The 144,179-nt window shown below is 46.2% G+C and overlaps 1 protein-coding gene across 2 annotated transcripts; it reads left to right on the top strand.

The window, feature by feature from the left end:
- Window positions 1–10,777: 10,777 nt before the first annotated feature.
- FAM78B (family with sequence similarity 78 member B) lies at window positions 10,778–120,372 on the top strand. 2 transcript variants are annotated; one of them, XR_014235871.1, is made up of 3 exons: window positions 10,778–11,243; window positions 102,869–103,794; window positions 112,931–120,372. XR_014235871.1 is itself a non-coding variant. In XM_082361057.1 (2 exons), the coding sequence occupies exons 1-2, from the start codon at window positions 10,981–10,983 to the stop codon at window positions 103,389–103,391; spliced, it is 786 nt and encodes a 261-aa protein (XP_082217183.1). In that variant the 5' UTR covers window positions 10,778–10,980; the 3' UTR covers window positions 103,392–120,372. The 2 variants fall into 2 exon arrangements, 1 of the variants encoding a protein (XP_082217183.1); XM_082361057.1 differs by having other exon boundaries at window positions 102,869–120,372.
- The last annotated feature ends 23,807 nt before the right edge of the window (window positions 120,373–144,179 follow it).

The raw sequence follows: 144,179 nt of genomic DNA on the forward strand, positions 1-144,179 counted from the left end.
GGACTGGCATGATATGTTTAGAGTGATGAAAGGGAGAACCTACAACCAAAATTACTCTACCCAACAAGAATCTCATTCAGATTTGAAGGAGAAATCAAAAGCTTTACAGACAAGCAAAACCTAAGAGAATTCAACACCACGAAACCAGCTCTACAACAAATGCTAAAGGAACTTCTCTAAGTGGGAAACACAAGAAAAGAAAAGGACCTACAAAAACAAACCCATAGCAATTAAGAAAATGGTAATAGGAACATACATATCGATAATTACCTTAAATGTGGATGGGTTAAATGCTCCAACCAAAAGACACAGGCTCACTGAATGGATACAAAAACAAGACCCATCTATATGCTGTCTACAAGAGACCCACTTCAGACCTAGGGACACATACAGACTGAAAGTGAGGTGATGGAAAAAGATATTCCATGCAAATGGAAGTCAAAAGGAAGCTGGAGTAGCAGTACTCATATCGGATAAAATAGACTTTAAAATAAAGAATCTTACAAGAGACAAGGAAGGACACTACATAATGATCAAGGGATCAATCCAAGAAGAAGATATAACAATTATAAATATGTATGCACCCAACAAAGGAGCACCTCAATACATAAGGCAACTGCTAACAGCTATAAAAGAGGAAATCGACAGTAACACAATAATAGTGGGGGACTTTAACACCTCACTTACACCAATGGACAGATCATCCAAAATGAAAATAAATAAGGAAACAGAAGCTTTAAATGACACAATAAACCAGATAGATTTAATTGATATTTATAGGACATTCCATCCAAAAACAGCAAATTACACTTTCTTCTCAAGTGCACATGGAACATTCTCTAGGATAGATCACATCTTCGGTCAAAAATCAAGCCTTGGTAAATTTAAGATAATTGAAATCATATCAAGCATCTTTTCCGACCACAACACTATGAGATTAGAAATCAATTACAGGGGGAAAAAACGTAAAAAACACAAACACATGGAGGCTAAACAATATGTTACTAAATAACCAAGAGATCACTGAAGAAATCAAAGAGGAAATCAAAAATTACCTAGAGACAAATTACAGTGAAAACACGATGATCCAAAACCTATGGGATGCAGCAAAAGCAGTTCTAAGAGGGAAGTTTATAGCTATACAAGCCTACCTCAAGAAACAAGAAAAATCTCAAATACACAATCTAACCTTACACCTAAAGGAACTAGAGGAAGAAGAACAAACAAAACCCAAAGTTAGCAGAAGGAAAGAAATCATAAAGATCAGAGCAGAAATAAATGAAATAGAAACAAAGAAAACAATAGCAAAGATCAATAAAACTAAAATCTGCTTCTTTGAGAAGATAAACAAAATTGATCAACCTTTAGCCAGACTCATGAAGAAAAAGAGGGAGAGGACTCAAATCAATAAAACTAGAAATGAAAAAGAAGTTACAGTGGACACTGCAGAAATACAAAACATCATAAGACACTACTACAAGCAACTCTACGCCAATAAAATGGACAACCTGGAAGAAATGGACAAATTCTTAGAAAGGGATAACCTTCCAAGACTGAACCAGGAAGAAATAGAAAATATGAACAGACCAATCACAAGTAATGAAATTGAAACTGTGATTGAAAATCTTCCAACAAACAAAAGTCCAGGACCAGATGGCTTCACAGGTGAATTCTATCAAACATTTAGAGAGGAGCTAACACCCATCTTTCTCAAACTCTTCCAAAAATTTGTAGAGGAAGGAACACTCTCAAACTCATTCTATGGGGCCACCATCACCCTGATACCAAAACCAGAAAGAGACACTACAAAAAAAGAAAATTACAGACCAATAGCATTGATGAATATAGATGCAAAAATCCTCATCAAAATACTAGCAAACAGAATCCAACAGCACATTAAAAGGATCATACACCATGATCAAGTGGGATTTATCCCAGGGATGCAAGGATTCTTCAATATATGCAAATCAATCAATGTGGTACACCATATTAACAAATTGAAGGAGAAAAACCATACGATCATCTCAATAGATGCAGAAAAAGCTTTTGACAAAATTCTACACCGATTTATGATAAATACTTTCCAGAAAGTGGGCACACAGCAAACCTACCTCAACATAATAAAGACCATATATGACAACCCAACAGCAAACATCATTCTCAATGGTGAAAAACTGAAAGCATTTCCTCTAAGATCAGGAACAAGACAAGGATGTCCACTCTCACCACTGTTATTCAACATAGTTTTGGAAGTCCTAGCCACGGCAATCTGAGAAGAAAAAGAAAGAAAAGGAATACAAATTGGAAAAGAAGAATTAAAACTCTCACTTTTTACATATGATATGATACTATACATAGATAATCCTAAAGATGCCACCAGAAAACTACTAGAGCTAATCAATGAATTTGGTTAAGTTGCAGGATACAAAATTAATGTACAGAAATATCTTGTATTCCTATACACTAACAACAAAAGATCAGAAAGAGAAGTTAAGGAAACAATCCCATTCACCATTGCAATAAAAAGAATAAAATACCTAGGAGTAAACCTACCTAAGGAGGTAAAAGACCTACCTATACTCAGAAACATATAGGGCTTCCCTGGTGGCGCAGTGGTTGAGAGTCTGCCTGCCAATGCAGGGGACGTGGGTTCGAGCCCTGGTCTGGGAAGATCCCACATGCCACGGAGCAACTGGGCCCGTGAGCCACAATTACTGAGCCTGCGCGTCTGGAGCCCTTGCTCCGCAACAAGAGAGGCCGCGATAGTGAGAGGCCCGCGCACCGCGATGAAGAGTGGCCCCCGCTCGCCGCAACTGGAGAAAGCCCTCACACAGAAATTAAGACCCAACACAGCCAAAAATAAATAAATAAATAAACAAGGCTTGCATTCCTTTAAAAAAAAAAAAAAAGAAACATATAAGACACTGGTGAAAGAAATCAAAGATGACACAAACAGATGGAGAGATATACCATATTCTTGGACTGGAAGAATTAATATTGTGAAAATGACTATAATACCCAAAGCAATCTACAGATTCAATGCAATCCCTATCAAATTACCAGCGGCATGTTTTACAGAACTAGAACAAAAAATCTTAAAAATTTGTATGGAGACACAAAAGACCCCGAATAGCTAAAGCAGTCTTGAGGGAAGAAAACGGAGCTGGAGGAATCAGACTCCCTGACTTCAGACTATACTACAAAGCTACAGTAATGAGGACAATATGGTACTGGCACAAAAACAGAAATGTAGATCAATGGAACAGGATAGAATGCCCAGAGATAAACTCATGCACCTATGGTCAACTAATCTATGACAAAGGAGCCAAGGATATACAGTGGAGAAAAGGCAGCCTCTTCAATAAGTGGTGCTGGGAAAACTGGACACCTACATGTAAAAGAATGAAATTAGAACACCCCCTAACACCATACAAAAAATTAAACTCAAAATGGATTAAAAAAAAAAAAAAAAAAAAATGGATTAAAGACTTAAATATAAGACCAGACACTATAAAACTCTTAGAGGAAAACATAGGAAGAACACTCTGACATAAATCACAGCAAGATCTTTTTTGACCCACCTCCTAGAGTAATGGAAATAAAAACAAAAATAAACAAATGAGACCTAATGAAACTTAAAGTCTTTTGCACAGCAAAGGAAATTATAAACAAAACAAAAAGACAACCCTCAGAATGGGAGAAAGTATTTGCAAATGGATCAACAGACAAAGGATTAATCTCCAAAATATATAAACAGCTGATGCAGCTCAATATTAAAAAAACAAACAATGCAATCAAAAAATGAGCAGAAGACCTAAATAGACATCTCTCCAAAGAAGACATACAGATGGCCAAGAGGCACATGAAAAGCTGCTCAACATCACTAATTATTAGAGAAATGCAGATCAAAACTACAATGAGGTATCACTTCACACTGGTTAGAATGGGCATCATCAGAAAATCTATAAACAACAAATGCTGGAGAGGGTGTGGTGAAAATGGAACCCTCTTGCACTGTTGGTGGGAATGTAAATTGATACAGCTACTATGGAGAAGAGTATGGAGGTTCCTTAAAAAACTAAAAATAGAACTACCATATGACCCAGCAATCCCACTACTGAGCATATACCCAGAAAAAACCATAATTCAAAAAGACACATGCACCCCAATGTTCATTTCAGCACTATTTACAATAGCCAGATCATGGAAGCAACATAAATGCCCATTGACAGATGAATGGATAAAGAAGATGTGGTACATATATACAATGGAAGGTTACTCAGGTATAAAAACAAACAAAATTGGGTCATTTGTACAGATGTGGATGGACCTAGAGACTGTCATACAGAGTGAAGTAAGTCAGAAAGAGAAAAACAAATATTGTATATTAACAAATATATGTGGAATCTAGAAAAATGGTACAGATGAACTGGTTTGCAAGTCAGAAAAAGAGACACAGATGTAGAGAACAAACATATGGACACCAAGGGCGGAAAGTGGGGGGGGGGGCGTAGGATTAATTGGGAGATTGGGATTGACATATATACACTAATAAGTGTAAAATAGATAGCTGATAAGAACCTGCTGTATAAAGTAAGTCAGAAAGAGAAAAACAAATACCGTATACTAACACATATATATGGAATCTAAAAAAAAAAAATTGGTCATGAAGAACCTAGGGGCAGGATGGGAATAAAAACGCAGACCTACTAGAGAATGGACTTGAGGACATGGGGAGGGGGAAGGGTAAGCTGGGGCAAAGTGAAAGAGTGGCATATACATATATACACTACCAAATGTAAAACCAATAGCTAGTGGGAAGCAGCCGCATAGCACAGGGAGATCACCTCGGTGCTTTGTGACCACCTAGAGGGGTGGGATAGGGAGGGTGAGAGGGAGGGAGACCCAAGAGGGAAGAGATATGGGGATATATGTATATGTATAGCTGATTTACTTTGTTATAAAGCAGAAACTAACACACCAGTGTAAAGCAATTTTACTCCAATAAAGATGTTTAAAAAAAAAAGAACCTGAACCTGCTGTATAAAAAATAAATAAATAAAATAAAATTCAAAAAAATACTGAACACAAAAAATAAAATAAAAAGAAACAAGGTAGTCAGGAGGCGACATTGGATTGCTGGAAGAGAGGTGTCAACTCACTGAGATGAAGAAATTGGCAGTATGTCTGAACGGAAACATCTAGTAGTAGGCAGATGGACATGCTAGCCTTGAGTTCAGGAAATGTTTGGGCTGGAGGGACAGACTTGGAAGACATCATAGAAAATAATAGTTAAAACCAATATCAACGGTTTATGCCCTGCAGGAGTTCAGACAGGGGAGGAGGGACCCTCAGAAAATACTACCCTGGGGGAACCAGGGAAAGCAAGAGGAATCAGAGAAGCCAAGAGGAGAATTAGGATTTGCAGAATCATGGAATAAAAAGAAGAGCATCAAGTCATGCAGATAAAGACTAAGAAAAGGGGGGCTTCCCTGGTGGCGCAGTGGTTGAGAATCTGCCTGCCAATGCAGGGGACACGGGTTCGAGCCCTGGTCTGGGAAGATCCCACATGCCACGGAGCGACTAGGCCCGTGAGCCACAACTACTGAGCCTGCGCGTCTGGAGCCTGTGCTCCGCAATAAGAGAGGCTGCGACAGTGAGAGGCCCACGCACCGCGATGAAGAGTGGCCCCCGCTCGCCACAACTAGAGAAAGCCCTCGCACAGAAATGAAGACCCAACACAGCCAAAAATAAATAAATAAATAAATTAATTAATTAAAAAAAAAAAAGACTAAGAAAAGGACTCTGTGGCAGAGACAGGCACGAGTGACCTTCAACAGGACAGCTCACAGACTAGGGCATTCTTGGTAGTCTCTGCAGCCTACTGTAATGTGAGGCTGGTGGGAAAAGCTTGATAAATATTGGCTACCTGAAGCAGCTGCCATACCTTGGGCTCAATGCATTTAGCAAAGCAGTCAGAGTCCATTGCCAGGGTCCACCTCCTGTAGAGATTCTTAGCCTAGCCTGGAAGGGAAATTGGTTACTCTGACTTGAAGTGGTCGTAGGAGGAGTTCACCCCAAAGAGAGTTGTTTCTTTAATCCTGTTCTCTTGGACACTGAGGATTCATTTAACCCGTTGCCTGCCTTCAGACCGTATAAGCGAGATAGAAATTATCTCCCTTTTTAGCAGTTCCAGAGGTAATTTCCCAGCAAATCTGGTAGTCTGTTCTACAGTTTCTGAAAACCCTTGCCAAGGTCAACTAGAAAATAGGCCTTTGTGGCCCGAAGTTTCTAAAAAGCTCACTTGACAAATTGAGTAATGAGTCAACTGATAGGAAAAATAAAGTCAGAGATTGCCCTGCTTCTGGAAAGATGGAGCATGGGGTCATTGGAGGCTGAGGGAATGGATTGTAAAGGGGGTGCAGAGGCCAGCATCCTGGAGAGTGTGCTCTAGGGCTCTAACTCAGGGATCTGAGGGGCTCTGTCATGCTCAAGAATATCACAAGCATGAAGTACAAAGGAGTATTTGTGCTGTGCCCTGAGAATAAACTCAAATGAAGTTATTCACAAGGAATGATTGGCATCCAGGTCCTGTCATTGAAGTTTTTCCATTTCTTGGTGCCTAGAACTGATAACCCTTGAGAGGAGATTTAGTGCTCAAAGACAAAGGGCATCACTTTTACATCTAGGAGGGACGCTGCGGGGAAAGACGGTGGGAAGACAAAGAGGTACCATGCAGAAAGAAGTAGATTAAAAAAATATGCTCGTTGTAAGTAAGGAGACAGAGCTTATAGTTAAGTTATGGAAAATAGTATTTTACCAGATTAAAAAAATAAATTTAGTCATTCAAATATTTACTGAGCGGCTCCTAGGTGCCAGGCACTAGGCTGGACAACAGGGCATGATGACACATCCCCTTGAGGAGTGTACAGCCTATCGAGGGAGACAAGTGTGAGCAAACAACTGTGAAACAGCTGGAAAGGTGCTCACAGAGGCAGGTACAGGATGCTAATAGAGGCAGGGGAGATTTACTTCACCAGGAGAGAAAGAAACTTAAAAGAGCAGCACAGAGACATTGTTGTACTTCTGAAGACTTTGGTTTGAGCTACATGTAGCGGCCCATTGGCATTTGCAGACTGAATGTTCATGGATGAAAATAGTCTCCACTGAGTGATCTGAAAGGTCCCTGTAGTGAGGTAATTTTCTGAGACACAAATCTGAATGGCCTGCTAGGAGGCCAGAGTGTACTTGCCAGCCACTTAGTTAGTGAATGAACCACACCCAACACCTGGCATTTGTGCCCCAGCACAGCTTAGCTCTTCTCATTGACATCTATGTAGTAATTCTCATACTTTGATTGACTTTTTTTTTTCTTTGCAGAGTCAGAGGAATATGGAGTTAATAAGGTACAGATGTAATGAAGTAAAGAGTTTATTTTAATGGCAAAATTTATTTAAGTAGCTTTTGAAATTACCTTGGCGCCATATTTATAGAACCATTAAGAGTCTAAAAATGATCTCTTACATTTTTCATTTACACTTTACTGCTTTTTATAGTGAAAATTATATGTCATGGTGACATTCATGATTCTGGATACTCATGAAGGTCATGGATGAACCCTTTGAGAATGTCAAGGGTCCACGTCTGTGAATGATGAGTTATATTTTATTGGCACTCTATTGGACATAACATGGTCTCATTTTAAGTTTGAAAAGTAAGATATATTCTCCTTTATATGATTTCCTATTATTTGGAGAAGGCTACTATTGCCCTTCCCTATTTATGCAGGCATACCATATATTACCAGAAGACAAAGGATAATATTTATCCACAAAATTGCAGCCTGACAAGCAACTCAAATCAACAAAGATAACTAAATTCTCCCAGTTAAATGCTTTTCTCTTGGTCTATTTCTTGGAACTTAATAACCACTGAAACTCAAACTCTGGCTCCCTACCCAAAATACACTCCATGTACCTCAAACTTAACATGACAACACACAACCTCAATCTGCTTCCACTTCTGTCACCTTGTTTTAGCTATTAGGATCACATGTATTTAATTGAAGCTGGAAAACTCAGAGTTGACCAGACTCTTCCCCCAGCATCTCCTCAGTTACAAAGTAAATCAGTTTTACCTCTTAAATGACTCTCAGAAGCAGTCAGGCCTCTCCAGTCCCATGGAACAGCTCTAGCTCAGGGCCAAATCATCTGTCATCACAATATCCTGACACAGTGCCTCTAACCTGTCCTTCCTCTATCCTCCAAATTGATAGAGAGTAATTTTTCTCAAAATGCAAATCTTGCATTCATTAGTTTCCACTGAAGATCAAAATATGGTCCCATCAATAGCTGGTTCCTGGCCAGTGAGTCTGATGCCAATGGTTTACACATAACACTTTGAGAACTGCATTGACTTGAGCTGTTTATGTCCCTAAACATGCTGTGTTCTTTCATACTTCCGTGCATTTTTGCATTTGCCCGACTCTCATCCTGCACTGCCCTTTCACTCTTCTACTCTTAATGAGCTTCTTATCGGACCTTCCAGATCCAGTTCAAATGCCACTACTTCAAGGGAGCCACACGTAAATCTCTCAGTGGCTCTCCTATCTGGGCTCCTGTGGCCCTGAATACACACTATTAAAGCATGTGTCATAGTTTACAGCGACAAACTGTTCACAAGGTTATCTTCTCCAGTGATCCACAAGCTCTTGTCTTTGAATCCTAGTACTCAGCACAATGCTTGACTGCTTGGCTCCTGCCAGGCGGTCATTGTTTGCTGAATGAAAGGATCAGTGATTGAGATCGGTGGCTAAAATGGTAAAATGAGAGAAGCATGTTATCAAAGGGCAAAACTGCTTTTTTGTTAACTCTAAAGTGAATCAAGGTACCAGGAAAGTTAAAATAAGGATGAAGAGTGCTTTTAGATCTCAACTGACTTTTAAATTACTCATCACATCTGTCCTAGCTAAAGACTAACTCTAGCCAGCCTCCTGTGCAGCCTGTTAAGTCAGAATATTTCACACTTGGACACCAGATCCAGCAAATGCTCAATGATCATGGAAGAAATACTTAAAGAGAAGCTATTGGCTTTGAAAATACAAATGTTAAAAATAACTGCCCAATAAGACCATTTGCTAATTTTTTTTCTTTTTGGCATTGTAAACCACAATATTAGACACAAGGAATCATATTTGTGGTGGCAGTTTCTACAGGACAATTACAGTGAGGCTTTTTCTGTTCACTCATTCATTCATTCACAGACAACTGTTGCACAGCTACTATGTGCCAGTCACCATGCTGTGCCCTGGACAAGCAAAGAAAAGAATAGGTCCTAAGATTCCAGGCTTTCTGTAGGCCATGTGGATTACTACAAGCGGGCACCCTGGACATGTATCATTAAGCAGTTACTATTTAAATCCAGCCCGGTTCCAAAAATGTTCTCAAGTTCTCCATGTACTTAACAGGTCACAGGTTACCTTGGGTAACCTCAAGAAGGCTGCTAAGCATTCTAATCCAGCTAGTCGGTTCTGCAAGGCACAACCTGTCTCGGGATGCAGCTACATTCAAAAGGCAGTGTTTAGGGTAAGTCCCTTCCTGCTCTAATTCCCCAGTGTGCGGGGGTTTGCTGAAAGAGCGTTTTCTAAGAAGGAAAAGATTTGGATGAAGGCAGGCGATGAGTAAAACTGAGCTCGAGCTTCAGTCAAAACTCTTGGGAGTTTTGGTGACTTGGTGTTAGGGCACGGAAGGATTCTTTGGGTACCTTCCCCATATACAGTGGTGGAAAGAAAAGCTTCCAGAGCAAACCCAGTCAGGGAAAGACGGAAATCCACTGCATGTATCAACATACTGGAGCCCAGACCTCAGCCTAACTCTAATCTAACAAAGTACATTATAAATAACTGGCCAATCTCAGATAATAGCTGCTCCCCTAACCCTCAGGCTGCCCCAAAGACTCACTGCCGGGTTCCTTCCTCGACCCTGGACAGCGCCGCACCCTTCTCGGCCCCAGCCACCCACCCACCCAATCCACGAGGGGTCCCCACAGCTCCCACGCCCACCCCCGGAACACCACCCACCGCGGCCCCGCCCCTCCCGGTCCCCACGTGTCGGGCCCCACCCCTGAGCTGGCTGTCCTTTAAACACCCCCACCCTTACACAGTACCCCCCCACGGCAGCCGGACGGCAGCCGGAGAGGGACAAAACTGATGGCGTACAGCCAGTTTCCTCCGCGGATCTCGTCTGGGGTTGCCCAGCCCGTGGGGCCCTCCACCTTGGGCCACAGTCCCCTGGCGCCCCCCCAGCCCGCGGCGGCCGGGCAGAGGAGTGTCGCCGCGGCCCAGCTGCGGGGCGGGGCCGGCGGGAGCGCAGGTCTCCGCCGCCGCCACTGCTGCCTCCGCCTGCCGCTCGGGCCGCCCGCTCGCCAGCCTCTGGGCGCGCTGCACGCGGGGGGCAGCCGCGGTGCAGAGGTTCATGCAGCGGCGGCGGCGGCGGCGGCTGCTGCTGCTGCTGCTACCGCGGAGGCAGACAGACCCGGCGCTGCCGCCGCCGCCGCCCTCCCCCGGCTACATGCCGCCGCCGCTGCTGCCTCCTCCTCTCTGGCGAGGGGCGGGGGGCTCCGGCCCGGGGTGGGCACCACTCCTCGCAGTGCCGCTCCCCTCCCTGCCCTCCGCGCCGGCCCTGGAGCCGGCGGGGGCGCCCGCCGCCTCCTAGGAGCGCACGCTCCGCGCGCCCTGCCGGAGAGAGGGGGCGGGCGTGGGCAGGGGCGGGCGGGCGTCGGGGCAGCGGAGACCCGGCACGGCGACGAGAGGAGGGGGCTGCCTCGGAGAATGCCCGGCGCCGACTCACCGCTCCTAGGCACGGGCTGAGCCGGACCCGGAGCGGGCGGCGCGTCGCCATGCCGGTGTGACGGGCGCCCCCGGCTGCCCGCGCGGTCCCCCGCGCTGCCCCACGCCGCGCCGCGCCGGCGCCGGGCGGCAGGATGGGCTGTATCCAAAGCATTACCTGCAAGGCGCGGATCCGGCGCGAGAACATCGTGGTGTACGATGTGTGCGCCACCATCGACCAGTGCCCCACGCGCATCGAGGAGACCTCGCCCATCGTCCTGCGCTACAAGACCCCCTACTTCAAAGCTTCGGCCCGCGTGGTCATGCCCCCCATCCCCCGCCACGAGACCTGGGTGGTGGGCTGGATCCAGGCGTGCAACCAGATGGAGTTCTTCAACACCTACAGCGACCTGGGCATGTAAGCGACCGGCCGCGCGGAGTCGGAACGGGGTCCCTGGCCCCGGTCTCTTCTCCTGATCCCGACCCTCCTCCCCAGCTCCTTCTTACTGCTCTCCCCATCCTCTTTCTAAACCTTCCTCCCGCCTCCTCTTCCATCTCCCTCCTCCCTACGCTTTTGTTTCAGTGACAGGGCGGGTGTGTGTAGGGAGGCTCCTCGCGAAGGCATTTTCTCGTGGTTTGCTTCTGACTCCCCATGAACGCGAGAACGGTGCGATAAGGAGGGTTCGAGAGACGGAGGTGGGGGTGGCTGGCTAGTGCCCTGGGAGTTTCGGGGCGCCGTCTGTGCTTTGTGGGGCTTCCCGGGAAGAGTTTGGGGGGGACCTGTAGAGAGGAGTGGAGTGGAGTGCCGGGGGCGCGTGGGCTGTGCCGCGCGCGTCCGTTGGAGAAACCCGAGCGGGCTTGGAGGAGAAGGTCCCGGGTGTCCCAGCTGGACTTGGTGGTTCTGCCCTTGTTCCCTCGACTGTTGACTTCTAGCCCTTGTCCCCCGGGCCGGGAAGCCTGGAGGCATTTGCATCCGGAACCGCAAACCCAGGAGAGCCGCTTTTCTGGCTCGGCTCCCTCTGGACGAGTACTGGGGTGGTGGGAACTGGAAGGCATCGGGCGCGTCCCGGGGGAGCAGGGCTGATGGCCTTGTGCGAGCAGCCTCTGGTTGGCGTGGTGCGGTGTGTGTCTTATGCTCAAGGAAAGCATGGGTCTCTTGTCGGCCTAAAGTCTTTACTTACTCCAAAACTTTACTGATTGCGACGCTGGAAGTGATTCCCCAGCGCCCACCGCCGAATTCTGTTGGCGATCTGGGAGCTCTCCAACTTCTTTCAGCAGCGCCGCTCGGTGCGCGCCGAGCTCGGCGGCTGCGGTGGAGACCCGAAATCGCGGCGACTCCTCTGCCGCCAGGGGCCGACAGCCTGCCCCGGAACCGCAGGCTACTGACAGTCGCGTCCAGGACTTCTTTATTTACTAAATTTTCATGACTCCCTGCCAGCCTCCTTTCAGAAGTAGACTATGGGCAGTTGGCAACTACAATGGCTAAAAGGTTTGGGGCCTGCGTTCTACCTGCTGTTACAATGTAGGTCTAGAGCACCCTAATTAGCTTGCAGCCTGTAGGGAAACCCTGTTCTGGAAAGGCAGCCTCATTTCATTATTAATCTAAAACTCTAGAGTTCCCAAGGTTCATCTTTTGAATATGGATATAAGGTGGGAGAGTTTCCATTTTAAAAGGTCAAACTATCTCTTTAACAGCAGTTTGGAGGCTTTTTATTGCACTCTGAGAGCATGTAAGTTAACACTAGTCGTAGGTGCTAAAAGGAACTTTGACAGGTCTCTTTGTTTCTCCCCGCTCCCATCCCCACCCCAAAGAGTTTGAACTTTTCTCTTTAACTGTAAAAGCTAAATGCTGGAGAAAGTTCCTTCCTAGGGAAGATGTGTGACAGCCCAGTTTCTTCTGTGCCTCTGCACATAGAGTGTTCTTGTCTTTCTGTATGGCAGCTGGATATGAGAAATGGGGGACATACTATTTGGGGTGAATCATGCCATTTAAAAACAGACACATCCTCGAAAGAATGATTATATCTGAACACATGTGTCTCTTAAAGATGTTTTTTTAAGAAACATTATTTCCAGCCAAGTCAGAGAAAGCCCCAGACAGGGCGAGGGCACCCTCCCTTTTGTCCTGTTGGCCTGGCCCTAATGGCAGTGTGCAGCCTTGCTGGGGGGCTGTAACTGCAGCCTGGGGCCCCTCTGGAGGAGGCTAGGAGGTACTGAGCCGAAACAGCCTTACTTTTCCCAAGACTGCACAGCCAAGGCTCTCTGTTGCCTCACATCTCTTGTAAATTAGTAATCGGAAAGCAAATAAATCATTCTTTCCATAAAAGAAAATATATTCTACCTCAGGAGAAGCCGAGGTGAGGTATAAACACACACGGTAGTTGAACTTCCTTGACTATGAGAGGATATGCCCTCATGGGAACCTGCTTTAATGGGCATGAGTTGGTGCCCGCCCAGAGGGACACATCTTCCCTGACCCTTCCTTGCTGAATTCTTGCCTTTGGGATTTGGGAAAAAAGTTTTGCCTTTAAACTACCACTTTCTGTATTTTAAGATTCTTGGTTTTCCTGTTGTTGGTGCCAGGGAGCAAATCACAAAGCATATTATTTTAGAAATGGGTCAAGGGTCTACCTGTCTCTTCATGGCTGCAATAATTGCTATGTGTCTAAGGCCACTTTGGAGCCCAGATTTGATTGAACCAATTTCCACAAAATGTTTCTGCCCTGAAAACTTCATCAGTGTAAACTTTTTGATGGAAACTCATATTGCATGAAAGTCACTGAAGTCTATTAGTTACTATGTCCACTTTAGCCAGTACCTTGCGTGGAAAAAACACTGCAGGCTGAATTTTCACCCCTGTGCAATGCTCTTGTTACATGAAGCATGACACGATGAGAGAGTGTAGGTTAGAAAGCTACCTTTTCAACATTTAAAAGGGACTATGCCAGAGGAAACCCGCAACTTAAAATGCCAAGAAACTTCTATCTATAGGTTTAAAAGAAAACATGAGCTTTTGTGGTTTAAATTCGCAACATTTCCAAAAACAAGTAGGCTTCTACAGAAGCATTTGAAATAGTTGATGGTCAGGATGGCCGGAGCTTAATTTGAACTTGAACTCAAATGACTTGGAACTTCCTTCAATAATTCTACAGGAAACAGGCTATAAATGCTTGTGGAACCCACTTATTTCTCATTTGGCCCTGATGAGCCCCGGTCATGCAGCCCTGCTGAGACCACTGCAAGGCTTCATCCTTCAGGGAGGAAGGGCTACTGTATTTTCTCAATCAACCCATCAATAAACAAATATTTACCAAGCGCCTCTGATGTACCAGCGCCAGCAAAGAAAACAAAGGAATAAGCACACAGCGTCACTGATCCTCAGTGTAAGAGGTAGGGGCACACGCAGAAAAAGCCAGTGCTCCCAAGCAGTGTAGGAGGAAGGCCAGAGAGAGGGTCAGGGGGCCAGGCCGGGTTTTCTAGATGTGTAAGAACTCAAGCTGAATGTGAGAGGTGGATAAGATTCAGTGAGGCAAGGAGGAGGGACTAGTTAGTTCTAAAGGGGAAAAACAAAGGTATGGAGGTAGGAAAGTATAAGGTGTCTTAAGGGGGCATGCGTAGGTAGTAGAGGAGCTTTCAGGGGGAAGAACAGTGGGAGATGAGGTCAGAAAGGGTCTGTTGGGGAAGGCCTAGGACAATATGATCTGGAAAAGAGAAGGTTAAGTAAGGTCAGGTCTTCTTAACCAGAAGAGTATAAGGAAGCTCTTCATACCTTCTCCATGCCTCTTGGGCATACAGGAGCTTTTCAGTAGAGGCATGAGACCTTTATGATGGAACAGTTTCTTTTTTTTAATTTATTTTATTGAAGTATAGTTGATTTACAATGTTTTGTTAATTTCTGCTGTACAGCAAAGTGATTCGGTTATACGTATATATGCATTCTTTTTCATATTCTTTTCTATTATGGTTTATCACAGGATATTGAATATAGTTCCCTGTGCTCTACAGTAAGACTGTTGTTTATCCATTCTATATGTAATACTTTGCATCTGCTAATCTCAGACTCCCAGTCCATCCCTCCCCCACCCCATGATGGAACAGTTTTGCATGCTAGAGTACAATACCCAAGAACAAAGAGTGAGGTTCACGTGCCAAGGATGAAGGTGAAGCTGAGGTCAAGGGGAGAGCCGGCAGTGGCTGGCTGGAGGCCCTTCCCGCTCCCTTTGAGCCCATGTGCGTTGTCTTCTAGAGCCGTAGGGAGCTCTCTGGTCAGCTTAGGGCTGATGGTATAGAATTTGGAGAACCTTGTCCTGGGTGAAGCTTGAGGAGGTCAGAGCTTACTCCTCTCAGGAGACAGCTCCTGCCTGTCTCTCTACTCCTCCTTCAGAGCCAACACTGTTGAGGCTTTGACTATACCCACCCACCTCTGTTGACTGTTCAGTTCAATCCAAGCTGGTTTCTATCTGTTCCAAATTTGTTCTTGCTCAGTTCGTCTGGGCTTTTCCATGTTGCCAGATCCAGCAGGCACTTTGAGACGCACTCACCTTTTCATCAATATTCCACATAGTTGACAGCTTCCTGTGTCTTGACTCCTTCCATCATTTAGCTTTCATGCTATTTTTCTGGCTGTTCCTCTAGCTGACCTCCTAGGACAGTTCATCAGGACATTTCTCACGCCATACTGGATGGATGGTAATTTCATCCATCCCAATAGCAGCAGATGGTCTCTGTGCTACACAGTCACCTGCAGTGTAGGTGTGTGTGCCTACATACAATTTCTACTTGGCTGTCTGAAAGACATCTTGAACTTAATGTATCCAAACCTGCACTCTTGATCTCTGCTGTAGCTCCCACCCAAAAGCTGCACCTCCACCGTTCTTTCCCATCTTAATAAATAACACCTCCAGTCCCTGGATTGCTCCAGCTGAAAATCTGGGTGTCACTCTGGATACTTCCCCAGACGTCCAGTCCATCATCAAATCCTGCTGATTGCATCTCACAGATAGCTCTAATCCAGCCACCACGTCCACCCCTTCCATCTTAGGACATGTCACCATCACCTATCACTTGCTCCGATGGAGGATTTCTGACCAAACTTGCCACCTCCGTTCTTGCCCTCCCTCTGGTCTATCCCCCATACGATAGCCAGAGTGATATTTTAAAAACATAAATGCTGTCGCTTTCCTGCTTAAACCCTTTAATGACTTTCCATTGCAATCAAGATAAAACTTGAAAATCTCTTCCCACTCTTTGGATTTCTGTTCTTAAGCCCCATCAGCCTTTTTCCATTTCTTCAAAGGAACCAGCTTCATCCCAGTTCAGAACTTTTCCATGTGCTGCTCTCTGTCTGAAATGCTCTTCTCGCCCACGCTTGTCTCGCAAAATGCCTGCTCCTCATTCAGGTCTCAACTGTTACCTGCTCAGAGAGGCAGCCCTGAGTTCATAGTTTAAATTAGGGTTCTCCTGTTCTCTTGAGTAATACACTATTCTTTTAGTTGTTGCAAGTAATTGTTGCAAGTAAGCAAGTAATTATATGTTTATTTAACATCTGACTTATCTACAAGAATATGAGCCCCATTAAAGCAGGTATTACATCCATTTTATTCTCTGTGAACAGTGCTTGACCCATAGCAGAAGTTCAATAAACATTGGATAAAAATAAATAAAGGAGCCATTTTTCTGACCTCAAATAGTCTGTGTCCTCTTCAACAAATCACATGCCTCTGCAGAATTAGCTTTTCATATAAAACCTACGGCAACCCCACAAAGCTGTCCAACTCTTGACATTCCAGCAGTCACTTAATACATACAGTTTAACTCCGCTGTGTTTCTGTGTCATTTTGACCTGCATCGTCCCACCAGATCCGCTGCTCCTCAGCCCAGGGCTCGTGTCCGTCACTTCTTCTGTCGCCCTGAGGTGTTCTGAACACCACGAGTGAGGTTCAGCAAACACTGAAGCCTCACTGTCACGTCACCTACTACAAAGTGGCATTCACCGTCTGCCCAAGGAGATGGGACATAGAAACCTTGTCGTAGCACAGTTCCACCTGCATCATTAACTCGCGGCCTGAACCCCAGGACTTCTGGAGGTGATGGCCCTAGCAATCACTTAAATACCTTGCCTGATAGGGTCATTGCCCACAAAGTGAACACCTCCGCCCTTGTTCACGGCTGCGTGTGCGGCATGGCTGTGAGTGTGGCTCTCACTGGTCATAGAGGTGCCTCCTTCGGGCATTTTGCTCTTGAGGGCCAGCTCGGCTTATCTGTCCAGGGAGCCTGATGAGTCTCCAGGTGCATTGTCCTACCAGGTCCAATGCGCCTCAGCACAGGGCTCACATCTGTTACTTCCTCTGTCTCCCCGTGGAGACTTGCATCAACACCCATCCCCCATTCCCATTACACCCCCCAGTCAGGGGCCTCGTGATCTGGAAGTAGCGAGAGCTGCTCCTCATCAGAAACGATGGGGACCCTCAGTCCCAGAGCATCAGATGGGAAAGCAGGATCCAATTCCCTTATTAAGGTCCTGAGTGCCCTTGAAGGGGAGGCGGACTGACCCTTTGCCTCTAATCTTCTCCATCTCCGCAAAAGAGGAGCAGCAGAGGATTAGCTGGTCTTATCAGGAAGCATTAAGCTCTCTGGAGATAAAGCGCAACTCTGGAGCTGGAGGGGAGGTGTAGGAGGAACAGGGGAGGAAACAAATGATTCAGAAAGAGAAGGGGAGAAATAAATGGGAGTTAACAACGGGATGTGGCTTGTGTAGCCTGGGATGCTGAAATACAGCTGCACGGGATGGAGAAAGCAGAGACGGGTGAGCTGGGAGGTGTTGGACTGCAAGATGTCAGCAACCTTCCACATGACAGCAGAGGCAAATGCTGTTTGCGGGGTTAGGTCTGCAGATGCTTCATGTTCCAGGTTAAAGAAGGCTGGCGATTGAGTAAGGAAATGCAGAATCTGGTGTAAGACGCAAGATCCCAAATATCCCCTTTCCCTCTGATTTGTGTAGCACTCTGATCTTGTCTGACCCTCTCTATTATGGCCCTGGGAGCTAGAAGCTACTCTTATACCTGATGAGGAAACTAAGGCTCAGGGGGGTCAGATGAGACCGTACATCTAGTAAGTGGCTGAGCTGAATCTTTGTGAGAGGGTGGAGCCAAGAGGGCAAGGGACCAGGTCCATCCATTGCTGAGAAGCTCATTCCCTGGGAGCAGGGGAATGCCTCCTCAGCTCTCAGGGACCCCGAGCTGGCCAGTCTGGACTGCAGGTTTTAGCCCCGTGCTGTCTTCTCCAGAATCTTCCCTGGGGATCACATGTCAGCTCAGATGGACAGCCCTGGGCCCCAGCTGACAGTCACCCAGACCACTCAGTTACTGGACTTGTGAGTCTGTTCATCCCTCAAAGTCTCCAGACAATTGCTGTTTGGACAGATGATTAGGAAGAAAAGAGGACCCCCTTCTGGTGGTGGGAAGGACCCCTGGCTCTACCATCAGCTCATCGGACATTCCGCTGGCTCCCAGGAATTCTTATACTATTATTCCTTTTCCAAGGCCCCCTCAGGCCAGTGTGTTAGCTGTGTGGACCCTGCTCCCTCGGTGGCTCTGATACAAGCCAGTTGGAACTGTTCACTGTGCCAGGTGAAGGTATAGCAGCTGGCTCCCCAGCACAGGGATTCGAGTCAGAAAACCTGGGTTCGATTTCCAGCCGTGTGACCTTTGGCAGGTTCCTTAACAATCCAGTGTCTAGTTTGTATGCATGTAAATAGACAATCAAAAGATCTGTCTTGTCTCCTTGGCTGGGGGTCGGGAATCAAGTGAGATGAAAAGTGTGAAAGGGCCCTCCAAACTGTAGTGTATTGTACACATGTTGCTTTTTTATTATTATAGAGTGTGGCTGTGATTATTACTAGAGGGTGACTCTGGATCAGCCTCAAGGAACAGGGAGGTTGTGACCCTGTGGCTTCCCCTGGCAGAGAGAAGCATTCACACTCTGGAGAGGGGTCCCTCATGCATCAGCCACTGCTCTCCCACAGCCCCACTCAGAGCCAGAGGGGAGGAGAGAGACTCGCTTTGTAGATCCTTCAGGGCCAGGGCTGTTTTCCATTCATACTCAGTGGAGGGTGGTAGCTACTACCTCTTGCCCCGGGCAGAGGTCGCCCTCCCGGATCTGCCCCGGGCAGATGAGCAGGACCCTGGCCGCTCCCAGTCCTTGGTGCAATGCCTGCAACTCGGCCATGTCCTCGTGGGGACTGCCTGCCCCGCCCCCAGGTCCTCCTGAGGTGTACCAGTCAGGCCCAGATGAGGAGCCGAGGACTCGGGGCTGGGGGGGTACTAGAGCGTGTCAGCCGTGCTGTCCAGGCTCAGGAAGGTCTGGAGTTGCCAGCCTGGGTAGACGATGAGACCCACACCTGAAATAATCTGTGTCCGAAACCATTTCTAATATATTCTTTCCAATATATCTTTAACATATACTTCCATGATTTTGTTTCCTTATAAGAAGAAACCATGAAGAAGAAACCCTTTATAAGGGGACCTCACATAATCCCAAAATAATCATGAAACCTATTTAGGGTAAACATTTTTCCCATTTTAGATAAGCAAGCTGATTAGATAAGTAATGTGCTCAAGGTCACTTGAGGTCATGAGGGCAGGCGCTGGTAGAATCAGGGCTCCCAGCTCCTGCCCTAGTGCCCTCCTGAGCCAAGTGCATGGTCAGTGCCAACCCGGGATAGGAGGTGGGGGTGCGAGAGGTCATCCTCAGAGCCACGTGCTCAGAGCCATTGAGCACCCCAGGGTCAGTCGGCACACGGGCACTTTGGGGGGCATCATTTATGGCCTCTGAAGACAAGAGAAGGTAGATAGAAACATCTAAATATGTTCAACAGAAGCAAAGAGAAATTTTCAGGCTGTCTGATTAAGACAAAATAAATAAGGCCATGTGCCACGTGATGGCACCTTGGTGGCTGGCTTCCTCTCTTGAGACCTGACCTTTCCAAGCTGGCTTGTGGGCTGTGTCAGGCCGGGGTGCTCAGAGGCTGTCAGAGGTCTGGCTAATGGGCAGCAATAAATCAGCATCCTCAGTCAGCAAGCTCTGCAGCATCCTGAGGGGGCATGCAGGCCAAGGAGGTCATGGCTTGAGGGCATGAGTGGTGACAGGGACAGCCTTTGGCAAGCCTGGGAACTGCCAGAAACAGACAAATGAGATGTTCCTTTGCCCTAGGCATGGGCGGGAGGAAGGGTTCAGGAGCTGGTATGTGTGGGGAGGGAGAGGCTTGAAAGAGAACAGGATGTGGCCTTCTCATTCTTCCCCCTCCCACGAGCCACCAGCTGAGCCTCCATTCCAAAATGGCAGCCTCCACGGCTGAGCCTGGGGAAGTCACTTCAAGACCAGGTTTTAAGTGACTCAAATATTTGAGACTCCCTTTCAAACTTCCATAAATAGCCTTCACCTTGTTTAAGGATGGAGAAGAGATTTGTGCCAAAAAACTAAACCCAAACTCCTGTTGAAGATTTCTTCTTGGCCTTCAGAGCCGGGAGTCTGTCTTGCTGGGACATGTGTACACTTTAAGGAGTGGGCAGGTATCTGCTTATTGTCTGTCTCCCCACGAGGCCATGAACAACATACTCAACTTAATGATGATCAACTTAATGGTGAACACTTATCCAGTGCTAAATGCTTCGTATGCACTGTCTGAGAGACAGGTGCCATACTTTCCCCATATTAGAGGTGATGAAACAGAGGCCCAGAGAGGGTAGGTAACTTGCCAGCATTACCCAGCTCATAAGTGACAGAGCCAGGATCAGAAACCAGAATTCCAGTGATTCCTTATGATGTTTCACTGCCACATTAAGAACGAATGATTGCACGATAGAGTGAATGAATGAACAAATGGATGAGCAGGGAGCATTCAGGATATTTCCTGAGTGCTTGCTTTTGTCCTTGCTGTGGGGACCTGGGGAACAAAGGGTTGAAATCACTTTGGAAACAGCCAGTCTCCTCACCTCCCAGCCGGTTTGCTCAGCTGGTCAGGGCATGTTAATGAGATCAGGGTCTCAGGGTCAAACCCAGGAGACCATCCCAGCACCCAGGTCAGCACTCTGCCCTTCCAGCTGCCTTGCACGTGACTGCTTCCAGCTGCCAGTCATAGCAGAGTCTAGATTACAGGGCAGAGGAACAGCCGGGAAAATGCAAGTGGTGGGTCAGCAGAGTCCTCCTTGACTTGAGGGTGTCAGGGCCCTGTGGGCAATCGTCTGGCCCAGCTGCTCATTTTACAGATGGGGACACTGAAGCCCAGAGAGGACACTGAACTCCAGCGAGGGAGTGCTGGAACTGGGCCTCAGACCCAGGTCCCTCCGACTTCACGGCCACCGTTCTTCACCACCGGGCCACACCAGACCTGAGGGGGAGCAGGTGGCTCGCTCCGTGGGTCAAGGCTGGGGGCACCCCTGGTCTGTAAAGCAGTCATCAGGGCTCACCACCGCCTGTTTTTCCACACACACCCCCCCCGCCCCCCGTTTGCTGAGGGGCCAAGTCTGTGGGCAGAGATGGCCACGGGCCCAAGGGAGGAAGCAGCACAGCCCTGGGCCGCACAGAGAGGAACTCAGATGGGCCCAGGGGATGTCTACACAGTTGCCAGGAGCAGAGAAACCAGCCTTTTCCCAGTGTCCATAGGCAGTGATTAGCAAGCCAGAAAACAGAGGGGCTCCCCAGAGACGCCCATCACAGATGGCAGGAAATGGGAGGGCTCGGCAGCCCAGGGGAGGAGGGGTGTATGGAAAAATTGGAAATTGAGTTTCAGCATGGATGCTCAACAACCCGGAAATCCTTTTCTCTACCCCTCAACACCACCACCCCCCCGAGGCCAGGCGCTGATGCCATCCCGGGGCCCCTGGGCCCTGCCCACAGACAGGCAGGATAGCTCCCTGGCCCCTGGCAGCTCCAGAAGAAACGGGATCCAAGTGGTATCAGAGATGACAGATTGTGAGGGGGCCAGGGCCCTCCCCTGACAGCAGGGCTCAGCTGCAGCGGCCCCTGTGGAGCAGAGCAGATGGGGGAGTCTGAGAGGGAGATCCTAGCAGCCTGGAGACTCTGTTTCTGTTGTGGCTTTTAGTTGGGTTTTCTCCATTTCTTTTCCCCCCTTTTATTTTTTGTGAACTCGATACATTTTAGCATAGGGGCATGATCCAATTGTCCTGTGTCTGCTTACTCTAAAGGAGGTGGGAGGTGGGGGGGAGCAGGAGCCAGCGGGTCGGGGCTACAATACAATCTGCTTTGCCCTTGTTGGGATCTGAAGGGGCCGAGTTTGTGCCTCCGAGCAGCCTGTCACCTCTGCCTGTCTGGCTGAACCCAAGATCTTTGCACCACTCCAGACTGCCTTTTACGAGGAAGACTCTGGAAATCCGGTGCAATGTCAGGGGGTCTGCCTTCCCCACACACGGTCCCATTCCAGCTTTGGCCCTCCCTCTCAAAACTTGCACTTGGGACCTACCCCTGGCCCTCCCTGGAGGCCTCCCTGGAGGAGGAGGCACCTTTAGGTCTCCTGGCCTCCTTGGGACTCTCCCCATTGTCCCACCAACCTGGCTTGGCCTTTTCAAGTCTTGTAACTCTCAGGGCTCCCTGTACCTGTCTGATCAGCCCTGCTGCCTGATTTTTCAGTATTTGAAGTATATGAAGTGTATTTTTCAGTATATGAAGGCTCTGCCTGCCTTCGTCCCTGTCCACCACTTGTGCTGTCTCTGTGTCCATCTCAGTGTCTCCCTGCTTGCTCTCTGACCCTCTGGTTTCCCTGCTCGGGCCAGGCACTCTTCAAGCTGCTGGGCCTCAGCCGGACGCCTGCCCCCAGGCCCCCTGTCCTCCTGGGTCCTCCCTGTCGGGCTTACCCTCTCCCTCTGAGGTAGGAGACACAAATGCAGAGGGGGCTGCCGCCGGGGGAGCCCATGAGATCCTCTGTCCTCCTTGGACCCTCTGAGACTGCACTGGGCTTCCACGCTCATCTCATGAGTGGGGATGATCTTTATGAGGAAAACTGCTTGTGACTTAAAGGGGCAACTAAACTAGAGTTCCAGAGGTCTGGTGAGGAAGCTGAAACAGCTAGGACCAGAGCGCTGTGGACATCCCCAGAGCGGGTGGGGGCAAGGAGGAGGGGATTCATTGGACAAGCACTCAGGGCTGGTCAGCGCACAGTCTGGAGCAGAGAGAGGGAGCACGAAAGGGGGTTCAGAACATGCTGTACTGCCCTTGTCTTCTCAGCAGCCATCAGAAAGGCCTGGGTGTCGAGAGCAGACCCTAAGATAAAGAGGACAATTGATGGGGGATGGACAGGGCCCAGGGAAGCCACATGCAGCCTAGTTCCTGCCCAACAAGTCGGGACAAACTCTTGACCTTTTGTCCTGCCAGGTGTGAAGCTGGGGGCGGGGGAGGCGGGGTCCAAGCAAGGGTGGCAGCTGCTCTCACCGCCCCCCCCGCCGCCCCGAGGCCAGAGAACAGCCACACTCCAGAGTCTTCTCTGCAGAAAAGCCCCTTAAGGTAACCATCTCCAGGCGGGTGGCCAAGCTGAGTGGCCCCAGCTGAGAGGCTTCTGAGACGCAAGGGAGGGTAGGAGCTGGGAATGCCAAAGCGGCCCCTCTGTGGTCGAGGCAGGCATCCTTCTGCGCTGGCCAATGCCGGCTCCTCTCAGATGTCTCTGGAGAGCTTGTCTTTTCAGGACCTGAATCCCACAGGGAATCTAGACCAGCTGGGTACCGGTGGGGTTGCTTAGTCACCGTTGGAAAGACTTTCAGAGATGGACCTGCTGCATACTTATACCGACAGCTGGACCTGGAGAAAGGCTGACGGAAAGGGGTCACGGTGCAGATGTAGCGCTGAGGGCCCGTTTCTCCCGCAGTAACCACCAGGCCTCAGCGCCGAATGGAAGGGGGGAATTTGTCCACATGAGGAAGGTGCATTTGCCGACGTGAGAAAGTTTTCATGGAAACCCTGTCTGTCGACCTTAGGATCTGTGCACCGTTACTTTTTTATTAAGCGGCCAATCTCTTTCACCAAATGGATGAACAGTGGCGTGGGTCCAGCACTGAAGCCGAGACACTCGGGCACAGCCCCCATGGGAGACTGTTTGCGACCACTTAGCATTTAAGACAGTTTCCTCTCCACTCACGTGGGGCCACAGTTTCTGCGGTTTGTATCAATGTCTTCAGACTCAGGATTGAGGAGTCATAGGCCAGGTACCCCACAACTGGACAAACAACCACCATTGAGCCCAGAAGAGTAGGGATGCTTCTAGATCAGAACACAGGCATGTTTAGGTGGTTATTCTGAGAAGGAAATCCCCTACTTGGATGCCGAGAGGTTTTTTTTCAAGATTTTCCCTCAGCATCTGGTGCTTCCTGGAATGTCTGGGCATCAGGATTGGGATCTAGAATTACACGCTAGTGTTGATGACTTTCCACGAAAAGGAAAAGCATCTTGGAGTGTTGTCATGCCATTTTGAAAGAACAAAGACATTGAAAAAGTATTCTCTTAGAAACACCTCTGGTTAAATGGAAGCAGAGTAGCCGGAGAAAAAGAAGTGGGTGGAATGGTCGGGCTGTCTTCTCTGGGACAGGTCAAGGGCTAAGTATATATCCAGAGTTCAAGAGTGCAGACCAATTTACAAGGTAACAATGAACTCCTGAGCTGTTACAACTCTACATGCAATCATTTCCAGTCTCAGGTGTTCATTTTCTTCGGGTGCCATACCCGTTTGTCAGCGGTGTGATATATGCATGACCCAGGACAGAACTGAGATGGGTCCCCCTGGGGGAAATCACTTTCCACGCGAGTTCAAAATCCCAGTTCCGGGTCACTCCATCCAACTTCTGAACATTTCTGATTGGCTTCTATGTATGCTTTAAATGAATGTGTTTCACTATTTCTTATGTCCATAAGCTCAAGTTTGTTAGCTGTGTTATACAAATGTTCTGTATTCTTGCCAAGTTTTATCTGCTTGATCTATCAATTACTGAGAAAGCCTGCTGAAATTTCTCCCTCTTGCCTGTGTGTTCGTGACTCTTCCTGCAGGGCTGTTCACTGTTTCTTTATGCATTTTGAGGCTGAGCCTGTTTACCTCTTTGGCTTTCAGTTTCCTCTTCTTTTCTGACCCCTGGGGGTTTATTTTGCAAAGCTCAACTGTGGATTCAGTAAGAAATTTGTAATGGAGGGTTTTTCAAGATATTTAGTCTACCACATTATGATTTGCTTGCTAGATCCTTCTGTTCCTCAACCATAGACAGAGCTTTCAGTGGCTACTTTTTCTGGTTTGAATGAATGTCTTTCAAAGCAAGTTGTCTGCCTAGGCAAGGCGCGTTGATAGAAAGAGCTGAGGTTTCTTAGCGCTCTGGCGCTGGGGGTGAGGAGGGGAGCCAAGGCACTCTGAGGATCTTGGGTCCACAGCTAAGGACGAGAGAGCCCGTCAGACCCCTACTGGGCGCTGGGCACGGCTGACGGGCGCAAACTGCTCTCTCCGCGGACCCAGTGTCTCTGCCGTGTGGTAAGCGACTGCTGAATGACTACTACATTTGCCACCCATCTGTACACACTTCAGGGCCCCGAGTTGGCCTTGACAAGCCAGAATGTCCTGCTGGAAAAGAAGCTGCTTTCCTGGAGAGCCTCAGGACCCCGCTCGAGCACAGCCATCCTCAGTGTCTCTCTGTAGCATCAGAGGCTCGAGTTGGCTCCAGGATTCCACACTTTTCTTCCTTGGGCCTTACCCCCGAGGCTCATTTTGCACTGGCATTTGGCTTCTGGCAGTTCGTGAGCTTGTTTTGCCTCCTTCTCTTCCAGATGGCTCTGAGAAAGACCAACGGGAGGCGGGAGGGTGGGAGGGAGGCGGGGTATGCTTTCCAATAGCTGTCTGCTCTTTGGAAGGCATGCCCAGGGACCCCTGAGAAGGCGCGCATGCCTGGCATGGCCCTGGCACTCAGCAGGCTGATTCTCTCCAGAGGTGGAGGCAGGAGGGGCGGATTCCCTACGTTGAGCTATTCAGGGCTGTGGAGATCTCAAGGTGGTTGGGACCACGTAAAGCTAGACTCCGATGACAAAAGACTAGGCTAGCACTTCAGCATTTACCAAAACGCTGTCGTGTATGTTACTTCTGTTGAACTTCATGCTCACTCTTAGAGATGATATTACTGTCCATGTAGCAAGGGGAAAACCAAGGCTCCGTAAGCTTAAGCGATTTGGCAGGTTAAGTGAGAAAGTGGCCACAGTTGCCATCTGATTCCAAATTGATTGCTCCCTTTAGGTAGCTGATGCTGGTAAAAGAAAAAGTGATAGAACTTTGGAAGCTGAAAAGATGCTGGAGTTCCTGGGTCTGACTCCTTTATTTTTTTTTACAGGCTTAAAAAAAAAAAAAAGCCCAGATGTTAAAAGAGGTAAAAGGAATTGTCCAAAGTCATACAAAGAGTTAAGTGGCAGACCAGTTGAGATCCTCGAAGGATTGTGTTAATTTAAAAATTTTGTCTGTGCTTTTGATAGCAATTCAATTCAGTGAATTTAATTTTTTTTATGAAATCTTGTCATTTCTCTGGGAAACACACTCCAAAATGGAACGACAGTCTACAGGAATGGCCTAGCCTAATAGACAACTGTATTGGGAAGAAAGGGTCTGAACCACGATTGTCAGCTGGGCCTCCTGACTCCAAGTGGTAGAATGAATTGTCCCGTCCCTCATGTCCATTTAGTACCCATCAGAAATCTGAGCTGTGTCTCACCCACTTGACTGTCAGGGTAAGTCCTTTCCTAACTCAGATAACCATCATTGTTTCATCACCTAATAGGGACAAGACAAACATGAGATGCTAGGTGTTTTACACAAATTATACCTCATTTAAAGTTCATTTAAATTCATCTTATCTCTATTTCACTCATAAAGAAACTGAGGCTTTTGAAAGATCGTGTAACAGTGCTAGAACCAGAATTTAACACCAGGTTCAAAGGACTCCAAATCTATGCCCTGACCACCATTATTAGTACATTATTGCTTCACCTAAAAGAGAAAAGTTAACTTCAGATTCCAAGCAGGGCTTGAGAATGGTGGGAACAGCAAGTAATTTGAACATCCGATAACAAAACTATTGCAAGCACTCTTACCAAACTGCACGCATATGAAAGGTATTTCAGGATTTATCTGTAAGCCAAAAAAACCACTCTTGAAAGAATAGTATCCAAGATTTGAATTCTTTGTGTTACCAGCTCTCTAGACCCGTCACATCTTCCCTTGTGTTCATCTGGGGCTTCTACGTGGGTGGACCACAGAGTTAGAGAATCATTGTTGTAGTTGGTGTTGTTAAAGATGAAGCCTTAGATTAACAGGAAGAGTGTGCTGCAGTGGAGAAGGGCATGGCTTTCAGAGCCACTGGTCACTGAAAATCGCCCTTCATTCCTCTTTGACTGAAGGCAATGTAGTGTTAAAAAGCATGGACCTTGCAGCCTCTGCACATAGGTTCAAATCCTGCCTCCACCACTTGCTTGCTGTGTAGCTTCAGGTAGCTTAACCTCTCTGTGCCTCTGCTTCCCCATTCATAAAAGGGGGTAATAATAGTTCCTACATCATGAAGTTGTTAGGAAGATGAAATGAGTTTATAAAGTGCTTAGTTATAGCGCCTGAGGCGTTGCAGGCACTATGTTTTTGTTACATGTTTTTTAAATGGGTGAACAAATAACTAGATGGACAAAAATTTACTGAATACCTGGTATGTGCCAGGAACTGTGCTGGCAAGTGTTTCATACCGTGAAGAAAAACCTGCTGTGGTTGTGTAAAAGCCCTTTATCCAGCTGCATCAGCCAGCTGGTGTTTTGAGCACCTTGGTACTTGGCATTGTGCTGGGTCCAGCATAAGCTTCGTGGTCAGGGAGCTCACCCAGAGGAGGGAGAACCCTATAGATGCGTAAAAACCAGTTGACAACCACCATTAAGTCGCCTTTTCACCCAGCCTTCTCCGGGCAGAATTGTGCCAGTTCCCTAAAGCATCCTTATTGGGTCTAACTTGCTCACCCCTGGACTCTGTCCTCAGATGAGATCTGGCCTGAGCGGGCAGCAGCCACGAGCGGACTTCCCCAGGCCTCCTGCTCACTGATTCCCACCTGGGTGTTATTTTGCCGGCATTGCACCTGCTTCTTATCTCTGGAACCACAGCGTTCCAGTAAGAGATGCCAGCTGTTACCTTCAGCAACCCCTAGGACTTTGCTGGCTGTCCTCACCTCACACACAGCCTTCCCCGTGTCCATTGATGGCTTGCGAAGCTGCACTTTGTTCTTTCCTGACCACCTCTCTGCTCATCTCCCCCTAGATGTGGTCTCGCTTAAACCCCAGGCGGGTGAGAACCAGACTCAGAGCTCAAAGGCCTGGAGTTAGGTTATGAGCTCAGAATTTCTAGGAACGCTGATGGCTTTGTGTGTGTGCTTGGTGGCAGGGGATGAAACCTGCAAAGAGGAACTGTAGGTCATTATCACAAAGTCATAAACTGAGCCTGAGCACTGAATACTGGGGAAGGCTAAGGAACTAATGCTTCTAGAAGAGGAAGCCCAGGAAAATTCCAGGCCCCACGAGCCAAAATGAAATGAACACCAATGCTCAGGAGGCCCTTTGCCTCTGCTGAGAGGTTGACGGAGATGTCCCCCGAGACTCACTCCCCACTGTTTGTCCACTTTGCCATCCTATTGGCCTTATGGATTCTGAATGTGAGTGCCAGCTTAATGTGCCACCCCTGACCCAATAATCAATAAGGTTAATTCAGAGGTAGAAAAAGTGACTCAGACAGGATCCTCAATAAACCCAATGCTTTGTGGTCCCAGATGCCATAAAACCCTGAATGAAGAAGGTAGAAATTGGCCCTTGAGGTCAAAAGCCTTGTCAACAAAATGGCAGTGGCAGTAACTGTGAGACATTAGTCCATTGAACTGAAGGCCTAAAGCACTCCCCTGAATTGTCCTCCGGGAAGATTCTGGCCCTTCCAAGCCATGTTACTAATAACCATCCTTCATTTTGGTAATAAAAGCTTACAAAGTGCTTTGGCTCATAACATTTGTTTTGCTTCTCAGAGTAACTATGAGACTAAAGGTAGAGAAGGTATCATTTCTCTTGCAAATGAAGAAACAAAGACTCAGAAGTGGTGTGAGTTGTCCAAGGCCAGAAGGATGCAGGCATAGGCTAACAAAGTATCCTCTGACTCATTATGCACTGTTTGTCCACTTTACCATCCCACTGGCCTTCTGGGTCCTGAATTTGAGCATCAGCTTAATGTGCAACCAACCAAGAAAAAGAGTCAATCCCCTTTCATTTGGAAAACTTGCATAGATGGGCCCCATTGGGTGCCACAAATGTGTCAGACTTGAGCTTGTCTTTGATCATATACAGACCCAAGACTGGATATTCTGCTGACTTTCGCTAAGATAATGCTTTGTGGCCTCTCTTAAACTCATGAAGCAGCTGGAAGGGAATTGGGGGAGACATCTGACTCTTCCTCCATACAGCACAGAGCAGGTGAATGTCCTGTACCACCCAGGCCCTTCCACACACCCCCTTTGCCCATTGAGAAGCCCTCTTTTCCTTTGAAAGCCCAGGCAAAGCACTGATGCCAAGCTGGCATCTGGTACCAACCTGCAGGATGCCCTGGAAGGCAGGATGCCAGATGTGTTCTGGAATGATATTTTTTGCCATTCAGACAGGCTGGGCAGGTGGAAAATCATCCAGAACGTAAAATCTTGCCTCAGTTCCATGTCTAGGAGGCACCTATGACTTGGAGAGATGAGCATGATAGGAACAACCTTGATGGAAGAGATGAGAGTCTGAGGCAGGTTTGGTGATGACCGCAGTCCTTGGCATCCTGGGGATGTCAGACAACGGTTCGGATTTTTTTGTCCCAGGGCCATTTGGGGGGCACATCCTTCACTTTGACTAGAATGGACTCAACCCAACCTGAGGGCCTTCTCCCACCTGTCTTCTCTGGCAAAGTTTGAGATCCAAGGAACTGGGGGCTGATGTGTACCTTTCAAATGATAGTCAAGCCTGGCAGGTGTTGAGTCCCCCTAACACCCACCCCATCTCTGGCTCTTTCAAAGAAACCCCAAACTTCTTCCTTTCCTAGGCAGGGGGTTGGAAGAGGGAGTTGCTTTTTTTATGGAAAGATGAATGAATTCCTAGGGGAGCCTCTGGGAGAGGTACCATTGTGGAGAACAGAGAGGGGGCCTCCCTGGAAGGTTCCTCCTTCCCCTGTGGGCTCTATACCTTTGATGTGATTTTTCCCCTTTGCAGCAGAAGATTTTGCCCTGAGCAGAGTTAGTTTACACCTTGTTGCTGAAGAAAATAGCTGAGGTTTGAGAAATAAACAGCCACCCACTCCCTGTCTGTCAAGAGCCAGTACAGCTTAAGATGAATGGGAGACCTCTCTCTGCTCCCGTCTCCGCCCGCCCCATTACTCTCTGATTCTTCCTGCTCCATCATGAGGACAGCCAGCCTCCTCCTCCCTGTCCCTGCCTCCCACCTTTCAGAACTGAGCTAATCCTTCAGGAAATATTTAATGTTCATATGCCTCCCTTGCATAGAAGCAGTTTAAGTGTTCCTGTGATCCTGGATTTAAATCTGTCTCTTTCATTTCCTACAAATTTATTGCCATCTGTTGATTTCATTCCTGTGACACCCACATCAAGATCATTCATAAGGAGGATGAGACCCATTCCTAGACCCCCTCTTACACACAGCTCTTTCTTCCCATCCAAATGCCGGAGCATGCGTGGATCTGTGAAAACATATTCTCTCTCTCTCTCTCTCACACACACACACACACACACACACACACACGCATTTGACAGACTGCAGACTGTCGGGCAATTTTACGTTTTGGTATTTATTTCCTGAATACTTAATAGTAGAGACCTGCCAATCCCTTTATTCCTTGGGAACCCTGGTTACTGGACCCACTGATTCGGGTTCAGGATTTCACTGGTGACTTTTGTCAGCTGTTTTGGCTTCCTTATCATTACTTACTCCTTGATAAAATCTCCTTTTTTATTTTCATCAAAGGTAGGTTAGTAAATTGTGTCTTATCTGTCCTCCAGTCCGTGTGGACATCTGTTCTTTCCCCATCCCTCCACCACCCCGCACCCCTATGAGGTTTGTAGGATGTGGGTAAGGACTAAATGAGATGAACCATGCCAACTGTTTAGCATGGGGCCTGGTTAAAGGCTCCATACATATTATTATTGTTGGTGTTTTAGTATCTGCCAGTCTTGTTGTTTAACATGACTTACTTAACTCATCTTTCTCGGATCTGTCTGCCCTCTTCTCTCCATCCCCACTCCTTTAGTGCAAGCCTCAGCTTCTCACCTGCCTTAATGCCATGGCCTCCTTACTGGCCTCCCTGCCTCCCATCTCCACACTCTTCCCCTCTACCAGCCATCCTCTGCATCACGGTCAGAGCGAGAACCTCAGACTATCAGTCTGATCAGGTCACCCCCTCCTACTTAAAAGTCTCCTACAGTTCTCCATGCCCTTCGAGATAAAATTCAAACTCCTTAGCAAGTTACGCTAAACCTTCCCTGCTTAGGGGACCAGAGGCGTCTCTTATCCATCTCATCTGCCTGTTCCTCCTTGGTCCCTCAGCCAGAGCCACACCAAATTACGTGCAGTTCCCAGCCAGGATGTATCTCCCCAGAGAGCCTTCCCTGGCACCCTCCCCCAGCCTGGATTCGGTGTCCCTCCCTTCCATTGCCCCAGCCTCTTCCATGTGTTAATAGCTAGCACTTACGTGTTCCCAGATACTTCATATCTCTTAACACATTTAATCCTCACAACAACCGTATGAACTAGGCACTGTTATTATGGCCACTAACAGATGAGGAAATTCAGACATAAAGAAATTAACTGATTGTCTAAGATCTCACAGCACTTTTGAGCTGGGCTTTGAACCCAAATGATCTTGGCTCCAGAGTCTACACCGTAACCACTGGGCTCTTTGGCCTCTGGTGCTGTTGGCCAAGCCATGTCCCTCATGGACTGAGCTCCTTGACCTGAGAAGCCCTGTGCTATGCATGTTTGATCCTGGAGCGTGTCTCCCTGCCTCACTCAGGGTATAAGCACAATTCCTTTCCAGGGAACTCTTCCGTCAATCCATTGTTCTAGGCCTGTGGGACTCAGTAGATTTAAGATGAACCTGCTTTATGCAACTAGTTGCCCATACATCATTCCATAGAAAAAGGCCTAGAATGCCTTCATGTGTTAGAACTCTGGGGTCAGAGACTTAGAAGACAAGGCTGCACCCTTGGGGAACTTATAATTTGGTTGAAATAAACAAGATTATACACAAACCTAAAGGAATGATAATGATGCTTCAAATCACAAACAAAACCAGTTTCTTTGTCTTATGGTCAGTCCTCATATAAAAATAGTCTCCCACTTGTCCCAGCTAGACCCCAGTACCCTTGAAGAGAAGGCCAATGTACTGTAGCTCAGTACCCGGTACTCAGCAAGTGCCTCTCCATGGACTTAAGGCTTCTGCTGCTGCCCCATGTCCTAGCCTCAGTTATGCAGTTTTCCCAGTCCTGGGTGAGGTCACGCAAAAGACCCAGACATCTGGGAAATTCCAGTTTGGAAGTGGGTTTCTGGGGACATAGTCCCAAGCTGAAATAGACCCAAGTTGTCCAGGACTCTAGAGCCTCATTTCAGTGCAGTCTGACCCCTCCACTCACTACCAATCATTTTCCATTGCACAGCATCCCCTAGTGACCTGCCTGGGTAATAGACCTCTACAAGGCAGCAGTCCCCTCCCATGCAGACATGCCCCAGGACAGAGCAGGGCCGTCTGCCACTGTGCCAATCACCCTCGTAGCCAGTCTGCTCACAGGGGAACTGTGCTCAGAGCAGGGAAACCCAGGACCTCTCACAGTCGGCACGTCTTGCCAGGAGTGCAGAGAGCACCACATTTTTGTGGAACCAGCTCAGCACCTGTCAGCCTGCCCCCTCCCCTTCTCCACCCCATCCAGCCCGGAGCAGTCTCCCTCCAACAGAGTGGGGGGCACTTGCAGTCTGTCCCTGGCTTGTACGGCTTTGCATGCACCAATGTGGATGCAGAAGACAATGCATGCTGTCATGGACTGCCTCTAGAAGCAGCTAGGACAACCAGACGTGGCTGCCACTCATCTGTAGGTCACCCCTTACCAGGGCCCGCATGGATGTGCACCTCCCATCACCTCCTCGTAGGAACACGCTTTCCTCTTCTGTAAAATGGGGAGAAGCATGCCTTCCTTGCAGAGTGTTTGTGAAGTTCCTACATCTATTTGTTTAACAAATTTTTTGAGTAACCTGTAGGGGCCCAGCTTCCAGCACATAGTAAACACTCAATTGAAAGAGTTTTAAGAAACTCTGTCTTAGACAAAGTGGTTTCAAAGCTACATGGAAAATGCACAGGTAGCAGTATTCCAACTCCTTTCCTTCAGTTGTTTGATGCTGTTAGGATATGCAGGGAAATGGGGTGTCTTGCTCAATAACTGGAGTAAAACTCACAGAGATTTCCATGTCCCCAAACCTCTGCTTGTGATGGGGCACTTGTCCCATCAAGTATTTGTCTGACTGTGATGTAATTGCATGTTGACTTATCTCTCTGTTGCACTAGAGACCATGAGGGCAGAGACTGTCTCTGTGCACCTTATATGTCATTGCCCCAGTGGGCGTATCATACATATCTGTTGGACCACGGTGGGTGAGCCCTTTATGAGCATTCTGCCTGCTCACTGGCCCAGCCTTCGATGTCAAGGGAGCATTGCTAATACATGAAGATTTCCGCTTTGTAGACACTTAATGCGCCCTCTAATTTAGCTACTTTCACTTACAGAGGTAGCCTGGGCTTTAGTGTCCGAAGGCCAGATTGCAGCCACAGCTCTGCTGTGGGTTAGCCGTGAACTTTGAGCAAGTCAAGTTGCCTGGTATCTCTAAGCCATCGTCTCTTCATCTGGAAAATGGAGGCATTAATAATGATACCTGCCTCACAGGGCTGTTTTGAGAGCGAATAGGATGATGGGAAACCATTCTGTAAACTTCAGGACACTTCCCCTCCTCTCCATGCTACAGACCAGTGGTCAGGACTGATACAAATCTTGCCAAAAAAAAAAACGTCTTCTTTGTTGTGTTTTATCATCAAGTATTTTCTTAGAAACCTCAGCTGTTTCCTAACAATCAGCAAATTCGCCTACTGTTTGCAATAAGGGAAACTGAGGCACACCCTATGACTTATTCAGCATCAGCATCCTAGCAAAGGACAGAGGCCTTCTGCAGGTCAGTTTCCTCAGCCCACCCTGGAGCAGAGATGATGGCGCCTCTCTCCCTCCTCTGGTCAGATTTATTAGTTGTCCTATCATTTCCTGAAGGCCCAGAGCTCTGTAATGCTGCTGTCTGGCTTCCCAGATTTATAATCACAGTCTCTAGGCACTAACAATGTCTGGAGTCTAATTTGCATATTCACTTTCACTGTCCAATCCAAATCCTCCCAGGCGGCAATCCAGCTGGGGCCGGTTCTCTCACCTGATTGTGGTCTCTGCTCTTTCCCAGCAAGTCAGCCTTCTCTCTCCAGGACAGGGGCAACTCTTAGGAGTCTCATGCTGGCAGTGGATTGTGCAGTGGATGAAAGAATGAACGTGGGATCTGCCCACTTGAAGGTTTGGTGGGGAGGCAGATGCAGTGGGTAGGTAGCAGTTCTGCTCCTGGAATATCCTAGTCACTACTAGAAAGGTTATTTTCTAGCTAAGAAGAGTGTGGCTCTGCTGTAGGGTGTCAGACACGTGTGTGCTCTACACCTCTCTTTCCTGCTCATTTAAAGCAGTCCTCCAAAAGGGTTTGGAGAAATCTGCCTCCACCCTGCCCCACATCCTGCATGGCCTTCATCACATCCTGCCTTCGAGGGGGCCCTGGCAGTGGTGGTAGGAAGGCTGCCCCCCTGCTCTGCATCGTGGAAGAGTCCAGCCTCTTAACCTTCATCTCCAAAGTAGGACAGCCCAACTTGCAGCTGCATGAGAAAGCAACAGGGCTGTTCAACTCTTTGGCTGAAAGAACATACTGTGCTATTTCTGGGGCAACACAAGCCTGGCTGATGGTGTCCACAGGAAGAGTAGCCCAGGGGATTTGCTAGTCTGGATAAGACGAGCCCTACAGCCCCCTCTGCCAGCTGCTCGTCTTATATGTATCAGGGTTCAATCTGAAACCAGTGGCAAACCCAGACCAGGCACGTGTTGGTGGGGCTTGTTGGTGCTCAAATGCTACCTCCTCCTCCAGGAAGCCTTCCCCATCTCCCTGACAATGACTTTGGGGCTCCTCCCTCTCTGTTTCTTGTCAACTCTGCCCCTCTATCACCGTGGCCATCTTGTTTGTTTGCTCGGGTTTCTCCACTAGACTGTAAGTGTCAAGTGTGTAGAAACTTATTTTTCCCAATTTTGTAGCCTCAAAGCCCAGCACAGTTCATAGCACACACTGACCTGTCAGCAGTGCTTGTTGAATGAATAAAAAGTCTGATTGCATGGAAAGCCATAGTGGTTGGTTTCTTTTCGGAGACGCCTGTTTTTGCTACTCGCAGGAATAGCATCAAAAAGATGGGAAATACATTGGTGTGGGATTGTTTTTACCTACAAAGTTTCTGCATCATGGAGCTTATCTCAGCTGTTTCTGACGTTGGCCTACCTGCTCCTGAATAAAGCTCTGAGCCCAGGCCTGTCCTTCTAACATAGCCACTGTACCTTTATGGGCTTCCAAATTCTTGTCTGTAAAATGAGAACAGGGACTAGCTAGGAAAATTTTCAGGTGTTCCCCCTTGCTGTTTTGTGATTCTGGAGCACTTCAGAGAACACCCCAAGATGGCAAAAGGTCTGGATATTCTTCATATAATGTTCAAGGGACTGTCAGTACTTAGGGAGGGAGGAAGAAGACTCAGGGACATGCCAGCTGTCTTGAATCTTGAGGTGCTATCATATAGACGATGAAGAGGATCAGACTCTCAAAAGGCCCCAAGGGCTAGAAAGAAGACCAATTATTAATTTGTTCAATGAATATTTATTGAGCACCTGCCGTTTGCAAGCACTATTCTAGGTAATAGGGACACAGTAATGAACAAAACAGACAAAAATCCTCACCCTCATGGAGTTTACTTTCTAGTGAGCAGAGGCAATCCAAAAATAAAATAAATGTATTGGGTCAGAGCTTCTTGGACTTCCAAAGTGGGCTGCCTGGGAGCTATTGTTTCCTGTGTTCAGGGATACTTTTCTAAATGAGTCACAGGGGACTCATTTATCCATAGTTATGGAGCTAGAACTAAGTATTGGGACCAGGATAGTAAGACATAGTGAAAAAGTACTGGACCAGTAGTCAAGAGTCCTGGCTTCAAATTTCACCTCTGCTACTGTCCAGCTGCGTGACTTCAGATACGTTAATTTTAATACTTAGAATTTGTTTCCAGTGGCTGGTTAGACTAGACCTTGTTAGTTCCTTTTAGCTCGGCAATCTTATGAATCTGAGGCTGGTTAAGATGAGTGATCTCTCTGTATTCTAACGCCTCTAGGCTTAATCATGGTCTCCACTCTATGACAACTCTCATTCTAAGAGAGACAAGGTAGATGCAGTGGCTGTTGTTATGAAAGGTACCAAAACCCAGTACTTCACAAATGTGCATGGCGAGGGGTGGTTGCCTTTTCTTGAGATCACTGTGATACTGAGGCTGAAGAAGGAGGACCTCAGAGGATAGGCAACTTGGTTGAAGGACCAATGAGAGTGAGTCAGGAGGAAGAGGAGGAGGAGACAGCAAGCAGGGGAGGTGGAGATGGAGCCTTTGATGAGGAGAGTGCAGAAGTAGGAGACAGAGGAAACCCCTCATTGCAAGACCCAGGAATCCCAGCCTCACTCCCATGTAAGCCATACTGCTGAGAAGCTGGGAGGCTACCTGCAGTATCCCAGGTTCCGATCACACAGCTCCTGTTCATTGACTAGGTCTGGGACACGTACTCCGGAGAGCAGGCTAGAAGGGATGAGTGGAATATAATAGGATGGAGCTTCCACCTCCAGTCTCATGCTCTCCTCTGCAACATACATGGGACCAACTGCCTCCCAGGGGACTGGGGTCTGCTTCCGCTGTTAGCCTTGATTCGCTCCCATTCAGACTCTTCCTGAGCTCCTGCGCGCAGGGCTATAGAGAGAAAGCCTGCAGGTGTGGAGCAGATGCAACTGAAGCAGAATCTAGGGCTCCAGACTCCTCACTTCCAATAATACTGCTCTACGTTTTTAGGACTGCTTACGCCTTTCAATGTTTTCGTGTCTATTGATAGCATCATGGTGCAGTAGCAAGAACGTGGGCCTGGGAGCTTCAAGTTCTGGGATTCTAGCATTTCATTGGGTTTTCAGTAATTCTGTGAGAAAGATAAAACAGGAATTATCTCCTCTAATCTGCAAGTGAGGAAACAGAGTCATAGGGGACTCATTTATCCATATTTAGGGAGCTAGAACTAAGTACTGGAACCAGAATAGTATGACAGTGAAAACATACTGCACTAGCAGTCAAGAGTCCTGGCTTCAAATTTCCCTTCTGCTACTGTCTAGCTGTGTGACTTCAAATATATTAATTTTCTGATAGACTTAATTTTATTATCTATGAAATAAGTATGTAGACTAGAAAAAGAAAATATGACAAATAGGTAACATCTTTGGTCCTATTAGCCCTTTCCATACCTGTGGCAGACATGACTAATCGATCACAGCACACTGCTCCCTTGAGCAGCCCCAGAGTCCTCAGTACCCTGCTCCCCAGCGGCCCACAGCCACTGCTGAAAATCAGAGTTAGCACATAAAATGAAACTGCTTGTCATCCCCCAACTAGCTCTCCAGGTTCTTTTCCAGTCTAACATTCTGGGCATAGAAACCTGGTCTCCTCCCTTCCAGCCCATGCTGTTTCCACTAGGTCAGCCTGGAACATTCCTTTTCTACAGATATTTAGAAAAAGTAATAGAATGAGACGATCTGGGTTCAGGCGCTTTCTTTTTGCCTTACAGGCTTAGTTTAATTCGAGGGTAATAACACCTACCTCACATGGTAGTTACGATGAGTGAGGGAGTTAAGGTGAGCAAGCACTTTACTAAACTGTAGAGTGCAGTACACGTACGTTCACTTAGCAGACACTCAGTGAGCACCTGCTGTGTGCCAGGCACTGCACTAGCACGTGGGGTAGAGCCTTATTTGTACTGGGTCAGGCCAGGAACTTAAGCACCCCACCAGGCATCTAGATCTTCTTTCTGCTCAGGGACAGAGAGCCTAGACTCTTGGTCTGGAGCAAGCACACCCCCCAAATGTGGGTGAGGTAACCCAGGACCTTGGACAGAAGGTGGATTTGTCCATCCTATAGCATTACTTTCCATAAGTTCATTGCTTTTTTCTTTTGGCAAATCTTCCTGTTACCCCCTTCACTCACTTATCTGCTCTTCAGCTCTTTTATTTTTGGTTATTACTTATCAGTAAAGTTCTGCTGCTATAAAGAAAGTGAGAAGTAAGGGGTCACAGTCTGCAATAACACTGGGAGTGAGAGTTGGCCGCCCTGGCAGCAGCAGTCAGGGCAAAAAGATGAGGCGTCTGGATACGGCTGTCCTGTTACCCACGTCACCGATCCACTCTCGGGGGCCAGCACACAGCTAGAAGTCTGCTAGAAGTCTGCTTCCCCAACCTCACACCCTGTCCCTGCAGGCTCAGGCTTTCCATTACCCAGGCTCTGGGAAGATTAACGTGTCATCCTTAAAGTACTTGGCACTTCTTGGGAAAAGCCATGCTGTGAATTCAGACATTGGTATAAGATTGAACTCATTAAATCTCTGACACCCTCCATGCATTAGAATTCTTAGAGCCTTGTTCTGTTACATCTTCCGTGTCCTTTGCTAGTTCCCAGCTGGTCTCATAGACAAGCAAATTACTGGCAGGGTTTGGTTAAGACACTGTACTTAGCCCATCTTAAAATACTGGTGAGTGACAAGTCCCCCTCAAAGGGGCTCCTTGAAAAGATTTAGTGTTGAGGCTTGCAATGTTTATACATTCCTTCTGCTCCATCTTGCAAATGCAGGAACCCCTGGGGATTTCCTGGGTCTTGGGAGACTAGATCTCTTCTTAATACATCAAAAACCAGCTTTTGGAAAGGGGGTTTGGTCTGTACTGATTCTAAAATACCTCAGATTATTAACCTTTGCACTATCTCTGTGGAATGCATACAGATTGTAAATCTATTTAGAGGAGAGAGAAACACATTTGGGCACCAACCTCCCCTCTTCACTGGACAGACGCCATGGTGTTGAGTTAGAAGCACTCTGTGCCTGTGTCATTTGGGGCTGGTAACCCAAGAACCCTGACACCTCCATGGAAACTGTTCCATTTGGAATTCTTTCTGGCCTGATTGCCTCTCCATCCCTTTCCTCCCCTGGCCACAAAAGGAGACTCAGAGAGTGCCATCTATCTGCCCTTTCTTTGAATCTTCAAGGAGAATGTCTCCACCCAACAGGTCTCATGCTATCGGGCTGAATAGAAAAGCAACGGAAGCTTTTTCCTTACTGTTAGTGAAACAGACAAGGGGCAACGCATGCTTTCGATATAAATCGTGCTCTGGAAGGATTCAGGTAATGAAACCTGAATCTGCATCGAGATGGTGTTTCCTGCTATCCATCTCCCAGCTTTAGATATTGGAGTCAGTTAACCATTCCCAACATACCTTTGTTTAGAAAGGAGTTGTTTTCAGAGTTTTGGACTTTGGAAACAAAAGAATGCATTTTCACGATGTCATTGCTGTAATACTGTAGTTATAGATTATATATTCCTGCCCCTTGGACTCACTATTTTCATTTTTCTTCTGGGACAGACACAAACCATGTCCACACAGGTGTGTAAAGAAAATTCCTACTGAAGTAGGTTCTACCTGGAAGACATCTGGAGAAGATAAAGCCCTGTAAGTGGACTGAACTCTTTCAGGAAACTTGTAGGAACCTCAAAATTGTCCTAATTAATGTTTTTGCATAGTAAATATACCTATTTTCATTGTAGACTTAATTAGCTTCTTTAAAAATAATTCTTCAGATGAAAGATGTTAATGGCTTCTCATCCTGACCTGCTGAGCACAGCCAGAGAGCTTGATAGTTTTAGGCCAAATAGAAGGAAGTAGTACTTTACGCTGCAGGTAGTAAATGTGTAAAAATTGTTACTCCTAGAAACAGTATGGACTGAAATTATAAATAGATTCCAGGAATGAACTTTCAGAGAGTCATGGATGACAGATATAAATGGGGTTATTAAAGGGAAGTTAGGTAACGTTTTCTAAATGCTTAAAGTTAACATTACAGATGGGTCTCCCATATTTTCCCATGACCCTTGGTGACACCACCATCAAGGGTTCTGGGTAAGGTGGGGTGAATGCTGATCTGACCTACTGAGATGTTTTAAATTCTCATGCTCCATTCTTTTTAAGCCAGTTTAACTAGTTTAACCTCTAGTCTTTCTTTCTTTCTTTCTCTTTTTCTTTTGTTGTTGATGATAATGCTGATGTTCTGATCTCTTTCAATTGGCCACTTCTTCAGAACTCTCTGAAATGATTTGGAAAAACCTACAGGGTACTACAGTCCAACCGTAAGACAGAACTCCTGAGCTCCAATCCTGCCTCTGCCACTAACCAGTTGCTTGACCCTGGGGTGTCACTGCAGCTCTCCTCCCTAGTTTTTCATATCTCAAAGAAAGGGAGTTTAATTAAACCCCCTCTGAGGTCCCATTGGTGGCAAAATTCTATGAATCTATAAATAAATACGATATGCACAATCATTCAGGGAATGCCTAGAATAAAAGAATAGCGGGGTGGAGAGACTTTTGTCTTATTTTTCAAAAAGGATAAAGTAGACAATTTCCCCCTTCTGACAGGAAATGAACATTATAGGGGCGGTGCACGGAAACCCGTGTCAGCATCAGGAAACTCCCCATAATTTCCTTTTCTTTGAATTTGGTAGAGGAAGTGAGAGAGAGAGAGTGGGGAGCTCACAGTGTGTGTGAGAGTGAGGCAAAATCTGAGTTCAGATGTGGCTCAGTCACCAGCAGATCCCAGTCGTTCAATGGTAAAATGGAAGTAATAACATGGAACTTGTGGGGTTGTGGTGAGGCAGAAATGAGATTAGTGGCATAAAGTGTTCTGTCCAGTTTCTGGTATAGAGTCAGTGCTCAATAAATAATAATGTTTAGAGAAAGGAGAGAGGTGTTCCAGAACAGGGCAATTATAATGGCAAGCTCCTCGTAAGTAACCATCAGGGAAAGAGAAGCTGGTGCAGCTGAAGGAAGCAGCCTGGGAAAGGTTACAGCCTGCAGCCCACGGCTATGCAAAGTCTGCTGCAATTAACTGGGTGTGAAATTAGCGGTAGAAAACATTCCTAACCAGTAAAAATCAGGTTGAGTGTTTCACATTATATCTATATTTTTTCTTTCTTTAAGGTTGCTCAGTTTTGCTGATCAATATTGTTTGAAAGTTGTATACATTTTAATAAGTCAGTGGAAATAGCAGTTATAGACTTGCAGGGACTTCCCTGGTGGCTCAGTGGTTAAGACTCATGCTCCCAATGCAGGAGGCACGGGTTTGATCTCTGGTCAGGGAACTAGATCCCACATGCATGCTGCAACCAAGAGTTTGCATGCCACAACTAAGGAGCCAGAGAGCCACAACTAAGGAGCCCACTGGCCGCAACTAAGACCCAGCACAACCAAATAAATAAATAAAAAAAATATTTTTAAAAAAAGACATTACCAAGAAAACCTGTTAAAAAAAGAAAAAAACAGTTTTACACTTGTGGAGTTTGGGGAGAGATTCCCCACGTGAACCAGATACCTTGCAGTTTGGTTCACATCACTGCCACCTGCTGGAAGAGTATTCAAATTGCAGGTTCTTTTGTTTAAGAAATTGTACCTTCTGCATACGTCTTTGGGAAAGATAACTCTAAACCTAAAGTTATACAGGAACAAGCATCCTCTGCTAGAGGTCTTGTAACCTGTTCTTGAGAAAGACCAAAGTGGGCATTATTAGGAGTTTCAAGCACTGCATGCAGCTGCTGGATCAGGACATTCAGTTCTGCAAAGCTCAGCCGTTCACCATACACGAAGCCAAGAGAAGAACACTGGGATCCAGACTCTAGCAGAAATCCTGTTCTGAAAGATAAGAAGAGAGGCACTCTGTCATTCCCAGAGTCAGCAATGTCCCTTTCCTGCCAAGATCCTGCCAATTTAATAAACATTTAATAAGCTACCCATACCTTCCCTCATTGTTGGAAGCACAAGTTGCCCAGCAAATCCCCAGCACTGCTGAAGACCTTGGACTGGCCCCAGAGATTGTTCCCGTATCCCTGAAGAGATAAATAGGACAATGGACACCCCTACAAACTGCCCTACTGCTTTCATCATGGTTCATCTTGGGAAGCCAGCAGATATTATGAAGCATTGTTTCATCACACCAATGAGCTGGTATTATAGCTCAAGTCGCTGTTTATCTAATAATACTTTGGGGCCATTAGCAACAAAGCTGACCTTACTGGTTCACATAGTTGATGAGTATACTACACTTTATAGTGGTTCCTTCACAGAAAATAACTGGAAGCAAGTGGCTTTTGAACTTGGTGCCTTCATCCTAACATGAGAATCTTTGTCTAATTAGGCAGAACAATTTGGCAAGAGGGAACAACTGTTAGGTGGAGAATGATGCACTGGAGGGATGGGGGGAAGCTCTCTCTGCAGCACCTTATGGTGGTAGAAGGAGAAGGGAGATGACATGGGAAAGCCCTTGTAATGACGGCTGACGTTTAGCAGCCACTTGCTGTGCCCACACTTCCTGTGCCCTGTACAAACATCTCATTGAATCCTCAGCAGTTACCCTATAAATGTAAGTAGTAGTATCATCCCCATTTTACAGATTAGGGAACTACAACATGAAAATTACATGACTTGCATACTGTTAAGTTGCAGTGCCAGAATTTGAAATCAGGCAATGGCAGTCAACCTCAGTGTGTCATTTTCTTCATACTGTGAGTGTTGCGGGAGAGGAGATTTGGAGCCACCCCTCTAAGTAACAAAGTGAGAACAGAAAAACCAAACAAATGCCTTTCAGTTGTTTATGTGAACTGCTTAATCCCCATGTTACAGAACAGTAATGATAAGATATTGCTGAACATATCATATTCACTTTATTACAAGTTTTATTTAATAATGGCGGCTAATACATGCCCAGTCTTCATAGCCTATTGTGCTTACTGTAGAGACATCTCCTAACAAATTTTTTTTTAATTGATGAAAAGTGTACTTAGGTGAGCTTTTATGGCCTTCCTGACTTTCAACCTTAGACTGAAGCAGAAGTCTTTCTTAACTGAAGTCAACAGCTTTGAACAGAGTGAAAGCAATGCATATGTGTCACTGTCACTGCAAAATTTAAGACCTAGGCCTTCTGCGTTCAGCTGAACATCTCCTGCTATTTGGGGCAGGGCTTTTTCGAGTCACATGTCCCATGCTAGGTGGGTCATAAGCTTAGGCCCTACAGTTGGCACATTGCCACATAGCCTTGCTTTTTCTTTCATAAAACATGCAGGTTATTGGAGGTATCCAATTGGGAACTTCTTCAACATCCCTTGGAGATCATCCAGCTTACCCTGAATCCCAACGACATGGAACCTCATACAGTTTTATACATTTATCCCTATTCTTCCTCATATTGGGCCCACACCTGTCAAATTTTATGCTGTCCATGAGTTCCAGTTCTGCCCATGAAAGCCCCTAAGATACGCCTTTTCACAGATCCACATGGCTGCCCTGAAGATACTTGAGGAAGAGCTCTTGCCCCGCAAGTCTCCTGCTCTCCCCATCAGTCTTCCTCAGCCCTTTTCCATCCCACCACTCTCCTGTAGGTGGTGGGTTTCAGGGCATGGGCCCAAATGCTCAGAAAAAGTGGCATCTGTGTCTGTCAAGCCCTCCATGCCAACATGCTGCCCCTCTGCTCTCTTGAGTCAAGAAATTCAGTAAGCGAGGTTTTGTGTAGGGTTTCCCAGCTGGCATTCCCATCACTGGATATCAACCCTCCTTGGGCTGCTTCCCAGGCTGCATACAGCACTTGGAGTAAGGAAGACTGACCTTGATGCTATTTGGTCTCTGCAAAGCCACTGTCTGCTGGAGGGTTCAATTATCCATTGGTGGGAGGGGGAATTATTTTCCTCTCCCTGGCACCCTTTCCAACATGGTCCAGTGGAGTTGCTTCAACCCTAGAGCAGTCTGGCCCTGCCCTACTGGGATAGGGGTCAGCCGCCCTCTGGGCTGCTGGCATTGCCTCCCACTGTCTTGTTCAATTAGGAGGAGCTATAGAAAAGCATCCTGGAGCAGGACTGGCTGGTAGACCAAGTTATCCAACCTGGGCCCACACCCTTGTGGTCACTTTGGCATCTACCAGGCTTAATAATAGCATCTCGGTCCAGTCTGGTGCTTCTGAGTTCCTGCCATGGTGTCTGGCTGTGCAGATGGATGCATAATCTAGGAGAAAGAGCACAGTGCTGGGAATCAGGGAACCTGGAGTTAAGGCCTATTTCTGCCACTTAAAGTGCTGTGTTATCTTGGGGAAGCCACCTGACTTGTCTGTGCCCCAGTTTCTCCATTTGAATTGTGGGGTTAATCATGTCTTTGTTACATTAATCCAGGGTTTGTCAACGGTAGCACTATTGACATTTTGGTCCAAATAATTTTTTGGTGGGGGGCTGGGAGGGGGCCTGTCGTGTGAATTGTAGCATGTTTAGCAGCGCGCCGGGCCTCTACCAGTCGCGTTTCTGCCTTGTGATAACAAAATGTGTCTCCAGACATTGTTGAGTGTCCCGTGGTGGGAAAATTGCCTCAGTGGAGAAGCACTGCTTTAACTGATAGGATTATCCAGATACATTAGATCACAATGTGTACAAATACAAGACATCAGAGTTGTCATCATTATCCTTTAGCATTTTGGTCTTCTCTGATTTGACTATAATTCTGTAGAAGCAGAAAGTAGAAACAGCACATTCTATACCAGACCCCTCCATGGCCCAGCAAGTAACTTGATAAGTCTGTGCTTTACTTCATGCAATTCAAGTAAGTTTCCTTCTTCTAACGTGTTTAGTGTCGACTGTATGTGAAGTGAAGAGCCAGAGAGATGAGTAGCCGTGCCTATTTTCATGGATGATAAATTCCAGTGGGAGGAATATTTAAGCACGGAAATGACTGGAATGTAGAGTGTACATACCTAAGGCCAGAAAGAGAGACTCAGGTAGCAGAGAGAAAACGCTTCATGAAAGAGGTGCTGTTTGGGATAGGCCCTGAGGGTCGAATGGGATTTCAGTAGGGAGCAGTGTGATTAAGGGCAGAGAAGCACATAGGACTAGAGGACAAGGTAGCAGGAGATATGGCCTTGTGGCCAGTTTATGAAGGCTCTGAATGCCAGGTTTGCAAGTTGTCCTTAGCTTGGTGGGCAATGGAGAGCCATGGAAGGTTTCTGAGTAATGGGATGGCATGGCCAGAACTGTGTTTAAGGGGTTTAGAAGTAGTGTCTGGGGTGGATGGGAGTGAGGAGAGGCCAAGTACAAGATGACTGGGGGACTAGACTAGAGTGATAGTGGTTGGAGTGGAGGGACGAGGAAATGGAGAAGAAAGTACAAGGGGAGAAACAACAGGAATTGGGGGCCGGGGGCAGGGAGGAAGGGAAGGAGGCAGAGGGGACTACAGCTTTGAATCTGATCCCTGAGAAAGAGGTTTCCATTAATAGAACAGGAGGAAACGGAGGAAGAACCAGAAATCAGGAACTCTGGGCACCGAGCAGGGGCCAGGGAAAAGCATTAAATGTGTGGGTTTCCCGAATCCTTCCGCATCCATGCCTGTACACAGTCTCGCACACTTCCTGTGGGAAAAAGTACACAGTCGTTTGCTCAGTGCTTTGTTTTTTCAATAGAGATGGGCTTCTCAAATCCATTTATCATTTTTTAGGGACTATTTATCTCAAAAAATAACATTCAGTGAAAAAAAGAAAAGAAGCTCAGCCTGGGGCCTGAGTCCCTGTGCAAAGCACCTTTTATAAGCAGAAAGAATCAGAGTATGGAATTAACTAATTTAACAGCAGGAACCGAATTGCACACAGAGCATATGCCATATGCTGCTTTTTCCTAATATTCTAACAATACACCGGGACGCTCTAAATCTATATACACAGGAGTGTGCCCACAGCAGGGGCTCTGAGCCCAAATTGGTCCAGCTGGACTTCCTGCTCACACACCCAGGCAGGAAAACAGAGGCTGGACCCTTGAGTGTGTGAGCAGGTATCTCCATGTTTATGTTCCCACAAAAGGCTTCCATCCTTCCCAGGGACGCCTCTGTCACATTCTCATCTTGTCCCCTCAGCAGGTGATTCGGCTTTGGTTTCTTTTTCCTCCCATGAACCTTCCTTTACCTCCCCTGCCCCCCTGCCACCCTTTTTATTATTTTATTCCAGCACATTCTGCAATTATGATGTTGAGATCCTTAAATGCATCTAAGAAGGGACAATCAAAGGGATGTCTCCCAGGACACCCGTCCATCTTCCATCCTACATACATGTTTAGTCATTAATATTTATCTGCTAACCAGCTAAAGGGATGCTTCATGCATCTGTGGGGCTGACACAGGAAAGAAGGCCATCCTACCTCAGCCACTCTCGCTGACAACCCCATGCCAGGTTTGCTCCCAGGGGGAGAGTGGGAGGAGAGGTCCAAGGACCAGGTCCCCTGCCTCTGGTTTATATATGTTGGCAGTGGGATCCATCTGTGAACACTTCTCTCCTCTATTCTCCAGCTGATGATCAAAAAACTGAGCCTTACGTGTGGATAACTTTTCACCATTTCATCCATGTTAGCCAAGCCAGCTGTCACGATGGAAACCAACACAGGTATTAAGCCCCCGCTTTGTGGGGAACTGAGGTGCAGAGAAGTGCATGACTCGTCCAGGGCCACACAGCTCCTGTGTGCCAGAGCAAGGACTGGAACCCCAGTCCTCTGTCCAGGCTCCTGCCACATGGCAACTTCTGTCAAGTCCATCACCTTTGCTTCCTTTCCTCCAGCTGCAGGCTTCCTCTGGTCCATCTCACTGCTGATTAGGGCCACTGTGGAGTGAGGAACAGCTAGGGAGGAAGAAAATAAATGCATAAAATAAGTGACTAGGGTATGAATAAAATAGTGAGGAGAAAATAAATGAATGAGGAATGAATTAACTAGAGGAATAAACAAAGGAATGAAAGGTGACGAGCAAAGAAGAAAAGGTTAGATCCTGGGAATATGTCTAATTAGGGTGTCAAAATGGTATTTGTTGGCTGAGCTCTCCTATTTATCGGTTTACACATTTCCTTTAGCTCCTGTGTCCTAGGCTTTTATTTTATACAAGTTTTCTGATATCCATACAATAAAGCTTATATTAATGAGGCCAACTTCACAGATTGTTTTTATCTGATAGCAAGATGCCTTGTCTGGTATGATGGCTCTGCATTTTATACTGGTTATTTCGAAGATAATCACAGGTGCATGCTCAGTAATTCTGTGCAGATCCATTTGCCACCTGACCCACCAGGGCTGTCGCAGGTGAGGTGTGATCTTGATACCATCCTCAGCCTGCAGGTTAACCCCGGCAGGCCATCTGTGTGATCTCGCATCTTGGTGCAGCTGTTTCACTGACTTCCCCACATGTGCAATGGCTGTTCAGACAGATTGGTGAACTAAATTTATCTTTCTCTTTCCATCATCAAGTTTTCCTTTGCCAATGTCTGTTCAAACTGGCAAGATATTTTTGTGGCAGCGAGTTCCATTTCTACTAGTAATAACAATAACAACCATTTAATAAGCACCTATTATGTATCTAACACTTTAAACAGAGCTGTAAGCACATACAGTAGGGCCCCAGCTGGTGGGAGAGGGAGTGAGGAGACTCAAGGTTGGGGACCCCTGGAGCACCAGATGAGAGTTTGAGGACAGTGGACTCACCATGTGTGGGGACAGATAAGGGGGATGTTGCTCCCCAGTCCCAGGGAAACTCCAAGCTCCCCACTGGTTTGGTGGTGATTGGGGACAGGGGAGGCTACCAATACATATCCTGTCTCTCCACATTGCTACAAATGGCATTATTTTGTTCTTTTTTATGGCTGAGTAATATTCCATTGTATATATGTACCACATCTTCTTTATCCATTCCTCTGTCAATAACAAGGACCTATGGTATAGCACAGGGAACTCTACTCTGTATTCTGTAATAACCTATATGGGAAAAGAATCTGAAAAAGAATGGATATATATATATATATATATATATATATATATATATATATATATATATAACTGATTCACTTCGCTGTACACCTGAAACTAACACAGCATTGTAAATCAACTATACGCCAATAAAATTTTTTTTAAAAATACATATCCTGTCTCTGTCTGAGGCAGGGTTGAACTTGGAGATGGATTGTCACTGACTGCAGCTCCAAGAAGCTAGGGAAGGAGATGGGAAAAAAAAAAAAAAAGAGGAGCTGCCAGCATTTTTCAGAGCCCTGGTACATACGTCATTTCATTTAATCTGTACAACCATATGAGGCAGGAGTGATTGTTTCCATTTTGCAGGTAAGGATACCTGTCATATGTCATAAGTCTTGTCACCCAGCAAGAGAGAACACCCAGGCTTCAGCCTCAAAATCTATTGTTCCTTCCACAATGCCAGAATTGGACAAGAAGATCTCTAGGATTCCTTCCAAGTTCAGAAACTTCTGAGTCTTGGGTCCCACCTAGCCTAACTTGGTTGACATGGGAGGATATCAAGAAACTTCCTGGTTTGCCATGTGTGGAGAGGGGGAGTATATAGTATTAGGATATGCACATGGACTGTGGATGTGGTTAGAGCTGGTTAATTCCCAGCTCTAATACCTACAGGTCATGGCATAAGCTTGCTCTGCCTCAGTGGTCCTCATCTGTAAAATGAGGATAATAATGGTACTCATCTTATGGCCTATAAGACCCTACCTTATATGGCCCCTCATTGTCTCTCATCCTCATCTGTCCTGCCGTCACTCCTTCCCAGCCTCACTGGCTTCCTTACCACTCCCTGAACACCCCCATCACATTCCCACCTTCAGGCCTTCACGCTGGCCGTTCTCTTTGTCCAGAAAGATCTTCCCCCAGATATCCACATGGCCTATTCCCTCACTTCCAACGAATTTTTGCTCAGATATCATCTTCTCAATGAGACCTCCCTGGACCATCCCCCAGCACTCGCAGTCCCTCTTACCTGTGCTACTATTTTACCCATAGTATTTTTCCCTAACCTACTACATATTGACCTTGTTGTTTATTACTTGCTTATTATGTTTATTGCTTGCTATCTGTATTCAAGTCAAAGTTCTTTGTCTGTTTTGTTCGGTGCCGTGTTCCAGGTGCCCAATACAGAGCCTGGCGTATACTGGTACTCAGTCATTGTGTTGAAAGGATTAACACGGATTTGTAAGGATTAAAGTAGACAGTATTTGTTAATAGCCTAGCTCAAAGCCTGACCCATAGCAAAGACTCAATAAAAGGCTGCTCTCATTGTATCTGACTTTTATATCGATTAATTTGCTGTTGGGTTGTATTGGGTTGAGGTTCCACTGGAGGGAAACACGGGCCATGTTCCATGGTCTGTCCATTATGGGCGCAGTCCCCCCTTGCCGCCCACCTTCCTCGTGGACACAAATAGACTATTTCATGGAGCTCTATGACCCACTGGGGCAGGTGATCAGAGTCAGCTTCAATATGCAACTGGAGAAACCAAGTCAGGGAGCATTTGGTAGCTTGTTTAAGGAAAGACAACTGTAGTAAAGCACAGCTAAATTGAGGAATGCCTCAGCTCCGGGAGAGAATCCCCCCAGCGCAGCACACCCTGACGCTGGCCTTACCAAGTTATGTACAGAAAGGAACTGCGATTGTGAGAGCTCAGTGCAGAAGCCTCCTTGTTTGTGCCGCTAAGGAAGTCTCAGCGAACCATAGGAGAAGTCAAATTTGCTTAAAGAACATGGAGACAAGTTGGAGAGAAAGAAAGTGAGGCCGAGTCAGCCAGAGACATTCCACAGAAATGGCCTGGTGGGCAGCAGGGCTCTGGCAAGATTCTTTGGTGTCTGTGCCCACACCCCGCCTCCCGCCCGCCCAATACCATGACCTCTAGGACACAGGCATTGTGGGGCTGAACGTCTCTGACCCCGTTCCTTCCACGGCCCTGCAAAATCCAGCTCCCAGGGGCCCAAGTAGCCTTTTCTCCTTCCATCCTCCTCCTTCTATCACCTAACAGAGAAAGTTCTATTGAGTTCTATCAGGCAGTATTTCGTGAGTGCCAGCTCAGCCATCACTAGGTGTGTGAGGATGGCTGTCACCATCCCTGCCCTTGAGGGCTCACAACCCAGCAAGGCCGACTGAGGCTCTTCAAGCCATTTCTAGAAGCAGTAGTTAGGAGCACAGACCCAGAGCCACCAGTCCTGTGTTTGAACTTGGCCCTGCTATTTATTAGGTCTGTGATCTTGGGGAAGTTACATAAACCACCTGTATCTCGGTTTCTTTGCTTCATAAAATGAGGACTAATAATTGTGCCTACCTCATTGGGTTTTTGTGAGGAGCAAATGAATTAAAGTATGTCAAATACCTAGAACAGTGCCAGGCATACAGTAAATGTTATATATGTTTGTTTTTATTGTCATTATTATTGTTTAGTGTTATTCTGTAATAAGTGATATAAAGGTGCACGGGAGTGCTAGGAGCCCAAAAAGAGACTTTAATCTGGGAAGGATTCCTGGAGGAAGTAACAATGCACTGAGTCTGGAAAGATGAGTAGGCATTACCCAAGCCAAGAAGGTGGAAGATGGTCCAGGAAAGGGGTGTTGGAAACCATATAACATACCCGAGTGTGTTAGGAGCTGCACGGAGGCTAGTGTTGCTACCGTGTAAAGTTCCAGGCAGGATGCTGAGGGATGAAGCTGAAGCAGGGTCAGATCATGGGGGGTTTCATCAGCTCAGCACCCTTCTCCTGACTTCTTTTAGCTGAGATTCCAATCTACTTCCCACTCCATCTAGGCCCAGGTACCAGTCACCTTCCCAGTTTTACTGGCCATGAGAGTTACGGGGGGAAGGGCATGCGCCCCAAGCTGGCCAATCATAATGGTCCCCTGAAATTTCCGCTGGGGCCTGGGTGGACCAGTCCACTGCCCCTCATGGCATGTTGCTGGAGGAGTGTGGTTCTGGGTGACTAAAGACCTCTTCCCCACTGTGGCATGGTCCCCAGTCCTGACCCCTCAGGTCCAGGAACTGCCCAGGTTCCTGCAGGCCTGCCTTCTGTGCTGTGAACTTTCTCACTGTCCTACCAGCAAACCTGTTTTTAGAATCTCGGCTTCTTTTTTTTTTTTTAACATCTTTATTGGAGTATAATTGCTTTGCAATGGTGTGTTAGTTTCTGCTGTATAACAAAGTGAATCAACTATACGTATACATATATCCCCATATCTCCTCCCTCTTGCGTCTCCCTCCCAATCCTGACTTCTTCAAGTGGGTTTCTGATATTTGCAAGTGAAAAAGGCCTGACTAATAGATGACACCAAGGAGCTGGGATTTCCTCCGCTGAACAGTGAGGAGCTATTAAAGGGTGTTAAACTGGGGTCACTTGAGCCTTTCAGGGATGTCACCCTGACAGCAGTATGGAGGATGAATTAGAGAGAAAGGTTGGAGATGGGGACACCAGTGACGGGCTATCATCCTCATCTAGTACAGAAGTGGCGAGGGCCTGACCTGAAAGAATTGAAGTAGGAATGGAGATGACAGGCTGATCTGAGAAACCAGAGGCGGCCCAGAGCAGGAGGAGCCAGGCGCTGACTGACCATCAGCTGTGTCTCTGCCCATGAGGCCCAGGGCCTAAAGATCCCTGGACCAGCTGCAGGTGGCCTGGCTTGGAAGGTCAAGGCCAGGAAGCGGCAGGTGGCAGAGGCAGCAAGAAATTCTGTTCTCCCCTTGCAGCAAACCCTTTCTGCTCAGCACGCTGTCACCTTGCTGTGTCAGGTCTGCCCCCCAGGGCTCTGCTGTCTGTCACTGCCGAGGGATTTCTTTTAAATGTGTTTGTCTGTTTTCCCATCTTCCTTAGAGTGGTTCCTCATCAAAAGCAGGCCCTGCCCTCTGCTGCTTTTGTACCTTCCTCCCGGGCCTCCCAGCCTGACCATGTTTCCCCCACGCAGATGAGGCCTCCCATAGCTGTGAACATCCCGCTCCATGGGATCCTAAAGACAGCATGGGGACCGAGGCTCCCAGGAGGGAGGAGTGGAAGGGGAAATGGCCTGAGAGTGGGGGAAATAGCATTTTAAAAGTACATTCTGGGGGCTTCCCAGGTGGCGCAGTGGTTGAGAATCTGCCTGCTAATGCAGGGAACACGGGTTCGAGCCCTGGTCTGGGAAGATCCCACATGCCGCGGAGCAACTAGGCCCGTGAGCCACAACTACTGAGCCTGTGCGTCTGGAGCCTGTGCTCTGCAAAAACAGAGGCCACTATAGTGAGAGGCCCGCGCACCGCGATGAAGAGTGGCCCCCGCTTGCCGCAACTAGAGAAAGCCCGCACAGAAACGAAGACCCAACACAGCCAAAAATAAATAAATTAATTAATTAAATAAAAAAATAAACAACTTAAAAAAAAAAAAGCACTAGGCTTCTACTTTAAAAAGTACATTCTATGGACCTGAGGACATAGGGAGGGGTAAGGGTAAGCTGGGACAAAGTGAGAGAGTGCCATGGACTTACATACACTACCAAATGTAAAATAGATAGCTAGTGGGAAGCAGCCGCATAGCACAGGGAGACCAGCTCGGTGCTTTGTGACCATCTAGAGGGGTGGGATAGGGAGGGTGGGATAGGGAGGGTGGGAGGGAGACGCAAGAGGGAGGAGATATGGGGATATATGTGTATGTATAGCTGATTCACTTTGTTATAAAGCAGAAACTAACACACCATTGTAAAGCAATTATACTCCAATAAAGATGTTAAAAAAAAACAACTACATTCTAAAAAAAAAAAAACTACATTCTATGGAATCAACTTAAGTGTCCATCAACAGACAAATGAATAAAGATGTGGTGTATGTATACACACACACACACACACACACACACACACACATATACACACAATGGAATACTATTTAGTCATAAAAAAGATTGAAACTTTTTCATTTGCAGCAGCATGGATGGACTTGGAGGGCATTATGCTAAGTGAAAGAAGTCAGAGAAAGACAAATACTGTATGATAGCACTTATATGTGGAACCTAAAAAGTACAACAAACTAGTGAATAAAACAAAAAAGAAGCAGACTCACAGATACAGAGAACAAACTAGTGGTTTCCAGTGGGGAGAGGAAATATAGGGGCAGAGGGAAAAAGACAAAAGGATTACTGTGGGATTATATGAAATCATGCATGTGAAACTTTTGAAAATTGTAAAGCACTATAGAATTTGAAGAATCGTGCAATAAAAAAATTTAAAAAGAAAAATTTTTAAAAGGAAAAAAAGTACATTCTATATACCAGAGACTTTACAAGCATCATCTCATTTAATTCTCACAATAATCCTGGTAAATACTTTCTATCCCCATTTTACAGGTGAGAAAGCCAAGGTTCAGGAAGATCAAATGACATACACAACACCATGCAGCTGCTAAGGGAATAAATGAGGATTTGAGCCCAGCTCCCTGGTGATTCTCACCTTTAGACTGATTTTTTTTGTTTTGTTTTGTTTTTTTGTTTTTTGTTTTTTGGCTGCATTGGGTCTTTGTTGCTGCATGTGGGCTTTTCTCTGGTTGTGGTGAGCAGGGGGCTACTCTTCGTTGCGGTGCGCAGGCTTCTCATTGTGGTGGCTTCTCTTGTTGGGAGCACGGGCTCTAGATGTGCGGGCTTCAGCAGTTGTGGCACACGGGCTCAGTAGTTGTGGCTCACAGGCTCTAGAGTGCAGCCTCAGTAGTTGTGGCACACGGGCTTAGTTGTTCCGCGGCATGTGGGATCTTCCCGGACCAGGGCTCGAACCCGTGTCTCCTGCATTGGCAGGCCGATTATTAACCACTGTGCCACCAGGGAAGCCCTAGACTGATTTTTTTAACCATTTAAGAGTGGGTTGCTGTTATCTCTAGTCCAACATCTATGATTATCTAAGATGTGAGTTGGCTGACATAACGTTGGATAATAAACTTTACAAACATATGTAAATATCGAGCTGATGGTATCTTCCTTCACATTTATCTGATTTAGGTAGAGGTGGGTTGCACTTTTAAGAGAACCAAGATGAGGTACCAAAGTTTTCTTTCCTTTGGTTTGTACTTTCCCTCAATTCAAGAGCAGCTACCATCACTGCCTGTCAGAAACCTTGCTCATCTGGGCTGTTTGTTTTCCACCTCTTACACTTTAGGCAGATCTGTGTCCCGGGTAGAGCAGCAGTCTTCTGGTTACCAGCTATGGCATCACACCACACGTGCCCTCAGACCATGCTTGTCCCCTCCCTTAAGGAAGATTCTATTCCTTATCTTGTCTGAGACAAGAAAAAAATCCATCTTCCAAGTCACTTCCAACTCCTCAAAATGATGCAAGTCCACCACACAGATCTGGGAATTAATCTGTGATTCAGCAAAGCAGTCAGAGATGCAGGGATATGACAAAGAGTTGTTCCAAACATTCAGGAATATAGGCAATGAGTATACAGTAGGAGCTCCATAGTGCCTGATTGGGAGTTGTCTTGAGGGCTGTGTATCCCTCTGGGAGGCTGCCATGTGAGCCTTATGTGCCCCGAAGGTGGGCTCTCCCATGTGAGGAGGGGCATGGGGTGATGGATAGGAGTCAGGACCTGAAGCCAGACAGCCTGCTCCATCAAGTATAACTGTGGGCAAGTGGCTTATCTGCTCTGGTCTCAGGTTCCTCATCTGAGAAATGGCAATAACGGTACCCAGCTCATGGAGTTGTGAGAATTACCTAAGTTAACCCACATAGAATGCTTAGGACAACTATTAGTATGTGATGCTCAGTGGCTATCAGTGAAGATCATTGCCACTCTTAGACCGTTGTCCTGGGCCCCATGCCTTAGAGGGCCCTGCACTCCACAGAGTATGGAGTTCTGAAGGGCCAAGGAGACATGTCTGGACTCCTCCTTCTAGACTATACTTCAGGTACCAGGACCTCAGAATTCCCTATTGAAACAGCCTCATGCCTGCTTCCAGGACCCTTGTAGACCTTTTCCCCAGGTCTACCTCCTGAGGGTGGACTCCACTGCCTTGGGAACCCCCAGAGGCCCCAGGTGACCAAAGGTGGTGGTGTGGATGGAACCTGGACCTGTGGACTTTGGTGTCCATGCCCAGGTGTGATCAGCCCCCTGTGGGCCACAGTGTCTGCACCTGTTTGTACGAGGCCCCTTATGGCCTTTCATGATGTGGGTGTCGCTCCTCTTGGATCATGGTGTCCACATCCGTGTGACTGCCGTCCCTCACCACCATGGTCCAGCAGAACTCGGTGGAGTCCGAGAATTCTAAATTTGAATCTAGCCTTCCAGACCTGAAGCTTGTCAAGGTCAGAGAAGAGCACATATTTTATTTAGCAATTTGTAGGATTGATTTATAACTTTTAAATACTTAGTCATATGGTATGTGGGCTTTTTAAAAAAATTATTGTCCCGGACCCTGAAAATTTTAGGGAAATTGGGGGAACGTGGTGATGAAGTTGGTGGTAAAGAGGGAGATGGAGAGCGATTGATTGCTGAGCTGATGCCCTGGGAACCAACACCTGACGGCAGGACTGTATTGATTTGCTTTCTCACTCCCTCCTTCTGCTAACTGTGGCCAAGTAGAGAGAAGGCAGAGGTGTTGGAAACTTAGGTGCAAAGGACAAAACAAATGGTGTGTGCAGATGCGGCCAGGGGTTCTGGAGTCAGACCGACCCCTCCCGCCTCAAGCATTCAGCCGTTCACCCTGGTTGACTGCGAGCTCTCGGTAGAGGTCCCCTGCTCCCCACCCTCCCTTCTCTTGGAAACAGCTCTCAGCTCCTCCTGTTTTCTCCACCCACCTCACTCCAGATTCAGCTGGAATCTGGTGTTTTTACTATCTTCAGCATCCCTGACAGTGGCCCTCAGGGACCCCTCTTCAGGAGCCCCTGGGGCCTGATTGAGCACAGTTGTCTGTACATCTGGCACTCACAGCAGCCAAGATCAATCCATATAATTCACACCAACATAAACAATTGTATTTCCACGCAAATCGGGTTTGTTCTTCCCTCCTCTGACTCCTCTGCCTCTCTTCTCCGAATGACCTTCAGCGTTTCCACGGGCTCTCGTTTCAACATGACACGCAGCACACCCCATGCATCTCTTCCTCGACCCGTGTTCCTGCAGCTGCTGGGCACCTTACTAAGTGGGTGAGGCACAATCAGCCAGCAACAGCGGTGAAAGAAAGTCCCCAGGTCTTGTGCTGGCACGGAGTAATAGAAAGCACCCAGACGCACACGAGTTCAAAGCACAGCTCCACCACTTAATTCCCGTACATCTTTGGACCAGTTACTTAACTTCTCTGAGTTGTGGGTGCTACATGTATAAAATGAGGATAATAATGTTGAGCTTAGTGCTGTGCAAGGATTTAGAGAGATGGCACACGTAAAACCCCTAGCACAGGAACTGGCACAGACAGATTCTCAATAAATGTAAAGACAAGGACCTTATTTACCGTTGATTCCCAGCACCCCACCCAGTGCCTGACATAATGTGTGTTGGTTCTCATCTTTGCACTGTGAAGATCTGACTCTGCTGAGAGGGGCGGACTGAGTTCAAAGGTACAAGTAACAGTAGATCCACTGGCTGAGCCCCAAGCAGAGCTGCCTCTGTGGATCTGTCTTCTCTCTCATCCTTAGCTTTCCTCCCTTGGGTGGGAAACGTCACCCTTGGAATTCGAGCTTGTGTCAGAGCTGGGCAGGAGTCCTGTGGCCCCAGGGAACCACACACATGTCAAAAGTATCGCCTTGGCAAGGCTTGAGGAGTCTCATGTGGCCACTTACAAACCTCGTCCTTTATTCTCTTGACCACTTATGTTAGGACTGCTGATGTGCTTTAGTCTCCTGCATGAATATTCATTCTTATCTGTTTAAGAGAGATGTGTAAGAGAAGTGGAAATGCAGAAAATTTAAAGGCTTATAAAGGGCAAGGAGGAGGAAAACAGCCCTTTTAGGGAGGCAGCTGGAAGAAGGGTGAAAGTGGGTGTTGGCTTTCAATTTATACTCTCCTGGACAAATATAGGTCATTCTAATGGTCTGATTGGTTCTCATCCCTCTGGGAAATCTCCCACATGGAAAGTGGAGGCCTGACCTGGGCCTCAGATTGGCTGTTTTTTCCTTTAAATATGACTGTGGGTAGATAGAGCTTGGTTTTGTTTTATTTTGTTTACCCTTTGCATTGTCTCCTTTGGAATCTCTTACTGCAAAAGAAGGTAAATATCAGGTACTCATATGTTTTGCTCTTTGTAGCAGATGCCACCAAAGTAATTGAAGGCAACTGGGTGTGTTAAAATCATTTTAACCCATCAGGGCTGCTTGGAGTAATTTCCCTGGAAACCTGTGAAAAGGGTTTTCAGGTTGAATTTGAGACAGTTGTAAATGTGTCCTTTTGTTGGATAACAGAAGGTGAATGCTAATGCTGAGAGGGACTCGGGGAGCTGGATGAGTGCTTGTCTTAGACGCTCTTAGAAGCTCTCACTGCCTCCCAAGGCCTCAGCTTTCCTGGAGTGGTGGTTTGGAGCCAGCTCGGTAGGGTCGGAACTCGCAAGCGTGAGGCCCGTCATGTGGCTGGCGGGTGGGTGGAGTGACCGTGGGCGGGTCTGTTCACCTCTGCCCCTCGGGCCCTGGGTCTGTGAAACGTGAATGTGGCAGGACATTAAGAGGGGCTTGTACACAGACCAGCCAGCGTTGGGACACTAGGGGCTGAGGCAGAGAAATACAGGCCTGAGCATCAGATGCCATGGTTCTTGTCCCGACTCAGTCACCAACTAACTCAACCTAAAGGAAGTCACTTAACTATGTCAGCCTCCGTTTTCTTACCTATAAAATGGGGGACTGGATTAGATTGAAGGGTGGCAAACTTCTTCTCTAAAGGGCCAGAAAATAAGCATTTTAGGCTTCACAATCCATTTGGTCATTGTTGCAACTACTCACCTCTGCCATCATAGCACGGAAACAGCCAAGACAATATGTAAATGAATGGACGTGGCTGTTCCAATAAAACTTTATTTGTAAAAACAGACAGCAGGCCATAATTGGCCAACCATGGATTAGATGACCAATAAGCTTCTTGTTTTTTAATTCACAATTTTTTTATTAAGAGCTTTGTTGAGGTATAATTGATATACCAAAAACCTGTACATATTTAATATTTAATTTGATGAGTTTAAAATTAAACTCATATGCATACACTCATGAAACCATCACCTCAGTCAAGGTAATAAACATATCCAGTAAGGCTCTTCCTAACAGTTAAGTTACACGTTTATCTTGTGAAGTCACAAAACCCATTAGAGTGTGAAATTACTGCTGATTTTATTTGCTATGTGATTAACTGAAGTTACACATTAGATGGCTACCTTGGTATATACTTTTTCAAAACCTCATAGAATGTCAGACTCTTAGAGCTAAAAGGGTCTTAGGGACCACCACCTGCTCCATCCTGGAAGCCCCTCTACGAGTTCCTGACTCCTGGTTACCCGTAGTCTGCACTGAGCTTCTCATCTCAGGAGACAGCCCACTCCATCCAGGCCCCTCCCGCTGTCAACAAGTTCTCAACGAAGGCAGACTCTGCTTCCTTGTGACTTCCCCCATTGGTGCCACTTGTGCATGCTCCTTGCTTCTACCGTCTCCTTCTACCCTCATCTCCCACAGATGAGTCGCACTTCCCCTGTCGAGTCCAGGAGGTTTGCCTCAAAGGACCACTTCAGCGCTGCCTCCTTGCTTCCAGTTGAAACCTGGTGCACCGCTCCTGGGCCCCCCCACCTCCTCCCCAGCTGCCTCATGTCAGGCTGGCTCCGGGCAGGCCCAGACTTTTGGAGAGAGCACTCTCACTCCAGGAGGACTGCGTGTTAGCTTTCCATCCCAGCTGCACTCCCAACTCTACGTCTCAGACTGCACTTGGTTCAGCCCCTGTGCCCTTCCCAGATATCCAGAAGCTCAGCTTGTGTCCAGCCTCTGGGCCCCAGTTATCCAGGAATGTTTAGAATACATGATAACTCTTTAGGTATTTAAAGTCCACTCTCTTCCAGACCAATCAGACCCCCAGTGCTTTCAGCCTACCTATATACCCACAGTTCAGCCATTCCTACCATGAATAAAAGAGCTAACTGCCTTCTCAACAGAAATCTATGCTAATGAAAGCATATATCCATAGAAAAATAAGTGCCATTAAAATTGGAATGAAACAGTGGCCCTAGAAACTACGCTTCTCAGATGGGAATAAATGGATGCTTAGGTTGTTAGCCTATCAGAGAAGCAGTAGCTTGTGCTGACGAGGAAACGAGGGTAACAGCTGATCATCTAAATGAACAAAGAAAAACTTGCTATTTGGGGTCTGTTATTCTGCTGTTGTGTTTATTGAACACCAACAGCAAACTACATGCTCCACACCATGCCATATTAGGCAAGAATCCTCCCCAGGGACTTGTGTCTTTCCCTCAACTGTCGGGGGAAGCAGAAAGAGACCACGGAAAGGGAACAGTCAAGATAAAAGTCAAAGGACATGGTGACTCCTCAGCCAGGACAAGATGGCAGGGTGGTGCCATTAAAAACAAAGGGTCCCTCAGGGTAAAAAAAAAGACTTCTAAGTCTCGGACTCTTATCAGTGATGATGATCTGATATGTTTGGATGACTTTTTCTCAATCGCTTACAGCCTTGGTTCCCAGTATCTGGAGTAGAAAAATGTGAGGGCAGATGGGATTTGGTTAGCTAATCTAAAGAGTTGCTACCTCTCTATTCTTCTGTAGCTCAGACTCCAGTCATTCTGTGTTTGGATTAAAAGCCAAATTTGTTTTCTGATTCATATTCAGATAGATATTGAGTGAGTAAATGGTTTGGCTCTTTCTTGAAGGGAGTCAGATCTCTTCTTGTGTGAGTTCTGGCTGGCCCCATCCTTGGCTACATCCCATGTAGCTGTTTCCTGTTCCTCCCAGGCTGCCAATTAAAAGTGTTGCTCATACTAGTCTTCCAGGAGTAGCCGTACCAGAGAACCAAGGTTATGCTCCTTAAGTAACTCGTGACTCAACATAATTTTTAAATCATGGAAATTAATTGCACTACATATTAATGGGATATTTTTTCTTGAAAAACACATCAAAAAATTCCTGTGGAATAATTAAGTCAATGAAAATAGTCAAGAATGTTTTGAAAATGAGGGACTTGCCCTATCAAATACTGAAATACACTTTTATTAAATAGTTTTAATTGACAAAAAAATAAATGGACAGATGAATGGCACAGAATATAATGCAGAAGTAGACTATTATATAGTTACAATTTAGCTTGTGATGAATGGGAGTCAAATATATTTGGGGGAAGAGAGTTTAAAGAAATACTAGTAGGATGATTGATTAACTATTTTTATTGTTAAATATGTAGATCTTCACTTTATACCAAAAAATTATAGAAGGAAACACACAAAACAAGACAAACTAGCACAGGTAACTTGGTATTGAATCTCAGAGTGGAGGAGTTTCTAAACATAGAGCAGTAGTTGAAATCATATATTTTAAGCATAGAATTTAAAACAGGAGTGGAGAGGAGGGAAAGAATGAATAGGCGGAGCACAGAGGATTTTTAGGGCAGTGAAACTACTCTGCATACTGTAATTGTGCCTACATGTGATGCATTTGTCATACATTTGTCCAAACTCATAGAATATACAACGCCAAGAGTGAACTCTAATGTAAACTATGGGTGATAATGATGTGTCAGTGTAGGTTCATCTGTTGTAACAAATGTAGCACTCTGGTGGGGATGTTAATTATGTGGGAGGCTATGTATGAGTGGGGGCAGGGCATATATGGGAAATCTCCTTATCTCCCACTTAATTTTGCTGTGAACCTAAAATTGCTCTAAAAATAAAGTCTATCTTATAAAAACTAAAAAACAAAAACAAAGGGTCCTGAGACCTTGGAGTCATCTGTTCTCATCCCCCCCATTTTACAGATAGTTATTGAGGCCCAAGGGGTGCTCGGGGTCACAGAACCAGTACCTGAACCCAGCCAGTGTTCCCCTAGGAATTGAGAGTGGGTGTTTCAGCTGAGGAGGGTGAGTTTTCCATAGGACAACTCTGATTGGAGAAAATACCCTGGAAAATGAAATACCTAAAGCCTAAGATTATTGAAAGGAAACTCTCTTCTTCCTGAAAGGACTTAGGAAAAAGAGCTTCTTAACCATGGAATAAGATTTGTGCAAAGCACTTCATTCTACGTTCGTTGGGGATTGTTTGGTGTTAAACTATGACTTTGCCAATCTGCAGATGGAAATTTACTCCCCAGATGGACCTTGTTTATAGAGAGAGCATGCTCTTCTCTTTCCCTGGCTGAATGCCTCATGCTACAGAGAAATGCAGCTCTGGACAGAGCCAAGCCTGGTGTATGTGGCAACAACGTCCCCCTCCCGGATGCAGAAAAACGGCAATGCAGCGTGGCCGCCTCTCATCTGGGGCTTGGGGAGCAGGGTCAGGGTCCCATCTCTGGCTCTGGTTGGAGAAGACGAAGAGCCCAGAAGCAGACAGGTGTCTACACACACGTTTGAGCAATTCCAGTTACCACTGGAGCAGATGCCATGAGGGTGGCTCTGGCAGCCCTGCTGGTGGCCACGGTGTGCATGGAGTCCACACGATGCCACCAGGCCTCTGGCCGAGAAGCCTGGCTTAGGTCTTCACAGACTGAGCCACCAGCTCCGGTTGGCTCCAGGGGGAAGGAGAGAGGCTGTGAGCCTGTGCGCTCAAATCCAGAGTAACAAAATACGTACGAAGAGAAAACAGTGCAGTGAGCTAATAGCAGTGTTTTACATCTGTCTGAGGCTTTACAGTCTTCAAAGCACTTTCACACCTATGACCCTGTTTTTTCTTTAGAGAACAGGTATTATTATTATTATTGTTCCCATTCTATGCACAATGAAGTCGAGGCTCAGAGACATCAAGGGACTTGACTGAGATAACAAGTGAGCAAAACTGGGTCCATAACACAGCTGACTTCTGGCTTATTTCACACCTCTTCCTGCCAGCTTTGGTGACATCTCCTCTGGAAGGCCTTTCCTGAGCCCTCAGCTCCTCCGAGTGCCCCCTTAGCACTGACCATGGGGTCCTGGGCTCCCTCTCTTTGTCCGTCATCCTTCCCTGGATCATAAGCTGCATGAAAGCAGCGGGTCGTGACTGTTCATCGGAGTATCCCCAGGTCCTAGGACATGTCTGGCACATAGAAGGTGCACAGCAGACACCCAGAGTCCGTTCAACATGGCTTCCAGGGCCCATAGGATCTGCATCACCCCTGGGCCCACAACCCCTTTGACCTCACCTCTACCCACCTTCCCCAAGCCGACCTCAAATGCAAGAAGTACTTCCCCACTCCAGGGCCTTTGCTGGCCCCTCTGCCCGGAACCCTCCACCTCCACGCATACAAGCAGCTCCCTCCATCACTTCATTCCGGTATTTGCTTAAAATGACAATGGGACAACATTCCCAAAGAGGCCTTCCCTGCACCTCTGTCTTAAAAAGCAGCCCCATCCTTCATTACCTCTATCCTGTTTGTTTGTTTGCTTGTTGTCTTTTTCTCCTACCATGTAAGCTCCCTGAGGGCAGGAGCTTTGTTTTGTTTGCTGCTGTGACTCCAAAAGCTTAGAACAGTCCCTGCCACTCGGCAAACATTTATCGAATGAATGAACAAACCATGCTGTTCCACGTTAAGGCACCAAAAGCTGCTTTCCTGTTACATCTGGAGAGCATAGTGGTACCACATGCCCCTCCTATTCCCTCATTCCTCATCTTCTGCCCTCCCCCCAAAAATATTTGAGACTCTCCGTCTCTATGCTAACAATTAGAGAAGGCTGCGGGGAACCTTTTGTACATGATCAGACTGTCTCCGTGGGAGTCGGGAGCCCTGAGGTTGATGTGGGTCAGACACAGTCTAACTCTGCAAAGATATTGGCTAGCACAGCTATGGTTTCTGAGTTTTGGTGGGGGGAAAACAGAGAACCTGAGCTACACTGTTGTCTCTTTTGAAATAAGGAATCCACATTGTTATACTGTGCTGGGCAGGCTCCACATCTTCTTCTTCTGTGTCCTCTGCGGTGACTAGCACAGGGCTGGGGAAAGGGGTGTAAAGGCCACCACCCCACCCGCAGCCTGTTACAGTGCGGGACGGACTGCATTTTTTCAACTCCTGCTGGAAATCTCCTGGCTGGAAACCTTCCCAGATGCCCAGTTTTCTTGCTTGAAGTGCATTTCTTTTCTCCCTGAAAATTAGCACAGGAGAATTTGTCTCCGTTATAAACCCCATCCTGGTGGCAAGAGTAGAGTGTTCAGTATTCACACAGAACTCCCTAAATGCTTGATGTGCACAGAGCACTGTGTGAGGGGCTGCGGCTCCTAGGGATGGAATGCAGAGAACTGGGGGAAGGGACAGGTCACCCAAAGGAATTTCCATGCACTCTGACTTGGGGGATGTGTAAACTGACCCAGGACTCCTCTGTGTCAAGACTTAGGAAGAACTCGCCGTAGGGCTGAGATCAGGAAATTGGGGTGCAGAGCTACATCCCAGAAGAGTCACATGCCCCATTCCTTATTAAACTTCTCTTCTCCCCTCAGTGACCAAAATTGCAGGGGGCTTGGACCATTCCTACCAGGAGACCCAAGGGAAGGCAGAATTGGCCTTCTCTTTGGGGACAAGGGCTCAGACCTCAGGAATGTATTCATTCTTTTAATAAGTCCATCACACCTAAATATATAGCAGCCCTGTTCTGGGCCGTGGATACAGAGAACTAAACTGAACATAGGCCCCGCGTTCAAGATGCTTCCATTCTGGAGGAGACAACCATGTAGATACGTTGGGACATGGTGGGAGATGAGGTCAGAACCTGGAGAACTTTGGGAGCCTCACTAAGGAGCCTGTCCTTCATTTTGTGGATGATAGGGAACCACTGAAGGGTTTTGAGAAGAGGAGTGGTTTGCTTAAGTTTTCATTTTCAGAAGGACTCTCAAAGGGGGTTCTTAGGAAGATGGTTAACTTGGATTCATCACGGAGGTCCCCAACCTCCCTTGACCATGAGCACCACCTCCCCCTACTTCCCCCAGCTGGACTGGGTGCATCTGCCACACACTCATGCTGCACCTGGACTTCTCCCTGCTGCCGCACTCATCCTCATTTAGGGTTGCCTGTTCTCTTGTCGTGTCCCTCACTAGAATGGCAGGCACTAACTTACACGCATCATTCTATCCCAGTGCCCAGCATTGACACTGCTGGAGCTCACTAAATATATACATCTTTTTTTTTTTTAACGAATGTCAAATGGAATTATTGCAGTAGTGCAAGAGAGAGAAAATCAGGGTCTGGGTAAACTAGAGCCATGACAGCAGGAGGATGGAAGGAAGGGAAGGACGTGCAAGGTGGTGGACAGCCCTGTAGCGGTCAGCGTTCCTGGCGACCTGCAGAGCAGCAGGAGGATGCAGCAGTCCTCTGCCTCCTATCCTGCTCCTGCTTTTCTCGTTTGTAAAGTGGAGTTTTAACACCTCCCAGGGATGTTGTGGAGATGAAACCAGGTGTAAAGTGGCAGCTGACCGCCTGTGTGATTGGTGAATGCTGGGCTGCCTGTTTCCCCAATGTGATACATCTCTGGACTCGTAGGAGCTGAGCAGAAGAGAGGCACAGTTTGAAGGAGGTAAAAGTTCACTTTTCTACCTGTTACTCCCCCCTCTGTGTCCAAGAGAGCACCCACTGTCCTGGGGAGACCACATCAACCAAACAGACGTACCTGCCTCTCACAAGCTCCTGGATTCTCTAGCCTCAGCAGCCAGTCTTTTCTTAAAGATGACAGATCTACACCAGAATCAATTCGGAAAAATCCTGGCCACTCTGTGACTGAATGAACGAATGAATGAACCAATGGCCTTTAGCCTGAGCTCTGCCATTTACTATGACCCAGGACACCCTCCCTGAGCCTCAGTTTCCCGACCTCAAAATGGGCATTAGAGTATGTTCTGCACAGTTCGTTTCAAGAATTCAGTTAGATAGCACATGTGTGAGTGCCTCAGAAATCCTAATGTGCGATAAAAATGTCTTTTTATCATCATACATTGTATCCCCCAGCAGTGCCTGACATAACGTGTGCACAGAGGGGGCCTTTGGCTGAATATTAAGAGCATAAATGGTGTCTATTTGATTTACTTACTGCCCTGCATCTTGTTATGTAAAGAATTTACATGCCAACAAGTACCTGCAGGGTGGTGGATCCCAGCATGGTGGGGGTGTTACTGGTTCTGATGGGCTGCCTCCTTTTGCCCTGTGTTTGACCTTAATGGTTTATGCGTTTGGATCCTGACACTGCCCCTGCCAGAAGTGGCATCTTCCCCCGACCTCCCCATCCTACACGGCAGAGCTGAGATCTCATAGCTGCTCCCATCTGCATGCAGACCCCACCTCCTTACCCTCCCTTCAGCAACCCATATATACCAGGAAGCACCAACTCATTTCTGTGCAGGGCCGTTCAAGGAAACACACTCAAGTGTGAATGCACGGGAGGCCAGCTAGAACAACACAGCAGGGCCAGAGCCTCTTTGAAGAGAGGGAACAGCATGATGCCTGTCCTCCAGGCCTGCCAGAGGAAGTAAGTGGGATTCCTGGATTTCTGATGTCACATCAACAACCCACTGCTTTGAGCGTCATTTGTTTTATCAGATTCCTCTTTTAAAATGCAAGTATTCTTTAAAATGCAAAACTCCTAATGGTCATTCACACCCTGATGAAAATGAACTTTGTTATATATTTAATTGCTAATGTTTATAAAGCTTTCCCTGTGTTCTCTCACCACACATTTAATTTAATCTTTATAACGTTGTTGGAGTGATTAGCTCTGCTTCACAGTTGAGGAAACCAAAGCTGGAGTGGTAAAGTCATCTGAACATACAGCTACAAATAAGAGAGATGGAATTTCAAATCCAGCTTTTTCCCCTTGCAAAGAGTCTCTTGTCACTAAACCACATTGTTTCCGAGGAAGCCTGTAGGGGGCAGGACCCTGATGGGGACAGGCTGTGAGTCCAGGGCCCGCAGGAGGGGAATCCTGGCTGAGGACAGCTAACTGGTCCAGAGGGCCGTCATGAGAGTCAGCTTGCTCATCTGCTGCCCACCCCCCACATCCACCCCCCAACCTGGGCCAGGACGGGGCATGGGGAGTCTGGGGGGCCAGTGACCATCTTCAGACTGAATGACCATCAGATGGGGCACAGCCAAGCCTGATTCATGATAGGAAGTTTCTGTGGTTTTATTTTTTTAATTAGAAAACAGATTTGTTTTTAACCTCTCATCTCTCTAATTTAGCCAATTTAACAAGGTATTTTAAGTGGGTTTCCCAAGAATACAGAGTCTAATGGGTTCATATCCCAGCTCTGGCACCTGTTAGTGACTTTGGCTGAATTACATAACCTCTCTGGGCCTCAGTTTGCACATCTGTAAAATGGGGGTCACCTAGTATGTGCTTCATAGGATTGTTGCAAAGATGAAAAGAGGTGAATGTATAGAGTACTTAGCATGGAGCCTGGCATTTAGAAAGTACTCCCAGAATTGTAGGTGGTCCAGGGCCTTGTTGTCAGATCCCCATCCTCCTTGGTTTGAGGGCAGGAGCCGAGACAACACCTGCCTCTTGGAGTAACAGAGCACCCAGCTGCTCCTTGAATAGTGGGGCGTCTGCAGAAAGGAATGGCCAGAGTGGGACGTCAGTGTGTACTCTGCTCTTCATCAGGGAAATCCGTGAATTAACATCTCCCTCAAAGCCTTTCCTCAGTTATCTTATCTGAGGCAGTGCCATGAGGGCTGAGGGCCCAGAGCTTGGTCTGGCAGCATTTGGAGGATGATTCTAAGGGAAAGTACCCTTTCAGGCTCCAGAGGTTTCTCTCCAAGGTAATTCAGACTGTTGACCTAAGAACCTGATTAGTGCTTTTTTATAAATTGGGTGAAGCGAACAGACACAGAGAACAGACTTGTGGTTGCCAAGGGGGAGGGGGGTGGGGGAGAAATGGATCAGGAGTTTGGGATTAGCAGATATAAACTATTATATATAGGATGGATAAACAACAAGGTCCTACTGTATAGCACAGGGAACTATATTCAATATCCTGTGATAAACCATAATGGAAAAGAAACAAATAAAAAGTAAATAAATTGGGTGAAGCGAGGTGAAGATTGGAAGAGAAGAACTAGGCTGGACTCCATTGAAGCCTGCTTTGGGCTTGGACCTATATTTTCTCTCGACTTTTCTCTCTGTTTTGTGTCTATCCAGGGACTGGGGTCGTGAGTATGATTATAATAGAAATGTGATAAATGAATAAGAAAGCTAATCCCTAGTAAATCCGTTCTGAAGAGGGAATGACTAAGCTGAAAGAGAATTGCAGACAGAGCCAGTGGGGAGATACACCCCAAGAATTTAGACAGAAACAGCAATGCCAGAGAGACCTGGCTGCTTCTGGAGACGAGATTGCAGAATTATAGCCAGGGAAGGCCATGGTGCTGAGTAATGTCTCCTGATGCTAATCAAGTCTTTGAGAACCTGGATCATGCAACTTACTGAACTCAGTTTATATTATCTTAGGCAAAATCACTATGACCTGGATGGAAACTTAGCCAGAGAGCAATAAAGAATGGAAAGCCACAGGTAATGAACTAGCCTCTGGGAAGCCAGGAGCCCTAGTTTCTGGCTGGTTATATTTCAAATATTACAGAAAATTAGATAACATTGAACATTGACCAAGTACTTATTAAGTGCTTCGAACGTTGATGACCTGCACTCATTGGATCCCCTCAAAAGCCCTGTGCAGAAGGCATCCTGGTCTAGTAACCACTTGACAATCTTCTGTTATAAAGACATAATTTGGGACCTTGTGGATTTGACTTTTCTCCCATTTCATGTGGCCAAAAGGAAGTGGTAATTCCCAGTTATTTGTAACTAAAGTAAGAGACTTATTACATTTCCAGAACAGACTGTAGGTACAGCACAGACGCTGTACGTGAACCATAGTCAATGTGTCCTTGCCGGATGACAGCTGTTCTAGCCTGTGTTACAAGTTGTCCTGGACTCGTCTGAGACTTCTAGCTTTCTCTCTGCATTGGTGCGATCATCATATTAGGCGTCTTGACTTGACAACCAAGCTCTGAAAGTAGAGGCCCATTTATTGGGGTGCAGAGAACAAACGTGAAACCCAGTATAACCTTATCCTTCCTATTCCTGCCTATGAGTCCTGGAGAGAGTACCTATTTTTAACAAGCCATACATTTGGGGTCTCCTTGATGCAGAAAAGAGCAGATGCACTGAAAAATGTGTTCCTTGGACTGATCTCAGCCACCTAAATTCCATAGTTGCTTGATCCGGGGAACATATGAAAGAGAAGGGTCAGGTTCAGGCCAGCATTTGTGGGATGGTCAGGAGACCCCTGTCTACAGTGGTCCCATCAGTTGTCTTCACGCAGAGGGCCTAATGCTTTCCACCCTCCAACGTTGGTCATCAAAGACAGTTCATACTGGTCACTTGGTTTTTCACAACTGTGGTGTCTTTCATTTGTGCTCAGCAGGGACCTTTCAGGTTTCTCGGTCATTCCTGTCAACATTTACAGGGCATAGGACCTCCCAAAGCTTGATGGTATAGTGCCAGCCCATGCTCACACTTGTAACTTCTTAATTCTCAGTATTACATGCAGAGAAGCTGGAGGCTCAGAGCTTGTGTCTGTCCTAGGCCGTCATCCCATTATATCTTCTGTCTCACTTCTCACAGGTCCAGATGTGCTCAGCTTCCCGGAGCTCTGCCTGATGAGATAGCAGAAGCTGAGTCTTTCATAGTTGAGGGCCACAAACTCTACTCTCCCAAAGCTGAGGACTAGCCAGCAGCCAGCATGCACATGACATGTGCTCATGGCATCAGTGACCGGCAAGCAAGAAAGAAGCAGGGAAGTTAACTATTAGCTGGGCTTTGGGGAGCAGCTCACGGGAGGAAAAGCCAGGATTGCTCACCACTTGCCTTGGCCTCAGCCAGAGGAAGAAAAGATAATGAATAACAACATCCAAAACAGCGGAAGTAAGAGAGCAGTTACAGTCTCTTACTGCCTGACTCTTCAAAGGTGCCCACCTGTGCAGAGGGAGGATGTGAAGTCAGGGTTTCATGATACCCAGGGTCAGGGCCAGTGATAAATCCTGTTCTTTTCCTTTTGAAGACAGCTGTTCATCATCGCTTGATCCTAGGACTCCAGCCTTGTTTCCATGGCAACTAGGTTGGCTTCCAGAGGCAAAGGTCAGGGTGCGGTGAGATGCAGGCAGACCTGCCATGATGGGTGTTCAGGGCAGGAAGGTCAACTGGGTGAAGAGAAGATGAGAGCATTGAAGCAGACCTCTCTGATGATTCCAGGGCAGTCAGAGACATTCCCCTCCTTAGTCCCCATCTTGGATGACGAAACTGAGGCATAAAGCAGCGAGGTAACCCACCCTAGGTCACATGGCCAGGACATTATAGAACCAGGAATTAGATCCTAAGTTTTCCTTCCTTCCCAAGGAAATGCTGCCACTGACCAGCCACCAGGAAGTTGTGTGCTTAAAGTTGTTTCTCTTGGAGAAGAGACGGGGGTATAGTGATGTGCGTGGGGGGCTCTTTGGGCTGGCCAGTGGGGTGAGCTTCCAGCCCACGGGTGGAAGCAGACCCAGCTGACTGCCCTTGCCAGAGCCGCGGCCCAAATGCTGACCGGTGACGGCCCGTTCTCAGCAGTGGCTCCTGGCTAACAAACGACAGGGCCCCAAAGGGGAGCTGGAGGTCCAAACTTGTGTTCTTCCCACCAGTCAGAACAAGTCAGGATGAAAACTTGCTGAGAGCAGCAGAGAGGCTCCTGGGATGACTGGCAATCTGAGTTTCTTAGAGACAGACACTCTGTTGGTACCAGATGTCATTTTAAGCTGAAAACCTGTGGTTATGTCGCTTAGATGATCTTCTTGATTTACCCTAACCCATAATCCAGAAGCTGCTCTAGATTGAATGTGGGCCATTAAGCATTCCTGTGAGAACCACAGTTCAGTACTTTTAGGTGTTGCCATTGCCGGATGGGGAATTACCTTGCTGTCTGCAGCTTGCTGCACTTAGGATCTGATCATCTCCGTGTTTATTCTGACCGTCACCAGTCCTCGGGCATCGGCACCTTACTCCTCTCTGCCAGCGGAGTGTCTCCACCCACAAGAGTTCCTGATTCCGTCCCCTGCTCCAGCCCCAGAGACCTTCTGGGAGGTGGCGGGGGAGGGTCTGAGCCTCACTCACTGTATCTCTCACTTGGGCAATGCCCTGCCCATTTCCCCCAGCCCCTTTCTTGGCAGGGGTTAAGAGAGGGATGACTGAGGAGGCCTAGGGGTCCCTGGGGTGCCAGAGTTCTGGGGCAGAGACAGGGAGTGCGGATTCTCTGCCAGGGCAGTGCCTGGCAGTCTGTGCCCAGAGGCTCTGGCGGTACTGCTCCTATTGAAAACGGTCGTGGTGGCCTTCCTTCCAGGGTACTCCCTAACCTCCCCTCCCCGGTGGCTCCTGACAGCCCACGCTGCAGAATCGAGAAGCTGTGAAGCTGTGTGCCCACGCCCCCAGATGTGCCCGAACCTCGGGCCAGCACCAGGCCTGCCTCCGTGTCTTCTGACCACTCCATCTTCGTGAGCTCGCCTGCCTGCCTGCCCCGGTTCCTGGCCCACTGGCCACCTTGACCGCTGCCTCTACCTGCCCCTCTGCCTTCTTTTTCACCTGTCCAGATTGCTCCCCACACCCCTGGTCTCACCTGTGATGCCTGTGCACCCCTCTGCCCAAGTCCTCCTGGGCCTGGCCTGCCACCACAGTGGGACTGGGGAGCGGGAGGGGTCTGTCTGCTGAGTTTTCCGTGCTCAAAGGAAGGAGGGGAGGGATGGGAAGCTGCCACCACAGGGCCTGGCAAGCCGTTGGGCAATGGGAAAATGCAGCCACCTGAGGCCGGGGCTCCTGAACCCGCACGTGTGCCCGCAACCCAGCTCCTGCAGGGGCCCGAGGACAGAGCTCCCCCTGCCTAAAGAGGGGGCACAGGAGCATCTTAAGTGTCAGAGCAGCCTGCCAGCTGGGCCACCTCTGACTCCCCACCTTGGACAAGCTGCTTCAGCTCCCTGAACTTGTGTTCTTATATATTAAATGGGTCTAATACTATCCACTGTGCAGAAGCATGGTACTAAGGATTAAGGGAAGAAATGTACATAAAACGCTCTATCCTGTCTGGCATGTCATAGGTGCATAAACCACAGTAACTAGTACTACTCCTGTATTGCTGTCACTACAACAGAAGCCCCAGCTTGTTCCTCCCCTGCACATCTCAGCCTCATTTGGCCCCAAACATCCTCTGCTCCTCCCAGGGATCCTTCCAGAATATGTGACCATTTTGATTCATGGCAACATCGATACGGGGCCAAAATGTTCACTGCAAAAGAATTAAGGCACATTCTGTCCCTGCATCTATAGGACTGTCTCGCACTGTCAGCCTCCTAAGTACACACTGTTTGAAGCAGAGGGAAATCTGCTGTGACAGAACATGACAGCAGGAATCCACAGACTCATTGCAGTCCTGATGCAGCATGGCCAAGGGCAGCGCTGGGTCCACCTTGACTGCAGAATGCCCACTGCAGCATTCTGGCAGACAGCAGATGTCAGCGTGGCACACACACCTCCGGGGAGAGAGGCTTGGAGACTGATTTCACAGGGAGCACAGGATACTTCCTCCTTCCATAGTGGAGTGACAGCCTTCCACTTCTGCGCCCCCCTCCTGGCTGCAGCCTCCCTCTCCATCGGGACCGAGACTTTCATTCCCACCATCTCTGTGGGCTCTTCAGTTACCACCATTTTTCTTTTGGCTGTGGGTATGGACACTCCCCTAGGCGCATTCCCCCTCAGATGACTTCTGCTCTGGGGCTGCATTCAGCACTTGCTGTCTGAGATCATCCCTGCATCCCAACCTCCTGCTTCCCCTCCCTGTGCCGGACCTCTGGCTCTATAAGCATGGACTCCAGAACACACACACACACACACAGACTCACTCACTCACTCACTCACTCATTCACACTCCCTGTGTGCCCCCCTTCCCTGTTCCCCACATCCCGACCTCTCCCCTGTGCACAGTCATTGATCCCAAGATACGCAGTCCCCTCCTAGCAGCGCTATCCTTATATCATCCGAGCCAATCAGGAGGTATCAAGTCTTTCCTGAAAATCAATGCCTGCCTTACCTTCAGTGCCTAATCTACATCTGCTCATTTTCTCACTTTCTTTAAAAAAATAATAAAGAGCCCTTTCCATGTGACCCGCTTGCCTGCCGTTGCCAGGCCCTTGAGAAGCCTCTGCTGGTCAGGATTCTTTTATTCTGCAGAGAATTTCTCTTTGACACACTTTTCTCTCATGAGTTTGTCGTCCGTTCGTGTAGCACAGGTTCGATCTCTTAGAGCCTTTACATGTGGGAAGGGCCCCAAAAGATATTTGACGGCAAAGAAGGCAAGCACCCTGCTTTCAATGGGGTTCTGTGAACTCTGGGTCCCATAGTACCTGGCAGGGAGTGACATTTCAGCCTATTTCCTTCTGCTTTTGGCCCAGGGGAAAAGGAAATAAAAGGTAACAAATGCCCCCCCAAGACTCCTTTTTTAAAAAAATCGATTTTATTGCAGTATAGTTGATTTACAATGTTGTGCTAATTTCTGCAAAGTGATTCAGTTATACATACATATATATATATATATATATATATATATGTATACACATACATACATTCTTTTTCATATTCTTTTCCATTATGGTTTATCACAGGATATTGAATATAGTTCCCTGTGTTATACAGTAGGACCTTGTTGCTTATCCATTCTATATATAATAGTTTGCATCTGTTAACCCCAAAGTCCCAATCCATCCCTCCTCCAACCCCCTCCCCCTTGGCAATCACAGGTCTCTATAAGACCCCTTTTTTTTCTTGGTAAAAGTAGTGGGAAGGGCAGGGACTTAGAATAGCTGCTTGAAATTTAGAATTTATTATCAGCTGCCTATTTTTCCTGCTGTTCACAACCACCATTCACAACTAGACTTGAGACACAACTTGGCCACTTTTCTGGGTTATTTCTCACAAACTGACATGCCCCACTTTAAGGAACTGGAGATATATAGATATATATAGATATATAGATATAGATATAGATATTTAGAGAAACTTATAAAACCAGAAAACTAATGGGTGCTTATTTATGTTACATAAAGATTTTTCTGTTCCAAAATGCTTCTCTGTGAGGCTCCTTTAAGTAGTAGCTGCCCCAATATATTTGTTTCTTTACATATCCTTAACTACTGCTGAAGTTCCAAGTGGATTTGAAAGAGTGTAGGTTTGGGGCTCAGATAGGCCCAGGTTTAATTCTGGCCTGGCCACTTAGTGGCAAGTTAGAAGGTCTCTGAGATCCAGTGTGCTCCTCTGTAAAATGGACATTGTTGGGAGGATTAAACAAGTTCCTTATTACTTCATTCATCAAAAATGTAGATTAGAATAACATTTCTGAGAGCCTCTTTTACTGTATCACACAAAAAGAACTGCGCAGATGTCACCAAATTTAAGAGACTATGTTTGGGGTGGTTGGACCTAAGATAAAAACTGTGCCATGTACACAAAATTCACTTTGTGGGGCTCACACCTAGGGCTCCCAAGGGTCAGGACTGGAGTGCTGGGTGGGCAAGGCTGGCTTGTAACTGTGGAGTATGGAATAAAGGAGAAGCCAGGTCTGCATCCTGGATGACAAGAACGGGCTAAGGAAGTTTGAAGCACGAAGACTAATGGGCAGAGATTAGGCAGAGAACCAGAAGTGAATCCAAGGCAAAAAGTCTGTGGAAGAGAGGAAACCGAGCAGGACTAACTGGGGGCAGGAGGAGGAGGAGGGGGATTGAGACCACTGACCACCTGGAGGGGTCCCTTTAAACAAGCCCCCAGAGTGGGTAGGGTCAGGAACACCAGGCAGGTTTGGAATTCAGGCTGTGCAGAAGGCAGGCCAGCCCGGGACCCCCTGCTGGGGAGTAGGGCCCGGGTCCCACCATCCAAAAGACAGTTTCCCATGGCTTTTTATCTCCCTCATCAGTGCTCGCCTCCTTTGGCACAGATGATTAGCGTTGATGGCAGCTCATTAGCTAATTTTTTCTTGTTCATGTTTACTAAGTGTATTATAGACCGTTTGGACAGATCTTCCTGAGAGTCAAGTTCCGGAAAATTCTTCAGAAAAATGGGCTCTTCATACCTAAACCTCCCACCCGTTCTGTATTTCAGAGAAATGATAGCTCAACTGTGTCAACCACTGCGTTTCCAGGTTCTCAGGCCCTCCTGCCTCAGTGACGGCAGTGGGGCATGTGGTAGGAAACATACAGAATGTGGATATAGGCTCAAGACCTGTCTCCATCGCTTACTAACTGCTGGACCTTGAGAAAAATCAGTTAGCCTGTCTGAGCTTTGGTTTCCTTGTCTATAAAATGGAGGACATACTGTCTGTTTCATAGGGTTAGCATGAAGGTTAAACGAGATCATTTATAAGGGGAGGATGTTGTGAAACGCAGAATATTAAGCCAGTATTTGGCTGTGGTTGTTTTCCCATTCATTCAACCACCGAACATCGTGGAGCATCTCCGTAGCAGCAGGAGGTGGCAGGACCCACAAGGAATCACTCTTGAGACCCCACCTCCTTGCACCAACCTGACCAGACAGCCCTGGGGCGGTTGTCAAGGCCACCACCTCCCCTTCAGCCTCGTCCTCCCTCGCTCTTAGCCCAACATTATGTTCAGGCGATTCAGAAATTACTTTTTCTACCCTTTCTGCCCACACCACTCGTTAAGGCCTTTGCTCATGCTGCTTCCTCTTCTGCTATTCATTCTTTATCCAGATTCTGCTCAGGAGCCAGCTGGCCTGCATTCAAATCCTGCGTTACCCTAGGCTAGTTTCTTTACCTCCCCAAACCTCAGTTTCTCCCATGTAAAATGGGGACAAGGCTAGTTCCAGCCTCACCGAGTGGCTGTGAGGATCAATCAGCTAATGCATGTGAAGGGCCGTGAACGAGGCCCGCACAGAGCAGGCACTCCATCAGCGCTGGCTGTCCTTATTACCACCACCATCCTCTCCCCAGCAAAAGCACTGCTGCCCTCGTGATGACATGTCTCTGTCCACAAGTATCCCACATTGTACTGAAGTAATCTGCCTCTGAGTCCTCCCCAAATAATGTCAACATTCCCTGAGGGCAGGGACCCTGTTTTATGAGTCTTGATGTCCTCTGCACCCAGGACAGAGCCAGGCACATGGTAAGGGTTCAAGAAATCAGGGAACTGATTTAAAATGAGCCATATCTCTGGGGTGGTTTTCTTTATTCTTTTTTTTTTTTTAATACCATTTTTTATTATATAAGTAATTCATACATAAGAGTATAAGGCAGAAAATAAAATCACCCACGATGCCACTCTCAGAGATAACATCATATTTCAGTATACACTTTAGATGATTTCTGTCCTGTCTCATGGCATTTGAGCTAGACCTGGGGTCTGGAATACAGACACTGTAGTTGGGTGAGACTTCAATGTAACTTCTTCCCACAATTTATCTAATTATGTTTGGGAGCAGGTTGCTGCTAAGAGGAATTTGGCAAACTTCCCTGCCTCCACATCCATTTCATCATGATTTTTTTTTAATTTAAGTATAATTGACCTACAACGCTATGTTAGTTCCAGGTGTACAACATAGTGATTCAATATTTCTATGCATTACAAAATGACCACCATGTTAAGTCTAGTTACCATCTGTCACCATGGGGTGGTTTTTCTTTATTATCGATTTTGATTGGGACAACATTCCCTTCGGTGGGTCTAGTCTTAGCCATAGAAGGATGGACTTAACCTATGATCTTGGCTGGCTCTTACCCTGTTGTTGTCATCAATGTGGCCTCCTCCTTCAGCTCATGGCACCTACTTCTCCTGATGACTTTTGCTTTTCCAGCCCAGTCTTCCTGTTGCATAAGGGTCAGTTTCAGTGGCTGGGGCATTGGTCTGCCCGTCCATCCAGGGGCTGGGCTAGTGAATGAGCAGGTGGTATCATGGTCCTGGCTTGGAAAAAAAGAGTTACTCCCATGGTTGTGTGCTCAAGAGCCCCGAAAAGTGACACATACGAGATAGGGCTTCCTGTTTCCCAGTTTTCATGTTGACATCTTTCAACCCACATGAGAGCAAAGGGTCAGAAAGTGAACACTGGGAAGAATTGTAGGCGTGGGCGGGACAGGAGGAGTATTGTATACCTGACCTTGGTATGAACCTTTCTATTATAAAAGAGCTACATCTGCAAGAGGCTATTACCAGCTTCCTGTCTAGTTTTCCATCCCTGCCTCTGCTGTTCAGCTTTTTCATTGCTTCCAGAGGACTAAGAGCCCCGGTGTGGCCCAGGGAAGGTGTAAGCTGAGTCTCACAGAGTCCATGCAGCGTTTTTGGCCACAGGGCTCCAGACCATGAGGGAAAGCTGCTATTTAACCCCCACTGCAGTTGTGTTCACAGAGCCCCTGCCTCCCAAAGAGAGTTCCCTCCTGCTGAGTCCAAGGGATACACGTGAAGTCCCAACTCCCTCAGACACCTGCAGGGCAGGGCTTCCTCATACCACAGGGTCACGGCAACATGGGCCCGTCCATGGAGTCCTCTCCTACTTCCCGGTCCATTTCCCAGCTCCCGGGGCCCTCTGGATGCCCCGACTGCACAAAACCCCATCAGGAGGCAGCAAGTACCCTTTCTGGGAGCCTCAAAACAGACCATCCTTCAAGGCTGCTCCTGTGAAATCTTAAATTCAAACAGTCACCCTCAGGCCTTCCACTGGACTCATCTTCCGTCTCATAGAGCCCTGTGCCTTCTCCCTGCCTCCTTACCTCTCAGGCACGCCATCACCATCACTCTTCTTCCGACACCCTCCATCCTCTTGCCTCTTCTGCAGACATTCACCCTTCCACACGTTCATGAAATACCACCGTGCGGCAGACAGTGGCAGGTGCCGGGTCTACAACAGGGATCAGAGTTGAGCTGTCCCAGTCTGCATGAAGAGACAGGTGTTAAACCATAAACACACTCACATATGTAACTGCAAACAGTGATATGTTCTATGAGTCAGAAAAAGAACAGGGTTCAATAAGACAGACCTAGTTTAGTTCAGCATTGGGGGAGGGTGTGTGCAGACTAGAGAAGGTCCCAGAGGAAGTAATACTCACACTGAGAGCTAAGGATTATTCAGAGTTACCCATGCAAACAGTGGGAAAAGTGCTTTCCCAACAGCATGTGCCAAGGCCCTGAGGCAGGGAAGAGCAGGCGTGTTTCAGGACTGTAAGGGAAGCTGGTGGGGATAGAGCCCTGAGAGCACGGGGAGTGTAGTGTGAGATGAAGCTGGAGAGAGAGTCAGAGGCCAGATTAAGCAGGGCCGTGTGGAGCAAGTTAGGGCTCCAGGTTTGATTTTGCCTGTGATAGGAAGCCTTTGAAGAGTCGTAGAGTGGAGAGGCCACCAACCCAGCAAAACCCAAACCCCGGATTAATCCAGCATCTGCTTCCTCTGCCCCTACTCCTGGGAAGAAGTCACACAGCCCTCCGAAAGTCAGGTGGGCTAGACTGGTCAAGAAGCCCTTCACATAGGATCACAGGGTAGAAATGTCTAGGCCGTAGCTGGAAGTTACTCAATGAAGCCTGGAAGTTGTAATGGGCATAAAACCTAACATTACACTTACTTCTCGTGTAACCCACATGGTGAATCCGTAAGGGGGCATTATGATCTCCATTTTACAGCTCAGACAACTGAGGCCTAAGAGAGTCATAATGTAACCCATGCGAGTCATGTGGCTGAGTGACAGTCAGGAAAGCGGTCCTGGATCTTCTGCCTCCCAGTGCTTTTTCTGCCCCACCCAGCAGGGTCTGCAGAAGAAAGAAAATTCCCTTGGGAAGAGAGTGAGGACAGAGTGGAACATGGTGGGGCTGAAGGGCCATGCAGGTGTGATGCTGGTGTTCCTTCTGAATCCACGGCAGCTCCCGCATTGGCTTTGATGGGCTTCTGAATAAAGGAAGAGTCATAAAGCTCCTGATTTCAACTGAACATCTAAAAAGCATGAGTTTCCAGAGGCCTCTGCTGAAAGCCAGCTCCCCTGCTGGCTCTCAGGCTGATGCCAGAATCATCAGAGCAGAGATGATCCATCCAGGGGCAAAAGGCAGTCCCCTGAGTGTTTGATGGAGGTGACCGACAGCTTGAGCAGAATTGGCTCAAAGCATCCAAGCCTGGACTTCATGTTGGGGAAGGCTGACTCCTGAGCCACCGCCCCTGGGGTGCGGAAGGAAACAGCAGCAGACACAGCGCTTCCTGAAATCAGTTGCATTTCAGTACACTGATAATGACTCTCTGAAAAGGAAATTAGTAAAACAATCCCATTCAAAATACTGAGAACAAGTGCCCTCTGCCATCCCAGCACCCCCAGAATGTTCTCTGGTTGAGCGGCACTCCTCACCTTCCTCCTTGCATCAAAGTCATCAAACCCACCAGGAGCCAGGTCACAGCCAGCTTTGTGTCCCCTCCCTCATATTGCCTTGGACACAAAAGGACTTCAAGAATTACGTGCTAAAGGAAGTAATTAAACAACCAACAAACAAAACAGATTGGGGCAGGCGGTGTCAAAAATACAGTTGTCCCTCAGTATTCATGGGGGATTGGTTCCAGGACCCCCAGAGTATACCAAAATCCGGGAATGCCCAAGTCCATTATATAAAATGGCATAGTATTTGCATATAACCTACACACATCCTCCCATATACTTTAAATCATCCCCACGTTACTTATAATACCTAAGACAATATAAATGTTATGTAAATGGTTATAAATGCAATGTAAATGCTATGTAAATAGTTGCCAGGGCACATGGCAAATTCAAGTTTTGCTTTTCGGAACTTTCTGGAATTCTTTTTCCCAATATTTTCAATCCGCCAATGGTTGAATCTGTGGATGCAGAACCCTTGGATACCAAGGGTCAGCTGTAGTGTAACTTTTTAAAATTGAAAACACAATACCGTCAGGTAGGAGGCACCCAGTTTAGGAGAAACGGTGCGGCATCTCTCTTGGGCTAAATCTCAGCTCTGCACTTACTAGCTGGGAGAATGTACACAGGTTACCTAACTTCTCTCAATCTAATGCTGCATTTCTAAGTCACGGTTTTGCCTCCTTCACAAAGGCAGTTACGGAGACCAAATGAGTTGACAAAGGACCTAGCATGGTGCCTGAAGTATAGTAGGAGCTTAAGAAAAGGTACTTTCCTTCTGTCTCTGGAGAGCCGAGTGCTTAAATATGGGCCATGGAGGCAACTGCTTGGGTGTGAATCCTGGCTCCACGACTTACCAGCCACGTGATCCCAGGTACCTCTTAATCTTTCTGAGTCTCAGTTTCCTCCTTTGCAAAATGGGATGGTGGTAATAGAAGCCACCTGGTAGTGTTGGCACAGATTCAAGAGAGCAAGTGTGTGAAGCATTTACCTCGACCGTCGCCCAGAGGGGCATCCCGCCTGGACATGCTGTACTGGGGGAAAACTTAGAAGCCCCTGCGTGCTTTGGACTCTCTCTGCCCTCTAGTGTCATAACACCCACGTGAAGTCCTCTGTGCTCACATATGTGTGCAACTCCCTGCACACAGGCGCCCCTTCTGTGTGCTAAACAGGGACCTGTCTAATAAATCATTTTCACAGCCCTGTCGCCAGGACACACACTGAGCCGCCGGCATCCTCACATGGTCTGCTCCCAGCTTCGCTGCTGCCGGTAACTCCCCACATCTGCTGCCCCGCTCAGCGGGCAGTGAAACGTGGCCTGTGATGAACACGCAGTGGAAAGTTAATGAAAACAGTAAACTCTGATTTTAAAAGTCTGTGCCGCTGCATAACTCCACCTCCATCCTCAGCCTGGTCCCTCCTGTGAGCCTGTGTCTGCCTCCCTCCTCGGCTTAGACTAATGAACCTGACCTTTCCCCACCCTTCCCCTTCTCTCCTTGGCCATTATTTGGTGGGAAATGGGAGCTCCCTAAAGAAGCAGCGGAAGGACTTGGCAGCTGGGAGAAGGGGAACTGGCATGTCCACATTCTGCGAGGGCAGCTTCCATCTTCCCGGCCACACCTGGCCCAGTGCTGGTGAGAGAGGACTGGTCCCAGCAGCTCCTGGCAGTCTTGTCCCTCTGCCACCATGCTCCCCCTGGGGACTCACCTTAGCTGTGGTTTCACCTGTACAGAGAACCAGTGTTTGGGGAATCAAGTTAGGGGACCCAGGTCAGTACCTTTGGTTCTGGGCAACAGGTGGGCACAGGTGCTAGAGAGTTAGGTTCATACCAGCTCAGCCACCTACTTGCTTTGTGACTTTGCCAAGTGACTTAACCTGAGCCTCAGGTCCCTTATGTGGGGGAAGAAAAAAGTCGAGGGGGTAACAGTGCCTCCTTTGAGGTTGATGTATCAAGCATTTAGTCGAATGCTTGGCACATGGTAAGCCCCCAGTATATATTAGCGGTTCTTATGAGTAGTAGCAGTATTAATAATACCTGACTTCTGAGAGTCTCCCCTCTGTCTGCCTTAATCTTCTCAACCCTGTCACCATGGCTGTTTTGCTCAATCTGATTCCCCTGGTCTTGTTCTTGCTCCAATGAACAGATCTTTGACTTTGACTTTATTTCCTGGTTTCCAGACTTTAGGCTCCTCTAGACGCTGAGGTCAAGGAGCCCCCTCCCCAGACCCTGCATCAACCCTCCCCCCTCCCCCCCAGTACCCAGATCCTTGAGCCGCAGCCCTGTGGGACGTTCCTCACGGCCAGCCGATGGGGTGGGCAGGAGTGGAAGGAGGCCACCTTCCCTCTTCCCCAGGCTGAGATCAGTGAGCCTCGGGCAGCTCTGGGCAGAGGAGCTAGGTTTAAACAAGATGACAGCAGACATGTCCAAATCCTGGTCACTTCTCCCTGGGTCCCTGAGACCTCTGTAACCAGAGGCAGGGGAAGGGTAAGAATGCCCTCTGATACCAGAGGGTAGGCAGTGCCCCTTCACTCCAGCTCAGACACTGTGCCCAGGAGTCCTGCTGTGGTTCATTCATTCATTCATTCATTCAGATGGTATATATCTATTGACTTCCTGTTCATCTTGGGGAAGATTTGGCAGTCGTGTCATTACCAATATCTCCTTGCCCTTGAAGAATCTTTGCCCTTAATCGTTCTGAAATTGGATGGGAAGAAATCACAACAACTGCTGTCCAGGCCAAGAAATAGGAAGACTTCTGAGTTCTGGCCCCAGCTCCCATGCACGTTAGGTCCAGATGGCAGAGTGGGGTTGGCAGAGTGGCTCTCTTCTCCTCAAGGGGGCCCCCAGCCAACCTTCCTCACATCGTCTTCATCAGATACATGTGCCACCATTGGATTCAGCCCACAGAAAACTAGCTGTATCTTTATAAATAACAGTTAAAGCTGCAGATGTTCTGGGCTAAAAGAGTCAATGAGACTACAGGGCACGCAGTGCCAGACTGTGTCAGCTCACCAAGACGGGGTAAATGGGAGGACCCCAACACGTCCTCCTCCAGGGATCGCCAGAAGATTCCTACTAGGAATCCTACTTGAATAACAAAAAAAAAGAAATAAGTGAACCACACCTCCTCCCAGTCAGGGACAAGGAACAAGAGGAAAAATGCAAAGAAAGAAAGAGGTTGGGTGTTGACAGTGTCAAAGGTCTTTTATCATCACAGGAGCTCCCAGATTCTAGGCTCCAGTGGGAGCTGTAGGAGAGGCCTGGCTTGGGGCTGGGATCCAGGTGGTGTGAAGGCAGGAGCGGTGTCTCCTTCTACCACCCAAGGCACAGACTGGAAGCCTGACAACCGGCAAGTCAGAGACCCCATCAGGGCTCAAGAGCTGCAGTGGCTCTCCAGCTGCAGGTAGTGCAGGAGACTCAATCAGGACAGTGCCAGACCCTGGAGTGGAATGTGAATGGGGACCCTGGCCCAGTGTAGACCCAGGGAAGCTGGGTCTTGGATCCCAGTGGCCTTGGATCTCAAGGAGAACCAGTTGTGTAGGATCCTGTGTTCTGGGGAGAGCAGCCCATCCCTGGGGAGTACCCACTACAGTTCTCTTCTGAAAGCAGAACTTCTTCCTCTATGGCCCTGAAAATCCCACTGGCCAGCAGTACAAGGACTGAGGTCTTTGGTCAAAGAACGTAGGACTAGACATGGCCTTATTCATGAGATTATTGTGTATTCCACCCTCTCAGTTTTATAGATGAAACAAATTGAAGGTGAAAGGGCTCACGTTGGAGAAGGTAGCCCAAAAGTCATCCCAGAAGAGCATGAGAGAGTGGTCTCTGGCCAAGCTAGTAGCTTCCAAAGCAGGGCCCTTCTCCCATGAAATCGCATGCAAAATTTGAGAGGGTTGGTGTCCTAGGTCCTCTCTGTTAACTACGAAGTCTGACTCAGTGTTGAGCAGAAAATCTCAAAAATCTTTGTGAAATGAACGTGTGGATGTGTGTCTTTCTTGGTGAGTGTCATGAATGGATCATCTCTCTCTCTCTCCTTCAGTGTCCCCATCATGTAAATGAACGGTGGCCATCTACCCTCCTGTAACCTTGTCAGTATGGGAGGGAAATACTCAGGTGCCCACATCACCTGCATTAAAGGAGGAAATACCTCTTACCCTTTGAGGATGCTTGGGTCCCAACCAGTCAACATTCTCCTTAAATGAGCAGTATCTGTAATAACAGTTCCCATTCGTGAAGCACCTACTCTGTGCCAGGCACTGCAGAGATTGCTTTGCATAGGTTTCTCATTTATTTCTAAAAGCAACCTATAAGGTGGGTTTTATTATTATTCCCATAATACTTGGAAACTGAAGACCCAAGAGGCCTAGCTGTTTGCCCAAGTCTGCACGACCCTGCAGGTAGTGCTGTCCAGGGCTGCACACAGGTCAGCGTGAGTCCTGCTCGCTGCCTCTCCGTGTCACCTCCAGCTGCCCCTCGGCCTGCCCAGCTCAATTCAACCTACATTATGTTGCCACTCCTCCTCCTCTTTTTTTCCCCAAAATGCTTCACCCTCATGATACACAATTCTGTGAAGCAATTCATCTCTTTTGATTACAGAATAAATGCAAATTAATTATTTTTTATATGAGGATATATACAAAATAAAAATAAAAGGAAAATATCCATAATCTTATCATCATACTTTTAACATTTTGAAGTCTCCATCCAAAAATGCCTTTTTAAAATTTTAACTGAGGTTCTACATGTAGTAGCAGAATTCCAAAATAAGAAGAAAAAAAACACATGTTCACTTTCCCTCTTCTCTTGTCCACTATTTGTCTGCTAAGAGGGATGGAAGTAGAGGATACAGCTGACTGCCATGGCCAGATCACGGCCCCCACCACCTGGTGCCTCCGGCCTCTCCCAGCACCTGGGGGGGCCGGGCTCATGGGCAATGCTGAATGTCAGAAGGACATTCAACTCGAGCTCCAAGCCGGGAACCTCAAGACACTCTTCCCAATGTGTCTTCATCCAATCCCTTCACATTCCTTTGGTCGTCACATCAGGCCTGTTCCCCTGGTCTCCTGAAGACCCTTCCCCATAGGATCCCCTCTGCTGCCCTCTGGAACTAAACTCAATAGCCGGCCCTGCCTGCTCTGCCAGAAACACTGGGCCCGCTCATTGCAGAAGCTTGAAGGAAGCTCCTGCTCTGGGCTCGCTGGAGGCGCAGTGAGGCCTGTCCTCGAGATGCCTGCAGTCTGGTGGGGAGACTGGCACCGTCGGGCAGCCCCTCTCAGGAGGCGACTTGGAGCTGCAAATTGAGGATGAAAAGGAGCCAAGCATTGAAAGAGCTGGGGGAAGAGGGTTCTGGGCAAAGGGAACAGCAAGTCCAAAGGCTCAGAGGTGGGAAGGAGTTTGTCTTGTCCCAGGATGAAAAAGGTCAGTGTTGGGGCTGTATAAGGAGCCAGGGGGAGGTGGTGGAGATGAGACTGGAGAACTGGCAGGGGCCAAATAATGCAGCGTGGATGTGCCGTGCAAGAGAAGCCGTCATCGGAGTTTTCAGAGAGGTGAGGCATGAACTGACATACATTTCTTAAAAACCACGTCCGTGGCTTGTGGGGGCAGGGCAAGCTTAGACATGGGGGCCCAGCAAGGAGGTCATTGCAGTGTCCTGGAGAGAGGAAAAACGATGAGGAGCGGGATGGTGGCCATGCACATAGAGCGTAAAGACAAATTCTGGCGTCTGACCCATCAGGAGGTCTGGCCGGTCACCTCAGGCTGGCTGCGAGCTCCTTGAGGCCAAGCACAGACCCTCACGTGCCCAGCAGAGTGCCCATGCCTGGCCGGCTCTGTAAGGGACACAGCCTGGGTCCGCATTCCCGCCCTGCAGGCACGCATGAGGATACTCCGTGGATAAGGCTACCGAGGCCCACAGCTCTCTCTGCGGGGAAAGGCACTTTGCTCCAGGAAGCTCAGAATTGGAGTCAGAGGCAAACCATACTCAGACATGACCCAGAAAACTGGCCGCCGATCCAAGACCTCAGGGCTGTCAGCTAGGACGAAGCAGCAGAGGTCTCTGAGAACCCAGCCAGGACAAGGGCTTCGAGACAGTGACTGACCTCTAAGTGGTGAAGAGTAAATACATTTTTTTAAAATTAATTAATTTATTTATTTTTGGCTGCATTGGCTCTTTGTTGCTGCACGCGGTCTTTCTCTAGTTGCGACGAGCCGGGGCTACTCTTCGATGCGGTGCGTGGGCTTCACATTGCGGTGGCTTCTCTTGTTGCGGAGCACGAGCTCTAGAGCACAGGCTCAGTAGTTGTGGCACACGGGCTTAGTTGCTCTGCGGCATGTGGGATCTTCCCAGATCAGGGCTCGAACCCGTGTGCCCTGCACTGGCAGGCGGATTCTCAACCACTGCGCCACCAGGGAAGCCCAAGAGTAAATACATACTGAGAAGGTGTCTCCATTGGTAGAGAAACGCAGTCTAAACAGAACATGAGGGTGGCTGACAAAAGAAGCCTTTCGGTTAAACATGGAGCCTCGCCCAACGCTGATGACTCTTTAAAAACACTGGAAATTGTCTTTTCTGCTGTTGGGGGGGGGGGGGGAAATTGCCTCTCTGTGTGCCAGAAAGAAAAGGATGTGGTCAGGAAGGAAGGGGGCGGAGGCAGAGGTGGGAGGGTGGTATTTACAGGCTTCTCAAGAGTCTGACATAAACAGTGCAGAATGAGGAAAAGCCTAATTTTAAAACTTACTCTGTAATCATGGTGCAGACCATCTGAGAATCGGGATGTGTGCCAGTGCGGGGGCTGGGATTGGTGCCTGAGTGGGCTGGGAGGCTACCCAGGGGCCATGGGCTTCGTGACTCCCTGGGTGATACAGGGTATCGGCTTCCCCCCAGCCCCACCTCCGCCCTCTCCCAGCCCTGAGCTCTGCTCCTTCCAAAGGGACTTATCTCCACCCTCTCCCTCTCGACCTCCCTGTCCACCAGGGACTGCTGTCTCCAGAGCCTCCTGTGCAGGGGTGTGGGGGGGAGGAAAGATGCTGGGCACCGCCTCTGCCGAGTCCGAAGTGACGCTGAGCAGGAGGCTTCCCAGGACGTAGGCACGTGACTCTTCTCCGCGCTGGATGGAGCAGAAACGCTGAATTCTCAGAAAGCGTAGTGTTCTCTTTAACTAAACTTTCCACGTTCCTGACTGGTAACTCTATTGGTTTGAGCTATGACAGAAAGAAACTAGGTAGCGGCCTCTTTTCCACCCTCTAAGTGCAGTAGAGTTTACACAGCAGTCAGTCTTCTTTAAGAGCAGACGCGCTGAGGCGGTTAGACCACAGACTCTCAGAACAGCGCCTGGCATGTGACCAGGACTGATACCCAGCTACAGAACTGCCTCTGCTCTGCCTACACTAACCCTATAATTGCTGGATTTGGGACAGAACCAGGGCCCAAGGAGGAACCTGGGTAGCCAGGGGGGACGCTCTTGGGGAGAGGGGAGTCTCTTCAGCCATTGTTCCAAAACTGTTTTAATATTTTAACAACAGATACGGTGAGAGCAGTGCCAGCTAATATCATCCATGACTGTTATTATTTTTCAGAGCCTTTGGAGCACTAATTTAGTACCAGGGAGTCACTTTAGGGAACACGTGTGATTTAGAATAAGATCTTGTGTTCGCAACTCACTTATGCCCAGCACTAGCTGTGTGACCTTGAGCAGGTTCCTTATTGTGTAATGGAAATGGAATGATGCCCATGTCATGCGATCAATGTAAGAAGTAGGTGCAATGCTGTTTCCAAGAGTAAATGTTAATACTAAACAGATGTGAATAAAACTCACATACCCAAAGAAAATTCAGGGTTGGAACTGTCCATGGTTCCAGAGCTGTGGATACAGATCTCCCACCTGTTACCCATCCCTAATATTTGTAGGGTCCAGAGGAAGAATGAAGGCCCATGTACCATATTTTAAAATATTAATATTAATTTTAAGCCAAACTAACACAATGCTGAATGTATAATTCAGACTAACAGAACACTAAGTTCTATCCTCTGACCTTGACAGATGTATCTTTATAACAACCTGAAAGCCAGGTTCAGGTTTAGAATTCTTGGATTCCAAAAGTTCTGTGCCAGATGTAGCAGCGTAGGAGTAGCCAACCTTCAGCCCCTGGTTGCATTTCTCTTCCTTCCCCTTGCTCTGTACCATATCGAGACATGGACCATCACACATATGCATGTGGACATTTAACATGTGTATGTCCAAACTCCATGCATACCCCCAACAAACAGCCTTGGGGCCAGGGGTGTACACACAGGTGGAGTGGACCCCTTAGGAAAACAGACCAGGAAAAAGGCCTGTGTAGACCCTGAAGGCAAGTTTGGGGCCATCTGAGCTGGATCCCAGATACCCGGAGGGTGGTCTAGAAGGAGGGGCACAGGTTCTAGGTGGGCATGCCCTCTTAGCCCCGCAAACTCCTTGCCCAGTGTGTAAGGGCATAGCCAGAAGATACTAGAGTGGGTACCTTTAAAGTGTTGGGCCAGGCAGGGACTTCTCTTACCTAGGCCTAGGGGCAGTACCATCCCAGATGGCCTCCCCTGGGAGCTCTACAGGCTTGAAACCATCAGTCCTTTCCATGTGTGGTTCCCCTGACTCCCATTCCAGTCTCCGTCAGGGGACAATAGTCTCAGCAGTGCCCCTGCACACCTGCCCACTCCCTGCCTTCAAGAATGCTGCTGCTGGCCCCCCATCCCCTTGATGACCACAGGGCTTTGGCAAGAGCAAAGCAAGGCTCCTTCAGAGAGGTTGCTCTGGCCCTCATGGACACTGGGAGAACTGGCTGGGTCTGGATGGAGACCCGGACCTCAACCCAGGGACCACTTATTTGAATGAAATGCTACACATGAGCTTGTTTGATTGAGATTTGTCTCTTTCTTCTAAAAATGGAATGCAGAAAGCATGTAGGTTGCAATAATCGATGTTTTCATTATTAGCTCCATTGGCGAGTCCAGTAGCTGTGAGCTTTGGGTCAATAGCTGATTGTCTGAAAGGAAAACACTGTGTTTATCACTGTGAGGAGAAGGGTGGTTGGAGAAGGAGGGGAATGAGATGATAAGAACTAATATTGACCAGGTGTGTTACAGTTTACAAAGCAGTTGCTCACAGATCATCACTTCATTTGATCCTGGTAATAGCTCTGAGATTAAGGAGGCAAGGTTATTTTTCTTCCCATTTCACACATGAGCAGCCTGAGGCTGATTTGCTGAGGTCAGCCAGCTGTCACCTTGGGACTGACATCCAAAACTCCTGAGGGCAGTCTTGGTTGCTTCCTCCATTCACCACACCAAACACTTCAAGGAAAGAGATATGAAATTTAGAACTCAAAGGAGCTCTTCCCAGAGTGTGATGCAGTAGAAAAGGCAGAGTTTGGGGCCAGGGAGGCTTGCCTTTACACCCTGGCACCGCCCCTTACCATCTATATGACTTTGCTTAGTCCACTTTTCCTTGTGGATGAACAGCGTATAATAATCCCTGCCTCATATAGTTACTATTAAGCGCTTGTATGTGGAAGGGTTCAGTGGCTGTTCATTTCCTTTTTCTCTAACTCTGCCCCATCTCTGTTCCTTACTGATACCTAACCTTCAGTGTAATGTACTTTGTGCCACACTGTGTTAAGTACTTCCCTTCATTATGTCACTTAATTCTCACACCAAGTACATCAAGTAAGTCCTGTTCTTATGTCTATTTGATAAATGGGGAAACCGGTATAGAAATGACAAGTAACTTGTCTAGTAAGTGGTAGCTACTAAGTGATAGAACTAGGTTTACAAGCCTAGACAGTCTGGCTCCAGAAATCCTGCCTTCAGCTTCTTTGCTTGATCAGCTCTCTACTTTATCTTTCTTGTCCCCTTCATTGCCCAACTTCTTTTTTTTTTTTTTTTAATTTTTATTTATTTATTTATTTTATTTATGGCTGTGTTGGGTCCTCGTCTCTGTGCGAGGGCTTTCTCTAGTTGCGGCAAGTGGGGGCCACTCCTCATCGCGGTGCGCGGGCCTCCCACTATCGCGGCCTCTCCCGTTGCGGAGCACAGGTTCCAGACACGCAGGCTCAGCAATTGTGGCTCACGGGCCCAGCTGCTCCGCGGCACGTGGGATCCTCCCAGACCAGGGCTCGAACCCGCATCCCCTGCACCGGCAGGCAGATTCTCAACCACTGCGCCACCAGGGAAGCCCTTGCCCAACTTCTTGAAGGAACTCCCTGAACTCTCCATTTTTTCTTGTGTTTATTCATTCCCTCCATAACCCCTTACAGAATGGCCTCCACCAGCATATCTTTACTGCTGTCTTGATAGTAAATCTAATGGCTTTTTCTTAACCCCACTCTCTTCCATTTGTGTGGCTTTTGACAGTGATGACTCCCTGAAATTCTCTTGACTTTGGAAACAAGTTCTACCCCCCCTTCACTGGCTATTCTACTTTTCAGATTCCTCTTTGTCTTCTGGCCATCTAACAAGCCCCCTAAGATCTCTGTCTCATCCCCAGAGATCTCACCCATCCCCATCACATCAACCAATTCTCTCCATGCAGATAGTTGCCAAATTTACATCTCTAGCCCTGATTTTCTCCTAAGCTCTAGACCCAACTTTGCAACTTCATAAAAGCAGCAACATCCCAACTGAAAATAGTCTCCTCCCATCTTTCACTTCAGATCAATTCAATGCTTATTTATTTAACAAATAATGTTGAACTCCTGTGTGTCAGGCACTGTTGTCGGTACTGTAGATATAGCAGTGAATAAATTGTCAGTACTGGAGATATGGCAGTGAATAAAACATAGGAAATCCCTGCCTTCTTTGGGGTTATATTTGGGGAGTGAGATGAGGAGAGATAGATCACTACCTAAGTAAATTATATAGTATATTAGACAGTGCTATAAAGAAAAATGAATCAGGGATGGGGAGGGCTGGGGCAGGAAGTTGCCATTTTGAATATGGCTGTCAGGAACTATTGCACTGAGAACATGATATTTGAGCCAGGAATGATGGAGGCAAGGGAGCAAGCCTTTCAGATAATTATAATATAATCTGGGACCTGTAAAGATCTGGATATACCCATGGGAGCACAGAAGAGAAGGCTTCCTGGAGGAGGTGATGCATGCAATGATTCTCAAATGTCAAGTAGTTAAACACAGTGAGACTTTAGGAGAGGAAAGAGCAGTGCAGGCAGACGGCACAGAGTGAGCAAAGGGGCAGAGGTGAGAAACAGCATGGTATGTGGAGACAGGGAGGCCAGACTGCAGAGGGCCACAGATGTCCTATTAAGGAACTTGAATTTTATCCTGTAGGTGATGCCAGTGATGTCCAGGTAAAGGAGACTTTGAAGGGTTTTAGGTAGAGAAAAGACATAATCAGATCTGCATATTTGTACATGAGTGTAGCCTAAAAGATGAATTTGAGAGGGATCAGGATTGGATGCAGAGAGACCAGTTATGGACCATTACAGTAGACCATGTAAGAGATGCTGAAGACTCGGATTAAACAAGGGCAGTGAGAGTTGAATGGAGAAAGGGAGATAAATTCAAGCATCACTTATGGTGCAAATTCACAAGATGCAGTAACAACAGCTTTGGCAGTCTAGGAGAAGGCAGAGGAAGAGCCAAAGATGACCCTCACTTTTGTCCTGGAAGACAGGGTGAGCAGTGGGCCAATGCCTGCAGCAGAGACGGGGGAAAGGGCCAAGTTTATGGTGGATGTGGTGAGTTTGGTTTGGGCTATGTGGAATTTGAAGTGATTTTGGCATCCCATTCAAAGTAGTCATAATGGTCATAGAGTGATTCCAATGGTGCTGTTATTCTTGGAACTTATCAGGAACTATTTGAAAACTATTATGAAAGCCAATTTATCAGCTACATAAACCAGTCATGCATTTTACAGGCAAAACTCTTTTTGCAAAAATAAAAAATAAAAAAGCCACTACCTTGGAATGCACATTAATAGCTATTTTTCATAAAAGAAATAAAAATGATATGGTACTTTTCAAAAAGAAACCTACTCCCTGTACACTAGGCTTAAGTCCCTATTCACTACGCTTAAGTCATAATGAATTTTGGCTGCTTCCAAAATCAAACCCTCCATTAATCATGTAGTCCTGGGGCCCCTGGGGCTATGGAAAAGAACATGCCTCAGACCTGAGGGATTTCCAATAGAGCAGTGGCCAAAGTCACAGAAATGGATGGAACGAGTGTGTAGCCTCCCAAGGTCACCATGCCCATTAGCTACATGCACCAGGTGCCTTTGTTTTTTTGTTTTTGTTTTTGTTTTACATCTTAATTGGAGTATAATTGCTTTACAATGTTGTGTTAGTTTCTGTTGTATAACAAAGTGAATCAGCTATATGTATATATGTGTGTGTGTATATATCTATATCTATATATAGATATAGATATAGATATAGATATATCCCCATATCCCCTCCCTCTTGAGCCTCCCTCCCACCCTCCCAATCCCACCCCTCTAGGTAGTCACAAAGCACTGAGCTGATCTCCCTGTGCTATGTGGCTGCTTCCCACTAGCTATTTATTTTACATTTGGTAGTGTATATATGTCCATGCCACTGTCTCAATTCATCCCAGCTTCCCCTTCCCCCCAACCGTGTCCTCAAGTCCATTCTCTACATCTGTGTCTTTATTCCTCTCCTGCCCCTAGGTTCATCAGAACCATTTTTTTAGATTCCATATATATGTGTTAGCATATGGTATTTGTTTTTCTCTTTCTGACTTACTTCACTCTGTAAGACAGACTCTAGGTCCATCCACCTCACTACAAACAACTATTTCATTTCTTTTTATGGCTGAGTAATATTCCGTTGTATATGTGGCACATCTTCTTTATCCATTCATCTGTCAGTGGACACTTAGGTTGCTTCCATGTCCTGGCTATTGTAACTAGCACGGCAATGAACATTGGGGTACATGTCTCTTTTTGAATTATGGTTTTCTCAGGGTATGTGCCCTGAGAAAGTAGTGGGATTGCTGGGTCATATGGTAGTTCTGTTTTTAGTTTTTAAGGAACCTCCATACTTTTCTCCATAGTGGCTGTATAAATTTACATTCCCACCAACAGTGCAAGAGGGTACCCTTTTCTCCACACCTTCTCCAGCATTTATCATTTGTAGATTTTTTGATGATGGCCATTCTGACCCGTGTGAAGTGATACCTCATTGTAGTTTGGATTTGCATTTCTCTAATGATTAGTGACGTTGAGCATTCTTTCATATGTTTGTTGGCAAACTGTATATCTACTTTGGAGAAATGTCTATTTAGGTCTTATGCCCATTTTTGGATTGGGTAGTTTGTTCTTTTGATATTGAGCTGCATGAGCTGCTTGTATATTTTGGAGATTAATCCTTTGTCAGTTGCTTCGCTTGCAAATACTTTCTCCCATTCTGAGGGTTGTCTTTTGGTCTTGTTTATGGTTTCCTTTGCTGTGCAAAAGCTTTTAAGTTTCATTAGGTCCCATTTGTATATTTTTGTGTTTATTTCCATTACTCTAGAGGGTGGGTCAAAAAGGATCCTGCTGTGATTTATGTCATAGAGTTCTGCCTATGTTTTCCTCTAAGAATTTGATAGTGTCTGGCCTTACATTTAGGTCCATAACCCATTTTGAGTTTATTTTTGTGTATAGTGTTAGGAAGTTTTCTAATTTCATTTTTTTACATGTAGCTGTCCAGTTTTCCCAGCACAACTTATTGATGAGGCTGCCTTTTCTCCATTCTTGCCATATACTCTTGCCTCCTTTGTCAAAGATAAGGTGACCATATGTGTGTGGCTTTATCTCTGGGCTTCCTATCCTGCTCCATTAATCTATTTTCTCTTTTTGTGCCAGTACCATACTGTCTTGATTACTGTAGCTTTGTAGTATAGTCTGAAGTCAGGGAGCCTGATTCCTCCAGCTCCGTTTTTCTTTCTCAAGATTGCTTTCGCTATTCGGGGTCTTTTGTGTTTCCATACAAATTGTAAACTTTTTGTTCTAGGTCTGTGAAAAATGCCCTTGGTAGTTTGATAGGGATTGCATTGAATCTGTAGATTGCTTTGGGTATAGTCAAAGCAAGTATAGTAATTTTCACAATGTTGATTCTTCCTATCCAGGAACATAGTATATCTCTCCATCTGTTGGTATCATCTTTAATTTCTTTCATCAGTGTCTTATAGTTTTCTGCATACAGGTCTTTTGTCTCCTTAGGTAGGTTTATTCCTAGGTATTTTATTCTTTTTGTTGCAATGGTAAATGGGAGTGTTTCCTTAATTTTTCTTTCAGATTTTTCATCATTATTGTATAAGAATGCAAGAGATTTCTGTGCATTAATTTTATATCCTGCTACTCTACCAAATTCATTGATTAGCTCTAGTAGCTTTCTGGTAGCATCTTTAGGATTCTCTATGTATAGTATCATGTCATCTGCAAACAGTGACAGCTTTACTTCTTCTTCTCTGATTTGAATTTCTTTTGTTTCTTTTTCTTCTCTGACTGCTGTGGGTAAAACTTCCAAAACGTTGTTGAATAATAGCGGTGAGAGTGGACACCCTTGTCTTTTCCCTGATCTTAGAGGAAATGCTTTCTGTTTTTCACCATTGAGAATGCTGTTGGCTGTGGGTTTGTCATATATGGCCTTTATTATGTTGAGGTAGGTTCCCTCTATGCCCACTTTCTGGAGAGTTTTTATCATAAATCAGTGTTGAATTTTGTTGAAAGCTTTTTCTGCATATGTTGAGATTATCATATGGTTTTTATCCTTCTATTTGTTAATATGGTGTATCACATTGATTGATTTGCATATATTGAAGAATCCTTGCATTCCTGGAATAAACCACACTTGATCATCGTGTACGATCCTTTTAATGTGCTGTTGGATTCTGTTTGCTAGGATTTTGTTGAGGATTTTTGCATCTATGTTCATCAGTGATATTGGCCTGTAGTTTTCTTTTTTGTGACATCTTTGTCTGGTTTTGGTATCAGGGTGGTGGTGGTCTCGTAGAATGAATTTGGGAGTGTTCCTCCCTCTGCTATATTTTGGAAGAGTTTGAGAAGGATGGGTGTTAGCTCTTCGCTAGATGTTTGATAGAATTCACCTGTGAAGCCATCTGGTCCTGGGCTTTTGCTTGTTGGAAGATTTTTAATCATAGTTTCAATTTCAGTGCTTGTGATTGGTCTGTTCATATTTTCTGTTTCTTCCTGGTTCAGTCTTGGAAGTTTGTACTTTTCTAAGAATTTCTCCATTTCTTCCAGGTTGTCCATTTTATTGGCATGTAGTTGCTTGTAGTAGTCTCTCATTATCCTTTGTATTTCTGGTGCCTTTGTTTTGATGTGATGATTAAGAAGTCTATTTTATTTCTCTCTTCCAGAGAATCCTCCAAGACAAGGGTAGCTTCCTTCTTTCTCTTTCAAGACAGGCACAAGAGTGCAACTTTATTGTATTATCTCTGTTTTCAGAAAATCTGGGACAAAACTAAGCTTTGTGATTTTCCCACAAAACTGACCTCTAGACCCTGGGCCCGAGTCATTGCTCACATAGCTCTGGACGGGAAAATGGAGAAAAAACATGAATGTAAAGACTCTATAGACAAAGTAATTGAATAGAATGCCAAGCTAGCCAGTCCTGAAAAGGACAGTGTTATAACAAGCTAAACTCCCCAGGCAACACGCCACAGCTGGCCCAGTGTTTAGGACAGGAGGGCAAGTACAATTTTACCCTATTGGGAATACTTGTCCTCCAGTCCCACAGAGGAAACCAAAGGCCAGCAGAGCCTGATCACTGTAAGTAAAATGAAGAACAGGGTTGAAGCAACACAGAAAATGAATGCCTGGTGACTGAATAATTGTCACAACCCTTTGACTCGGGGAGCAAAACTGCCTCCGGTTTGACCATTTCATCAACCCAGCAGGCAGATTGGTTCTCACTTGACCTGACCTTGTATGATTATATCCCACTCAAACAACACTTATTCCCTTTTGTAGAGTAAGAAGTGGCTATAGAATTACCTGGGAGCTACTCCTTGGCCAAGCTACAACTAGCATGGGTAACAAAATGGTAACTGAAGTCTCCAACTTTATGCATCAAGTCAATTCCTCTTACTTAGTTTCTGCCAACCATTATACACTGCAGTTTTTCCCAGCGGTTATCAAGGGCATGGAGGCAAGAGAAAAGGTTCTTGCAGCTGTGGGCTCACCTCCTTTCCAGGCAATCCAGCCTTCCCCTCCCTTCAGGCTGGGGCTGCCTAGCATAGGGAGTATTGTGGGGGGCAGCAGGAGGCAGCAGTCAGTTTCTCCATGTCCCTGTGTGAAGGATTCTGAGACAGTTCAGTATTAACCTGGCAATGCAACTCCCTTTTAGGCCATTGGTATAAAGTCCGGCAGTGACAGTGGCACCCGCTGGCACCGGCTTATCGCGTTGGAACAAGCTTCTAAATATTTCTGCCCCAGCATGAGCCGAAGCTGCCCTCTGCCTCTTTAGGAGACTCTCCAAGACCAACACACAAGGAAGCAAAACTGGTGAGGGGTTAAATAACCTACCCAAGATCATACAACTGCAGTGTGGCTGACAGGGTTTTGGTGCTCTGGCCAGGGGTCAGGCCTCTGAGGGGGAAGAGCCGAGTTCAGGATATTGGTCCACCAGAGATCTCCCAGCTCCACATAATATCAAATGGCGAAAGCTCTCCCAGAGATCTCCTGCTCAATGCTAAGACTCAGCTCCACTCAACAACCAGCAAGCTACAGTGCTGGATACCCTATGCCAAACAACTAGCAAGACAGGAACATAACCCCACCCATTAGCAGAGAGGCTACCTAAAATCATTATAAGGTCACAGACACCCCAAACACACCACCGGACGCAATCCTGCCCACCAGAAATACAACATCCAGCCTCATCCACCAGAGCACAGGCACCAGTCCCCTCCACCAGGAAGGCTACACAACCCACTGAACCAACCTTAGCCACTGGGGCAGACACCAAAAACAACGGGAACTACAAACCTGCAGCCTGTGAAAAGGAGATCCCAAACACAGTGAGTTAAGCACAATGGGAAAACAGAGAAATATGTAGCAGATGAAGGAGCAAGGTAAAAACCCATCAGACCAAACAAATGAAGAGGAAATAGGCAGTCTACCTGAAAAAGAATTCAGGGTAATGATTGTAAAGATGATCCAAAATCTTGAAAATAGAATGGAGAAAATACAAGAAACGTTTAACAAGGACCTAGAAGAACTAAAGAGCAAACAAACAATGATGAACAACACAATAGATGAAATTACAAATTCTCTAGAAGGAATCAATAGCAGAATAACTGAGGCAGAAGAACGGATAAGTGACCTGGAAGATAAAATAGTGGAAATAACTACCGCAGAGCAGAATAGAGAAAAAAGAACAAAAAGAACTGAGGACAGTCCCAGAGACCTCTGGGACAACATTAAATGCACCAACATTCAAATTATAGGGATCCCAGGAGAAGAAGAGAAAAAGAAAGTATCTGAGAAAATATTTGAAGAGATTATAGTTGAAGACTTCCCTAACATGGGAAAAGAAATAGTCAATCAAGTCCAGGAAGCACAGAGAGCCATACAGGATAAATCCAAGGAGAAACATGCCAAGACACATGTTAATCAAACTATCAAAAATTAAATACAAAGAAAAAATATTAAAAGCAGCAAGGGAAAAGCAACAAATACCATACAAGGGAATCCCCATAAGGTTAACAGCTGATCTTTCAGCAGAAGCTCTGCAAGCCAGAAGGGACTGGCAGGACATATTTAAAATGATGAAATGGAAAAACCTACAACCAAGATTACTCTACCAAGCAAGGATCTCATTCATATTTGACGGAGTAATTAAAACTTTTACAGACAAGCAAAAGCTAAGAGAATTCAGCACCATGAAACTAGCTTTACAACAAATGCTAAAGGAACTTCTCTAGGCAGGAAACACAAGAGAAGGAAAAGACCTACAATAACAAGCCCAAAACAACATAATGGTAATAGGAACATACATATCGATAACTACCTTAAATGTAAATGGATTAAATGCTCCAACCAAAAGACATACACTGGCTGAATGGATACAAAAACAAGACCCACATATATGCTGTCTACAAGAGACCCACTTCAGACCTAGGGACACATACAGACTGAAAGTGAGGGGATGGAAAAAGATATTCCATGCAAATGGAAATCAGAAGAAAGTTGGCATAGCAATTCTCATATCAGACAAAATAGACTTTAAAATAAATACTATTACAAGAGACAAAGAAGGACACTACATAATGATCAAGGGATCAATCCAAGAAGAAGATGTAACAATTGTAAATATTTGGACACCCAAAATAGGAGCACCTCAATACATAGGCAAATGCTAACTGCCATAAAAAGGGAAATCGACAGTAACACAATCATAGTAGGGGACTTTAACACCCCACTTTCACCAATGGACAGATCATCCAAAATGAAAATAAATAAGGAAACACAAGCTTTAAATGATACATTAAACAGGATGGACTTAATTGATATTTATAGGACATATGATCCAAAAACAACAAAATACACTTTCTTTTCAAGCACTCATCGAACATTCTCCAAGATAGATCATATCTTGGGTCACAAATCAAGTCTTGGTAAATTTAAGAAAATTGAAATTGTATCAAGTATCTTTTCCAACCACAACGCTATGAGACTAGATATCAATTACAGGAAAAAATCTGTAAAAAATACACACACATGGAGGCTAAATAATACACTACTAAATAACCAAGAGATCACTGAAGAAATCAAAGAGGAAATCAAAAATTGCCTAGAAACAAATAACAAAACATGACAACCCAAAGCCTATGGGATGCAGCGAAAGCCTTTCTAAGAGGGAAGTTTATAGCAATACAATCCTACCTCAAGAAACAAGAAACATCTCAAATAAACAACCTAACCTTACACCTAAAGCAATTAGAGAAAAAAGAATAAAAAAAACCCAAAGTTAGCAGAAGGAAAGAAATCATAAAGCTCAGATCAGAAATAAATGAAAAGGAAATGAAGGAAAGAGTAGCAAAGATCAATAAAACTAAAAGCTGGTTCTTTGAGAAGATAAACAAAATTGATAAACCATTAGCCAGACTCATCAAGAAAAAAAGGGGAGAAGACTCAAAACAATAGAATTAGAAATGAAAAAGGAGAAGTAACAACTGACACTACAGAAATACAAAGGATCATGAGAGATTACTACAAAAAACTATATGCCAATAAAATGGACAACCTGGAAGAAATGGACAAATTCTTAGAAAAGTACAAACTTCCAAGTCTGAACCAGGAAGAAACAGAAAATATTAGCAGACCAATCACAAGCACTGAAATTGAAACTGTGATTAAAAATCTTCCAACAAAAGCCCAGGACCAGATGGCTTCACAGGTGAATTCTATCAAACATCTAGCGAAGAGCTAACACCCATCCTTCTCAAACTCTTCCAAAATATAGCAGAGGGAGGAACACTCCCAAATTCATTCTACGAGACCACCACCACCCTGATACCAAAACCAGACAAAGATGTCACAAAAAAGAAAACTACAGGCCAATATCACTGACGAACATAGATGCAAAAATCCTCAACAAAATCCTAGCAAACAGAATCCAACAGCACATTAAAAGGATCATACACCATGATCAAGTGGGGTATATCCCAGAAATGCAAGGATTCTTCAATATATGCAAATCAATCAATGTAATACATCATATTAACAAATAGAAGGATAAAAACCATATGATAATCTCAACATATGCAGAAAAAGCTTTCAACAAAATTCAACACCCGTTTATGATAAAAACTCTCCAGAAAGTGGGCATAGAGGGAACCTACCTCAACATAATAAAGGCCATATATGACAAACCCACAGCCAACATCGTTCTCAATGGTGAAAAACTGAAACCGTTTCCTCTAAGATCAGGGAAAAGACAAGGGTGTCCACTCTCACCACTATTATTCAACAACGTTTTGGAAGTTTTACCCACAGCAGTCAGAGAAGAAAAAGAAATAAAAGGAATCCAAATCAGAAAAAAAGTAAAGCTGTCACTGTTTGCAGATGACATGATACTATACATAGAGAATCCTAAAGATGCTACCAGAAAGCTACTAGAGCTAATCAATGAATTTGGTAGAGTAGCAGGATATAAAATTAATGCACAGAAATCTCTTGCATTCCTATACAGTAATGATGAAAAATCTGAAAGAAAAATTAAGGAAACACTCCCATTTACCACTGCAACAAAAAGAATAAAATACCTAGGAATAAACCTACCTAAGGAGACAAAAGACCAGTATGCCGAAAACTATAAGACACTAATGAGAGAAATTAAAGATGATACCAACAGATGGAGAGATATACTATGTTCTTGGACAGGAAGAATCAACATTGTGAAAATGACTATACAACCCAAAGCAATCTACAGATTCAATGCAATCCCTATCAAACTACCAAGGGCATTTTTCACAGAACTAGAACAAAAAATTTTACAATTTGTATGGAAACACAAACGACCCCAAATAGCCAGAGCAATCTTGAGAAAGAAAAACGGAGCTGGAGGAATCAGGCTCCCTGACTTCAGACTATACTTCAAAGCTACAGTAATCAAGACAGTATGGTACTGGCACAAAAACAGAAATATAGATTAATTGAACAGGATAGGAATCCCAGAGATAAACCCACGCACATATGGTCACCTTATTTTCATAATGGAGGCAAGAATATTCAATGGAGGAAAGACAGCCTCTTCAATAAGTTGTACCTGGAAAACTGGACAGCTACATGTAAAAGAATTAAATTAGAACACTTCCAACACCATACACAAAAATAAACTCAAAATGGATTAAAGATTTAAAGGTAAGGCCAGACATTATAAAACTCTTAGAGGAAAACATAGGCAGAACACTCTATGACATAAATCACTGCAAGATTCTTTTTGACCCACCTCCTAGAGAAATGGAAATAAAAACAAAATTAAACAAATGGGACCTAATGAAACTTAAAAGCTTTTGCACAGCAAAGGAAACCATAAACAAGATGAAAAGACCCTCAGAAAGAGAGAAAATATTTGCAAATGAAGCAACTGACAAGGGATTAATCTCCAAAATTTACAAGCAGCTAATGCAGCTCAATATCAAAAAAACAACCCAATCCAAAAATGGGCAGAAGACCTAAATAGACATTTCTCCAAAGAAGATATACAGATTGCCAACAAACACATGAAAGGATGCTCAACATCACTAATCATTAGAGAAATGCAAATCAAAACTACGAGGTATCACCTCACACCAGTCAGAATGGCCATTATCAAAAAATCTACAAACAATAAATGCTGGAGAGGGTGTGGAGAAAAGGCAACCCTCTTGCACTGTTGGTGGGAATGTAAATTGATACAGCCACTATGGAGAACAGTATGGAGGTTCCTTAAAAAACTAAAAATAGAACTACCATACGACCTAGCAATCCCACTACTGGGCATATACCCTGAGAAAACCATAATTCAAAAAGAGACATATACCCCAATGTTCATTGCTGTGCTAGTTACAATAGCCAGGACATGGAAGCAACCTAAATGCCCAAAGACAGATGAGTGGATAAAGAAGATGTGGCACATATATACAATGGAATATTACTCAGCCATAAAAAGAAACGAAATTTAGTTATTTGTAGTGAGGTGGATGACGTAGAGTCTGTCATACAAAGTGAAGTAAGTCAGAAAGAGAAAAACAAATACCATATGCTAACACATATATATGGAATCTAAAAAAAAAACTGTCCCGGGCTTCCCTGGTGGCGTAGTGGTTAAGAATCCGCCTGCCAATGCAGGGGACACGGGTTCAAGCCCTGGTCCAGGAAGGTCCCACATGCTGCGGAGCAACTAAGCCCGTACGCCACAGCTACTGAGCCTGCGCTCTAGAGCCCGCGAGCCACAACTACTGAGCCCACGCGGCACATCTACTGAAGCCCGTGCACTCTAGAGCCCGTGCTCTGCAACAAGAGAAGCCACCGCAGTGAGAAGCCCGCGCACCGCAACGAAGAGTAGCCCCTGCTCGCGGCAACTAGAGAAAGCCCGTGCACAGCAACGAAGACCCAACAAACACAGCCAAAACTAATAAATAAATAAACAAAAATAATAAATAAAATAAATTTATTAAAAAAAAAAAAAAAAAACTGTCCCAGTGAACCTAGCGGCAGGACAGGAATAAAGACCCAGACGTAGACAATGGACTTGAGGACACGGAGAGGGGGAAGGGTAAGCTGGGACGAAGTGAGAGAGTGGCATGGACATATATACACTACCAAATGTAAAATAGAAAGCTAGTGGGAAGCAAGCGCAGAGCACAGGGAGGTCAGCTCAGTGCTTTGTGACCACCTAGAAGTGTGGGATAAGGAGGGTGGGAGGGAGACGCAAGATGGAGGAGATATGGGGGTATAGGTATATGTATAGCTGATTCACTTTGTTATAAAGCAGAAACTAACATGCCATTGTAAAGCAATTATACTCCAATAAAGATGTTAAAAAATAAATAAATAAATAATAAAATAAGCTACAAGGATATATTGTACAACACAGGGAATATGGCCAATATTTTATAATAACTAAACGGAGTATAAGATTTAAAAATTGTGAATCATTATATTACACACATGTAACATATTTTGTTCAACTATATTTCAATAAAAATATTTAAAAAGAAAAAAAATAAAGTCGTAGGATCTTCTGTCACTTCCTAAGAGAAGAACTTCATTTCGAACAAGACTTCCACCTCTTAGCTGATGAGTGGAGCAGTCTCATTTCTTTCCTTAATTATTAATTTCTCATGCAACATTGCTGAGAGTCATTCTTGGTCCCAGGAAAGGATTTATGGAGGATGCATAGCCAGGTTCTGCTGACTAAACGTCTGCCCCTAGGAGGACCCAGTCCATCTTCCCATGGCAGCTCTGGGAACTGCTAGCCCACTGGATAGCCTGAAAGCCCTCCACTCTGGCTTCCTCCAGCATCATGTAAGGACACTTCAGAAACCAGTGTAGCACGGTGGTCAAAAACATAGACTTTGGAGTCAGACAACTCCAAGCTCCACGTCTTACAATCTGTAGAACCCTTGGCATGTACCTTAACATCTTTAAGCCTCCACCCTCTCATGTGTAAATGGAAATAAAAATGTATTTATCTTGTGGGATATTTTGAGCATTAACTGAGATGACGTAATTAAAGTACTCAGCACGGTGGTCGGAATAGTGCAAGCATTCAGTAAATATCAGCTATGATGATGATGATGAGTAGTCCATAGCACTGGGGGAGAAACATGGGCTAAGAGTAGGGCACATATTCTCCTCCTTCCCTCTGTTCAAGGTTGGGAGCAGCCAGGAGTAACAAAGTACACAGAATGGCAAGTTTGCTAAACTAAGCAATTAGACTTCCAGGCTGGACTTAAAGTTGATGGGAGAACAGCATAGTAGAGACTATGTATGCCAGCCTATGGCACAACGTGCACATTGAGGTGTTTTCCTAAAGGTGACCATTATCTCCTGTGTTATCAGTTTCTATGTCTGTTTTCTAAATGCTGGATTGGCCAATGACTAGAATTTAAACAACTTTCTTTGTTGAGTAGATATTCTACTACTTTGATTTCCTAGGAAATCAGTATAACCTTTAACCTTACCTCCCTTTGCCCTCCTTTCCACCTGATACTTCCTTCCAAGTATGTCAGATTTCAACCACCACCTTTTCTTAACAAACCTTAGAGATGCGCATACTTCCTGACAAAGTGGTTTTTGCAATTGAATGCCTCTAGGTAGTTCATTACAATTGCACCATTCCAGCTAATTGATGCCTCTTTGTGGGTCTCATAAATGCTTCTTTGAGATTTTTGCTTCCAGTTGGACCAGCTATGGCTTAATTTAACTTGTTCTGGTATTGCTTTTTTATTTTTGTTTTGTTTTGATTTGTTCTCATTTAATCCCAAAACAGCACAGCATAGAACTTTTTGACCTGAATTCCCCTCTGAACTTCCCATTTTGCCCAAGTTGACTGTGATAGTAAGTGGTGGGCATCTCTCCAGCTTTTGAAAAATTCATTCAGCCTCTTCTTTTCTTGTGCATCTCTTCTGCTTTGCCAGGTCAAGCTGGGAACTGCCTGACTTGAGGGAAGGGAGAGTAAAAGCCATCAGTGACTCAGATGGGGTGAGCTACCCTTGGTACGGGAACACCACAGAAACTGTGACCCTGGTTGGCCCCACCAACAAGATCTCCAGGTTCTCCGTCAGCATGAATGACAATTTCTACCCCAGTGTGACATGGGCAGTGCCAGTGAGTGACAGCAATGTGCCACTGCTTACGAGGATCAAGAGGGACCAAAGTTTCACTACCTGGCTGGTGGCCATGAACACCACCACGAAAGAGAAGATCATTCTGCAGACTATCAAGTGGAGGATGAGGGTGGACATTGAGGTGGACCCTCTTCAGCTCTTGGGGCAACGGGCCCGGCTGGTGGGCAGGACTCAGCAGGAGCAGCCCCGGATCCTGAGCCGGATGGAACCTATCCCCCCCAACGCACTAGTGAAACCCAATGCCAACGATGCCCAGGTCCTCATGTGGAGGCCCAAGCGGGGGCCACCTCTGGTTGTGATCCCTCCTAAGTAGAAGCAGACTGGCCTAACTGTGTGTGGAGCACACGCCACTGAGACACACAGTGAGGTTGCCAGGGGTGGCAGGAGCCAAACTGAGTTTCTGAGCCAAAGCAGACCTCGTGGTTTGCCAGCCTTTGCAGCCACTTGTGAAGAGTAGAGCTGCTCCTTGGGTGGTAGAACCATAATCCTTAGGAAAAATCCCTTCCTTTTAGGAATAAAGAAATCACTTATTTGACAGACTTGCTGTGATTACCATGCAAGTAGCCATATTTTGGAGCTGACCAGGATGATTCTTTGAACTATTGACCATTTCTTTCCTGTGAGATGCAGGGGATGGAAACAAAATTAAACAGTGCCTGTGGCAAATGCTGCTTCCCAACCAATTAGAAGTGGGAGTGAAAACATCCACACCAGGTGTTTGTAAGACATACAGTTCCACTGCCCAACTGGAGGGTGCTGGGGAAAGGGGTGGAAGGAAAGTCAGGTGGTGAAGAGAATGGGCAATGGAAGGAGGAGGGAATAATTTGTTATTGCAAAATAATACCTGTGCATGTCTTAGTTAATCATCAGATCGTCAACACACTCACTGGAATGAAAGAAATGCTAAGAAAACTGGAGACATGATATTGGTTCCATTCTGAGGGAGAGCCTCCTAGGAACTGTCCAAGTTGCTGACCGTAGTTCTAATTGATGGTGACTCTCAATGGTTCCATCTACCCACCTCTTTCCAAAAACTGCTTATTTAAAGTATCCTCAATCACAGTATTTGGATAGATAGTTTCTGTATTCTGCAATAACTGTGATATTTGGGGCCTTCACCATGTTTTTAGTGAAGCCCGAAACGTGATTTTGTTTACAGCTGCTTATTCTGTTCCCATTACCAGCCCTAAATTTACAAAAAGATAATTGTTTGTAAGCCATGAACCCATGTAGAGTTTCAAGAACATTTTTACAAGTAAGAATAGTATTTTTACTGTTACACATTCACACATGCAAGCACACATGCCAGGATATATACAGCATAATTACTAGCAGATTTGCCAGCTGTACCTGTATGTGTGCTTATAGCCTTGATGCATACCCAGTACATATACTGTGTACCTATATATGTTTATTTTAGCTCAGTTTCACAGAAGCTCAACTCTAACTGCTTGAGCATTTGTGAGAAAGTGCTTCATAAGTCTTAACTTCAGACTCTTAATGAAAATCTGAGTTACTCACAGTAAGCAAACCTGTATTGCTGAGATCTTCAGTCAGGCCAATATAAACTTTTAAAAGTATCCAGTCTTTACCATATGGATCACCACAGAAAGAGCTTTTAAATCACTACAAAAAGAGCTTTTCCTTTTATTCTCCATAGTGCTAATTTTGATTGATAGATAGATAGATGACAGATAGATAGATAGATAGATAGATAGATGATAGATAGATAGATCCTTGTTCAAGCCCCCCCCCATGCAAAATAATTATAAAACTCTCGTAATATCATCGTGGATTTTATGGGTGGATACTGCCAGCCTAATTTCAGAGATGAGAGAGTTACAATTCAACACAATTATTACAATCCCATGGTTGGCTCCAGTGACCTGTCTTTTATCAGAGTTTGAAAATGGAGAAGAAAAAACAGGAGGACTTGTTTATTACTTTTATTAAAAATGCAATTCAGTCTAATTTATTTCAGGTCACTTCAGGTCCCAGGAGATGGTGCTTATTTACATGAGAGGGTTAACAGATCCACTCCAAATTATGCAGTGTTAATCTCACACTCCAACCAACAGCTACTCTCTTATAGATCAGTTATTGATGGCAAGCTGAGCTATTTATAACACCACATTAATGACACATCGGTGACTCACAGAAGACCTGGAGACATTCCATTTAGAAATAATTCAGCTATTACATTTGGATTCCTCTGTCCCTTCCCATGTTATGCCTCCTTATTTTATGGGAGAGGTAGTCCCAGAGAGCTCCATGGTTTAAATATAAAACTGCTTAATTTCCATGCTGATGTCAGAAACAGGACTCTCTCCCTGTGATTGAATTAGATGCTACCCTTATGGAATTCTGGAGTGTGGATACTTATCCTGAAATCCAATCCCTGTTGGCCCTGCTTTAAGAAAAACTGATATTTAAAAATCTAAAATTGTAACAAACAGAAGGTTAAAGAGGAAGGATTTTTTACATTGCAAAATACTACACAAGATTTCTGCCCATTAAAATAAGATATTACTTACACAGTTATGTTTATAGCATAACTTTTATTGTATTTATAAAGCAAGGTGCTACATACTTAGCTAGACTTGTTCCTACTGAAAACTCACACTTTTCAGAGTTTTAAAAGAAATGACCTCCCACAAGTTTTCTGGAAAATTATGTAACAACAAAAATGAGAAAAGTAGATGGGAAAGTGCTTATGAAAGTTAAAGGCACTGTGCAAATATACATTTTGATTATTGTCAGTGATACTGTTGTGAACTCCATAGTTGGGTCTCTCAATTCTGAAATCAGCCTGGCAGAATGCGCTATTGCCCTGTAGCCTATTATTTTAAAGTTATAGTTGCTTTACAAGGAAATGATCCCTTTTCTTTCTGTCATCCTTAGATCATTACCTTTCAGCTAATCGGGATATTGCCAAATGAAACTCTCCAACAAGAGAGAATTCACCTTGAAATCTCGGTTGGGGTCACCTCTATCCTCCCATGAGGCCTTTCTTCCCCTGACAGTCCCTGGGTCTGATGCCAGATACCATCAGCTTAAAGGGGCTCCTGTGGTGCCTTGATTAGGTTTTAGTTGGGTGGTCTTAGTACTATATTTGGATTCCAAATACATATACACACAACAGTTGGCACAAGAGTTTTTAATTCCTGTGTGGAAAAGAGCATTTCATTAGGTCATAGATTCTTTAGTCACCTTTGAGATTTTTTTATTCCATGATCTCAAGGAAATTGAGGTCGAGCTATATTAGCTCATCTATTCAGGGTCACATCATTCAAGGGGTCATAATTAGCAGCAGAGCCAAGAGAAGACCCTGGGTCTCCCATATCTCATATCACAGCATGGTCACACTTACCTAAGACCCACAGTTTTCCCCTTGTCTCCAGCCAAAGCATTGTCACCATCCTTGAGCCATTCACCCTTTTAGCACTAGAGACAACTGAATCCACCCTTTAAAGAATAGGGGGAAATCCTTGTCACAAGTATGTTCAAAAAAATGAATGTTCCTGGTTTCCTTTTATCTATGCAAGCTGTTCTGAGATTGAAATCTTAATCTGGGCCCTTTGCAGCATCCTACATTCCCAGTTCATTGCTTTGGTCCACAGCACCTGGGAAGGTTAGAGGCGAGTTCCTTCTCTGCCTCCCCTTCCATGGGCCTTTTTGCAACTCCCTCTTGCCTGGTGCTAGGAATATCTCACAGGTCAAAATCATGTTCTCAGCAGTAGTTCTGAGCAGTAAAATAAAAGAACTACAATTTATGGAGTATTTTACAAAAGGCTTCCACATGCATTTTCTTATCCCCAGACAGTCTTATGAGTGTAATATTGTTGTTGATATTGCTATTATTATCCCCTTTTTACAGACAATAAATTGAGATCCAAAGGGGTTAAGTGACTTATCCATAGGCACACAAATAGCAAATGTCATGAGTTAGGATTCAAACTGAGCCACTTGGCTCCAAATCCCATGCTATTACACTATATACTGTGGTGCCTCCCGCGTTGTTCCCTGCCTAGAGAGCACAAAAGAGAACGAAGGAAAGGAGAAAGCAAGTCACTTTCACCCACATAGTCATGTAGTCCCTACCAGTCTACTAAGTGGACATATTAAAATAGGAGAAGAAACACTGTTTTCTTATGCAGAAAACTGTGTAATCCCCAGGGAGATTTGCCCAGAAAAAAGCCTGTCGGGGGCTGCAGTGTGGGTGAGCTGGCTGTCACTCGGCATCTCTTAACACAGTACTGGTAATTAGTGGAGTAGGAAATCTGCTCTCCTGGTCTGAGAATCCCTGAAACACCATGAGCACAAAAGGAGGAGGAAAGCATGCATCCCACAGCTGAGGTCCCAGCTGAGCAAGGCCCTGCCACCCGCCATCCCTCAGTGCGTCAGGAGCAGCATGTGGGGCAGAGGCATTGGAAACAATGGCTTTCCAAGCTCCGGTTGGCACCTTGAACATTCTTGCTAGAACTGAGGGCACAATTAAACATTGCCAGAGCCAGCTCCCGACTGAGTTGCAAAGAAAGATGTAAACACACACACACACACACACACAGACCCGCTACACTCACACATGCTTCAAGCTGAAAAGAAAATTAATTAAAACCCCAATGAACGCCTGAACTCTATAATTAAGCCTAAAAGATCCTTAGATAGAAAGGGAGTGGAGTGAGCAAGCTCGGTGCCCAGAGATATTTTTACCCCAGAGTCTTATTGTCACTAATTTGTTCTGAGATCTTGAGTACATCTGGTTCCAGTTTCCCTGGTAGGACATCTGCCTATGGAAGGCCTTCAGAAGAGTTGCCAGCTCAGTGGCCAGAGGACAGCCAAGGTTGTTTGGCCATCCTTAAACACTCTTATAGGAATGCCTCTAGGGAGATGGAGTGCTGTCGCTCACCTTGGTCAGCCATGCCCCCTCCCATGATGGATCCCATCACTAACTAACCTCAGTCCTCCTAATAATTCTTTTGAGGTCTGCAGTGCTTTACAGTTTACAAAGGGTTTTTACCTTCCTTTGTGTGGAGTAAAAAACATCTCTATTCAAGATAAAAAATCTTAGTATTGGTCTAATCTTTCTCTTCTTATTGTTATTACTAACAATAACTCCCATTTGATTAGTATGTTGCAGTTTGCATAGCACAGACACAAAAATTTTGTCATTTGATTCTCAACAATCTTATAAGGTCTGCTTTATATCCCCACTTTACTGACGAGGGATTTGAAAGTCAAGTGACCTGTCCAAGGTCACACTAATATCAGTGGTGCTCTTAAGATTTGGATTGCAGTCTTCTGGCACCACACTTTTACTCCGTTCTCACAGAGCATTTTCTCCCTAGTTAAATGCAGTCATCCTTCTCTGCCTGTCCAGCCACTGCTATTCCTCAGGCAGGGCTGACTGACTAGCAGAGGGAGTCTTTGCAGGGTCACCCTAATTGATCTCCGGATGCACTTTGTCCAGACAGAATAAGCTGTCCTGAAGAGTCTGGGTTCAGCTGTCTCAGGGTCTGTGCTCTCAGGTGATTTCTCTCCTCTTCCACCTTGGAAGAGTACTCTGAGACAGGAGGCCAGAGCCCAAGACCTCAGCATGACTTGAATTTTCTAAACGCAGCTGATGAACTAGACCTTTAGCAAATCACGTAATTCATCTCAGCCTCAGTTTTCTCCTTTGTTAACTGAGCCACTAATACAGCCCAGCCAACATTATAGTCAGGAAGACACAGCAGGATGATGTCTGGAAACACTCCAAAATGTCTAAAGTGCTGCCTGATGTAAGGTTTTGTCACTACAGTAGAATCATGGGGCCCAGGGTTAGTTGCAGGTCCTCAGGTGCCATCGAATTGGAAGCCCAAGACCATCTCAGGGAAACCCACTGTCCCTGCCAAGGGAGGCATGGCCTTGGGGGAAGGTGGGGTTTTTGAGCTCCCCCTGCCCCCAGACACCTTGATGGAGAGAACTGGACCCTGGCAGTCAAGAAAAGAAAGGAGACCACTGCATAGCCCTGTAGAAAGCAGCTCTGAGCAGAATTTATAACTGGAATTCCAAGAGTTCCTTGTCTTTTGGAAAGGAAAAGAGGTTGATCAGATCTGGGCCGGACTTGAAATCCCAGCACAATTTGCCTAGTTTAAGCCTCCTGGAGAAGCCAGCCAGGGACAGCTATGTTTTTCCTGTCACTGGCTCAGGCAAGAGATACAGAGGGAAAAATTATTATCATTATATGTATATATAATTTTATGTGGGTCTCCACTGGCCTGTCTGTCCCTAGACGGTTTTTGATGCCCCAAATCTTGGCTGGGATGCCACAGTTTGTAGGTAACATTACAGATTTGGTCACATGGGTGCACATAAAAGGAGGAAATACTTCTTCCAACGCTGCCTCCACCCCCAAGCTGTCTCACCACCGTGGAGGCATATTTGGCCATGGCCCCTCTCTCTGCCGGCCTTGCCTGCTATAGCCCTATTCCACATGGCCCCATCTGGACCAGCCACATAGCCTGCTTCAGGGCTACTTCCCAAGTCTCCCTGCCCCAAACCCCAATCTGTGCCTCACTGCCAGGTGGGCCCCACCACAGACTATCTGGGGAGAAAGGTAATTTTGCCCAGCTGGAGAGTGGTCCTGAAGAGAGCCTACTATCTCTTCTCACCAAGACAAATGTGAAAACAGGCCTTTGGGTAGCAGGCCAGGTGTGGCCTTGCAAAGGAGGCTCTTCTCTGCCTCCGGGCTCCTATTTGTCCTTCACTAACCCAGAAAACGTGGCCTGACCCTTAAAACAGCTGAATGCTGGGTCAGAAATGCCCGGGAGAAGGGAATATAGACATTCGAATTACAGCAGTGAGGGGAGAAGACCAAGACACAGAGCAGCAGCCCAGCTGCAGTCAAACCTCCCTGGAGATCGTGAGGGGCTCTGATAGTGCACGTGAAGCATTTGAAGGGAGAGATGGCTGAGTCTGGGGCTGATCTCAGGCTGGCTGAGACCCAGCATCACTAGGAGCAGGGAGGAGACAGGAGGGAGGACAGAATGCTTTGCTTCAGGCCAGACCCGGGACTAGCGTGAACCAACCAAGGTGCCTGGGCTGGAAAATCTAAGAAGGTGCCAACTCCTGTTTGCGAGCTGTGATTCTGTATCTGCTGAGAGGGAGCTCCCTTCAGTGTGTGCCCTCGGCACCTGGCTTGCCTCACCCCAGCCCCAGCCCCAGCCCTGCTTCGTGCCATGTTCTATGCATTGTTCTCTTCACAAGAAGAGCAGATATGGGAGGGTGTTGTGAGACCCCTCTGGACACTCACTCTTACAAGTATTTGTAGGGGGTGTCTCCTATGTTCCAGGCTAAACAGAGTCTGCAGGTAGACAGTGCCCACAGGAAACTTTGGAAGCCACTCATTTTCCCCTTTGGAGTCATACATCACAAAAGGAAGCCCAGAATCTTGGCAAGTGCTCCCTTAGTCAGCCTGTCTGGCCCAAGAGCTCAATGAGGATGGCAAAGGTGACAAGGCAGCACTCTGTCAAGCTCTTTGAGCTCTTTGAGCGCTTCCAAAGAAACGCACTGGGGAAAACCTACAGCCACATCAGTACATACACGGCTCCGATGATGAAGGGAACAGCTGGTTCTCTCTCCATCTGCTCTCGTCCCATCACCCCCACCCTTCAAACCAATTAGAATATTCCACACAGACGTGATCCAATGAAACATTAATTGGAAAAATAACAGGAAAGATAATACATGCACTTCAGGCTAAGAACTATTTCATTAAACTGGGCTTTGAAAGCAAGACAGCCAATTAGATTATTTCCCACTTCATTCCCTCACGTACCAGAAACCCTAGAAAGCTATTACTTCTAATTAATTAGGAAAGAAAGAAGGACTCTGCATATGCATATCAGATGAACAGGGACTGAGGCGCTACCTCACTTACCTCTTCATGCACAGTACACATGCATGCATGTGTATACACACACACACACACACACACACACACACACATCAGGGACTAAAGACTCATCTACTATCTCACCTGGAGAATTTCATGGGTCTTCTGAAACAGCAAGAAAATACCTGTTCCTAAGAGCCACTCACAAAATCAAAAAAGAGAAATTCCTTCTTTGGGCATGTTTATCAGAAAGGAAATGTGGCATTTCTTATGAGAGAATAAGCAACTCTAAATTCACCTGGATTCCAAACTTTCTGCAGCCAAAACAATGTCTTTTCCTCTTCAGTAAAGAAGGAAGCATCTCCCAAGCCTATTTCAAATGCTCAGGAGGGTCTAGTGGACCAGGAAATCTGAGACCCCTGAGGCCTGATTTTTGAATTGACTTTATTATGCAGGTCCTCTCATGCAGATCACCTGCACTTTTCCATCTGTGAAATGGGAAGAAGACCTGTCCTCAGTGCCACAGTCACCCCTTTAAAGGTTTTAGGCTTGTGGGAGCACACTGACATAGAGCTCTGACCTTCTTGTGCCTTGCCTTGGGGAAAACTGGTAGACAGAACTCGACCATGCAGTTAAAATATTTTTTGTACAAAAATTATGCTAACCCAAAGGCATCTTTATTGTATAATTAATATAATATGAATAATATGATAATGAATATAATAGTCATGTAAAGCAGTCATCATGATGATATGACTTCTGCACACAGGCAGTGTGGTCCATCAGCAACAGAGAGACTCCGAGGTTGTCTCAAAGCCTCTGCACACCTGTACCCACTTGGTACTTTACTCTCCCCCGTCACCCACCATGTCTTTCACTCTGTGCCATGCGCGACATCAAGGGCTGGCAGAGCCTAGCACGATCAGTGCCTCTGACCAATCGCTCACTGCAGGAAGAGGAACTGGCATTCATTGGCACTACAGCATGGTAGCTATTCCAGAGCACAAGGTGTAGGGAGGGACAGTTTCTAGAATGGCTTCTAGGCTACTAAGTCCCCATTTGCATGTATAATGGGGTTGTCTGCAAACTTCAAACAATTGGAACAAGTTTATTTGACCATCTCTACAAGAACTTGGAATTTGGTTTCTTTCTGAAACTGAAACCATGCATAAAATTTGAAAATGCAACAGTGTTCATTTAGAATCATAAAAACTAGTTATGCCATATAGCAGTACATCCCTGTAAGCAAACCCAGCATGTCAATAATCCAACGATACAAAGCATACAGAAATGATCAGGGAAGAAAGAGGAAGATGCCCAATGCTTGGATTTACCTCAGAGCAACTCCTTTCATACGTTCAAAAATACCCTTTTATTTTAAAAATTCAGTTCACCACTTCTTCTTTAGGACCACCACTAATACATGAAGCAATATATACAAGTACCCCAAAAAATAGTGGCAAATTTTTTTCTTTTTTTAAAGAAAAACTGATTGACAACTTCAAGTTGAATAATACAGGCATATTCAAAAAGTTTTAGCACAGTTGGAATATGTGGCCATGCACAGGTATACTGGGTGAGCCATAGGGTTCTGGTGAATCAGCGATTCTTGCAAATTACCTTGTGCCTTTGGATGCTGAGAACCAAGGCCATGGAGGGTCTGGAATTCCCACCCATTTCTGTAGATCCTTTTGTGCCTTGCTGATGGGTTACCTCTGTAAACGATCTAGAATCCCTTAATATTATTTTAGTTTTTAATCATTTTTAAAGAACCACATAAATGCTATTGACCATCTTGACAGAGCAATGCATATGTAAATAAGTACCGATAATTTTGCATAAAAATCTCAGGGTCGTTGTCCCCTTGCAATCTATTTATGGAGCCCAGATTATGAACATCTTCTTTTAAGGAATGGCATTCTTTGGTCACTGTCTTAATGCCCATTTTATTTACATGTCTCCATGTCCACATACAGGTCACCTAGTAGGACAAGGCACACCCAGGAGCAGAACCACATGGCAGAGACTAAAGAGGACGAAATGAGCGATGGCTGGTGGCTCCAGAAGCTGAAGCCCTGGACAGCTGATTTCCCATTAAAATGGGTGCCATCCTACCTGTCTCCTCGCCATCCTCCCATCCCCTCATCCCATGACCTGTACCCCCTCCCACCCCACCACGCGCCATGCAGCAGTCTCCATGGGCTAACTGGCTGGCTGGTTGGCTCCTGGGGAGCTGTGTTAAAGTGGGAGTTGTGCCTGCTGTATCTTTTTGTGTGGAAAGTGTGGGTCCATCCAGATCTCAAGTCCATGCCCATCCCTCTAAGTGAAGCTGGGATGAAGCACTGGTCAGCTTGGACTTCAGATACCTAAAATGTTCCAGCGTTGGTTCCCAAACCTGCCTGCCCTCCCTACACTTTTGGGTGAAAAACAGAGGGAGTACGTATCTCCCCTCTTTCTCCCTTCTCCACATGGGTGGCCAGTGTTAATACTCTCTCTAGATTTCTCTGATCCTTGGAGAGCCAGGGCCAAAGCAGTCTTATTTCCCCTACATGGCCAGGCTGGGTACCTTCGGGTAACCAAGGGCAAAGTGTATGTCACTAGGATCGGGGGGTGAGGGGAGAACCACCCTAAGAAGGCAAAAACTGTGTGCATTATTTTATTTATTGCCTTGCTTATTGATTTATTTATTTATGAAATATGTATTTATTATACAGCAGAAAATCTACTCCCATCTTTGAGGCAGCCAGTCCCAGAATTTGTCTTCTTGGCCCCAAGGGGCACAGTGAATTATTCCTCTTTTAAATGACAGAAAACAGGGGGGGAAATTCTCTCCCTCTGCCCAAACACCTCCACCTCAAGCAGATTTTAACCAGAAGTGGGGTTAGAAACCACCAGCTAGTGAGGCTGTAAAGCCACACACATCAGCAGAGGCTTGACTGTCCAAATAGAAGCTCTCAGAAGCCCCTACCCCTACCCCCTCGGATCAGTCCTCCCCTTCTCCTTCTTCATGTGCATGACGGGGACTAGCCACTCAGCTCCAGCCTGACCATCTCAGAACTAGACTCCTCAATTGCTCTGGTACTGTCTTCTTAACTAATGCCACATGCACATTAGAGACACCTGAGGAGCTTACAGAAAACCCAGTTCTGGTCCCCTCCCCAGCTCATTCCAGCAGAATCTCTGGGGGTAGCCTGGTCCTGATATTTTTAAAAGGTTATGCAGAGGATTCTAACGTGAGACTAGAGTTGAGAAGCACTTCTAGTGTCTTCTCTCCTTTGCTTCTTCCCACCACCCACATCCTTCATCCTTTATTTCCCAAGCTTTCTTCAGCACCAAGAATAGGAAAAGGCCATTGAGGAATGATGAGTTCTCTTCCCATTCCTCCAGCCCTGAACCTTCCCCATCTCTGACCCTTCCCACTGAACTTTCCCCATCAGGTCAACCAACCTGAGCAGATCCCTGGAGAGCTGGCAGGTCCCTCCAGTTGTACATAGAGGCTGGTACCTGCACCCAGCCTGGGGGCTGCTCTCAGACAACTTCCAGCTTTTCTCAGAGCAGAAACCTACCCTTTCCCAGATTCTTTCTCTACTTGCCCTTCCCCCAGGCTCCCAAACTCCAAAGCTGGAGACATTTATTCTCCAAATCCCAACCCAGATGGGAAGGCCCGTGCCCAGTCTTTACAACCCAAGCCTCGGCCATTTCTGCAGAGCCACCTGAATTGAACGCAGGTCTGCTGATAACAGAGAAAGGAGTCACATTGCCCCACGCCAGTCCTTTCCCCAAGAATTGGACCATCCATACCCCAGATGGCTAAGAAGAGACACCTCACATTTCACACTTACACGATCTCCACTGCTGAGTGTGAGTAAATATGTGTGTGTGTGTGTACACATGTGCACACACTATATACAAATCATAGAGATATACTACATTCATAATAGACCCAAGTGAATTCTATATTGGATATATACACAGAATGTTGTAATATCTACAAACTGTTAGACACACCACACACACACACACACACACACACACACACACACACACACACACACACAGCCTAGGGAAACCTGTGATGTGGGAAGAGTTGTTTTTGCTACCCCATCGCCCTCAAAGGTTACTCTCTTGCCCCCAAGTAACCTCCCGGGGCAACTACTATGTCAAGTACACCCTCAGCTGCCCAGCTGGTCCCTCTCCTGTATCCCATATCACCAAGCCTTGTTTCCCAACTAGTCAGAATGTCCCTGCCCTACGTCCCATCTCTCAGGGTCCTGCTCTCTGATAGGTGACAGACAGTTCAGTCAGTGGGTGCTAAAGAGTTGAGTGTTACCCCTCCCAGATGACAATTATGTTTTAATAGGGGCTACAGATAATGCCTTAATCTGAAAGAGTGGCCCTCATGGTGGGAATTTCAGGCACAGTAGTGGGCCAGTAGGGGAGATTATTTTTTATCAGAGGGGGACGTTTTACAACCCCTCAAATCATACCTATCTCTAAAATCAAACCTTCATCAATGCATGAGCACAAGCAAGCGCACTTAACCTATATACACTTTCCATAATTTTGAGACACCTCTCCTATACTTTCCCTATGTTTAAAAATGAAAAAAAAAAAAAAAAAAAAGGAACCAGCTAAATTAATTGAAACCTCACTGGGAAATGTAGCCTATTTTTCACCGGCCGCCAGCCATCTGGCCCACGCTACCCTGTTCCATTTCCCTTCTGCTCCTTCTCTTTTCTTCTCCTACCACATCATAGACTTGGATGTTCTCTCCGCGCTCTCCTCACACATCTCCCCACATGTATTTCCTTCCTTTCCTGTTTCCCAATTGGAATTGTGCTGTTTTTCGGTGTCATCCGGACAAAGAGCAGGTTAAAAGCATGAGCATGTGTGTATCACTTTGAAGAAAGAGAACCCAGGTATTCTGCTACAGTTTGGAGAAAAACCCAACGAAGGAAGAGATGAAAGCTGGCTCTGCAGAGTGCCTTAAAAATGACTTTAATTAGGAAATTCTGAGTCGTCAGTCTTTGGATGTTACATAAACTCAAACAGATGTTGCATTTCACTTCTCTGGGATTAAAAAAAATGTTAAATACAGTATGTATTCAACAACAACAACAACGTCTCTTTTCTTTTTAATTTGGTCCTTAAAGATGCAGTGCCTGGTTTTCCAAAAAGCCCAGGGAAGGCCCCAGGGACATACTGAAGGCAGATGCAGGAGTCCTGCCCAGCTAGGAAAACTTGCAGACTAAGGCAGAGCGCTGCAATCATTGTTGGTCCAGAAGGCAAGTCTCAGATGAGAAAGAAGCTGGATGACATTGAGTAAGGAACAGAAAGGGGTCCTCATCCTTCTCCCTGATAATGCACTATCTTAGTCTGTGACTCAGTGCTGTGAAATTGGGGGAAGAAGAAATTCTAGAAACACAGAGGGCAAATCTTGCCCTTCCATCCTCTCCCCACCTCCACTCCTCCCTAGAGCACCCTTTGATCAGTTTCTGCTTTGCTTTTGCTAAATGATTTTCCTTTAGCTTAACACTTGCTACCCAAGGTCAGACTAAAACAAGATATTTGGAAGAGTCTGAGCTCCCGAAAGCAGTTAAGTCTTCGGGATATTGCCTTCTCTCCCACAGAGCTGCATTTTTAAATGATTAGACCACAGTTAGGCAAGAGTGGGAAGTATAGTGGGGATGGAGCTCTTGACCTGTACTTGTATTCTGAAAACCCGATGGAGGTAGGAGGAACTGGGGACCCAGTCCATCAGAACCCTGCCCCCTGCCTCTCCTGACCGCCTCACCCCGACCTGCTTTTCTGCTTTGGAAGCCAGTGCCTGACTGTTAAGTGCCTGGTGTCCTCTAGGTACCAGCTGTTCTCTCTACTGCACCTATTATTCAAATCTGTCATGGCTATTTTAAATAAGAGATGTGACCATTCTGTGGGATCAGCAGTTCTAAGAGGGCTGAGAGTCACTAGTTCATATTCTCTCTCTCTCCTCTCTCTTTCATTCTCTTTCTCTCTCTCTGTCTCTGTCTCTCTCTCACATTCACACACACACACACACATACACACCACCACCACCACTCAAAAGAGGTAAAGCAAGAAAGGAGACCCAGATACTGAAATAGAGAGTGGTAAATAGTGGTTTCCACTCTTGGAAAAAAAAATTTCTCTATCATACATGTCATGAGGTGAGGGGGGTATATTTTTAAGCATATGTATTTATAATCTAAGACATCCCCAACCTTCACCAACTCAGCCAAGCAACACATGCTCAATTCTATGGGAAGCAGCTTTGTAGACACATTTTAGGCAAGGAATTTCCACATCTTCTCCATTAGAAAGTGTGATCTGAGGTACACTCTCTGGGAAAGGGCAATTTGCACTTTTTTCCCAGTTCATTTATTTTAAGAAATAAACCATGCGTTGGTGCTGGCTGAACACACCAAGTGTGAATGCATGTATATATACAGGTCTCCCCCACTATCCGATAAAACCTTGCATTAACCCAAGTGGTGTAAAGCAAAGAAGCAATTACCTCAGGACACATCTTGCTAACGGATGCACAAAACAAATTGAGACAAAGCACAGATGCTCACAGACACAAGTCAAAGCCATGGCGGCTTGGTGCTAAGACGCTGAGTGTAATTCCTGGGGAAGGAGCTTCGCAGGGCCACTGTCACTGCTCCAGATGCCTGCTGCCTCTATAAGGGCTCCTGCAAAAGAAACACTGAACTTTCGCTTTTCACCTTGCAAAGCAAAAATCTTCTTCAGATTTCTTTCCGTCAGCAAAAACAGGTACTAATGTAGGTCTTTCATAAAAATGAAGTTTCATAAAGCAAACTTACAAAAAGTGGGGGATATCTGTACAGTTCAAATGTACAGATGAGGTTTGGGGAACGTAAGTGACAGTTGAGGCAAACTGAAATTATAAGTGGTATTTCTTTTTCACTTAAAAAAAAACTGTAAAGTTCTATGTTAAACTCTGTAATGGTTTGGAAAAGGAAACAGGGATGTGTTTGATTTTTTAAAACCTAACTAATTATATACACATACACTTAAAGAAGAGATTTGGGGGAGCAAAGACAGAATATTCAAACAAAAACTATGTATTTATTGCTATTTCTGTGAAAAGAACATCACAACTTAATCAACTTGGAGTATAAATATGGTCGTCTTTCTTTTCTTTTTCAAATTCATTACTTGAACTTTCTTAGGTCCTGTTAGCAGAGAGCTCAGCAGTCCCTTCTTGAGGCTCCCCACCCCCCCACCCTCCCATTTCTCAGGGACCCTGGATCCTGAACTCATACCAAAAAGAGTCAAAACACCAAGCAGAAAGAACAGGGTCACATTAACCCGTTCCTGCCCTGCCTTCCTCCTGCCTTCCCTGCCCACTGCCTGAGGGAAGACATCCAGGATGCCCAGGACACAAGCTGTCCCCTTGATATAGCTTTGAGCACCATGCTTTGCTCAGTCTCTATTCTCAAAGGATGCCAGTGGGGCTGGGACTGGAGGCACTTCCAGAATCAGTCCTACGGTGTGCTGAAATCACCTTCCTGACGAATTCCTACACCTCTGCATTATACCCAGGCCGACGACCTGAGCCCTTTCCTCCCCGGGTCAGCGATCTCAACTCATCCTGCTCTTAGCCTGGTTCTGGGCCCCCTGAAGATCCCAACTTCCAGCCTGGGAAGGAGGAGTTGGCTTTCTTTGCCTTACAGAAAGGCCCAGGTTACCTTTGCAAGTTGCTGCGTTTCTTCCATGCCCCCTCCCTGAAAGCCCACATTTGCATAAGTGAAGGAAATCACTGGATTGACCCACAGAGCAAAAAGATTTTTTATTTCAACAAATACTTATAAAGTGACCAACATGTGCCAGATACTACATTCTAGATGCCGGGCATTCCTCAATGAACCAAACAGACAAAAGTCCATCCCTCCTGGAGCTTCCATTCTGGTGGGAGGAAAGACAGACAATAGGCACAATAAATAAGGAAATTGTATAGTGTGTTAGATGGTGAGAAGTACTATGGGAGGGGGTAAAAAGAACAGGTAAGAGGGATCAAGAGTTCTAGAAGATCTGCTTCCAGGTGAATTTCTGTGTAGGCTATATACAAAGAAGCAGTTGTCAATTGCACTTACTAATAACAACAACATGAATAATTATGGCCTCTCCAGGCACCCCATTTAATCTCTGCATTAACAGGCATCCTTTTCCATGTGAGGCTTGAGATCTACACTATATGCATTCCAAAGCAGTCTCAGGTTTATTGTCTCCTATTTTAACCTATGAGGACTTCATTTACTGCAGCTGAGAGAAGTTAAGTGACCTTCCCTAGGTCACATGGCTACTAAGCGTCAGAGTGAGAACTCCAATAAGGCTCTCTTGACTCCATTGTGTGATTTTTCTCAATGCATTTGTAAACGGCACAAGACATGAAGCCAGAAGATGCAAAACTGAGATCCAGCATTGTATCTTACTAGGTGTACAAAACCTCGAAAAATTCCCTGCAAATGTAAGATAAGACTGGATTTGAAATTACATTATAAATCGTAAGGCACGGTACAAATGTGATGCTTTGGGGCAACTCTGCAGGCTGCCTCAACATTCCACTTACCTACTATCTGTGTGATTCATTAAGTAAATAAATATAATTAAAAGGAGTTATTTTTATAGCATGCTGCACACAACTCCCAAAGCAGTTCTTACTAAAGTTGGACAAATTAAAACGGTATATATTTTCTGTCTGTAAACTAATTATCTGATTCAAGTAAATTCAAAGCAAGCCCACTTCAAAGGTGCTCTGTAACAGCAGGTGCATAATCACACTAAACGTATTGAAGAAGCACTGGTACACGGGCCTTGTTAGGAAGTTCAGAGCATCAGTGTGGAGAAAAGGACACTCCTGTGACAGATCCCAGGGGTTCAGTTGTGGCTGTGAGCAACCAGTTGGATTTCTTGTCCTATTCCAGACCTCTGCATCCCCTTTGTTAACTTTGTCATCTCAGCAGTTGGAGAATGCCCACCAGTGAACACAAAAAACTGTCACATTGGCCTGAAAGGCAGCTGGTACTGAGCCCATTAGTTTAAGCTAGGAAATAAGACTGAATATGGCGGGCTTCCCTGGTGGTGCAGTGGTTGAGAATCTGCCTGCCAATGCAGGGGACACGGGTTCGAGCCCTGGTCTGGGAGGATCCCACATGCCGCGAAGCGACTAGGCCCGTGAGCCACAATTGCTGAGCCTGCGCGTCTGGAGCCTGTGCTCCGCAACAAGAGAGGCCGCGATAGTGAGAGGCCCACACACCGCGATGAAGAGTGGCCCCCGCTTGCCACAACTAGAGAAAGCCCTCGCACAGAAACGAAGACCCAACACAGCCATAAAGAAATTAATTAATTAATTAAAACTTCTTTAAAAAGAAAAAAAGACTGAATATGGCTTCTGTGAAAGCTTAGAAGATGCAAGCTACAGGAGGAGAGGTGCTACGAACTGGATATTTGTGTACCCCCCCAAATTCATATGTTGAAGCCTTAATCCCCAAAGTGATGGTATTTGGACATGGGGTCTTTGGGAGGTAATTAGGTTTGGATGAGGTTGTGTGCGGGAGGAACCTCCATGATGGGTTTGGTACCCTTCATGAAAAGATCCCAGCTTGTTCTCTCTCTCCCCCCTACCATCCCCCATCTGAAGAAACCAGGAAGAGGGCCCTCACTAGAACCCAATCATGCTGGTACCCTGATCTTGGGTTTCCAGCCTCCAGAACTGTGAGAAATAAATGTTCGTGGTTATTTAAGCAATCCAGTTTATGGTGTTCTTGTTACAGCAACCCAAACTAAGACAAGAGGCATACTCTATTTTCTGAAATGGTTCTTAAATATAACTGCCCAATCCCTGTGCTTCTACAAAGGGAATGTACTTGCCCTCGGGAAAAAATTTGAAAGTTCTACAAAAATAAAGTGCACCTTTATAGAGCTGCCAAATGTTGCCTGCTTTCTTCTCCCCGTGGTCAGGGTGGGAGGCTTTAGAGCAACTAGGAAAGACAGTAACCTCTCCATCCACCCTCCCAGCCTGGAGGATGTATAAAAAGCATCCTCACCCTGCTTCTGCAGCTCCTACCATCAAGATTCCAAGCGAAGTTGGATAAAACCACCCAAAAGACAGAGAAACCTTGATGAGCCCAGGTTCAAGACGAAGGAAGTAGGCAAATCTCATGTTCATGTGTAAGAACAGAGAATGAACCAAGATAGATGATAAAAGAACTTTGGGAAGAAATAAAAAGGATGTGGGAAAAGTTAAAATCATGATGATCATAGTTTTCAAACCGAAAATTCATGTCACAGATGAGACAGAGACACAAAATAAATCAAATCTATCTGCAAAATTCTGGAATTTGCCTTTGTCTCAGCCCCACAGCCCAATCTGTGGTGTAGCAATTGTTCACTCTAGTGAGATTATCTACATTGAAGATGATGGGAACCAATTATTTTCCTTTCACTGAGGAAAGACAAAGAGAAATGGGCTCCAACTGAAGCTGTAGAGATCCCTAGTTAAATTTCTGAGCGAGTTAAAAATGGTATCTGGTGGAGAATTTTTCTTCTCTTCCTAACATCCCTCTCCCATCCCAGATAGAGGGGTCCATCTGGCAGCAGCAAACACAGCAGACTGGAGAGTTTGTCCTGGGCAATTCTGAGTTGACTCTGGCTCTTTCTTCCAAATACCAAAGTTGTAAACTGATGGCTAGAAGGACCCCCCAAGTGCCACCTCTTTAAGAGAGCCCACCTCCAGGACAAGCAGCCCAGTGGAAAGCAGGGCAACTTGGGATGCCCATGGCCAGGTTGCATTTTAAAGTTGTCAAGAGGTCTCAGGTCGTCTGACTCTCTGGAGTGTTTAATGATATTCAAATGTCTCTTCAAGGTCAAATAAAGAGCTACCTCAGGGCTGCTGTCCATTTCTAGTGATAATTTAGTCTGAGAGAGAAGTGAGCCAGCCCCCTGAGAGTTAAGGTCCCATATGCCCCCTGACTTGCAGGCTCCTCTCATTCCCAGATTCAGAGATTTCTAAGCATTTTCCATTGTATAAAACCTAGAAGTTTATAAAGTTTTGTCCCATATAATACCTCACTTTATCCTACCAGTAACCTTGGGGGGTGTTATGAGCCCATATTTGCATAGGAAGAAAAAAAGAGATTCAGTGAGGCTGAAAGACAGCGAATAAATGTTGAGCTGGAGCTGTAATTGGAGTTTCCTGGTCTCTGGTCTGTGCAGTGCACATTGCAAGGCTCCAGCTTGGGAGTTTAGAAGGAAGAAAAAGCCCACTTATCATCGGTCAGGCCATTTTAGAGACGAGAACACTGAGGTCCAAAAAGTCATTGCATTTTTTGCTTGGCCACAGGACTTACCCGAAGCGCAGGGAATAGGTCTCCGGATCCCCAGCACAAGGCTGGTCAGGGTCTAGCCCCGGGTTCAGGGATGGAGAGGTGACCAATCCAGGGAAAGTTCCCTCGAGAGGTGACTCAGCGGGCAGTCACTCTCAGCCCAGGCTTCTCTCTCCCCTGTCAGGTTGGGACAGGCAGGGAAAGCCGCAACTTATTTCCCATGGATTTGTGCTCTCCTGGAAAGCTACTGGTGTATCTCTTCCACCAGAGATCGACCCTCCAGGCACAATCAGCCTCCATCACAAGAACAGGCCCCAGAACTAGAATTCTCCCTCTGAACCCTGCAGCAGGGGAGGGCTGAGGGCCCTCTTGGGGATAACAGCAAGTAACCTACTTCATGTATAGCACCAGTTCTGTGCCTAAAGCTACAGAAGCAATGGGAGGACCAGGGAAACCACCTGCCTTTGGATGAGAGCCCCAAACATCACTGAAGCTCACAGAGGGCTGGCCCATGCCAGAGCTGGCCCGTCCACCAACTCATCCAGAGTTGGCGCTCACGTGCCTGCTCAGTCCAGCACTGGGTCCCGACTCCCACTCGAGCTCCTTTCTAGCTGAAGGCTCCCGGAGGACCAAGGTTCCCTCTGCTGTGGGAAGGGGCAGCAGAGGCAGCTGTGTCTGGGAGCCCTGCTAAGGCCCCGTGAAGGCTGGGCTATTCCAGCCCTGAGGAAATCCCCCTCACCTGGCCCCATTCTAGGAAGGGTGATTTTAAGGGAATTCTGGTCTGACCCACCTCTGTGAGGGAACGATGGGATTTCCCTCCAATCTCTCCCCTCATGATTGGCTCCTGTGTCACCTTCCTATCGCACAACCCCCATTTCCCCTAAAGACAGGGGAGGGGTGCTGGGAGGTCTCAGGGTGGACGGAACGAAGACCAGCATCACTGCAGTGATGGTGTACACATGGCAAGGCTGGGGAGCTGAGTTACGCAGTAACCAGACAGCCTGGGATCCGAAGGGCAGAGAGGCCACTGCAAAAGCAGCAGGAGAAACAGCAAGAAAGCTAACCAGGGCCCCCAGCTCTTCATTCTCTCCTCCCCGCCCCCCCCAATAAAAGATCTTCCTGCTGGTGAGTTCAGGTAGGCAGAAACCAGAAGCCGTGAACAAGGACATTCTTATATCTCTGTTTCACACCTTTGTTGCCAAGTTACGCTAAGAAAATACTGCCTGTGGTGAGAGCAGGGAGGGGGTGGCCCATTCAGCTGAACAAACATCCGAGCAGCATCTGCTGTGTGGAGGATGGGAAGAGGGGCCGCCACTGTCTTCCTAGTGCCAATGCCCCAATGAGATCGTGAAGATGCTGTGACAGGATCTGGCAGAGCGGCATGAGGCCTCTCTGAAAGAAATCGGTGGGCCCCCGAGTCAAGGGAGCAGGGGTTTGGAAACCAGGTGGAGGAATTTCCCAGCGATTTCTCTTGCAATGCACAACCACCCCTCAGCAGAGGTACAAGATGGGCCCAGCCACGTCTCTTCAGTCCCATTATTCAGTCCTCGGAAATATCTATGTCTCTATTATTTATTCAACACACATGTAGGGCACACCTGCTACGTGCTAGGCACTGTTCTAGGGTTGAGGGACCCAGGAGCGAGCAAGGCAGGCAAAGCTCTGCCCTCAGGAGCTTACATTCTAATTGCAGGCTGGGGAGTGATAGATAATAAAGACAATTTGTAAGCAAAATATAAGTTATGTTAATAAATGCTCTGGAGGAAAATAGAGCAGGAAATGAAGATGTAGATTGATGAGGGGTTGAAGATACGATGGCCAGGGAAGGTTCACTGAGAAGGGAGCGTTTAAAAATAGACTTAAAAGAAGTGGGTGGGGAAAAAAAAAAAAAGCAACAGAAACAGAGCACAGACATTGAAACCTGATAAACCTGGACACACACAGAGCCTTTTACTTCCTAGCAGAGGAGACCTGGGCAAGTCACTCAATCTCTGCGACCTCCAGTTCTTAAGAAGTGAATGATGATACTTACTTCATGGGCTTATTGTGAGGATTAAATGAGATAATGCATAAAATGCTAGATCAGCCCCTGTCACATGGTAGGCACTTAATAAATGGCAGCTACATTAAAAAAAAAAAAAAAGTGGGTGAGTCATGCAGATACCTAGGGAAGGAAGCCTACCAGGAAGAGGAAACAGGCAGTGCAAAGGCCCTGTGCCTGGAGCAGGCCGGATGTGGATACAATTGAGGAAGAGCAGAGGCCCAGTGGGGTGAGAGGAGAATGAGCCTCGTCTTTAAGACCCAGCATGCCAGGAGCTCATTCGAGAGCCCTACTGAGTCTGAACTGACACTGCCCACTGGTCTTCATCAGAGGTAAGGATGTCCTGGCCGGGTGGCCAAGCTCCCCATGAGGATTCTGCAGTAGTTCCTAGGTCTTTGACAGGGGATGGAGGTGATTTCAGAACTCTGAATGGAGAAAGGAAGGAAGAAAATAAAATGAGGAGAAGCAAGTATAGGACACTTAGGAACAGAACTTTGCGAATATGTCATGCTGTTCTCTTGGTGTCTTTGCACAAGCTGTCCCCTCTGCGAATGTCCCTTGCTCCATGCCCCAACTCATGATGCAGTGCCCGGTCATTCCATCTACCCACACATACCTCTGTACTCACATCAGCTGTTCTTCAGTTTATTTGTTGTGAGCTTCTCGAGGTCAAGAGCAATGCCGTACACCCAGGACCTCAGAATAGATGTTTGTTGAGTGAATGGATATGAAATTCTAGGATCACAGAGCTTTCTTTAGAATCTAGTGCTCTGAGGTTATTGCAGCCAGTGGAGGGAGCATCTACATTGGAGCAAAACACTTCCTTTTTGTAGTTCCTTTCCCACTGCATCTGTGGGAAGATGCATTAGGTCCTTGAAACAGTCCATCTGTCGTGTTCCCCATGGGCCTGAGACTTGACACCCTTGGTGTTGGGCCGGGCCTCCCCAGAGCTGGAATCAACTGAACACAGCCCTGTCTCCATGAAGACTTGGAAAGGTGATGGAGGTGAGTGGGGATGCAGGATGGGGTTGGGGGATCCCATCACTGCTACTAAGTGCTTATACGATAAACCCAAGCAGGAATCTACATCGGTGCCATTTTTAGGGGCCCAGCAGGAAAAAGAAAACTTTCACTGGTTTTGGTTGCTTATCTTTTGCCAAAGTGTGATTTCAGCTATGGTATTTGCTACTTCAAGAGTGCAGGGCTTACTCTCAAATGCCTCTATCACAAAAGACCGTTTTGCAGGAGCCAGTAACCAGTGGAAGTCACACTTCAGTGAGAAGAGGCAGTGGCCCAGGTGCAACCACAGCCTTCCCCCAAATGCCCATGAAAGCGCACTCCCAAATGTCATTTGTCTTTCACACCTTATGCGCTCACGGCACTGCCCCTGCCTCTTAGCCATCACACAGAAGCACACCAGCTGCCACTGAAGGTGCCAGTGAGGCAGATGTATTTGTCTGGGGCACCAAGGTGTGAGAAAATAAATCCTTTGTAGAACAAATGTGTAGAATGCTTATATATTTGTTAGACATTTCAAATCATGTTTTCTGTAAAACTGCCTCCCAGGCAAGAGAAGCTGCATAAAAAATCTTGGGGGTTGAGATGATTAAAGCACAAGCATGAAATAAAGGAGAGCCTGAAACACAGCCCTTCAAACAGGAGGAAAAAACCTTCATCACTTGGAAGAAGGGGCTTAGAAACTAAGAATAGGGTAAGAAGGAGACATACAGAATACCCTTGTGCCATATGTGATTTGTTTCCATGTATGTGTAATAAAGTTGTTAATTCATCATATTTAATATATATACCTGTCCCACATCTTACAGTGATATTCTTACCATTCCTATGTATTTGCTTTTCAAGAAGCATTGACGCTACACTTACCGAGCTTACTAAGTGCCAAGGCTTAAACACCCTCATTTCACCTTCACGACAACCCTACAAGGTCATGCCTGGAATGATTACTTTACAGGTTTTTAGGTGAGGAACCTGAGGCTCACCAGCGCTAACTCTCCCCAGACCACCCGGTCGGGAAGTGGCAGTATTATCCTAAAATCCCAGCCATCTGGCTGCAGAGTCCCTGTCAGGCCACCTTCTTGTCCCCTGTGTCAATCCTAAACAAAGGGATCTGGATGAAATTAGGGAAAATGTTCCAGAGAAAGGATGCTCTGTTTAATACAGACTGAGAGGCAGACGAGGAAATAGAAGCAATCTCCTCCCTCCTCTGGCCTGGACACATTTCCTGTTTTCTCACTTGCCTTTTCTAGGGTATTTGCTTCCCCTGAGTCTCAGCAATACCTTACTCTGCGTTGTCTCCCAGACTGTGTGGACAAGACAGCAATTAGCTGTTCTCACCTCCTGTGAGCTCCTTAGTTTCTCCTAATCAAGCCTCCATCCACAGCCCCTCTCTCTCCTTCCCTCTCTCTCTCTCTCATACACACACACACACACACACACACACACACACACACACACACACACACACATTTCTGATCCGCTTTCAAATCTGTCAAACCAACATTCTTATAACAGAATATTGACTCTACACTAAGTTAGACTTAATTCCAGAGACTGGAATAAACCCTTGATCCAAGTATGAATAGGAGTAGAATGAATGAACTGGATGAACAGCGAAGATCTTTGTACCCAAGGCTGTATTCTCGTGCTGGGGGACGTAATGACATAAGCATGATCTTCTTTTAGGAGCCTCAGGGAACCCCAGTGCCAGTACCCTCCATGCTGTATACTGAGTGTTTGTGTCCTCCCAGAATCCATATGTTTATCCCAATGGTATTAAGGGCTAGGGCCTTTGGGAGGTGATTAGGTCATGAGGGTGGAGCCTCATGAATGGGATCAATGCTCTTATAAAAGAGACTCCAGAGAGCTCCTTTGTCCCTCCCATCCTGTGAGGACACAGCGAGAAGATGACCATCTACAAACCAGGAATCGGCCCTCATGAGACACAGAATCTGCTGACACCTTGATCTTGGACTTTCCAGCCTCCAGAACATGAGAGACAAATACTGCTCTTTATAAGCCAAACAATCTATGGTAATTCATTATAGCAGCCCAAAAGGACTAAGACACTCCCTGAAAAATACCTATCCCCACCCCTGGTGGGCAATGCCATGAGTTCCTTTTGCAGGAGGCTTTGATGCTATTAAATGCACCTGCCCCTGAAGGGCAGCCTGGGGTGATGATGAGAGAGCCCCTTCCCCCAACCCCGCCCAGGGCTGCTGTGTGTGACTCTGCAGACTGTACGCTCCACAACTCTAGGGATGCCATTTACATCATAATGGGAGGATATATTTTGGCGACAACTTTTTGGCAGATGGTGGTCAAAGGTCTAGTCCTGGTGCTGCCTGCCCCCAACGGGACAGAACCCACTTTATGCAGACTGTCTTGCTGCCCTCGATCCCTGGAGGGGGTGCAGGCATGCTGAACTCTGTCTTCCGGGGTCTTTTCTTTCCACCAGGCTTGTGCTTCCTGATGGCTTCAATCTGCCTCCACCCCATGACCTCCTTCTGCATCTTGACCAGGACCCGTGTCCTACTCTCCATAGGAGACCTTGCCTGGGGATTCTAGCCCAGGACTTGATGGTCAGTCGCAGAGTGGGGAGAAGGGGTTGGAGTGGGCAGTCAGGGTCCAAGGGAGCTCACACTGTTTCCCAGCAGACCACTGTAGTCTCTAGCTGTCGAGGAGCTCCTGCTCCCCAGCCTGAATGCCTTCAGCTGCTCTGCCATGGTCCCTTGTGGCCCTGGGCTCCTCTCGTCACCCCAGACTTGGTGGGGTCCTCTTTGGAACCACAGCAATGTTGGAGCTACCAACACTGACCGGGCTGGGGTTCTGAAGGGCTCTGTTCCCACCTGTCTGCTTTCCATTCCCGGCTTCTTAGGAAGCAGTAAAATGGGAGACACACTTGCACCTGCCCCAAATACTCACCTTGCTGCCAACAATGGCTTCTGGTGATTTAGGTTCCACGCTCTCAATGGGGCCGGGCAGAGGTTCCCACAGCCCTGTAATTACACTTCTTGTTCCGAAGGAATCTGAGGCAACTCTTTTGAACTGTCTAAAACAGGCTGGTGTATTTATGTGTAAGCAAGCCAACCAGCCAGCGAGAGCAAGCCCACCTACCCGGGAGGGTCGAGGGCTCGATCACATGAATTAATCCAGGAGCCTGGCAGCACTCAGGGCAGGCGAGCCATCAATAAAACATCAAAGGCCAGCGCCGTAAGAGGAAGCAAAGCAGGATATTTTATTCATGATTGTATTTTGAAGGGGCTTGCTCATGACTCACAAATTATTCATGAGCTTCTATTTTTAAATGCAAATTACAAGGGTGTTTAAAGGGTCAGAACTGCTACACCTTACCTTTGGTACCCCTCTGGGCCATTTTGGGGAAAGACTGTCCCATTCCAGGTACAGAGCCTCTTTCCTTTCAGAGTTCTGTCCCACAGCACAGTCATCATTGATCCCTCCCGAGGGCCTCTCCTGGCCAATCAGAAGGTAGGCCAAGCACCTGCCTCTCAGGCCCACCTTTCTGCCACTCATTGTACCAACAGCTCAGCTCCTAGTCAATCAGAATCAGAGGCTGGCTGCTGCCACAGGGGCTTCAGTGATCACATCCTGCAGTGTTGATGAACTCAGTGTAGGATCTGGAGATGGATTCTGAATCTCCCAGGGTGCTTGTTTAAGGTGCAGATTCCTGGGCCTCTCTGACTTTCCAAATCAGACTTCTGTGATGGGGTCTAGGGATCATCATTCTAAATAAGTTACCCCAAGTGTTTCTTATACAGAGTACAACTTAAGAAGCACTGAGCGAGTCCAGAGGTTGTCCAACTTTAGCATCTAACAGAGTCACCTAGACGACTTGTTAAGACACATAGTTAAGTCCCAGCCTCAAAGTTTCTGATTCAGTAGGTCTAGGGTGGGGCCTGAGAATTTGAATTTCCAACAAGTTCCCAGGTGATGTTGATGCTGCTGGTCTGGGGACCACACCTGGAGAACCACTGACCTCCTGAAGACTGTTGAGGCCTGGGTTTGACAAAGGCCACACATGTGGGTAAAAGAAGAGTCTTACCCAGAAAGTCCCCAATCCCCAGGCCTGTAGGCCACTCTAGACTACTGCCTCCCATCACATCCTATAAGCCTTTCCCACTTTTGAATGTGTTCCCAGGGCCTTCTGGCTTGCCAGAATATGGCCAGAGCAGTGAGATCATTTAAATATCATGACAGCTTTAAGAAAAATTTGCAAAGTCCTTCTCTTCAATCCCTCATCCTAGAATTCATCACATAGATTGCAGAGGCATCTGCTTTACAGAGTACCCTGCCTGCATTTCTTGACCCAGCAAACACCAATTAAGCACTTACTATGTATGCACCGTGATGGGAAAATACAGAGTTGCTGCCCTCAGAGAACACAGTACACAGAACACAGGGACTCACAGAACACAGCACACAGGTTCAAATACAAACAGGTAATTTTAATTTATTGTGGTTATGGGAAACAGTGGTGTTTAGGGGAACACTGAGAGGGGCACATATTCCAGCCTGGGTTGTGAGGCAGAGGCAACACTTACATCCTTCCAGAGCTGAGTCTGGAAGGATGTAAGGAGTCAGCCTGTCAAGAGAAGTGAGGAGAAGGGAAGATCAGCTTAAACAAAGGCACAAAGATGAGAAATAACATTGGTCCAGGGGCAGCGGAGGTGGGCTTCTGCAAGTCTTCAGTTTGTGTGACAGCATCTTTGACATTTTAGAGTGATTCATCCAGTACTTGGAGAAGATGCAATGGAGAGTGAAGAGGTGGGAGAAGTTGGAAGTGGGGAGCTTCCTCAGCTTTTATGCGATGAGCCAGAAAGGAGAAGAAAGTGGAGCCATGAGCCTGTGACACTGCATGAACGTGACCTTGACCATCAGCCTCCAGAGGATCACTGCTCCAGTTGGGAGAGAGTTAGGAGAGAGAGTAAGGACTGGGGCTGGCAGACAGGAGCTTGGCAAGGTTTCTGACGAGACCCTGCAGCTGGCCTTGGGGAAGCCAGGATCCTGACTGGCTTTCAGGAGGGTCCTGCAGACTCACTGACTCACGGGCTTCTTCCACCTCCTGCTTCCCAGTGTCCAGATTAAATCCATTCTTCAGGTCCAGCTTAACCATATCCTTTCCCAAGAACATTTCCCTGCTCTCCCATTTAAATGTAAATTTCCTCTCCTGTCCTAGGAGCTTTGGGAGCATTTGATCTCTGCCCCCTTCATAGTTTATAAGATTACCTTGTGTACTTGTCATTTCCTCAACTAGACCAGGTCTCTTGAGGGCATAGGTCATAGCTTATTCATTTTCAAATCAGACACATAGCACCTGGCATAATGTCTAGCACACAGCTGGGTCTCAAAAGATGTTGAAGAGATGAAGGAATGAGTTGAATAAATAATTGAATGAAATTATTTCCCAGGGTGGCCTCATTCCCAGGAAGCAGGCCAGCTACCACGTGATTGGAATGAAGAGCCAGGAGGAGCTAACTGGTGATCACTGGGTGTTAGTAACAGACAACCAGCTTCAGTAAAGGATGGGGCCCTTACTGAACCTCCCACAGGCCAAAACTCTGAATGAGAGATGCAAAGCCCTCCAGCCAGAACCCCCAGCACCCAACCAACAGACAAGGGCTGCAGAGCCCCAGATCCATCAGAAGCTGACAGATCACTCTGTGAATGCTCTACAGATAATTAGCTGTGTGCACTGGGGACTGAAGGCATTTTGGGAAAATAATTATAACAGGTCAAGGACTCAGCCAAAGCAAAATCAAAATGAAATCATATGGACTGCTAAGGTCCGGAGAAAAGATTCTCTGTTCTTTGAAATCCCATCAAAATAATTAGGAAAGGAAGGTGAGGCTGAGAAGGGGGATGAGAGAAGAGGAGAAAAGTCAGATGCCTGCCCCTGATTCACTGGAGAATCACAGACCCAGCCTGCCAGACGGCCTTCTAGCTCTGCCTTATCACACAGCTGAGGGTGGCAGGTGTGCGAGGGGTAGGGAGGGTTACCCTGTGGGCACCACTTTTCTTTCTTCACATATGTACAAAAGCTCAGTCACCCCAGTCTCTCTCCTCCTTGAGACAGATCTGAAGGGAGAGTTTCAAAGGAAAAGTTTAAAATCACAATGCCCTGCTCTGGAGTTGCTGGGAACAGGGAACCACTCCAATTATTCACTCACAAGATCAATGAGTCACATTTAAAGCAGTGATTGTGTGCCCAGGTCTGCACCGGGCTAAGAAGAGGTGGGTGAAAACAGTCAGACTCCTCCCAGGCATCAACAGCTTATCCCTGGGCTTGGGGAGAAAACCAAGGCTCATAAAACCATTAGAGAAACCACAGGGCAAGCTGGGAGTCACTATCAAGCAGAGACATACCAAGGCGGCTGGGCTGGAGTGTCCATCCCAGTGCAAGCGATAAGCAGGTAGACTGTGCAAAGAGAATTTAGAAACAAAAGACTCACTAAAGGCAGATTTGCTTTCTATTATCACCGTTGCCACAGCTAAACAATATCTGTGATAGAATATTCCTCCTCACAGGCAAAGACGGCTCCCACCCATATGCCACTGATGTTAAGATAAAGATTCCCAAGAAAGGGGACGTTAACGTAGGTTAGAGTACATGAGAAGACTTCTCAGGTGAACAGAGTTTGAGGTTGAGCCTTGATGGGTGGGAAGAATTTGAATAGTGAGGGGATAAGTATAAGGATTCCAGTCAAGATTCCACAGCTGTGTCTACGGCATTGAGGAGCATCCCCCCCGCCCGACAAAGACTTCCTATTGGTTGTCGATCAACGATTTGGTGGGGGAGCGACCTCTGATTGGGGCTTGGTGCCCTGGAGCTCCTTGTTGGGCTTTAAAGGAGCAGGGAGGAGCTTTTCTCTTGCAAGCAGGCCCTGTGGTGTGCCTGGGCATATGAGAGGGTGCAGGCAACATTCTTGGAAGAGAAATGAGGTGTACTAGACAGCTTTGATTGGGGTCCCAGGGCACCGAAATGAAAAAATAAGGCATTTTTCAGAAATAGAAAATGGAATAGACAGCAGAATTTATTTCCTGGATTCCACAAAGCAGGTAACCAAAATTGAGCTCTCAAGAGAATCAGTCCTCCAAGCTCCAGGGTGAGGCCTCTGCCCTGGGGACAGGCTCAGACACAGCATCACTTCTCAGCAGGGGGTACTGAGAGGCGGCTTCAAGTTTCTGAAAGGCTGTCAGGAAGGAGAGGGATGAGTCTAAGTGTATAGCTTCAGAGGCAGAATTAGGCTCAGTGGGTAGAAATTATAAGGAGGCAGATTTCAACCCAGCATTAGCCTGATGTTTTCTTGCCATTAAAAATGTCCCCCAGTAGGGTACACTGCTTGAGAGGTGGCCAGCCCCCAGTCACTGCACGCAATCAGAAAGTAGCTGGACAATCACTCATTGGAGGACTGTAGGATGCCTTGGCGCATAGTCTAGCATTGAGCATGGGTCTTGAGAACCACCAGGAGGGGCCTCTTTAAGTCTGAGATTCCGTGAGTTTGAGTCCCTTCTTTGGCCAAGCTCTTGGATTTAAATCATGATACCCAGTAGTCGGACTCACCCAAACCAATGTGGAATAGCAGTGACCATCCCCAGGGACACGCCCTCCCTGTTAGCCCAGCAGAGCCCAGCCAAGCATCACTGGAGGGAGACAGAAGAACCATTTGCTCTCCTGTTTATGAACAGTCAGGGTGAGTAAAAGGAACACTGGCCTAGGAACCAGGAGACCTAGGTTTTGCTCTTAAACCTGTCACTAACTAGCTGTGGAACCTTGGGCAAATCTCTTCTCGGGGCCTTGCTCTCCTTATCTATCAAATGAAGGTTATTCAGAGTAGTCCTCAGATTCTCCCCAGCTCAAAGCAAGTCTCATACTCTTCACACCTAACTGAGAAAATAGAAGCAACCAGCTAAGAATCACCTCGCCTTCCTGCCTACCTTCCTTTGAAGCCACACCCCCTGCCTCTCCTCCTTTGTTCAGATGGGAAAGTATCTTCACCCTTCTCTAATGTCAACTTTTCTACTTGTGCGTTGGACCCTGCATCTACTGGAGCATTTTGGTCCTGAAATTATCCTCTCACTGTCCTGCATCAACAACTTTCCCCTCCCTAGTAGATTATTCCCATCAGCTCATACACGTGCCAAAATAGCTACAAAATACATCCTGTGGACCCTGTTCAGACTCCAGTTTAAAGAAATCTACTCCATATAAACATTTTTGGGACAATCAGGGAAAAGTGAACTCCTACTAAATGTTTGCTAATATTAAGAAATTTGTTTTTAATTTTTAGGTGTGATAGTGGTATTGTGATTGTGGGTTTTTAAAGTGCTTTCCTTTAAAATAATCCAGGGGGCAGGAGGAATAGGCGGGGCTATGAATGAAACAAGATTGGATATGCATTGATAACTGTTGACACTGAGGATACATGAGGGTTCATTACACTATTTTCTCTACTTTTATATAAGTCTGAAATTTTCCAGAATAAAAATTATAAATAATGAATAAGTAAATAAGGCACAAGGCTCTCAGCAGATTTCACACCACATCATGGTAGAGTCTTCCCAGGGTTCCAGCTTCCTGGCAGGGGGGAGAGGTAGGTGAGCTCTGCAGATAAGAGGACTCATCCCCCAAAGGCCAGTCCAGCAGGCAGAGAAACAGAGGTGATGAGTCCCAGGATGCAGGTCTATAGCCCTGAGATCGCAGGATCCACCAGACCACCAACAGGAGGAACAGTCAGGTCTGGTGGTGAGATGTCCAAACCAGGAGACCTCAGTTAGCCAGCCCAGCTCTCAACCCACCTGGTGGCCCAGGATAACTCCCATTTATCCAGTGCTTTACGTCTTACTTACAGTATTCTTCACATGCCTTATCTCATTTCATCCTCACCATCCCTTTGAGGTTGTTCTCATTCTCCTCTATTTTGTTGATGAGGAAGCAGACTCAGAGTGGAAAAGTGACTTGCCCAAGGCAGACCTAGGACTTGAACCCAAGTCTTCCCTACGAAAGTCATGTTCTTCCCCTGTCTCCCCATGGTGAATTCCTTGAGGATAGAAACTTTTTTTACATTTTTACAATTTACATTTTTTTTTACATTTTACATTTTTAATCTTTGAATCCCATGTGCAAGAATCATTCTGGGAGCATCATAAGATTTCAGTAAATGTTTTCTGAATGAATGAATGAATGAATGGGTGTGAGCTGTGCCTCATGTTCCTTGTAGGTACCTCTTCTCTCAGACAAGTGTTTATCACAGCCTTGTGTCACAGGTATAAACGTGTATGTCTGCTATCTCCCCGAGTGGATTGTAAATTCCTCGGTAGTCAGAAGGGGCCTTCCACATTTCTGTGGCTCCTGTCAGACATGGGTCAAGAGGCAGTCTGGGTAAAATGGTTGGGAAAAGAGGCACAATGATTCCTTGGCATGGTAGTAATAATTATCTCCATAAGAACACAGTACATTTGTTATTTTCTCACTCGATGAAAGATTACAGTTTTGTTATCACAGAATAAATAGAGCCATGATTTATTATTCACATACTGATTTCTTAAACTGTTGACATATATCACTCTTCTGACTTTTATAAATTATTGCCTCTTCATCATTAAAAAGTCAAATTGGGCTGCTGGCAACCATAACCCCTCTCCGTCTCTCCACCGGCTACACTCACCTCAGGGTCAAACACTGGGCAATCGGGAACCATTCTCCATGGAATAGCATTAGAATTCTCAGAGCCCGTCAGCGGGTTGGCAGAGGCTAAATGGATATCCAAATTCACTGAGAATTCTAAGTGCCATGGCTCTGGCAAAAGGCAAGTGTTGGCACTCTCGGGCACACTCTGAACAGAATCGATTGGTTAGCAGGAAGTGGGGAGGGAGGGCTGGGGAAATGCAAGGTTTAATTTCCTTCCCTGGCACCCTGCCAGCTGGATATAATGGCAGCTGCTAATATATTTCAAACAGCCAGTTTCATGCAACGCTGGTGGTGTAAAAGCTGGGTTTTTGTCAAACCCTGGGAAGATAAAATGGTGAAGTGTGAGTGAAAGCCTAGGGCTGGCATGGGCCAGGTGGGCATGTTCACAGGCCTTGACCCCAGCAGCTCCAGCTGGGAGCAGCCCTTCGCCAGCCTTGGCCCAAGGTCCTCTCGCCTGGAGGGAAGTGTCAGAGTGTCTGCCAGGAGCAGCATGTCACCAAAACTACCATGCATTTTGAGTCAGCCTTGAAAATTCCTAGGGATTTCGGAAACAAAAAGACATCAAGAGGGCTCAGACCCAGATAGGCACAGAGCAGTCAGGGTTTTTAATAAGCAACGACCTGTCTGTGCAACTCTGACCCTCACACATCTGTGGTATCTTTCCTGTAGGTGGCCCCTCCAGGACTTGGTTGATTTGATTGAGACAGTGACCAAACAGACTGAGCTGACATCTAGCCAAATCATTCTAAGGCACTCCTATTCCTCCTCCTCCAAGGATCTGGGGGAAATGGATCCCTAAACTCCCTTAATACCACTGAGGAAGGAACTTACGGTGAGATGGAGTCAAGGTAAATGGAAAATCCCTCAAATTAACATCTAACTCGGCCCTTTGAGGAAACTGTGCCAGGTTCCTGGGGAGAGAAGGGCTGCGATTCAAAGTGATGCAAATGAAGTTTTCCAGCCCTTGAGGCACTGAGAACTCTGCGGACGCTGAAGGAAAGAGGATGTGCTCCTCCTCCCTTGTAAGGAAGAGAACAGTAGCAAGAGAGGCCATTCAGTGAACAGAAGATGCAGTCGTTGCTATAGGCCTTCCTCCAACCCAACTCCAGCCTCCACGCTGCTCATGGCCAATCCTAACTGAATTGTCAAGGAACCAGGATCCACTGCAATCCATATTAAAAGGCCTTTCCAGGTTTTAGTTCTGGGTCTCTTGGCTCCAGCAAAGAAGACACAACTGCAATGTGGAAAACACACAATGGGGGCACCCCCTGGTACAGGGCGGTAGCCTTGGACCCATGCATTAATAAGGCCCCCTCAAATGTTCCAGGAACTAAATCAGACAGTTGTTGAAATGCACCCTGCATACTCAATCCCATTACAACATCGCTCATATGCCCAAAAGTTCCATCTCCAAAATAATGAAAGCAACCTTTGTGGGACCACATGGGATCACACCCATGGCTCCACTCCAGGGTCCTCATCCCCGACTCTGGGCTCCCAGGGCACTATCCCCAGACCTGAATGCAAAGCATGCTGGGCCTACATTTTCTTGGGGAGAGAGTTCATTGTTTTCAGCAGATTTTCCATGGGAATGTGTCCGTAAAAGTTAAAAATTACTGATCTGTAGGCAGAAACTGGTTGGTTTTCAAACAGGCCCAAGGGTCCGGCAGCCTTTCCCAAGTACGGATTGATGCTGTGACCTTAAATATGGAGGATAAACAAATTAGGAGTTCCCCAGATTTTTACTGCCTGTATAATTTATCAAAACTACTAAACCTAATCTTCTCATGAGAAGTTCCCAGGGTTTGTTTCTTGGCCAGTTTATTACAAGGCTGGTGGCTTCACATTTAAATTGCAAATAGCTCTTTTGTGTGGACATTTCATTTGGTCTTCAAAAGCCCATAGTATTTTTCCACGTTTTTGGTGGAGTTAATGGCTCCCATCCAGAAGCCAGTTCATATACTCAAAATATAATAGATGTTTAGTAACTAATTTGACTGAATGAATGAATTTGAAGATAGATTTCCTGCTGCACTGTAACAACACACATTCAAATGTCTTCAATTATAATGTTTAAAAGCTTTGCTTTTTTTTAGATTACTCATATTCATCATTTATTCATTCATTCCACAAATATTAGTTCAATACCACATTTAACCTGACTGAAAACACCATGACAACAGGAAGCCTAGAACTATGTCAGTCAGTGCGAGTCCTTTTCTTCGGCCACGCCGTGCAGCTTATGGGATCTTAGTTCCCCAACCAGGGATCGAACTTGGGACCCCGGCAGTGAGAGTGCCGAGTCCTAACCACGGGACAGCCAGAGAATTCCCTAGAGCTATGTCATATTCAATTTTGCATCTCTAATATCTTCTGGTAATATGAAATGCTCAATAAGTATTCATTGGGTGAACATAGGAATTCTAGATGTCTTTTTTTTTCAAGAAGTGCCAAACACATTCAAGCTAAGAATCTGATTTATGTACCCACTTCTGAAATAAGAGTAAAACATTAACAAAGAGGAAGCCTTGATGGGCCTTTGGATACTCATAGCATAGAGACTTGAAAAATTGTAGCAACCCATTCATTTGTTACTTCAACACACATTCATTAAGCACCCATCACTATGAACACACCAAGGATACAGAGGTGAGCCTGATCTCTGCCAGATGACGCATAATTTCAACAAGTCTGAACAGATTGTGGGAGAAGATAAGGGTATATTAACAGCCAGGACTGAGGGAGGAGGTAAGGGGAGCCTGGCCAAGTCCTGGAAACAGTTTCTCAAAGGTGTGACATGTAACTGAGATTTAAAAACGAAAGGGACAGAGGGCCAGGCAAAGGGGCAGAACTGGACACACCTGGGAAAACTCTAGTTCTGGCCTGAAAAATCCTCCACCCTCAGCTCTTCAGACAATGCAGACACCTGGGAGTCAAATATCACCTCCACCCTTGGGTCTGTTGAAGGCCTAGGAGTAGTTTGAAAGGAAGAGATAAAACATTCTAATCTGATTTCACCTCTACCTGCCTCTCCCTTTCTTTCTCAACAATACGATCCACCGTGAACGCTGAGAATGGACTTGACAGGGGGAATTTTTCTTTGAAGAGGGAAAAGCATGTGTGAGGCCTGAAGGGAAGAGATAACTGGTCCATTAGAGGAACTGAAAGAAGCTCAAGGGGAGGCTGGGGATGAGGCTGGAGAAGCAGGCAGGGGAAAGCCTGCACAGACCTTTGATCCAGGCAACGGATTTGTCCCAAATTCTAAGAACAAAGGGGCTGGACTTAAGCAGGGATGTGACATCACTCATATTTGTACTCTTAAAATATCTCCCTGGCTGCAGAGATTCCATCAAGAAGCACTTGTGCAGCTGAGTAATGACAGTGACCCAGGCTGGGCGGTGGCAAATGTAAAGAAGTAGATGAATTCAGGAAATACTTAGGAGATCAACTCCAAAGAGCCTAATGATTCTTAGAGCATTTATCGAGCTCTTGCTATATGACAGGCATGAAGTCTCTTATTTAATTCTCCTAACAACCCCCTTGGATTGTTTCTATCATGATCACCATTTCTAAAGAAGAAACTGAGACATCAAGTGGAGCAAATTGCCAAAGACGACCCATTTTGTAAATGGCAGAGCTGAGATTCAGGCTTGACGCTCAAGCTCCCATCTTCCTACCCTTCCCTCTTAATCCTTATGCCCTATCATTCAGGTGTCTGGCTTGGGCAATAAGGAGAATGGTGGTGCCATTTATGGAGGTGGAAAACATAGAAGGATTCGTGTGGGAAGAAAGTTATGAGTTCAGTTTTCAACGTGTTTGTGGGACATCCAAATGGAAATGAGTGGTGGGTAGGCTGGAACTCAGGAAATAAGTTTAGGAGTAGGTAGGGTAAACATATAGATGGAGAGTTATCAGCGCATAGGCAACAATTACACTTCACAGTCTTCCTCTTTGAGAATGATGCTGAGTTTGGGAGCAGACTCAATGCCTTCAAAATGCAGAAGGAGTGGGAAGATGACGATAATAATGAGCCCAGTTGGATCAGGGCCCTGGGACCTCCAGCAATGTCTCTTAGAAGCCTCATCCATCTCTGCCCCCGGTCATACCCAATAGCCACTCAAAGGGCATGTTGTCAGGCCCCCGGCACTTTGGAACCTCAGCCTTCCCCAGGCAGCCATTTGGCACCTGCTTCATGACAATGCCACAGGAGCTGCTTTAATACTGATTAACTCCTCCTTAAAAAAGTCACGTTTCCACACTGCCTGCCAAACGGTAACAGGCAGATAATGTACTGTGTCATTAGCACATCCCTCTCTATTTAAAAACCTCCAGAGAAGCTAGCAGATGAGCCTTGGAGTTAGCTCAGCAGTGGGGATTATTGCTTGGCTAATTATAAACAGCATTCTCAGAACTCCAGAAGACACGAAGTGGGGCACAGCCGCTGCCTGCCCTGAGGAACCAGGAGAAACTGTTGAAACATGCCAACTCAACACTCAACACAGGGGAAGTTAAGAGGGGACAAGACACCTTGGCACAACTGTGGACACAGAAATAGAACTTCATCCTGACACAGTGTGTCGGCCAGCCCCCAGTAATCCTCACCTGGTGTTTGGCCCTTCTGTGTCTGCCCCCATGATTCAGGGCTGGCCTTGTGTGGCCAGTAGAATACAGCAGAAGTGTATGATTTTCAAGGCTCTAGTCTTCTTTATCTATAATAAATGACATCACAGATTCCACTTTGGTCTCTTGTATTGCTCACTCAGACACCACGTTGTGAAGACACTCAAGCAGCCTTGTGGAGAGGCCCATGTGGTCTGGAATTCAGACCCCCTGTCAACAGCCAGTCAGCACCAACTTGCCAGCCATGTAAGTAAGACAATTTGAAGTTGAATGTTCCAGCTTCAGTCAAGCCTTCAGATGATGCAGCCTCAGCTGACATCTGACTGGAACCTTATAAAAGACCATGAAGCCAGAACCACCAAACAAAGCTATTCCCAAATTCCAAACCAACAGCAACTGCTAGAGATAATAGATGATTATCGTTGTTTCAAGCCACTGAGTTTTTGTGTGATTTGTTACATTAGCTAATACAGTTGATTAAAAGACTGGGTCCAGGATAGGGAAAGAATTAATATCAACTAAGCCCCCGTTATGCCTCATAATGGGACTCATATACATGATCTCATTTAATCCTCACAACATCCCAATGGGTAGATATCAGCTTATTTTAACGATGAAGAAAACCACGGTACCAGGAATTTCCTGGTGCGCCAGTGCTTAGGACTCCATGTTTCCATTTTAGGGGGCACAGGTTCCATCCCTGGTTGGGGATCTAAGATCCTACAAGCTGTGTGGTATGGCCAAAAAAAAAAACCCAAGGCACCAAGTATACAAGATTGCAAAGCCTGCCCAGTCCCACAACTAGGAAATCCAGAACCGGGGTGCCTGCCTTCAAAGCTTCAGCTATTTCTATCACCATGTTCTTATGTCCTTGAAACTAAGCAGCCCCAGACTCTGGTTCTAGCTCTGCTACTGAATAGCTCAGTAATTTGGAGAAATTTCTCATTCTCCCTAGGCTCATTTTCTCTCCTGTAAAGTGGGAGAATTAGTCTTTAGCCTCTGAGGTCTCAGTTAGCACTAATATTCTTTTACCCTGTGGCCCCATCTCACTATATCTACCTTCCTTCTAGGACAGGTTGTTCTCAAAGACTTCCTTCTGTCTGTTACCCATCTCCTTGAGGAATTGGCTTCAATTGTAGCAAGAGGGTCTTAGGTTAGCCTTAAGAAATCCTTGGGAGTTCTAAGGAACTCAAGTTTCCAAGAAAACATAAGAAACTTCCTTCCCTGGAGGCTTATCAAAATAATGTTAATAACTATCTGTCTAGGAGCTCTTAGGCTAGCTGAACAAATTAGAAAGAAATGAAGCTAAGTTTGAAAGAAATCAGGTGATGAGCTCTTAGTCATTTCTATCTTGCACATAGTATCTCAAGGAGAATCTGTGGAATGAATAAATGAATAATGGGCCTTTTCCCTTGTGTCAAGTGGAAATGAGCTGTGTGACATGGGCAAGTTATTTAATCATTCTGAGCCTCAATTTCCTTATCTGTAGATAGTAACTGACTCAAAATGATTACAATAATTATAAAACACAATAGTGAATATCAAGCCCTTAGCAGAATCTCTGGAAGATAGAATATGCTCAATAACATATATACGATGGAATATTACTCAGCCATTATAAAGAATGAAATAACGGGAATTCCCTGGAGGTCCAGTGGTTAGGACTCTGTGCTTCCACTGCAGGGGGTATGGGTTCCATCCCTGGTAAGCCATGTGGTGAGGCCAAAAGAAAAAAAAAGAATGAAATAATGCCGTTTGTAGCAACATGAATGGCCCTGGAGATAATCATACTAAGTGAAGTCAGTCAGACAGAGAAAGACAGATATCATATGATATTGCTTATATGCGGAATCTTTAAAAAAAAAAAGATACAAATGAACTTATTTACAAAACAGAAACAGACTCACAGACTTAGAGAACAAACTCATGGTTACTGGTTACTGGGGGGAAGGGTTGGGGGGAGGGATAGATTGGGAGTTTGGGATTGACGTGTACACACTGCTATATTTAAAATAGATAACCAACAAGGACCTACTGTATAGCGCAGGGAACTCTGCCTAATATTTTATAATAACCTAAATGGGAAAAGAATTTGAATAAGAATAGACACATGTAGATGTATAACTGAATCACTTTGCTGTACACCTGAACCGAACACAACATTGTTCATCAACTATGCTCCAATATAAAATAAAAATTAAAAAAAAAAGAAGAAAGACTATATTGATTCAACAGAGATGAAGGACACTTCATTACTATCATTGACAGTTGGAATGTGGGTTCCTTCTGTTTCTGTGAACCCTTGAAGAGCACTGGCATCTGTGGAAGGGGAGTGAATTTTGGAAGAAGGCCAGATGGTAGACTCAGTAATGCCTCTCACCGCGCTCCAGTTGCTTAATATTTGCCTTGGCAGCACCACTCCACTGGGGTTCTCCAGCTCCAGCCCTCACTTTTGCCATGCTCACCCCCAGAATCCACCAGTGCATTTAAGTGCCACCCACTCCTGGCCCAAGGTTGGGAACTATCTGCTTTACCAGCCCTGTTAGGAACCTGACTCCTGATTGGTGGTCACTTCACGACTTTCCATTCATAAAAGGGACTTTCAAGTTCACCAACTGTAGTGTGGCAGCCACCTACATACATCTCCCAGGGGAACTCCAAGAAGGAACTGCTCAGCCGCTTCCCTGTTGCCTGTCTCCAGCTCAGACCACCTACACCCACCTAGTCAGAAGACTGATTCCTGCAGCTCAGTCCATTCCAAGAATTTTCCAAGATTTTAGATCCAGTATGGGTCTCTAGGAGGCAGACCCATAAGTGGTACTAATTCCATTCTGACTCTGAGGATGTCATAAATGCTTTCTTATCACTCACCCAGCACAGGAAAATGAGCGTGGAGAAAGGACATTAACGTTATCAAGAGTATGTAGTCCGAAAAGAGATCTGTCAGGCTTCATCAGGGGTTGCTGATGGCCTAACTCAGTTAAAACCTCTCATTTCATTAGTGGGAGGAGACCATAATTACATCTTGAAGCCCATAAGTAAAGGGTCGTAATAGTTAAATAAGTGAGGAGGGCTCCAGAACATTCAATAATGCAATCAAGTTAGGCCCAGGGAAAAAATATAATCATTGGATCAAAGATGACCCTTGTGGGCTTCCCTGGTGGCGCAGTGGTTGAGAGTCTGCCTGCCAATGCAGGGGACACGGGTTCGAGCCCTGGTCTGGGAAGATCCCACATGCCGCGGAGCAACTAGGCCCGTGAGCCACAACTACTGAGCCTGCGCGTCTGGAGCCTGTGCTCCGCAACAAGAGAGGCCGCGATAGTGAGAGGCCCGCGCACCGTGATGAAGAGTGGCTCCCACTTACCACAACTGGAGAAAGCCCTCGCACAGAAACGAAGACCCAACACAGCCATAAATAAATAAATAAATAAATAAAAAGACTTTCTATTAAAAAAAAAAAAAAAAAAAAAAGATGTCCCTTGTTTTTCATTAGTCCTTACTAAGATTGCCAGTGGAGATGATTTGTTTTCCATTCATTTCATTTGGCTCTAAAGTGTATGCTATTTCCTTCAATATTCCCCCATCAAAAAATACCAGGATCCTCACCAAAGTTAATAAAAACAAACCAAAAAACAAACAACAACAAGCAGCCTCACTTGAAGCCAGAAATCTCATACCCAATTTAGAGATAAGGAAACCAACTCAAAGTTGACATGAACAGATATGGATTCAAGTCACTTTCAGATCTGTTATATTGTCCTTTACCATTTACAAAGCTTTGTCACCTGCACTGTCTTCTTTAATTTACCCTCACAACAGCATTTATGCCCATTTTCCAGGTGTAGAGAACAAACTTGGAGATGCTTGATTCAACATTTGCTGAGCAACTACTCCCTACTAGACAATGTGTCAGGTGTGGGGAGGTAATCAACCACACAGATGAGTTGCCCGTGGTCATAGATCCATTAAGTGGCAGGGCTGGGACTTCAGCCTTGCTCTTCCACCTCATGATCTGGGTCTGACTGTGACCTTAAAGCTGGGCCAACAGAATCAGCCCCTCTGACTAGGGGAAAGATGTAGGGTGTTTGTCCCCCAGCTAGGTACACATTTGTCATCCTGTAACTCAGATCCTCTATTTTGAAAAGATCCATCTTAAACCGTTTAAGTGAAAGCAGTTTTAAAATAAGAGATTTATTCTTTCTTTTTTTGCTCATAAGAAGGATGAGAAGCCTAGAAAGACAGATGAGAATGTTCTGAAAGAAAATGAAAAAGTCCCATCGTGTGAGCATCAGGACTTTGCAGTGTCCTGCATAACAAAGTTATCTGCCTTCCCTTGTAAATGGTGTTTGGTGTCTGGAATGTTCTGGTACAGAGACCAATATTTCTTTATAAAGAATAATTCAATACAACAAAAACTATGTCTTGTCACCAGTCATTCTGTTATATATATGGAATTATCTCCTATGGGTTTG

This window comes from Balaenoptera borealis, assembly GCF_965194805.1.
Source record: "Balaenoptera borealis genome assembly, chromosome: 1".
Lineage (NCBI taxonomy): Eukaryota > Metazoa > Chordata > Mammalia > Artiodactyla > Balaenopteridae > Balaenoptera > Balaenoptera borealis.

Excerpts from the sequence above, each read along its gene's own strand:
- FAM78B (XM_082361057.1), top strand. The coding sequence starts at position 10,981 with ATGGGCTGTATCCAAAGCATTACCTGCAAGGCGCGGATCCGGCGCGAG. Across the intron at positions 11,244-102,868 it reads ACCTACAGCGACCTGGGCAT|GTCAAGCTGGGAACTGCCTG; the intron begins GTAAGCGACCGG and ends CTGCTTTGCCAG.